This window comes from Scleropages formosus, chromosome 13 (genome assembly GCF_900964775.1).
Source record: "Scleropages formosus chromosome 13, fSclFor1.1, whole genome shotgun sequence".
Lineage (NCBI taxonomy): Eukaryota > Metazoa > Chordata > Actinopteri > Osteoglossiformes > Osteoglossidae > Scleropages > Scleropages formosus.
In genome coordinates, this window is record NC_041818.1 from 22,674,865 (window position 1) to 22,775,843 (window position 100,979).

General features: G+C 47.3%; 7 protein-coding genes and 1 long non-coding RNA gene across 23 annotated transcripts; 3 read left to right on the top strand and 5 right to left on the bottom strand.

The window, feature by feature from the left end:
* Positions 1 to 1,419: 1,419 nt before the first annotated feature.
* On the bottom strand, positions 1,420 to 6,285 carry mospd1 (motile sperm domain containing 1). 3 transcript variants are annotated; one of them, XM_018733493.1, is made up of 6 exons: positions 6,182 to 6,285; positions 4,956 to 5,205; positions 4,451 to 4,526; positions 3,547 to 3,767; positions 2,941 to 3,099; positions 1,420 to 1,818 (listed from the first exon to the last, which is right to left on the bottom strand). In XM_018733493.1, exons 2-6 carry the CDS (start codon positions 5,107 to 5,109, stop codon positions 1,787 to 1,789), a joined length of 642 nt encoding a protein of 213 aa, XP_018589009.1. In that variant the 5' UTR covers positions 5,110 to 5,205; positions 6,182 to 6,285; the 3' UTR covers positions 1,420 to 1,786. The 3 variants fall into 3 exon arrangements, with proteins under 3 accessions (XP_018589009.1, XP_018589007.1, XP_018589008.1); XM_018733491.1 differs by having other exon boundaries at positions 2,941 to 3,102; XM_018733492.1 differs by lacking the exon at positions 6,182 to 6,285 and adding an exon at positions 5,444 to 5,944 and having other exon boundaries at positions 2,941 to 3,102.
* A 1,955-nt stretch (positions 6,286 to 8,240) lies between these two features.
* LOC108922824 (integrator complex subunit 6-like) lies at positions 8,241 to 22,090 on the top strand. The gene is made up of 18 exons (XM_018733204.2): positions 8,241 to 8,514; positions 8,630 to 8,707; positions 15,880 to 16,029; positions 16,116 to 16,205; positions 16,284 to 16,467; positions 16,552 to 16,680; positions 16,775 to 16,938; positions 17,016 to 17,168; positions 17,253 to 17,385; positions 17,594 to 17,688; positions 17,838 to 17,948; positions 18,369 to 18,584; positions 18,723 to 18,849; positions 19,168 to 19,310; positions 19,508 to 19,742; positions 20,001 to 20,372; positions 20,485 to 20,578; positions 20,719 to 22,090. The coding sequence occupies exons 1-18, from the start codon at positions 8,404 to 8,406 to the stop codon at positions 20,825 to 20,827; spliced, it is 2,694 nt and encodes an 897-aa protein (XP_018588720.2). The 5' UTR covers positions 8,241 to 8,403; the 3' UTR covers positions 20,828 to 22,090.
* A 213-nt stretch (positions 22,091 to 22,303) lies between these two features.
* LOC108923031 (uncharacterized) lies at positions 22,304 to 24,956 on the bottom strand. 2 transcript variants are annotated; one of them, XR_001965180.2, is made up of 3 exons: positions 24,160 to 24,956; positions 23,586 to 23,689; positions 22,304 to 23,253 (listed from the first exon to the last, which is right to left on the bottom strand). It is a non-coding gene; the product is annotated as an uncharacterized LOC108923031 (long non-coding RNA). The 2 variants fall into 2 exon arrangements; XR_001965179.2 differs by having other exon boundaries at positions 22,304 to 23,202; positions 24,160 to 24,952.
* A 368-nt stretch (positions 24,957 to 25,324) lies between these two features.
* slc9a6a (solute carrier family 9 member A6a) lies at positions 25,325 to 39,069 on the top strand. The gene is made up of 16 exons (XM_018733368.2): positions 25,325 to 25,743; positions 27,596 to 27,795; positions 29,499 to 29,576; positions 30,050 to 30,126; positions 30,272 to 30,384; positions 30,513 to 30,618; positions 32,234 to 32,375; positions 32,637 to 32,742; positions 33,057 to 33,145; positions 33,431 to 33,544; positions 33,655 to 33,766; positions 35,090 to 35,243; positions 35,382 to 35,409; positions 35,534 to 35,619; positions 36,136 to 36,241; positions 36,436 to 39,069. The coding sequence occupies exons 1-16, from the start codon at positions 25,470 to 25,472 to the stop codon at positions 36,706 to 36,708; spliced, it is 2,058 nt and encodes a 685-aa protein (XP_018588884.2). The 5' UTR covers positions 25,325 to 25,469; the 3' UTR covers positions 36,709 to 39,069.
* A 2,599-nt stretch (positions 39,070 to 41,668) lies between these two features.
* Positions 41,669 to 56,318, top strand: LOC108922983 (four and a half LIM domains protein 1-like). 2 transcript variants are annotated; one of them, XM_018733416.2, is made up of 6 exons: positions 41,669 to 41,872; positions 51,426 to 51,607; positions 52,460 to 52,634; positions 52,852 to 53,021; positions 53,237 to 53,423; positions 53,668 to 56,318. In XM_018733416.2, exons 2-6 carry the CDS (start codon positions 51,452 to 51,454, stop codon positions 53,820 to 53,822), a joined length of 843 nt encoding a protein of 280 aa, XP_018588932.1. In that variant the 5' UTR covers positions 41,669 to 41,872; positions 51,426 to 51,451; the 3' UTR covers positions 53,823 to 56,318. The 2 variants fall into 2 exon arrangements, with proteins under 2 accessions (XP_018588932.1, XP_018588931.1); XM_018733415.2 differs by lacking the exon at positions 41,669 to 41,872 and adding an exon at positions 48,887 to 49,056.
* An 87-nt stretch (positions 56,319 to 56,405) lies between these two features.
* Positions 56,406 to 79,111, bottom strand: LOC108922978 (ensconsin-like). Of its 12 annotated transcripts, none has more exons than XM_018733395.2 (21): positions 79,022 to 79,111; positions 72,207 to 72,314; positions 72,034 to 72,114; positions 71,507 to 71,670; positions 69,169 to 69,283; positions 68,680 to 68,739; positions 67,837 to 67,944; positions 67,248 to 67,343; positions 66,058 to 66,153; positions 63,959 to 64,072; positions 62,878 to 63,008; positions 61,536 to 61,669; positions 61,080 to 61,309; positions 59,900 to 60,026; positions 59,092 to 59,290; positions 58,737 to 58,841; positions 58,588 to 58,638; positions 58,440 to 58,503; positions 58,181 to 58,334; positions 57,836 to 58,041; positions 56,406 to 57,591 (listed from the first exon to the last, which is right to left on the bottom strand). In XM_018733395.2, exons 1-21 carry the CDS (start codon positions 79,065 to 79,067, stop codon positions 57,581 to 57,583), a joined length of 2,400 nt encoding a protein of 799 aa, XP_018588911.1. In that variant the 5' UTR covers positions 79,068 to 79,111; the 3' UTR covers positions 56,406 to 57,580. The 12 variants fall into 12 exon arrangements, with proteins under 12 accessions (XP_018588911.1, XP_018588914.1, XP_018588912.1 ...); XM_018733398.2 differs by having other exon boundaries at positions 62,878 to 62,984; positions 79,022 to 79,110; XM_018733396.2 differs by having other exon boundaries at positions 56,406 to 57,550; positions 79,022 to 79,110.
* A 704-nt stretch (positions 79,112 to 79,815) lies between these two features.
* On the bottom strand, positions 79,816 to 83,071 carry LOC108922953 (uncharacterized). Its single transcript, XM_018733367.2, has 5 exons — positions 83,008 to 83,071; positions 82,571 to 82,727; positions 82,250 to 82,391; positions 81,679 to 81,718; positions 79,816 to 81,265 (listed from the first exon to the last, which is right to left on the bottom strand). Exons 2-5 carry the CDS (start codon positions 82,690 to 82,692, stop codon positions 80,952 to 80,954), a joined length of 618 nt encoding a protein of 205 aa, XP_018588883.1. The 5' UTR covers positions 82,693 to 82,727; positions 83,008 to 83,071; the 3' UTR covers positions 79,816 to 80,951.
* Positions 83,072 to 83,159: 88 nt separating this feature from the next.
* LOC108922952 (tumor necrosis factor receptor superfamily member 27-like) lies at positions 83,160 to 84,971 on the bottom strand. The gene is made up of 6 exons (XM_018733366.1): positions 84,898 to 84,971; positions 84,650 to 84,693; positions 84,450 to 84,563; positions 83,817 to 83,995; positions 83,504 to 83,613; positions 83,160 to 83,266 (listed from the first exon to the last, which is right to left on the bottom strand). Exons 2-6 carry the CDS (start codon positions 84,680 to 84,682, stop codon positions 83,160 to 83,162), a joined length of 543 nt encoding a protein of 180 aa, XP_018588882.1. The 5' UTR covers positions 84,683 to 84,693; positions 84,898 to 84,971.
* Positions 84,972 to 100,979: the final 16,008 nt, after the last annotated feature.

The window sequence follows — 100,979 nt, forward strand, 5'->3', positions numbered from 1 at the left end:
CAGGGTGCAAGGCTGGAGGGGGAGGGGACACAACCGGGACGGGATACCAGTCCACCACAAGGCACCCCAAGCAGGACTTGAACCCCAGACCTACCTGCGTAGAAACAGCCCAGTAAAAATTACCCAGTGGGTAAATAACTAAGTAGTTTGGTATACAAACCAAAAACTGTGAGTCACTTTTGGAGAAAAGCATCAGACTAATCAATAAGAATAGAGAAGGATTTGAACTAGGGACCTTTGGATTGTGAGACAACAGGCCTAACCAGGACACCACTGGCTGCCAGGTTGTTATTGCCCTGTGTATCTGCTCTCCTGGAAGGAATACATCATATCCATATGCACATGTGGCATTGTGTTCGACAAGAGATTGCCCATGGTGTTATTTTTAGCTCAGTAATTAATTCTCCCAATGAATTGCACAAGGGGCTCTCTCATTGTACTGCTTTTCTCACTGGTAATTCGAGAAAATGCAGCTTGGCCCCAGTGCTGCGCAGATCAAACAAACGACTGCGTTGCCAAGAAGATACTGGCGTGTGTCTGACATCTTATCCTGGGCTGTTTCCACCGCCAGCTGACTTCAGTGCCGCCAAAGGACAGAAAGCTGAGCGCCAGTTTTTTGTGATAATTATCCCATTTTGTGCTTGAATGCACATGAAAACATTCAGCTTGTGAATTTAATACAAGCTAGCTAGTTTAGGGTTTTGTGTCTTCCACTTGACAAGTATTCACTGTTACGTGATACCTGGGAATCGCTTCCCTTCCAAACAGGCAATTAATGAGGAGAGACAGTATTTTACCACAGTGAGACCCTTTCATTGTGGTCGGGTTTAACAGGGAGACTAACGCTGCTCTGACAGTTGTCAATGTGGGCTGCATCTGTACCAGTGAGGCCAGTTGGGGGGGACCTAACAGTACACTGGACCACTTATCTAAGGTGTTCTAAAGTGAGACAAAGGACAGCTTCTTACCTTTCTCCATATGTGGTATATCAACCAGTGAGGTATTGGGGGAACAAAATATAGAAATGGTACTTAAAGGACCTAGGTGCAAATATTATGGGGACGCATTAGGTGCATTTGAACACTGGGGGACATGCCCCCCCCTCCGGCACTGTCCATCGTCTGACATCGTCTGAAAACACTTACAGAGCTGAACCATTAAACAGTCTTGACCCGCGAACCCTGGACGCTGAAGTGTTTTTATTGCTCTCTGTACCGTGACCTGAAAGGAGTCATCATGCAGAGAACAAAACATGGTATCCAAAGTCAAACACACACACGTTGTCTGAAATCGCTCGTCCCAAGCGGGGTCACGGTGAACCGGAGCCTAGCCCGGCAACACAGGGTGCAAGGCAGAAGGGGGAGGGGACACACTCGGGATGGGACAGCGGTCCGTCGCAAGGCACCCCAAGCAGGACTCAAACCCTAACCCACCAGAGAGCAGGACCCGACCAAACCCGCTGCGCCACCGCATCCCCCAAAGTCAAACAGCTTTTATAAAAAGGTCTCCCTTTGTCAAAATCTGGCTGCCCTGCTCCCCATCGGCACCGCACAGTCCTGCAGTTGTACTGATGTGCTGTACATCCACTGTTAGCCCAGTGCATGATGGGATTGCTGTCCTCCACTTATTGTTGCAGTGTTTACATCTTAGTCGGCAACTTCTGCTTCCCACCTCCTTGAATGTCTACAGTAGGTTTTCAGTCTTAACCTTTCCTCATCTCCTGTTTTCTCTTTCTCTTCCCACCTTGTTTGTCCTTCCTTCTCCAGGGAACTCGTGTTTCAACACTTCATGGGTGTAGAATAACCACTGTGAGGAGGCCTGCACCATAGAAAAAAAACAGAAAACATCAGAACATGAGAGCAATGGCCCAGAACAAAGAAGGTGAAGTTTTTAAACCATACTAGCCACAAGTCCATGGTATATACGTACTTAAACCTATTATGTTCCATAACAAAAAAGCTTTTTTACATTTACATTTATTCAGACACTTTTCAAAGAGATGTACATCTCAGCAGAAATACAAATTTGTGCATTACATTAAGAGAACGAGACATAGCTGCAGACGTGATTCTTAAGAAAACCTAGTTTACTTTCCACTTGATGCACTGATTTCATCACTTGGTAGATGCATAAAACGCAGGATAGATGAATCCTGATAACCTTCCTATATATATTTTTTTTTTAATTAGGTACACAAACATTTACATACAATACAGGAGTAGCAGCTGTGTAAAGGATTATCTGGGGATGATCATAAGGTTACGGCGCATGAACATTTACACCATACATGAGCTGGAGAGATCTTGGGTGAAGTGAGTCCGGAAAAGGTGAGTTTTCAGACCCTTCTTGAATGTAGACAGAGTTTCAGCAGTTCTGAGTGAGAGGGGGAGGTCATTCCACCACAACCGAGAACCTCAGTGCTTTACTTTTCATACGCGGGACCACCAAGCGAGTAAAAGTAGACAAGCAAAGGGGTCTGGCTAGGGTGTAGCGGTTGATGAAGTCTTGATTTTTTTAAATAGATTTTTAATCTTTTTTTTTTTTTTAATAAATTGGTTAGCTGTTCGGTTTGTGGCTGGTGATGTGACAAAACATCTACCAGTTGAGGCTGGTGGAGAAACCCTGCTGTTGTGCCTTTTGAGAAAAATATATCACCTGAATTTTCTGTAAAAACATCCATGTGTAAAAACATGAGTAAGGTTTAAAAACTACTTGTCTCTCTGACTGAAGTCAGAGTCAGTTTTTTATTTTTTATTCTGAGATGTACGTCGCTTTGGACAAAAGCATCCGCTAAATGAATAAATGTAAATGTATTTATCATTTGCAATTACACTGGGTACGCTGCGCATTGAAATGTGAAGTGTCTGCTTAGCAACAACAAAGCATTAAAGAAAGCCTTCCCGAGCATTTTGATGGAAAAAAAGACCCACCACTACTGACCAAGAACGTAGGCAGCAACGAGCTTCTTGTTGACGCTTAGATGGAGGTAGAGAGGCACGGAGGAGTCCGGCTCCCCCAGAGTGGGTAACAGGAGGACAATCAAGCAGCCCAGTCCCAGCAGAACGGCAAACAGGCTGGGCCCCCCCGATGTGGTGCGGCCTTCTGGAAGGGGCACAAACATACATGCCCTGGTATGTGTCATAGTGCCCCGCCAGCAACACACCACTAAGGCTTTAAGCTGTGCTGCCATCTAGAGGCATGAAACTGCAGGCTTTTCCAGTTTTTGGCAAGTCCCAAAAATCATATGCAAGGATGGTAATTTTTAAGGAAGGGAAACCGCAAAACTTATTAGGAGTCTGGATATTCCGTGTAAAAGTTCGACTGCAGCGCAGAACAAGTCACCAGTGCCTTCTAAAAATTTTGTGACCCATCTCACACTGCTTAGGAAAGACAATTACAGGCAGAAGTGACATCATAATAGATTTGCATCCCATGAGGTCATAATGTACTATTTATCGACTATGATAACTGAAATAACACAACAGCAAACCTGCAGCTAAATAAGAGCAGGCCCACTAACTCGACCGCTTTCCTGCACTTTCCCACCTGTCTGCTCAAAGAAGACACCTTTGGCAAGCTTCTCTTTCAAACGATGCGTCTTATTCTGGGAGTGAGGCTGGATGGGCTTCTGGGTGGCTGAGGACAGCAGCGTGGCCGTCACCTCCTTTTGGCCCAGGGACTTGCACCGACTCTGCTCTGACACCTGAAGGCGAAACTTGTCGACCACACCATAGTGGCACTCCCGGATGTCTCTGTGGCGGATCACTCTGCCCAGAAGGGGAGAGGGAGGAAGGTGAAGAGTTCAGCTTATTTGCATGTAGCTAACAAACATGCAACCCAAAAGGTCTGCATGACTGTGGCTCTCTACAGTCTATAAATAATTGCATTGCAGGTACCACAATTGTTGATTATGTCCAGAAGATCACCTTGCAAAGTGCTCTGTTTAAACTTGACTTTGTGCAAAATATCAGCCAAAGTAGCACGGTTTTAATCTAGCTGACACACCTAGATACTTTTCCAGAGAAATTCAGGTTAGGTACTTTTCCTCTAGGTACTTCAGCTATATGTACAAGCAAAGCCCACCCTAAAACTCAACTAGCAGCCTTCACCTTCTCTGTCCTTCACCCACAGCCCCACATGCTGCACCTCCTGCTGTGTAATAGGTTACATAATAAAGGGAAACTAAGTCGAACCCAAAGGCAAGGCAGTGTAGAAGTTCTTAACACCAAGTCACTCTTGATAACTGTGACTGTTGACTGAATAAATAATATTCCAAACTTCAAAGCTTCTCATCCGGCAAAATGAGCCCTGAGACATAAATTCTTGTTTCTAATGGAAACCTTGATCTGAAAGCTTGAAAAATTAAGATTCATTATATGTACACCCTATTAACTGGAACATCTGGGGCTATGAACGATGGATATTAGCAAAGTGTCGTGGTGCCACTTACATGTCCACGCAACACCGAGGCTTCACGGCTCCCGTGGCGTCCACCACCACATACTTTCTGGGGGCGGTGCACAGCACTGGAGACAGACACGGACACGTCATCACAGCTACCCGAGCCATTTTGCGTACATCAAGTTGTTTTCACACTGCATTTACCTGATATTGGGGACATAGGTGTAACTGCGGACTAGAACAAAGTGATCTGGGATGTGGTGAGTTCTGTTTGCATAAAGCAGATTGTCTGAATGAAGCTGGGAGGGCCAACCTGCTAAATCAAACTCATAATTCCTTTAATTAATCCTCTGCTCCTCTCAGGATAATTGCTTTTTTAAAGAGAGAGCTGGTAAAACCCACGTCATGTGCTTGTGGCCCCCAGAGACTAGGACAAGGATGGATGCGCGGTTGAGAATATTTTCACAACAGTTTTACAGCACTTTTTTACCGGAAAAACTTCCTAGGGAGAAGGAGGACGTGGAAAGAGCGGTCTCTCTGTGTCTCTCACTGACCTTTAAACTTGATGATGAACTCGTAGGGGTTGTAGAGGGTGAGCACCTGCCTGTGTGAGGCCTGCTCATTGGCATAGAACACCAGCTCTGTGGGAAACACGAACACGGGAAGCCTGCCTTCCACTGCCCTGGGTGGCCGGCTCTGTTGCTGCATTGGCACGTGCTGACCTCACTTCCTGTGCCGCTCTGTGTGGGCGTGGGCCTCCTCCAGTTGCTCTGCATTCAGGTGATCAACAGCATTACAAGCTCCCTGAGGAGGAGAAACAGGGTGCTGCTGATGGATGCAACAAACCGATGGTCATATCTGCGCTCACACATAAATTTTTTGCAATTCAGAGATCATGCAAGAGGCTTCATTTTTGTGTTTATTATATTTGCATTAATTTGCACTCTGTGACAATAAATAATTAAGAATGCTGTTTTAAAGAAAGCTAAGAGGAACACATATCGCCACAAGATTTTCTTCCGCAGCCGTCACGTCATCGCACCTGTGAAAAGTCTCAGACTCAGGCGGTCCCTTTAAGGTGCGAGCCGGCCTCGGCTCCACGTGGCCGGTCACGTGAGCGTGTTTACATGAGCCCGTGCGGAAGTGCCGAGTTTCGGCGTCGCTTGCTGGACGAAAAAGTCTCGTAAAGTGTAAGCAGTCAGTCTAGAAACCAACATTAACAACGTTTATCGGCATCCACGGCCCACCTTCTTCACCCATTTGCTTACCCACTTCTTCTCTTCAGTTTGCAGTTTTTAAAAAGATCATTTTTATTTTAGTTGTGAGAGAACAAGTAACAGCAAGTTATTTCCTGGCCGCGCGGTCCCTGAAATTCCTATATCGATAATAATAATAATAATATTTATAACAGAGGTGGCTGGCTGCCAACGAACGTGTCTTTATCGATTTGGGTTTTTTTTCCTCCTGAGTTTCCTGGGTCGACGCTAGACTCTAGGCTAGAGAGCTAACGATTCACAACCCTCCTCCTCCTCCGCCCCCAAAAAAACTGCTAACCTGAACAAATTGATTTAAACAGGAAGATACATAAAACCCTTCCGCAAACAGATAGTGACATGTGAAAATGCACGTCATAAAACAACATCTTCAAATGTTGTGGACAGCGGCGCTAACGACGTGCTTAGCTCCCCAGCTTTCCACAGCACAGGTAGATATAAAATTGTCACCGTTACAGCCTTTCCTCTGCAATGTGAAACACATGACATGACATCAGAAGACGTACCCTCTATTACTCCGTTATGTGAGTAAACCGACCAGCCAGCTATGTTTAGGTGACGATGTTACATGTATCTTCACACTGACATTTTCTTATTTTCCTTTTCTGCATGCTGCCAATGCAGCTGACAAGGTGCATGATGGGATACTGGAGGGCCCTCGAGATTGCGTCTGACGTCATGACGTTTCAAACCAAGGTCCCGCACCCATCTCGGGCATAGTTTTTAACCAAGTCACATTAAACCCTGCATTTCTCTGATTTAATTAGCATATCAGTGTTTATGAGAAAATTAGATTATAGTCTCTTTGCAAAAAATGACATCATTCAAGTTGTGTAACTGCTGTTCAGATGACTTGGTTACAGTTGTAAACAGTACACAGAGATCATGCTTGTCAACATGTTATTTTACAGTCACATCTGAAGGCATCGTTTGAGAAAATAATTTCATTTAAAGCAGTCGATTTTGTGTGGTTCTACCTTTGATGTGTTGTTTACAAATGTTTCTCAGAAAATGTTATGTGGCAATATGGAGTTTCTGCTTAAAATAATGATCTGTTTCTGTGGGGAAACTGCAGTTCCGTTGAGAGTTTTCTTAAACACAATTTCATCATGTACCCCATAAACAACTGCAAAGTAACTAGTGAGAAGGTTGTTTAATAGTTATTCCGATAGGCTGGCAATATCAAAAGACTTAACAAAACAACTGGCATTACTATAGCACTGAAAACGGTTCAAGATGTAAGTATGTGGCCCAATGATGTATTCATGACATTTTCATTTCCCGGGGAAAGGTAACAAAAAAAGGATAACTTTTCCGTCTTTCTAAAGCTTTAACGTATGCCAGAGAAGTGGTGTCATAGTCAACTGAGACCGAATGCTGAAATGTCGTAAAATTTCTGTGAAAAGCCCACACTTACGAACCAAGTACACATACCAGCACAGTTCTGCACGAGTTGTAAAATGTATAATACTTGAAATATCTAGCCGAAAACAATTTACATGCAATGTTGTATAAGAGAAGTAAAAGAAGAAGATTATTATTTTTGTATGAGGACTGTTAAAATCTATTAAACTGTGCCTTCCACCCCTCCTGAGGCACAGGCCGCCAGCATGGGCTCTCCAGGCTAAAATCCATTACAGTGGGACTTTAAATGCTTTATTTTTCGTTCTATAAAGACTTATGTGTCACTGCTGAGTAGCAGACGTGGCCGATCTTGTCACTACGAGGGACCTGTCGCACGAAGCGTTCCGTGAGCATGAGAGCCTCGAACTGACGTGAAATACGTGTCATATGAAGAGTGGAACGGGGAGCCTCGAGCTGACACGCTGCTCGTGGGAGAGGAGCGGTTGGCAGGGATCCAGGACGCGCCTCACGCACTTCTCAGAAGGCTTGATGATCGCAGTCCTCCAGTTCCTCCCACACTCGTACACGTTCGACCCCGCCGCCCACCGCGGCAGTGGCCCAACTCCCACGAGTGGGTCGGAACATCCCTGACGTGGAAGCCATGTTCGCGCAGGTTCACAGCAACATGGCGAGTGAGCGCGCTTCCTACCACACATACAACCAGGAGGGGAAACCGGGGCGGATTATGTCAAAACTGTACTCTGAAGCACCCCCCATCCCCCCAATAAGAGAGTCACGCTGGAAGAAGAAGGAACGCGGCTGGGGGGCGAGGAGGGGGAGTCCTCTCTTTATTCCGAAATTGCGTCAGTTATAAACGAGGTCCTCACGCTTACTTGTTTACTCTGAGTATATGTTAGGGCTGTTTTTCTCATTTAGCACTCACACCGTTCCGGTACGTTGCCGCTGCGCTACACAGTTAAAAAGAAACTGCCTGACATTTCCCTCCCTGCCAGTTCCTGCACTTCACGCAGGAAGGCGTAAAGGGAGGGGAGACGCGAGAAGCGCTTCCCCGCCTCATCGCATATTCATAGAGGGGGAGTGGCCACGCCGGCCGCATCGGACCAATGTCGTGGCGGCAGCGGGTCGAGGGCGTGGCCTGCCTGTTCGGAAGAGAAGTTCTGTATCAGCGCGAGCCCGAGCCGCGCTCAGAAAAGACAGATAGAGAGTGAGGCGGCAGTAAGGGGTGGCTCTACGACCCTCTTCTGAGGGGGGGTGCGATTAAAGCAAAAATAATATACACACATATACACGCCCAGGCCGCGAGATAGCTCCTATGTCGACATTGTCTTTTTTAGTAAGCATATAGCTTAATAACTCTATTAAAATGCCTATTTTACTTTTCCTGATAGACACGTCCGCTTCTATGAATCAGCGCACTTATTTGGGTACGACGTATCTGGACATTGCTAAAGGCGCGGTTGAGATCTTTATGAAGGTAAAGAGTAATTTTACCCCGACTTTTCAGCATCTTATGTTGCCTTGTGGGAGCAGAGGGTCCCTATGATAGGATTAGTGGAAAATAACGTGTATTGTTTCGTTTTCTTTAACAGCTGCGTGCCCGAGACCCGGCTAGTAGAGGCGACAGATACATGCTAGTTACATTTGATGAGCCACCATACGGAGTTAAGGTAAATAAATACTGTTGCATTGTGTTTTCGTGTGGTTGAGGCGGAGACGTTTTCTGACAGTGAGACTCTGCTGTTCCTCTGGTTCGTAGCTGCGGGTTTTGGGCGGCCTCCCGGCGCTGAAAACTACTAATTTTGTTAAAGTACCCGCACACCCGGAGCGGCGCAGCCTCCGAACATGGCGGACATTTTGCTTTTGTACTAGGAGAGCTCTCGGGCGCTGAGATGGAGGCGGGAACATTTGCGATCAATCATGGCGTCACGCGTGACGTCACGACGGAATAGCCGGGTTCGGATTGGACGGACGGCCTCCGTGACGCCCTATTTTCTCCTTTCACATCCGCTTAGTGGCTTCCTTAAAGTCGCTCCCATTGGCGAGTGGAGACTGGCCTGTCAAACTTGTTTTGATTTGTTAAACCTTTTTTTTTTTTTTTTTTTTTTAAACCCAGCATGTGAAAATTCTAGGGGTATATATTTTCCTTAAAGTCCCCCCCCCCCCCCCCACGTCAAAGTTTTTACAAATTTTGTTTTTAACTAGAACTTTTTAAAAGTGTGTTCCCCTGTAAACAATCAGTTTCCTGTCACCTCTGTACACACACACACACATCCAGTCACATATCCGAACACTGTCACACACTCCCTCCCAGTGCTCCCTTCCAACATTTACACTCAGTGTATATTATTTGAGTCCATCTGTCAAGATTAGTAAACAAAGTTCACGACCTTCGCCAAAGGCTGGGCAAGAGAAGGGCTCTCGACCTTAACATTCGCATTATGCAAGCAACGCCGCGGTATATTTTTGGGAAATGACTTGGCACGGTGAACGTTACCACAAGAAGAGTCATCGGCATTTCCTTTGCGCGTTCGTTCGTCACGTTTATTCATTTACCCGATGCTTTCCTCCAAAGCGACTTGGTGTCACGCTTCTTACTATTATTTACCCATTGATACAGCTGGGTAATTTTACTGGAGCAATTTCAGGTAAGTACCTTGTTCGAGGGTACTACAGCTGGAGGTGAGACTGAAACTTGTGGGTCCAAATGCAGCAACTCTAACCCCTATACTACCAACAAGCTCAGTAATTCACCATTACTGTAGGAATGGTTGTTACGCACACACACACACACAGATCGGGATCGCGGTGTCATGGACCTCCCTGCAGGTACGTAGTGCTCGCTGCTACACTTGTTGTCGTTTTTATTTTTCTACTCTGGAAATTCATCCTGTAAACACCTACTGGACTAAATTCCAGAATTTTATCATTTAGTTAAATACAGTGGTACTTGAAAGTAAGTAAACCCCCTTTGTCCCTTAGTTTTACCACAAAACGGTTATTTAACGAGAAGCATTCCTTCTCACCCGACATAATAGGTGTGTAGCGACCAATTCCATTTAGCTGACCCTTTTTCTCCAAAGTAACTTATAAGGGTAAGATTACAAGCTTATAATTATTTACCTGTTTATACAGCTGGCTAGTTTTTTTTACTGGAGTAATTTAGGGTAAGTATGTTGCTCTAGGGTACTGCAGCCAGAGGGGGGAATCAAACCTGCAACCTTTAGAGCTAGAGGCAGTTGCATTAACCACTATGCTACCAGCTGTCCCTGGAGTCTGTCTCTTGCTTTAGTAGAAACACAGTAGTAGTGCAGGTGCAAAAACAAGTAAAGCCCAAGTTACACTGGTTAAACCAAGTAGGTGAGCATAATCAGGGGTGTAAATCATCCTCATTTTTTCATTTTATTTATTTAAAATTTCGTGCAAGACCATCCATATAGGGTTCATTTACTTTCAAGCAGCACTGTATTATATATAGATGATGATAACGATACAGTTTTTCCAGGAGGATGTTGTCACAGAAGCTAGTTATGGTGGGAGAGATCCTGGCGGTTGAGTATGCAGCGTTTTATGAGAGCATCGGTGGTTCAGATCTCAGGAGGGATTCGTTTGTCGTGCCCCAAGGACTGGTACTTACCCTGGAATGGTCAAGGTAAAAATTAGGCAGGCAGGCAGGATTAGGATCGTAAATCATTTTGGGGTTAAAGTGCTTAAAGTACTTTGCTCATTTGTATGAATATAAATGGCACCGGTACAGGGTTCGAAAAGCTCTTGGGACTTGATCCTACACCCTGCTGGCTTAGTGTTTGTTCCCTAACCCATGTGATGCCTGCTGAAAGCACAGAGCCGCTGATTTATATTTATTCATTTAGCTGTCACTTTTCTCTGAAGCGACTCACAACTATTTACCCATTTATACAGCTGGGTAATTTTACCGGAGCAATGGTAGGGTAAGTATATTGCTCGAGGGTACTGCAGCTGGGGGGTGAGATTTGAATCGATGACCTTTGGGTTCAAGGGCAGCAGCAGCTCTAACCACTAGACTAACGACTGCCCTTATGGACGCTGTCAGAAGGGTAAGACCCCTGTGTGAGCAGCATGACCCGTTCTTTCATTTTCTTGACTTCCGAACGTGATACCTTACTTGCCGTGCCGTGTGTTCGCACGTGTCTGCAGACGTAGCGGCGTGTACTCGAGGCCTAGAACATCTATTTGCGTAACGGACTGTAGTATACACGGGGTACGGTTACAACGCTTTGCGTGCTTCGCGCAAGCTCTGGCGAGCGGCCCGAGTAAATTGCGGAGTACGAAAAAGGGCGCCGGTGTGACTCGGCTGACCCCGGGGGGCGCCGGACGCGATCGCACCTCCTGTCAGGGCATCTGTTTATGTGGACTTGCCATGCGGAGCAGTGCAGTCTGTGTGTGCGACTCACAGCGGGGCGGTGTGTTCACAGGCTGCGGCACCGACAGTGACGGTGGCGCTACCTTATTCCCTGACACTTCATTATCTCCACCACTGGCAGATGGCCAGCAGCCTCTGAGGTGGCACTGGGGGGGGGTGTCTCGAGGGGTTCCTGTCCTCCTTTCTTTGCATTTGTGTCAAGTCTCCCCCTCTGCCACTCTGAGGAGGGGCTTTTTCTCAGCGCTGACAGTGCATCTCTCTAGAGATCGCGGTCTGCGATTGTCCCGGGCGATTTTACTCCGGTTCCCTGAGCTCCGATTTGACTCTTGATGCCTCGTGGAGTTCTGACCGTTCACCGTGGTCTCTTTGTATTTACGTGTATTCGATCAGCAGGCGCTTTTCTCCAAAGGCATACGAGCCAGAGTACACCAAATTGCATTCCGGCAACAAACGAAGAGGTGTAGATACAGACGTGTGACCGTTGAACTCCAGGTGGTTTGTCCGGTACCACCAGGTGCACGTAGAGCTGAGTCCGATCGAGACCCGTGGTGTGAAGCGATTTCGTGGAGCTCTTAGGAGAACAGGAAGGAGGTTGTATGGCGATCTGAAGGGAGATGTGTTTTGAGACCTTTCTCCAATGCTGGGGAGGATTCAGCAGTTCTGAGAGACCGCGGGAGCTCGTTGCAGAACGTCAGTGCCGAGACGCTCGCTGGAGTGGACGAGAGCTGTGGAAGTTGGGAGAGCGTAAGTGTTTGAGTAGCAGTGATGTGAAGGCGACTACTGCGCACAGACGCTTCCAACCCAGTTCCTCCTCAGCCAACGGTGCCCTGGATCCCAGACGCTCACTCCCTTTTCCACATCCAGGACTCTGGACCTCATGACTAGAGCGTGTCTCTACGGTGAACCTTTGCAGGCTGAGGGATGATGCGGACTCCGGGTACCGACGCCAAACCCCGCAAAGTGCCACCACTCTTGTGCTCTGGGCCGTTGTGATCCAGTACGTGGAGTTTGATTGACTTCATTGATTTCAGAGCCTCCGCAGGTCAGAACAAACTCCAGGGTCAGGAGCGTGTGCAGCTTCCACTTGTTGGGTTGCTATGTACAGCCTCCCGCTGTCTCACTTGGCTCATCTGACAGCGGTTGGAGAAAGCGGCGTGTGAGGGCGGGAGAATCGGACACGTGATGTGTGTCGCCCGGGGCTTTTCCTCCAGGAGCAGCTGTAGCTGAAAGGAAGCTCCTTCAGGTGTGTAGGACATCTCAGGAGGACGACCTCCTGGTGCGTGGTGCGTGTGAGGAGCGAGTCCCTCAGTTCTGAGAGTACCGCTCATCTTACCGGAAAGAAGATGGACCCAAAGGTCGTAGGTTTGAATCCCAGCTCCGGCTGCAGTACCCTTCAGCAAGGTACTTACCCTAGATTGCTCGAGGAATAATTACCCAGCTGTATAAACGGGTAAATTGTTGTAAGTAGCTTAACACCATAAGTCACTTTGGAGGAAAGTGTCAGCTAAATGAATCAATGAAATGTGATTTAGCCAGCCAGGGTATGTCAGGAATGCTCCCGAGGCAATTTGGGTTTAGGAACATGTCCTTCTGACAGATGGGATGAAGCCGTTCCCTTCTGAGGCTCAAACCCGTTCAGAACATCAGGTTACAACTACAGTAATTTACCTGTCTAAACAGCTGGGTAATTTGCACTGCATCGGTTCAGGATAAGTACCTTGATCCAGGGTATTCTGGTCTTTGGAATTCATGGTTTCGGTTCAAACCGCTACGCCACCTGCTGCCTGTATGCCGCCGGTTAAATGTCAGGTGTGCACTTCCTTTGTTTGCTGTAGTCGCAGTGACTGTGGAATGGAGCCAGAACGCTGTGTGATCCCTGGAGGCGGAACGTCCTTCTGAGAGCCTGCACTTGGCATCCGGGCAAGGAAGGATCGAAGGTGGAGGAGCGTGGGGGAGGGGGGAGGTGGTAATTGGCTGCCTAGAAGAAAAAAGTCCGCCACCGAGGGTCTCTGTCAGTAGGATGTCTTATTCATGTGGCAGATGGGCTAAAAGTTGCTGGTTCGGATCCCCGGAGGGGGGCAGGGATGTCACTGGTAGTTAACCTGGTTTGCTTTGGTGGGGAAATGTCTCCGTTAATGGATGAGAGCGTCGAGAGTGTGTCAAACCTGTAAGCCGTGTGTGAGAGGGACCCTTCTCTGTGTCCTCTGTGTGTGACTCTGAAGATCTTCCCTTCTCAACGTTCTCAACCGCTTTGAGCTCAGTGACTAAACTGATCCTGGATCAGTGTTTCAGGATGCAGTCTGTATGGGCCTTTGTGAGCTCCTCCTGGACCATTTTTTCTCATTTTTATTCTTATTGTAAAAATAACAGACAGATAGGTAGAGCTGAGAGCGTGGTGGAGAGAGCTGCTGCCTTTGGACCCAAAAGTTGCAGGTTTGATTCCCACCTCCAGCTCTAGTATCCCTGAGCAAGGTACTTACCCTAAATTGCTCCAGTAAAATTACCTAGCTGTATCAATGGGTAAATAACTATAACTAGTTTAACATTGCAAGTTGCTTTGGAAAAAAGTGTCAGATGAGTGAATAAATTTAAGTGGCCTGAGATGGAGGAGTGTAGCACTCTGCATAGGGGGGGGTGGGGGTGATCGGTTTTTTTAAGGTATTGGAGCGCACATCCTTTGATCGTCTTGTACATGTGCAGTGATTTACCCATTTCTAGCGCTTTCACAGTATCAGGTCACGGTAAATACCTCAATCAAGGAGGGATTTGAGCCTGGTTTGAATGAGTGCAAGGCGATAGCTCTAACCACTACGCCCCCTGCTGCCCTGGACACTGCAGTGCTGGTGGTAGAGCTTGTACAGATATGACAGATATATGAAGATATATCTGTGTGCAGAAAGAGGGGCAGGGAGGGGGCAGTTTGCAGAATGTCTCTCACACCCGTGAGTCCCGTCCCAACCCCCCACCCCCTGCAGCTACCGCCAGAGGAGGACAAGGTCACGACCTGCTGCCACACCGGCACGTTAGCATGTTTTGGCCTGTCCTCCCAGGTGGTGCTGCTCTCGTTCCCCTTCCATCCCTTCTCTCTCCCTGCTCAGCCGGTCTCTCCGGCGGGAAGCGAGAGCTCTGATTGCAGTCGCTCTCGCACCCGCGCCATGAATTCTTAATGGCGAAAGCGAGGAAGACGGAGGGCGAGAGAAAAGAAAATCACTCTGTTGGTTGAATAATTGAGAGCGAGTTCCCCGGTCGACCGCCCGTCTCCGTCGAGCTCCAGCGGGATGACACAAGCGAGCCAGAGGCCTTTCTGTGCAAGAACGTGTGTGTGTGTGTGTGTGCGCCTTGCAACTCTGCAGCCTCCCTCTCCCACACACACACACACACACACACACACACACACACACTCTCTCTCTCTGCTCAAAGCTGATCTCTGTATGTCACTAGTTTCCTCTCTCCCCCTCGGTCTCATTCCCTCGCTCCCGTCTCCCTGCTCAGCAGAGCGTGGCCGTGTAAGCTTGCTGCTCTGGAGTAAATACAATCTTGTAACGGCGAGACGATGAGGTAATACTACAAGCGAGGCGCTCTGGTAAAGTGGTAAAGCTGCGACTTGTGTGAGACGGTGCTGCGATGGAGAGAGCATGAGCTCCTCCTTCCACGGCGGGGCCCTGGGGTGGAGACGTGACCCTGAAGCTTTGGTGAATTTGGGATCTTCTGCGCACCCCTACACACTCCTTCACACCCCTCTGCATCATCCCAACGCACTCCAGCACCTCCTCTGTGGAGTCTCACGCTGCTTTGCTGGAAACTGATAACCGCCCCCCCCATCCTGTTGCCAGGCATATGAGACACTGGACACAGACATGTATTACTATTATTAAATAGTAATCATGCAGATGCAGCATTTATACTGTATAAAGCATATTATATATGTTGATTTACTCTTTATATGTGTGTATGTGTGGGTATTTTTAACTGAATAATTACAATCTGTGTGCATTTAGTTTATGGGCACTTTAATAACTGCCTTTATGGGATTTTGCCCACCTGCTGAGCTCCACAGCCACCATGCCACCTGGTGACCAGTTGTGCCAAGTTTCCCCCTGAAGGGTGTGTGAGAGTGATGCAAAGCAGGGTGGGCGTTTAGTGGGGTGAACCCTTGCGGCCCTGGGAAAGGAGGCTCCGATTAGGAGGGTGGTGAAATCTGATTGGAGAGGAGAGGGGAGCGATGCGGCCGTGGTTGACGGGTGGATGTGGGGTCAGAGCGCAGGTTTGAATAGCAGGCCACGCCCACTGGACACACCTCCTACATCTGCCTGTCGTGCCTGAGCTCTGTTTGAACGTGAAGTGTTTGTTAGAGTATCTGAGCACGTGTGTGTTTTGCCTCAGTGTATATAACGCAGTGCGTTTGTAACACCTGACGCCCCCCTGTCCCGTGCCCCGTAGGCGGGATGGAAGGAGAACCACGCCACGTTCATGAGTGAGCTGAAGAACCTGCAGGCCTCGGGCCTCACCACGTTGGGCCAGGCACTGCGGGCCGCCTTCGACCTGCTCAACCTCAACCGCCTCGTCTCCGGGATCGACAACTACGGACAGGTGGGTTCCCGTCTCCGTGCCGCACGCAGGCAGTCCGGCGTCGCTTCCGGGAGTTAACGTGATGGTGCCCCTTTGCTCCCCGGCAGGGACGGAACCCCTTTTTCCTGGAGCCCTCGGTGATCATCACCATCACGGACGGAAACAAGCTAACGCATAACTCGGGGGTATCGGATGAGGTGAGACTCCCTCTCCCCCCCTTCCCCCCTTTCACCTCCCTTCACCCTTCGAAGACGGTCTCTCTTCCCTGGCATCAGCTGCACCTGCCCCTGAACTCGCCCATGCCGGGCAGTGAGCTGACCAAGGAGCCCTTCCGCTGGGACCAGCGCCTCTTCGCCCTGGTGCTCCGCCTCTCCGGCACCGCCACCCCGGACAGCGAGCAGCTGGGCAGCGTTCCCACGGACGAGTCGGCCATCACACAGATGTGCGAGGTCACCGGAGGTGTGTGTTGAGTCCGTGCGTTTAGCGTGCCCTTCGTTTTGTTGGTGCCCTTTGGTTTCCAACCTGTGTGCCCCCGCCGGTCAGGGCGGTCCTACTGCGTGCGAACCCAGAGGATGCTGAACCAGTGCCTTGAGTCCCTGGTCCAGAAGGTCCTGAGTGGTGTGGTCATAAACTTTGAGAAGAGTGGGCCGGACCCCCCCCCGCTGGGCGAAGGTAGGGCGCCGGTGTGGGTCGCTGCCCCTCTGTGGAGCCGCTCCCCTGTGGTCGAGACGTGTGACTCACCCCCCCTCCCCCCCCAACTTTGCAGACGGCCTGGTGGACCCAGCCCGGCCCGTCCCAAACCTGGGACCGCAGACTTGGCACAGCTGCCACAAGCTGATCTACGTGCGCCCCAATCCCAAGACCGGCGTCCCGGTGGGACATTGGCCAATCCCAGAGTCTTTCTGGCCGGACCAGAACTCGCCGACTCTGGTAAGGGGCACCGCCATGTTTGGCGTACACCCGATAACGTGGCCTGTTGATGCACGATGACCATTGTTCGTTTCTAGCCGCCCCGCTCGGCCCACCCCGTGGTACGCTTCTCCTGCGTGGACTGCGAGCCCATGGTGATCGATAAGCTGCCCTTCGACAAGTACGAGCTGGAGCCCTCGCCGCTCACGCAGTACATTCTGGAGAGGAAGTCGCCGCACACGTGCTGGCAGGTACGAGGAAAGGCCCTCCCCCCACTCCTCGGGCGGTCGCACCCCGCCCAGCCCTTGACCTCGTACCCCTCTCTTGTGCTGCAGGTTTTTGTGAGCAGCAGCAGCAAGCACAACGACCTGGGGCAACCCTTTGGCTACCTGAAGGCCAGCACCACGCTCACCTGTGTCAACCTCTTTGTCATGCCATACAACTACCCCGTCCTGCTACCGCTCCTGGGTGCGTGTCCCCTTCGGCCACTAGGTCCCACTCTGGTCTTTGTGCGGGGCCGCGGTTCAGGGTCCAGGGTTTGTCCCACGCTGGAGGGACACCTGATTTTTCTTTAGTCCAGGTTCACGTACTTCCAATTTCCATCATAAGGAAATTCTTCTTCCACATCCTCCCTCCCTTCCTCTCGAACCCTGTCCGTCTCCGCTTCCCCCTGCAGACGATCTGTTCAAAGTGCACAAGCTGAAGCCCAACCTGAAGTGGCGACAGGCCTTTGAGATCTACCTGAAGACCATGCCGCCGTACTTCCTCCTGGTGAGGCCATGTTGCATTGTGGGACAGCGATAATGCCGAAACAGACGTGTGTTTCTACTGTCGTGTTAACCGGCGTGTGACTCGTTGCCAAATTTTATGGATTGCTGTGTGTGTGTGGGTTTCATCCTGCCAATTCCTTCACTGCACAGCCACTCAAGAAGGCACTGAGGATGATGGGAGCTCCCAACCTCATCTCCGACAACGTAGACTGCGGCCTCAGCTACAGCATCATCTCTTACCTGAAGAAGCTGAGCCAGCAGGTGGGGGTTCTCTGCATGGTATGCCAGCATGCATCACCCGTACCCCCAGTCACAAGAGACCCCAGGATATAGGCTTTAGGGTCACTGTACTCACTTCTTTCCAATGGCAGAGAGCAAGCAGAGAGTGTGTACATATCAGCGAAGCTTCAGAAGTCTGTTGATTCCTACTTTTGCCTCTGATCTGGTGGAATGAACTCCCTCTTTACCTCAGAACTGCTGAATCCCTTGCGGCATTCAAGACGGCCTCAATACACGTTTCTTTCTCCGTAAATTACTACGTGTCACAATCACCCATGTAGCCTCAGTTCTACATGCTACTCAAAAACAGTGGTATTGGACAAAGTGGCTGAAAAGAAAGCGGCTTTGGGATGAAAAAGGAAATACACAAAACCATCATGGGGGGCTCCTGTTTGTCCGTAGGCCAAGATAGAGTCAGACCGCCTTATTGTGTCGGTGGGGAAGAGGCCCCCCCAGGAGACAGGCCTCAAGGTGCGATGTGCGTCAAGAACCTTGTCCTTGGCTTGCCGGCGCGACTTCCAGCAGCTGCTGCAGGGTGTCAGCGGGGAAATGGCTCTTCGTCTGGCTGATATCAGCCTCAAAGAGTTTGCTGGCTTTCAGGTGGCCCTGCTCAACAAGGTACAACCTGCCGTGACGGACCAAGGTGGACCGGGGGGGGGTCTGTTTTCAGAGTGACATCAGGGACAATTAATCATTACTGGATATTTCATAAGCGACTTAAGAAAACGACCACATCTCTTTCCACCTTTTGTCTAGGACGTGAAGCCCCAGGCGTACCGGAACGCCTATGACATTCCCCGACGGGACCTTCTGGACCAGTTGACCAGAATGCGCTCCAACTTGCTGCGCTCGACGCAGAAGCTCATGCGAGGGCAGGACGAAGGTAGGAGAAAGAGGCCTCAGATCTGCTCGGCTCAATTAGTGTTTTAGGTGCAGATGTGCGGCGGTTCGGCTGTCGGCTGCTCGGGCACTTTTCACGTTTCTATTTTGTGAACACGGGGAGAAAAAACCAAACGAGCCATTGCAGCTGTAAAGAGCACAGCAGATGTTGCGTTACAAACATTGTCAGCTTTTCTTCAGGTCACCAGCACTGTCCGTCATGTCAAGTTTAATCAGTAGATGGCGCTCTTACTGTAGTCGAACATGGCGTTAGTACGGCGTTTCTGACCGGGACGCTGCGGTTTTGTCTCCGGGGCAACAGACTCCCTGCACAGTATCCCTGTGGCCCAGATGGGCAATTACCAGGAGTACCTGAAGATGATGCCATCCCCCCTGCGTGAAATCGACCCCGACCAGCCCAAACGGCTCCACACGTTCGGGAACCCCTTTAAGCAGGACAAGAAGGTACCCCCCTGCATTTGGTGATTTCACATTCCCAAATTGGGTACGGAGGGGGGTCTCAAGCTGCTCGGTCACATGAGATGTGTAGTCAGAAGGGGCTGAACTGGAGGGGGTCGGAGATGGGACTTGAGGTTGGAAGAAAGCGACTCTTTGCCTCTAAAGCCACCTGACCCTCTTCCCATCTTTTCTCCTGGGCCCAGGGGATGATGATCGATGAAGCAGACGAGTTCGTAACAGGCACCCAGAACAAGAAGAGAGGGGGGGCAGGGGACCCAAATTTGGGGGTGGCACTGAAGAGAAGGCGGAGCATGTCTCCCCTTTTGAGGAGACCCCAGTCGGCACCAATGGTCACCAACCACACGGTGGGAAAGGGGCCCTCAGGGAAAGGTGCGCCGGCTCAGCAGGGACTCATCAAACCCACTCCCCTTCACAAAGGTAGGGATGGGGGTCCATGAAGGGGGAGCAAATAGCGTCAACTATACATGCTGCAGGAGCCAACAGATCCATTTTTTTTTAACCTTTATATGTTTGTTTACATGGAATTTTTCTGTGCAGTACTATTACCAGGGAACCAATTTTAGTCAGAAGTTCTGTTTGTCACAAACATTCTGTGTAGCTCAGTGCAGATAGATTTTGATGCTTGTTTGTGCAACAGGTTAGTACTGAATCGCTTGTTTTTGGTCTCCCCTATAGGAGTGGAGGGGAACAGCGTGATGGGTGTGGAGAGCAACGGAGATCGAACCCAGAGCACAGAAACGGCCGATGGTTGGTCTGGCTGTCTAGATGGCCTAGAGAGATCCACACTAGGTCTTACCCCAGAGGAGAGGTCAGGAGCCAGCATGGGGGAAGAAGGGGTCATGATGGGGCTCGAGGATGGCCTAGACGAGAGGTCCTCTACAGACCATCTGGAAAACTGCGAGGGCCTCAGTCCCCCACAGCAGCAGGGGGCAGCAGAGGAGGCTGGGGACACAGTCACGGCAGGAACTGTGTTTGTTCCGCCTCTGGACGGGACCAATGCTGAGCTGCGCATGCGAGTGATTAAGGAGGTCCGGAAACCTGGCCGTAGTGAGTACAAAAGCGACTTTAATACCGCACTGCCACCGTTGTCAGCAGCGTCACTGTTCCTGCCACGTTACCTGTGTACCTGAGCCCTTTCTGTTGCCGGATTGTCACCCAGATTTCAAGGCGATATTCAGTCTCCTGGAAGAGGTGAAGGGGCCCATAGAGGTGCAGAAGTACTTCATTCATAATGCCATCAAAGAGGCTGCCAGGTGAGAGAATGACAACATCCATTTGGGTCGGGGACGTCGTAAAGCAGAGCGGCCGATGTCTTGGTTCCCACCGTTATTCATTCTTGTGGCTATTTCTGTTAGTGTTCTTAAAAGTTCATTTCTCCACATCTGCCTGGCAGGTTTAAGAAGCGGGTTCTGATCCAACAGCTGGAGGAAGCCCTAGTGCAGATGGACCAGCGACAGCTGCTGCAGCTGCCGACGCGTGTCAACAATGTCCACGGCAGATAATGTGACGGCGGACGCACTCGGGGACAGAAAACACGGAGGACGAGCGCGAGACGGAGACCGGTGGTGATGGAAACAGACACAGCGGCCTGTGTGTTCGACTCCACCCACCCGCAGCGTGGGAGGGAAGACGTAGGAAGGGGCTGGTAAATAGAGGGCAAGCAGCTAAGATGGTGAGTGCAGCACATCTCCTCCACCACCACCACCAGAGGACGCTACAACCCAGCAGACTCTGTGGAGGAGCTGAGAAGAGGACGCACATCTGTGATCCTGTTCCTCCCTGTCCCATCAGTGGTCATCTGTGGCCTGGCCACGAGGGGTCTCGTTTGCAAAGGGGCAGGAGTAGGGCAGACAACAGAGAAGTAAAGGTAGGGGTGGTTGGCCAATGACAGTGAGAGGCCGGAGACACTCCAGATGCTCCTGTCATATACACACACACACACACACACACACACACGTGCCAGTGCACAGCTGGAGAGTAGCAGTCCACCGGGGAGGGCAAAGCGGGGCAGTTAGGCTGCAGGTTGCCTTTCAGCTCTGTAAGCTGGTTACAGGGGTAAGTGGACATAGTGGGTATAGGGGGCACCTTGTACTGCTCTGTTGGAGCTCATATGCAGCATCCTGATAGTCATCGTCCAGTCTCCCAGTTGGACAGTCAGACTTCCTGAATAGAGCAGAGAAGGAAGAAACAGCTAAAAGGCCTTCAGCCTAGAGCTGGCTGAACGGTGAGGGTAGGATGGCGTCCAAAGACACACACACACACACACACACACACACACACACACACACATCAAGACCATTTGTCTGCATGAGGAGTCACATCTACCTCAGCTTCCTCATGTTTTCCGAGCAACTTTTCATCTTTGAGACGTTGCCCTTTTTTTTTTTTAATTTTTTTAAAGTTTACTTCAGACCGACATTCCAGCAGTAGTCAGATGCCATCGTTTACTGGGTCCCTCCCCCAGTTGTCAGCGTTTCACTGGCCCACAGTGCAGCCTCAGCTCTGGTGGTTGGGAAGCCCATCTCATTTTCAAGTCAACCGCCCCCACGGTTCCCACGTAGGAGCGCTGTCATGTTATTTAGAGTGGCTCACGACACATCCCCACACCCCCCGTTAGGTGCACATAACGCACCATTCAAAAGCTGCACACACACTATTGACCCCTTTCGTCACTTCTGTTTTTTTTGTTTAAATAACGGATGTATTATACCACTTTTTAATGTTCCTTCTTAAAAATAGAGATTATTTTTGGACAATATTCTTACCAGAGCATAAAATGACAATATTTTAAGAGAAAAAGTTGTGTAAAAACATTTTTAAGTTATATATGAAAATGGAACCTTTTATGAGTTTTGTAAAAAAAAACAAAATGAATTAAACATAAAAACTAAAGAAGTTTGTTTATATGTACACAAGAAAAATGCAGATCTTTATGGTTTTATGAATTTAGATTCATATTACATTTAATAACTCCATTTTTAATCTAATGGACACAATGAACAGAAAGTTCTGGAAATGCTGAAGATATGCCCTTGCTGCTGTAATCTTTCATAACTACTGTGCTTTTTTTTTTTTTTTTTAAATTGCGTTCAGGGAGAAGGAATCAAAATTCTATGTTGATGTCATCTTGGCAGGGCACGTACAAGTTGTATCCCACAACATGGTTATCGATTTATAGCGCACCCAGGAAAAGTAAGGTATTAACACGGAAAAATATAATCTCATTTTACTGATACATGATTGGGGGAAGGCTCCAAGTATACGGTTGATTTTAAACGTAATGGAAAATTAGCATTAGTGAATTAGCAATGCTGCTAAATCAAACTTCTGAACATCTACATCAAAACAACAACCTGAATAAGCTAGCACCTCAACTGCAGACTTCCTGAGGTGTAGCAGTTGATCACCTCCCATGAAAATAACTGGCTTCATGTTTGTATAAAAGACATTTCCTCTGCAACTCCTAGTGCCAAAAAAAGAAATTAAAGTAAAATAGGTCTTCGTTTTAGATAAAGGTCAGTCAGTCTCTCACAACCACGTGAGGTGGTTACACAACCGTCTGGAACTGGGTAATTCTGGGAACACGGAATCGTCAGGAGGTCAGAACTACACCCAAATGTTTATTTACTAGCCAAATCACGAGCTGAAGTAACATTTGCAACCATGAAATGCGATTCCGAATTGCCAAAGCACGTCTGTAAAGGGAGACGACAGGAAAGTGCAGGTTTGTCCCAGCTTCCCTCTCCTCTTCCAAACAGCAGTCCAGTCTAAAAACTGGGCATCCAGCTTGCGTAGCCAGAGTGGATTTGAGGGTAGTGCCTGGGGGGCGGAGCTCTGCGATGCCTCCTGCTCCAGTGGCCGGAACAGCACCCCACCCCTGTGATTGAACATGGAGAAGGATGGGCGATTTCTCAACGTGTCAAAAGCTCTGCGAAGGAGAGAGAAGCAGGATCTGCGAGACAGTCGCTGGATGAAGAGGAGGAGCTTGGCTGCAAGACCTAGATCATCTGGTTGTGATGCATTAGGGAAAACTGTTGCCACGGCAACAGGGCAAACAGTTACCCTGAGGGAGCTTCTGCAAAAAGGTGATGTGAGGCCATGGCCAATTCAACATCTGATACACAGGTGTGTCACCAGCACATGAACAATCACAATTACATGCATACATAAAAACACAGAAGTCAAATCGATCACAAAATTATGTATTTTTCATAATAAACAGCCCACAGATGAAATGACGACATGTACGTCCAACCGTACTTGTTTCTGAGCTCTGAGGAAGCATCCGCGTTCTTAAATTCTCCTGCGATGCGGACCGTGCCCTAAGAGGTTACCAAAAATGCGAATAAAGCCTGCGGAACAACCTATGAAGAAAGAAACAAGCCATTAGTACCAAGTTAATCCATCACATATTACACACACACACAAACACATTTTCTGAACCGCTTGTCCCATATGGGGTCGCGGGGAACCGGAGCCTAAAACGGCAGCAGAGGGCGTAAGGCCGGAGGGGGAGGGGACGCACCCAGGACGGGACGCCAGTCCGTCGCAAGGCACCCCAAGCGGGACTCGAACCCCAGACCAACTGGAGAGCAGGACCCGGTCCAACCCACTGCACCCCCCTCCATCACATAATATTTTTAAAAAAAAATATATATTTTTCACACAATGATTGATACCACTCTCCAGGTGGTGCTGCAGAAGCAGAGACTTCTACACAAAAAAGGATTCATAAATCAAGGAGAGCACATCATGCTTTTAGATCATTACACATGTTTGGGAGTCTTCCTTCATACATTTACAACTTTTTTTTTTTAAGGGACACAATACTTACCTCACTATAGGCAGTCAGTGTCTCATTCTCCTCCTGCGAGGCTCACGTAGCATCGTCGATCTGAAAAGAGAGGAGCTGCAGGAGGTCTGAGGCGGTCGGTGCTCATCGCCAAACCCGGGGCAGCGTGAGGTCAGAGGTCAGATTGTAACGGAAGGTCTGTTCAAAGGAAAGGACGGTCGAGGCGATGTTTTCCAGCGCATTTACTGCAATGTGTGTCCGTGCTGCTGTGGTGAAACAGCGACGTTTACATCGATCGAATCATAACGACGTCCTAAGATTAGTAACTAATCTCGACGACAGCGTGACGTGAACAGCTCTTCACAACAGTCCGTTTCCGATTTTGTTTCCCCCTCAAACCACATTTACTGTGTTTTACCGCGCGTTTCTGTCGTACTCACGTGGCGCCGCTAATAAAGCCGCGTGCCCTAGCGCGAGGAGCCCCACAACTACACAACACCTTCCCTTCCACACGCTGGACGCCATCCTTATTCTGGCAGGCGGCGCGGCGTAGTGACGTCACACGATCCCATCGCTCTACCGACGCAGAAAAATCGCATCACGTGCGCTGGTGATGTCTTTAACCCTTTCATGCCGGGCCTTTTCTCTTTCATTTTTTCACTTTACAAATATTTGCCGCTCACGCGTTTTCAAGTCAACCACTTAGTGACAACGTCACTGATTAGTTTTTGTGTATGAAACAATACAGCTTCCCCCCCCTCCTTTCTTTGTTTGGCACAATTTTCGCTTTTCGCACTCTTTTCATAAAACTGAATAGATTATAGGGGGGGTGCGGTGGCGCAGTGGGTTGGACCACGGTCCTGCTGTCCGGTGGGTCTGGGGTTCAAGTCCCGCTTGGGGTGCCTTGCGACGGACTGGCGTCCCGTCCTGGGTGTGTCTCCTCCCCCTCCGGCCTTACGCCCTGTGTTACCGGGTTGGCTCCGGTTCCCCCGTGACCCCGTATGGGACAAGCGGTTCTGAAAATGTGTGTGTGTGTGTGAATAGATTATTTATTCGAAACCGGCGTTAGGAAAGAAGCTTCCTTATTCCTTAACGACGGGTGTCTTAAGGGACGCGTCCATAGCATCGTACACCCCCGCCCCCCCTTCCCGTTTATGCACCCGGGGCGGTAACCCCCCCTCCCCTCACGTGACGTCTGTGGCTCGTGCCGACGCTCGTGCCTCCGCGCGCAGCACCGCTCCGACGCCGTCGGCCGTGTGCGATGCGCTGAAGATCCCCCGCGATCGGGCGCTGCCGCTGCTGCTACTGTTATTGTTATTGTTATTGCTGCGCGGGACTGTCACGCTCCCGACATGACACTGGCGCCGAGTCCGCTACTACTGGGACGCGCGGCGCGCCCCCTGTGCGCGATCGCTGCGCTGTGGGCGCTGCTACGCGGCTGCGGAGCCCAGGACGGCGGCTTGGAGAACATCGTGACGGAGAAGAAGGCGGAGGAGAGCCACCGGCGGGACAGCGCCGACCTGCTCGTCTTCATCTCCCTGCTCACCCTCACCATCCTCACCATCTGGCTCTTCAAACACCGGCGCGCGCGCTTCCTGCACGAGACCGGCCTGGCCATGATCTACGGTGAGAGGAGCCCCCCCCGTCCAGCGCGCCCCCTCCTCCGTCCACGAGCACGGTGATGTCATTCATTGGGAACGAACGGCGCTCGCGCGCTCGACCCAGGCTTAATTAGCGCGTGGCTCGCCAATTAAGAGCCGTTTGGGGAAAGTCGGTGCGGTGCGCGGCAGTAATTGAGATAAACTGTCAGATTTTACTGCCATACACAGTTAAGATCATACGGCGGCGAGCTTTCTGCCTCCCCGCCCTCTCTCACACGCACAGAGCAAACTGTACTTTAAATGCGCGCGACCCTGTAGAAGCTCGTGCTGAGATGTGGGCTGAAGATCAGGTGGCCTAGTTCCTCATTCTGTCTCTCTTCTTAGAACAAAACAGCAGTGATGGATGATATCTCTCTCTCTCTCACACACACACACACACACACACACACACACACACACACACACACACACACACACAGCACAGCTGCAGCCACCACCTCACACTCTGCTGACACCAGTACTTTATTAACACCAATGCAGTGTAAAATGTTCTTAAAACTAACACAGTGTTACTAACACCAGCACAGTAAATACCAGTACCCTGTTATTAACACCGGTGTAGAGGTATTAGAAGTGATACAGTGTTATTAACAGCAGCACTAGTTCCACAGTTGTCACACTCGTCCCCGGAGCGACAGGTGAGCGACGACACTCAGACAGACTGAACCTGTTTGATCGCCGCATTCCGGACGTGCAAAGCCCGGGTTGCGAGCTGAACTCGTGCTGTTCGGCAGTCGGCGTGCAGGACTCCTCTGCTGCGCTTACGGTGAAGGGTGTGTTTGTGCACAGTGTCCTGGTGGAACAAGGAAAAGAAACCAGAAAATCACCAACCAATCAGAGTACTTTGTTTATCCATTTGGTAAACTCTGTAAATTTACATTTATTTACTCATTAAGCAGACACTTTTCTCCAAAGTGACTTCCAGTGAACTCTATGTAGTGTTGTCAGCCCACACACCTTATTCACCACGGTGACTTACACTGCTAGATACACTACTTACACTGGGTCACTCATCCATACATCAGTGGAACACTCACACGCTATGGGTGAACCTGAACAGCCTGTTTTTGGACTGTGGGAGGAAACCAGAGCACCCAGAGGAAACCCACGCAGACACGGGGAGAGCATGCAAACTCCACACATACTGAGCGGGGATCGAACCCACGTCCTCTCGCACCACCCAGGCGCTGTTAGACAGCAGCGCTACTTGCTGTGTCACTTTGCTGCCCATAAATAAATATGTAAATATGATACATGAATAAATTCAAATACAGCAAACAGCAGTACATTCTGAGAAACACTGCATTTGTAACTTTCAAGTACAAATGAAATGCGTTCAACTAAAATGCAAATTTAAGGTGTAGAATAAATGAAAATGTACTGCTGCAAAAGTTGTATTTTAAATAAAATTAATGTGCAAGGATAAGTGAAGTATCTGCAAAATTAAAAATCTAGTCAAATGCAAATTATTGCGGACACTTTTTGACTTAATAGGCGCATTTGGAAAAAAATTGCCAGCTGACAGACCGCACTGTGATTTACCGCACTGAAAATACTGAAACAAAAGGGAACTGCACAGGATAGCGTCTGATGTTAGGCACCCTAAAATTAGACCCAAAAGATGGGAGTCGCAGTTGTTTACGTAAAAGATGAATTGAACCGTAAAAGGCGTTGGGGTTGATGGGTATAAAACTGACTGATGTTTAGCGTTTTTAATAATTTCTTTCTGGAGCAGCAGCCTCCCTTTCCGTGGGACTTTTCTCATGCAACTTTTTTCATTTTTGAACCCGCTTTGAATCTTGCCTCCGCATCTCCAGGCCTTCTGGTGGGCGTGATCCTGCGCTACGGCGTGCACATCCCCCGCGACATCAGCAACGTGACGCTGAGCTGTCAAGTGAACTCCAGCCCGGGGACGCTGCTGGTCAACGTCAGCGGCCGCTACTACGAGTACACGCTGAAGGGCGAGATCAGCGCCAGCGAGGTGCACGAGGTGCGGGACAATGAGATGCTCCGCAAGGTGGGTGTCGCCGAAGGCTCCTGTAGATGTTGAGTCCTTTCGTTAGTTGGCAAGCAAAGAAGTGTTTGGAACGAAGAGTGTCGAAGCGATCCGTTCGTCCTTCCCTCCCCGTTTCCACTAACCGCCCGTCTGGTCCAGGGTCGTCGTGCTTCGGAGCAAAGAGAGAGGCCGGGTACATCGCAGGGTGATCGCGCGCACTCGTTCACTCACGCGTACTGAGGGCAACTTCATCGGTTCACCAGAACCACGACTTTGGACTGTGGAAGGAAACTAGAGCACCTGGAGGAAGGCCGCGCAAACGCAGGGCCGCGTTCAAACCCGTGTCGGAACCTACGGCCCGGCCCCCGAGGCACCGGTGCTACCCGCTGCGCCGCCGTGCTGCGTGTCAAAGCGGCGGAAGTTTATGAGTGAGCGGTAAAGGACTGCTGGCCATAAAGCAGTCCGATGCCCAAGCGGTTAAAGGTCCCCGTGTTAACGGGAGCGTACAGTGTGTGTTTGGCTTTGACTCCGGTCATCATGTGATCCGTGTGGTGCTGAACTTGCAGGCTGTTTAGAGCCAAAATGTCAATCCTGTTTACTCTTCGGTAAGTTGCGGTTTCTGTGTTGCTATAATGTGCTCCCTGGAAACTGAGAGCCCTCCATTCCCCCTCTGTCTCCCTCCATTCCGCCTCATTTCCCCCCTCCATACCCCCCCACCCCCCATTCCCTCTCCATATCCTTCCGTTCCCCTCTCCATCCCTCAATTCCCTCCTCCATTCCCCTCTCCATACCCCTCCATTCCCGTCCATACCTCTCAATTCCCCGTCTCCCTCAATTCCCCTCCATATCCCTCAATTCCCTCCTCCATTCCCTCTATATCCATCCACACCCCTCAATTCCCCCCCCCTCCATATCCCTCGATTCTGCCTCATTTCCTCCCTCCATACCCCCCCAACCCCCTCCAGTCCCTCTCTATATCCCTCCATTCCGCCTCATTTCCCCCCCCATACCCCCCCACCCCCTATTCCCTCTCCATATCCTTCTGTTCCCGTCCATACCCCTCAATTTCCCCCCTCCATTCCTTCTCCAAATCCCTCCATTCTGCCTCCATTCCCTCTCCATATCCGTCAATTCCCCCTCCATACCTCTCCATTCCCCCGCCACCCCCCCTCCATACCTCTCCGTTCCTCTCTCCATTGTCTCTACAGACAGCAGGAAATGAAAGTCCGCGGGAGCTTGTTTGTAAGCGCTGTGAACGACGTACTTTGGATTGAAAAATGAACCTGAAGCTCCTTTGCGTACCGCTGTGCCACTGGAATACGTCTGAGCTGTAACTGGCTCTTTATAAACGGCGGGAATTGGTTTTGTGTGTCCCGAGCGGTGCGACGGGTGTATGACGGTACAGTAATTGGATTCAGGTGGCGTTGTGTACAGGAAATGCAGTTTAGCCCGTGTTGTTCATGTTCTCACACACACACACATTTTCTGAACTGCTTGTCCCATATGGGGTCACAGGAACCGGAGCCTCACCCAGCAACTCAGGGCGTAAGGCCGGAGGGGGAGGGGACACACCCAGGACGGAACGCCAGTCCGTCGCAAGGCACCCCAAGCGGGACTCGAACCCCAGACCCACCGGAGAGCAGGACCTGGTCCAACCCACTGCGCCACCGCGCTCCCCTGTTGTTTATGTTCTTACAGAAGTATTATTTTTATTGTGTTTTTAGGTGACTTTTGATCCGGAGCTGTTCTTTAACATCCTGCTGCCTCCCATCATCTTCCACGCTGGTTACAGCCTGAAGAGGGTAAGTGGATCGAAAGTTTGATGGAAACGTTTCCCCCCCCCCCCGCATTGTCAATAACCAGGGTCACGGTGGGCCGGAGCCTATCTGAGAAGCATAGGGCATGAGACAGGGTACACCCTGGATGGGCCATATTCCATCGCAAGGCAGTCGTACACATGCATTCGTACACATGGGGCAATTTAGTCACCGGTTCACCTGAAACGCGCGTCTTTGGACTGTGGGAGGAAACCAGAGCACCCCAGGAAAGCCACGCAAACATGAGGAGAACGTGTAAACCACATGCTGACTGAGCTGAATTCGAACACGTTCCCGAACCCTCAGCCCTGTAGCTGTGAGGCACCAGCGCTCCCCGCCGTGCCGCCATACCACCCTAGATGGAAACGGCAACCAATTTAAATGAAGCTCCGCGGAAACCGACACGCGATCACTTCCCGCTGGCCTCGATGAGATGTTTACCTCCATCTCTTTTTCAGAGACACTTTTTCAGGAACATCGGCTCCATCCTGGCCTATGCCTTTCTGGGGACGGTCATCTCCTGCTTCGTCATCGGGTGAGTCCCTGTGGGCCGAACTCCGTACGGGGGCGTTGCGGTGAGGAGAGCAGAAGGTGGGAGAAGTCACAGAAGCTAAACTGGGGAAGGATGTGGGGAAGCTGGGTGGAGGTGTCGCTGCTATGACGACGTCCTGCCCCGACAGGCTGCTGATGTACGGCTTCGTGATGCTCATGCAACAAGTGGGACAGCTGGACGGGGACTTCTTCTTCACCGACTGCCTCTTCTTTGGCGCCATCGTCTCAGCCACGGATCCAGGTACGGCCCCCCGTGCAGGCACCTTCTCCCCCGCCACGCGACCGACGGGGGGACGGGACGAGACGGGTTCCGCACCCAGAGACGTGGCACCGGAGCTTTCTGACGGACTCTGGCTTCTGTCCCCGCAGTGACGGTCCTGGCCATATTTACCGAGCTGCAGGTGGACGTGGATCTCTACGCCTTGCTGTTTGGAGAGAGCGTGCTGAACGACGCTGTCGCTGTCGTGCTGTCGTCGTGAGTGTTCCCTCTGTGTGTGTGTCTGCACGTGACTGCAGCGGTGCAAAGCTTTACTGGGGATCTTTCTCAGGAAATGTTTGGTGTTTGCGCGCACACGCACGCACACGCTCATCTCTCCCGCCTTCACCTACACACCAGAAACCATCATTTCGCAACGAAGGTGCAACGCATTCTCCGTCGGGCATCGGACGGTTTTTGAGCGCAAACTTGTGGGGAGATCCCCAGCAGCCTGACCAGGTGCTACTCTCCGGAGAGCTTCCCTCAGTCGGTTTCGGGATTCCATAGCTGAAGGTTCCACGGGCGACACGGCGGCACAGCGAGTAGCGCTGCTGTCTCGCGGCGCCCGGGTGGCGTGAGAGGACGTGGGTTCGCTCCCCACTCGGTCTGTGTGGAGTTACGCGTTCTCCCTGTATCTGCGTGGGCTTCCTTTGGGTGCTCTGGTTTCCTCTCACAGTCCAAAGACATGCTGGTCAGTTTCCCCCATAGCGTGTGAGTGACAGAGAGAATGTGTTCCACTGATGTATGGATGAGTGACCCAGTGTAAGTAGTGTATCTAGCAGTGTAAGTCACCTTGGTGAATAAGGTTTGTGGGCTGATAACACTGCATAGAGTTCTTTGGAAGTTGCTTTGGAGAAAAGCATCTGCTAAGTGAATAAATGCAAATGTAAGGTTTTCTAAGTTCCACAGTGTCTCCCACCCCAAGGTGGTCCGTGTGACTTTGAACCCTCCCCTTCAGGTGCCATGTGATTCCTGCAGGTTAAACTCACTGACCTACAGTCTCCTCCCCCCAAGGTAGCCCATATGACTGAGCCCTGCACCCTTTACTACATTTTGACCTTGTTTTGCCCTCCCTTGGAGCTGACAAGCATGGAAAAATGGGCAGACGTCAGACAGCTGATGGGCGCCGCTTCGTGTGTGAAAGCCCGGCCGGGAGGACCTTCTCATTTGTCTACGACTGCGGTGCGGCCTCACGGCGTTTACTGTGGGTACCAGGAGCGGTGCTTCAAGTGTCCCACCTGTTCACCTTTACATCGCAGTTTCTTATGTGGAATCGCTGGCGGTTTGCTCTGTGGTTTGAGGTTAGAGGTCAACGATGGTGTTTGTTTCCCCGACTCGAACCTTTGGCTGATGTGCTGTAATCAGGGCTGTCTAGAAGGGTGAATGCTGGTGACGATTGTACAGGCCCACATGCGGAGAGGGTTCACAAGCATCGCAAGCACATAAATGATATAGGAGCTGTGATTTCCTTTTGGGGGTGGGCCGCAAGCTGAGTCTTTTAAATTTCAGGGATTTATTTGATTTTGTTTCTGCGTTTTAGTTTCCTAGTGGGGGGACCGCAAGTTTGTTGTGCCCCCCCCCCCCAATCAGTTTTTCAAAGTTGAGATGTCTGCATCTGCACAAATTTGTTTTATTCAAAAAAGAGAGCAATATTCTTTCGGGGGGGCAGAAATCCTAGCGAGACCCCTGCTTCTGTGTCTTTCTGCACGGGACATTTTCATACCCATTTGCATGGAATTAAAAAAAGCCTGGGTCCACTGTCCTGCTCAAGGATGGAAATGAGAACTCGTTCCTGGTTTGCACATGAGCCTCTGTGTTTGTGATTCCTTCGCAGGTCCATCGTCGCCTACCAGCCCACAGGGGACAACAGCCACACGTTCGAGGGCATGGCTGTGCTCAAGTCCTTCGGCATGTTCCTGGGTGTTTTCAGTGGGTCCTTTGCCCTCGGAGTGGCCACCGGCATCGTGACCGCCCTCATATCCTTCGCCGCCGCTTCTCCCGTTGTCTCGACTTGCGTCTCACAGGGAACTCGCCGTACTTTCACTCTTTGTTCATTTCATTCACTTTCGCACCTTGTTATTGTGGGATCTTAGGTTAGGGAAAGTGCTGCGTAGAGGACCCTTGATGACACGGCCTCTTATTATTTTTGGAGGCTGGGTCTGGTGCAGGCATCTATTCTAGCGCGTTGTGGCCCGCTCTCCTGTATCTCTTCCTTGACTCTACCTCTCGTTCCGCACGTCACCAAATTTACAAAACTGCGGGACTTCCCGCTCCTCGAGACGGCGCTCTTCTTCCTCATGTCGTGGAGCACCTTCCTGCTGGCCGAGGCCTGCGGCTTTACAGGTAACCGCCCTGGTCACCAATCACCCAGTAGTCCACTTTGGTCTCAAATCACTGCTGGTCACTGCAGGTTCTGCTGGCTCACATGTAGTGGCTGATCATTATTGGCTGATGATTGGTTACTCAGTCCTACTGGCTCAGAGATAGTGGCTGATCATTGGTTATCAAGTCCCATTGGCTCAGAGGGAACTAATCATCATTGGTTATCAAGTCCCATTCGCTAAGCTGTAACTACTAATCATTGGTCACTGAATCAGTTCCACCACAGCCTTTTGACAGTCTTTGACACGACTTGCTATGCTTGCTCCTGCCTGCAGGAGTCGTGGCGGTGTTGTTCGGTGGAATGACCCAGGCCCACTACACCTACAACAACTTGTCTCCAGAGTCTAAGGACCGGACCAAGCAGGTGAACCCCGTGGCCCTGGCGCCCTCAGTCCCCGCAGCTCCTTACGTGGCTCAAGCTCCGTCCTTAGTATTAAAACTGTCAGAGTCACTACGGATAAAGGATTCTATTAAATAGCGAGAATAAAACTAGTTTGTTTAATCTGAACCCGGCATAATGGGTGCTGTATCTCCCGTGTGGCCGTGTGAACGGGCACCAGGGTGCGACCGTGAGCGCTCTCCTCGTTTTCCTTTGCGTTTCTTTAATCTGGACAATTTGATAAATCTGTTTGTGTTTCTTGCCTTGTAGCTATTTGAACTGCTCAACTTCCTGGCGGAGAACTTCATCTTCTCCTACATGGGCTTAACGCTCTTCACCTTCCAGAATCACGTGTTCAATCCCACGTTCATCGTCGGGGCATTTGTATCCTTGCGCATCGGCGAGCGCGTATGTGTGTACGCCGGTTTCTCCCTCTACCGTACGCCCGATCCTTGTTTAATAGTATTCCTTGACCGTCCAACCTACCCGTTCAGCTGGCCGTGTTCCTGGGCCGAGCGGCTAACATCTACCCTTTGTCCCTCCTGCTCAACCTGGGACGCAGAAACCAGATCAGAAGCAACTTCCAGCACATGATGATGTTTGCAGGTACTTTCCGGACACTTGCCGCTTATCCTCAGACGAGATGGACCGGAACTTGTGAAAGAGGGTGAATGCATAGTACTTCAAGGAACAGCATTCTTAAGTTATAATTCAACTTCAATTCCTGCTTAGGAAATAAGGTTGATATCTTTGTGCGTGTGCAAATTCGACTCGGGGCAACCGCTTATGTGGTTTTCAGGGTAAAGGAGGGTACAGAAGTTATTTGGAATTGCTGTCTTCCACCCACACAAACAGTGGGAGAACATGCAAACTCCACACAGACTGAGCTGGATTTGAACCCACAGCCCGGGAAATGCAAGGCACGACCCTTACATCACCTTGCATCTGTACATATTTAGAGCTCTTTTCTCAGACTTACTTTATTTATTAAATGGCAGCAGCTAATTAGTTGTGGGGGGGGTGGGGGGCAGTGAGTTTGGCCTGGTGCTGCTCTCTAGTGGGTCTGGGGTTCGAGTCCTGCTTGGGATGCCCTGCGACAGACTGGCGTTCTGGCCTGGGTGTGTCCCCTCCCCCTCCGGCCATATGCCCTGTGTTGCCGGGTTAGGCACCGGCTCGCCGCGACCCTGCTCGGGACAAGCAGTTTCAGTCTCTGTGTGCGTGTGTGTAATTAGTTGTGTCATACCGACATGATGACTACCAACTGCCAACGAGTTTAGATGCATCTCTGCAGTATTAGTCACCTTCTGTCCCAGAGAACAAATTGGCCCATGTTTTGGAATCCACAGCCGAAGGTGCAGTTTTTTGAACAGGTTTGCTGTGGTCCATAATGTCTCCTACCCAAAGATGGTCCATGGTGGTTGAGATGACTGGGCTCCTGTTTAGTTAGGCATCTGCAGGGTGATGAGTGGGGCTTGGTGGACAGAGCATCTCCAGGTGCATTGGATCATCTGGCAGACCTAAGATCTATAGACCACTGTGCATGATTTCCCAGGAAAGGGGGAGGTAAAAAGAATAAGAAAAAGACTTGGGGGGGGGAGTAAACATGAAAAAAACACCCCATTTCATTGTTGCAGTTCCTCAACCACAAAATGTAGCTTTCGGAAGTGGCCAAGCAGTGGGAGGAATGCAGATTGACCAGCGTGGCTACAGTCTGCCTCCGCCTTTCATAGTTTTATTCAGTCAGAAAGGCAACAGCAAGTATTATAATATAGGAATTAGTTTTTTTTTTTTAAATGATGTAAAATGTCACCTTCACATCACATCCTTAGGAAGCAATACTCAAAGTTTCTGTGCTCATTTCTTCATATACTCTTAAATAACTGACCAGTATGCCCAACGAAAGGTTTGTTCTGTTGCCCCCTACCCCAGGGTTACGAGGGGCCATGACCTTTGCCCTTTCAATCCGCGACACAGCCACTTACGCGCGGCAGATGATGTTCTCCACAACGCTGCTCGTCGTCTTCTTGACGGTGTGGCTCTGCGGTGGCGGAACCATGCCCATGCTGTCTTTCCTGCGCATCCGGTGAGTCCGACCCCGAAAGAGCCGTGCCGTCGGCGGGTTCCATCCGTTAATGCGATCGTATGTTCATTTGTACATCGACATACATCGCGACTGTTTCCCCACAACGCCGCTAATCGAACTCCTTGTGCTTCTCGCCAGCGTCGGGGTGGATTCAGACCAGGACTCGGTAGGGAAATTTCCTTCAGTGCTACCTCCTGCAGAGTCCACGCGATCTGAAGTCATCGCAAATAAGAGATGTGCGGCTAATGGCCCGAGGGCATCTTTCGTGAAGCTATGTTTGAATTCAACAGGTGACGGCTGTGGATGGCACGGAGCGAAGGACTACGAAACAGGAGAGCGCGTGGCTGTTCCGGCACTGGTACAACTTCGATTCCAAGTATCCTGAATGCTGTTACTCCGTGGCGTAGACAGTAGGTGGAGCCTTTGCATAACAACACTGCCGACCCCATTTTCTGGTTTCATCGACTGCTCGTCCAGCGCAGGGTCGCGGTGGTCTGGAGCCAATCCCGAAAGCATAGGGCGTGAGACAGGTTATGCCACGGAGGAGACGCTAGTCCATCCCAGGGCAATCGCACACTCTTTCGCTCAAACACGTATGCTGCGGTCACCTTTTCACTCCAAACGCAGCTTGGGACTGTGGGAGGAAACCCACACAAACACAGTGAGAACATGCAAGCACCAGCACTACCTGCTGTGCCACTGCGCTGCCCGTCGGAATCCCGTCTGGAGTTTTTTTTGGCAAATTGAGCACAGCTGAAGTAGCGCTGGGGAAATGTGTGTATGTATAGAAGGGTATTTTAATTAAAACCCAGAAGATCCACAGGGCAGTGACACGTTGGTGTACGTATTCCATTTCTGCGGCCGTGAAGTCCTTGACTCCAGGTGTCTCCAGTTACCTGAAGCCCATCCTGACCCACAGCGGCCCCCCTCTGACAACCACCCTCCCTAGCTGGTGTGGACCCCTGGCCCGATGTCTCACCAGCCCCCAGGCCTATGAGGTGAGACCAGACTTGAAGGATCCTGGGTGCTAAACCCCACACTCCCATTGGCTATAGGAGCAGTGCAGTTGGTCAGGTACCAAGCTGTACCGTAAGCTCAATTGTCCATCGGGGTAAGTGGGTACAGGGGGGGTGTAAATAAATTCCTCTGGATTCAATCACCGTGGCACCGTTCCCATCCCACCTCCATCCAGAATGAGGGCCAGTTGCAGGATGATGACTGGGACATGATGGCAGATGGCAACGGCAGCCTGGCGTACGGCGATGTGACGGTGAGCGCCGACGAGGCGGGGATCCACACGGTCTCCGCGGCGCACGCTCGCCACCCTGCCGGGAGCCCGGCGGGGCTGCTGGACGGCGACACGCTCACTCGAGGGACCCAGCTGGTCATGCCCGTGGGCGACTCCGAGCCCACGTTGGTGCTGTCCCCGCCAGGGCACAGAGAACCCCACCGCCACAGAGAGTGAGACTCTCAAAGGGCCGAGCAAGAGGCCTTTACCCCCACCCCCAATTCCCGCTCCTCCGCCCTTCTCCGTCCAGCACCTCTCACGCTTTCTCTTCTCTAATTTCTGATCTTTACCTTTCTTTTTCTACCTCACTCTTATTTCACCTGTATTATTTATTCTTTTTACAAGAATATCGATTCTCGGGGGTCGTGGTAGTACAGCTGGTTTGGCCGGGTCCTGCTCTCTGATGGGTCCGGGGTTCAAGAGCTGCTCGGGGTGCATTGCGAAGGACTGGCGTCCTGTCCTGGGTGTGTCCCCTCCCCCTCCAGCCTTGCGCCTTGTGTTGCTAGACTAGGCTCTGGCTCGCCGCGACCCCGCTCGGAACAAGCGGTTTCAGACGGTGTGTGTATGTGTGTGAGAAAATATCAATTCTGGTCCAGACTTTGTAGCAGTAGGCCGTCGACGCAACGCCGTGAGTCGCTGCAAGAAGCTTCGGCACTCGAGATGCGCGTGTAGATGAGGGGAGGCTGCTCCAGCTGCACGCGGTGTCTTTCTGTGTGAGCGGCGGTTCACGGAGGGACGTCTTCCTTTCCGCACGTCTCGTACGGCCACGCCGGCGGAGCGAGCCGCCCTGTTCGCAGACATCGAGTGGTTCTGCTTGCTCTACGCTTTAGAGTTAGAAATGCATGACGAACACATTGCTGATCCAGAAAGTACAGTTACATTCCCCAATAGCCATCCTGCATGTGTTTTTCCAGCCTCTCTGCTTGTAGGTTAGTCGTGCGGCTGCGGATGAGTCAACCGTCGGGCGTCCACTCGGTTGAACGCCTTCAGCCGGAACCCGAAACCGAGTACTGCGTAATAGCAGCATCATCTTGAAAACAAACACCTCGTTTGACCAATGGTACCATTTTACCGCGCTTATGTTTTTCTGAGAAACAAATTCCCCCAGCCTCAAAAATACTTTTTTGAATTTAGCTCTGAGGGAATCTCGAAACTGTGAGTTAGAATTGTCAGTAAGATCGCTTTCATCTCAGTATCCACGAATGTGTATTTTACCAATGGATAATACTTAAACTGCTAATTATTCTGCAAGTTATACGTTTAATGTGAGACTGCAAAAGGGTAATGTGAGCAAGACACGGGAGACACAATGACGGCACCGTGAAGGACAATGGAGACACGGGGACACCATAGTGAGGGCATTGAAGATAACAGCCCTGAAGACATAATGTTAGCACTGTGAAGGACAACGAAGACCGTGGAATCACCCTAATGGACATTGCACCCACGTATTTCGGAACCACAATGGCAGACATGGTGGCTCAAGTGTTCTCCACAGTGCTGAGTTCTGCTCATTTAAAGCATGAAACTGTACCTAATGGAATCAAGAGACAAACGGGTCCGAGTGAGGATCAGGTCTGCATCTTTGCCAGATACGAGGTGAAGGAACCATCCGCATCCCTGGCAGCGGTACGTCGGCGCGGTACGATTTTGCCCCTACTTGCATCACGTATGCTGCTTTACCTCCTGCTGTGCAGGAATTTAGCGTGTTTATCATTTCTTTTGGGTTGTTTTTTCGTGATGTCAAACAAGATTTTCTTACCTTCTTTGTATGTCTTGTGAGTCGGCAGTTGTCCGGTTTTGCTCGGAGCCGGTTTTGGTGTTCGTGGTTCCCGTGGCGATATGAAATGTTGGCATGCCAAGATTTCCTGGTTCTGTCACGCGATCTGCAAATGAGGGAAACGGTCAAAAAAAATGGCGGGCTGTATCTCGTCCTGGAGCGCCCTCCTTCATGGTCGTGAGTTGGCCACGGGTTTGCCGATCCAGGACTGAGCCACACCGCCTTGGCCTTCTGACCCCTGATAGGGCTGGGACGAACTGTTGGCTTCCATCCAGTTCATACGTCCTTCACCCTTTGCACAGATGCAATACTTTAGCGGGGAACTAAAAACTACACCACGCTCTCCTTAACGGTCAGGAACACCATCACAAGGGAACTCCCATCACTTGACGTCAGCCAACCGACTGCCGGGTTCACAGGACAGTGAACCCAGACAGCGATGAACCCAAATGGACACCAGGAGCTCGTGTGCATGTTGCCAGGTGGTCTGAAGGACAGGTCAGCTAAGGTCAACAAGTGAGACTATTTTCATTATTTCTTTTAATACTCATTAACAGCGATTAACTCGCACAGCCAGAGAAACACAAAGGCTCCGATCGCAGAGTGTTTAACCGCTGTGTTGCCGTGTGCATCGGCTTGTATGCTCTCCAGTGATGCAGTCATCGCTTCTCTTTGCATCATGTGGAACTTTGCCTGTGTACACTGAGCTGTCAATAAACCAGTCTTGTGCGTATTTGGGTAAAAAAAAAAAAAAAAAACGGCCTCTTCCTGTCTTTATTCGGGGTGTGTGTGTGCGTGTGACACAAAGTAGAACAAAACCCATTTTTAAAAGTTGAAGGAGTGTTAGTGTGTGAGAGTGCAGAGAAACCCGGCGCTGAACTCCGCCGAACGCGAGCTGTTTCAGGCCCAGAGAAGGTCGGTGATTTATCGGGCAGGACTTCCCCCAGACCTCCTGAATTCCATGAGAGGATCCCCGGCTGCGGAAGGAGGGCCATCCCTCAGCGGTAAACGAAAGGGAGGACAACCGCACACCTAGGGGCTCCAGCCGTTTTTCCACAGGCGCCGTCTCAGCTGCCTGTCCTGTTAGCGTGAGCTGCTGCGCGCAGTTCTTCCTCTGTTCGTTTCGCTGTCGCTGACAGTCTGCCCCTCGCCTCTTGGCGCCCTGTTCTCGTGCGCAGCATGGATGGGAGACGGGTGCGGCGTGTCCCGTCATTCCCAGCGTCTAGGTATTGGACTGCTCTAGAGCCTCTCCGGAGAGGGGGATGCTGGGAACAAGTAACTGAAGGCTTCATCGTCTCAACGCAATTTCCTCGACCGGCCACCAGCCCTGCCCCAGAAGCTCCTACCCCCCACACAACAGTATAACCCTAACCCTGATGAGTCTGCAGTAGCCAACGTGAACTTTTTCTTACGGTTGAGAGTTTACGGAATTCTACCCTATCAACTAATAATCTGAAGGGCTTAAAATGACATTTTCCAAAACCATTTGACTTCTCCGGCACCATTTCAAATAATGACCTTTACATCAATAAACATATCATGAAAAAAAATGCAATGCATCTTAAGGATATTACACAAGTGAGGTGTTTTTTTGCTCAGGATACAAGAAAAAGTGTGTTTTTGTAGATGGAAGTTGAGCGAGACCCGTCAGGGAGCGCGAACACCACTGGTGCCATCCATCCGTTATCGATAACCGTTCGACCAGTTTAAGGCTGCGGTGATTCTGAGCCTATCCCGGAAGCACAGGGGGAGAGTCAGGGTACACCCTTGATGGGACGTACATGCAAACACATTCATTCGCCCACATACACACTAAGAGCAATTCACCTGAAGTGTGTGAATATGGGGAGAACATGCATGAGCCAGATTCGAGCTCTCAATCAAACCCAAAGCCCAGGTGGTGCCCCTCACTCTTGCCATGTTACATATTCAGAATGCTGCAGGGTTCATTATAGGAACTCTAATGCGAGTGACACGGAGAGAGTGTGTTCCACTGACGTATGGATGAGTGACTCATTGTAAGCAGTGTATCTAGCAGTGTAAGTCACCGCGGTGAATAAGGTGTGTGGCCTCGTAACACTACATAGTATCCACTGGAAGCTGCTTTGGAGAAAAGCGTCTGCTAAGTGAATAAATGTAAATGTCACTAGTATAGCAGAGTGTATTACGTGAGCTGGTGGCGCAGTGGGTTGGACCGGGTCCTGCTCTCCGGTGGGTCTGGGGTTCGAGTCCCGCTTGGGGTGCCTTGCGATGGACTGGCGTCCTGTCCTGGGTGTGTCCCCCTCCTGGCTTGCTGGGTTAGGCTCCGGTTCCCCGCGATCCCGTATGGGACAAGCGGTTCAGAAAGTGTGTGTGCTCATTACATGAGCTATCAGGCCCCTGCATCGACTCCCAGAAACGCAAATGAAATCATTTTAAACCATAATACTTACCAACACACCCTTGTCCTGCTTGTACATCTGAACTCGTTCATGTGCCCCTGACCGTGCTCTTCTGTGGCTGGACACAGGATTCCTTGCACCTTCTGTAATGAGTAACAAACTGTACATGGTAAAGCCATCAGTTACCGGGTCTGTAAACCAAGAGCCTGCCGGACAGTGGCTGGGACCTTTTGTCGATGCGCTTCAATTTGAACTCGAGATGTAGTTCCATTACTGCACTTCTGCACAGCCTAACTAAAGATGCTGGTGTTACAGTCACTGTGTTTAGCATCTGTTTGTGGCTGTTATTGCCATTCCCTCATGTTTCAACAGGGTGTCTTATGCAAAAAACATTAATAATTTGTCAGAAGTCTGGAACAGCAGGAGAAGGCAGTCTGATCCACAGATGTTCCTGCTCAACACCTCTGTGCTTTGAAAATGCCCGCAGCCCAGATGAATGTTCATTGTCTCGGTGGACTCCAGAAACGCTCTGATAGAGATCCAGCTCTGTGATGGGATGGCTGGACTCTCTCCTCTAACTGCAGGCCTTCGGCACGGATGACTCAGCTTGCAAGCGACATATTATTCCAAAGATGGGCATCCAGGCGAACAAACTTGAGGGACTTCTCTGCAGAAACATAAACAGAAAACTATTGCAAAATACACAGAATACTTATCCATGCAATCAGAACCATAAATAAAATACATAAAAAACAGAACTAGAAGATATATGATACATAGTGGAAAAGATGCACAAGTACACAAATGAACCGTACAAAATAAAAGCCATATTAGAACGCAGCTTTATGAAGCATACAAATTTTTGTCAATAATTTTTTTACGGTATTATTTAATAATACTATAACGATGATGTAATGTACGTGAGTGATGAGATCCGCAAACCAAACGTTACTTCGTTTCTACAGTTTACCTCACTGTAAACGGTGGCTTGAAGTGTGCGGCAGATGATGGCCATGGTTTATGGATTCCTACGTGAGATAGATCACTGTTGATGTGAATGCGGTGGAGGGGGTGGATGGCGTCCAGGCCGCGTCCCCCTCCCCTCAGTCTTTCTCCTCCGACACATAAAGGAATCCGGCACAGACGTCCCGGTGGTCATCCTGACGACTCCTCACGTTCGGTGAGTTCCATCACGTCCGTCCGTCCGTCCGATCACATCTTCCAGCACTTTCCCACCTAGGAAACAATCAGTTAGACTCAGCGTAGTCACGGCGAGGTGGGGTCCAGCACGACAGGACCGTGCCGTACATCACACGCTAACATTTTATTTAATGCTCGGAGAGAGGCCGAGCGCAGCCATCGTTTAATGTGAAAATTAAATGTTGCCGTGTCTATTCTAACAGGATAAAGTAGAACTGTTTTAACTCGCTTTCTGCAATATAGTGCCAGGTTTGGAATGTTCCGGTTTTAAGACATCAGTCAAATTCAACAGCGTATTACAAATCGAAGAAAGTTAATAATGCGGCACAAACTCCGCAGTTCCTTGGTATCCAGCCTTGCGCCGTTTCGTTCGTGCGATTTTCACCGCACGCGGCCTCTCGACAACAAACCCGAGTGAGAGCGACAGCGTACTGAAGCAGAGTGCCGTGAAAAGCCGGATGAGAAATAATAACTAAGATGCCGTGTTTTGCACATCCTGTTCGTTTGCCCGAATTCCGGAAAATTCTTCACAGACACGTTGGCTGAGTTAATTAAAGGTCACGTTCACTGCGGAATGATCAATGGAAAGAAGCAAAAACATTAATTCTGTTGTATGTTTCCTTAATAATAATAATAACAATAATAAAAAAAACCAGATCCGTCCTTATTATAAGATGCAAAAATTTAGTATGACATGCTTATATTGTGTTAGTGCACGACTCCGCAATGTGCCGACATCCCTTCTTTCTGTTATACCACAGCGTACGACTATTCTGATAATTAACAGGCTGTGCTTTTCCTTGGTTAAACACACACACACTGGAGCAGGAGCAGCTGAAGTGTGTGTTCAGTCTGTTAAAACTCAAACTGACAGCGATGGGATGCGATATTGGCGTCTCCTCCTGTCTGCTGAGAGTACACACATTTATTCCTTTACCCTTTCCTTCAAATTGCCCTCTTCTGCTGTAACACACTGCTGTTTATGCTTTAGAGCTGGATACTTATCAGAAGCAGCACACACACACACCTTTCAGTTGTTCTCAGTGGCCTTTTTTTACCGCTGGATATTTTTTTTATTTAAACCGAATGCTTTCCGCCCTGGGTTGCCGGGTTAGGCTCCGGTTCGCCGCGACCCCTCTTGGGACAAGCGGCTTCAGCCAATGTGTGTGTGTGTGTGTATGAATGCTTTGTTAAGGTGTAGCACACCAAGGGTCCTCTTGGGACTTGAACCATTGCTTATAGTACCCACAGCTTATGGGTACTATAGCTGGAGGTGGGATTTGAACTGGTGACCTTTGGGTTCAAGGGCAACAATGCTAACAACTACACTACCTGCAGTCCCAATCAATCAATCAATCTTGTGAAACAATAATACTGACAAACGTCAATATGAGAAAGCAGTCCCCTAGAACTGTTCAGCGGTAAGGCAGAAGACAAAGACATTGTTACCATAAATTACTATTCTTTAAAATGCTTTATTCATTTATATAGCCGCGTAATTTTTACGGAATCAATTCACGGCAAGCGATCAGGGGAACTACAGTAGGAACAAGGACTCGAACCCAGGTCCTTTGATCGCAAAAAGATGACTGTAACCACCCCACCACCTGATACCCTGCTGCTAAAGAAGAGATCTCAGCAACGACCACGTGATCAGTTTAGACCCCATACAAGTTCTGCACTCCTCCACATAATGATGATACTTCATCAAACAACCAAACTTTCTTAAATGATCTATTTTACTCTCAACTTAAAATACATTGAAACACCACATCATTACAGTATAAATAAAAGTGAACCGGTGCTCTACCCTCCTTGTGTGTATTATGCACTTGAGACAAGGGGAAAGAACTTATTTTTTGGGAACAGAAGATTTAAAACCCTTTTCCTGTGGTGATGTGCCTTTGCCCACCCCCCAAGTCCTCAGTCAGGAATAACTCGAAGGTCACAGTCTTCCCTCCACACACACACACAGAAACCCAGAGGACACCTTTTATCTCCCTCCCCAGAGGCTGTGGGATGTGGGCTGCCAAATGCATGATGTCATCTCTCCACAGTATCTCTGCTGGGGACCTGGGGTGGTAGTGGTGGGGGGTGAGCTGCTCTTCGTGACTTTGTGGTGGTTTAGCACAACAACTTTCCTGCACCCCCGAAACAAACCGCTGAGCCCTTTCTTTACTGAGGGACTAAATGACTGTCGATCCTCATTTGTCTTACGGAACCACTGTACAGTCCTCCTTTGTTTTCCCTGCTCACCTCAACCGAACGCTGCAGAGCATGGAAAAATCCGTTTACACATCCCATGAGCATCGCAGTGTACGGTATGAGCAAAAAACTGCAGGGACATTGCTCCAGTGTCCCAGAGCACAGAGCTTTGACTTAACGCTGTGTCTAGAATCAAAGTCCCACCCTTGTCCTGCAGCAGTAATTACAGCGAGAGCCAATGAAAATACCCAGAATACACTTACTGGCCTGAACATCCTAATTAGGTAGCGTGGTGCAGAAGAGTCCCCATCCTATGAGACAGCGACACAGTCCTTCCTTCACCTTCATAGTAAATCATTGACACAAATCTAACTTTTCTGATTAACATTCATTTCTTTAGTTAAGGTCACAACAAAATACTCATGAACACAGCTGGGCAATTTTTACTATATTAGTTAAGGGTTAGCACTTTTCTCAAAGGTACAACAGCAGCGCATGAGATCCGAACCTGGGTCCTTCGGTCACAAGGTGGCTGTTCTAACCACTACGTTATCTGGAGATTCAGGCCTTTAACCATGATGCCTCCCACTTGTCCCTGCCAACGAGAGACAGTTCCAGGGCTTTCTGCAGAACTTGTTTCCTACCCAACTCTGCCGAAGAAGGGGGGGGGGGGTCACCATTCATAAGTGTGAGGTTGGTGATGGTTGGGTACTGGGGATGAGTGACTAAGCTGGGGACCAAGACTCCGGGGGTCATCCAAGGATACGACAGCGACAGGCTCTCAGTCGGCAGGGCTCAGTGCCTTGGGGAGACAGAGAGCGAGATCATAGTGGAAAAACACCGCTAATCCCTGGCTAGGACCCCTTGTTGCCCTTGTGTGACACACACACACACACACACACACACACACACACACAGAAAAGGGAGAAGATCACATGTATATTATTGCATTAACTTGCAGAAGGACCCATGATGCTGTCTTATTAGATTATTTAACAATTATGAAGTCTGTGGGTTGACCTTTCGAGTAGAGGTCAGCGCAACACAAAGTTACATGTATGCACAAGTTATAATAACTGCCCCCTAGTGTGTGTGTCACTCATCTGAAGATTTTACACTCGCCTGTGTCGGCATAGTTCTATGAAATTAATATCGTAAGTATGGGATTTCTGATATGTGGACCCGCACTCGCTTTTCATGAACGTTTCAGAGGACTGTCTTGTGCCGTTAAGACCACAAAACACCGGATAACTCACCGGTAGCCCATTCTTTGGACTCCTTTTGTGGAAGGAGAGGAATGCAAAATGAAAAACGGGGCTGCGTCCCCCACACTTCTGCTGGCAGTAGCAATAGCTGTTGTTTGAAGGACAGCGATCCTCCCGCGGGACTCAAGGACGACTTTTTTCAGCTGCCAGGTTACCATAGCGACGGCATTCTGTTGTCCCGGCCGTGAGTCACAAGCACGTTTATAGTGCCCAGGAATACAAGGCGGAATTGATACTGATCTGCGGTGTGTCAAGTCAGGCTGGAATGAGAATCACTTCAGGTCAGAGTCTAGAACAAACATGCAGGAAACACAAATTTGCAGCATCAACGTTCCTTGACACAATTATAAATAATGACTTAAGTAGTTACTTTGTACTTTTTCCCTTACATAATTTTATAGTACCTTAAATTAAATTCATCCAGTACACTGAACAATGTGTCTCCGCTTAAGGGGTAAATTCATGAATGAAGTGACACCGATGAAACAGGACAGTGTTTTTGAATAGTTTCAATGCTGTTTTAGAAAGTACGGCGCTGAATGAATGAATAATGACAAGCAACCAAAAAGCTGTGCTCTTTCTTTACTGCGGGAACACAGACCAAGAAAACTGAAATGGCCAACATAAAGTATACGACAGGGAGACTTTAATCTGTGGGCCCTTCCCTCTGCTCACGTATGAATGATTTAATGAAATGGGCAGTGTTGACTGACCAGTCGTGGGGAGCTGATCAATAAAAAATAATTAATAAAACAGCCAAGACAACTTCATGCGGTCGCTGATAGGTGGTCAGAGGAATGGCTGACCACAGACCACCTATCAGCGACAGTCCCCCAGCTTCTACTCTAAACACATACAACATAGAACAAAGCTGACATTTTCCTGGGAACTGATAATCCTACAAAATTACTGCATGTACAGTTGGGTGTGTTAGTGCTTTGGGCGACCGCACCATTCTGAATAAGCAGGGCTATTTCTGGCCCGGTGTGGACATTCCCTAACCATTGTTCAGCCGGCTAGTGGGCTGTCAGGTGGGGGAGAGGCTCTTTCCAAGACCACTTTTATTTCCATCCTTCGCCAACATTCCAGGAATACACACACCCCCTCATAAAAACCCTGTAACCATAGATAGGTGCACACATGGAGGCCAGCAAAACAACAGCACATTAACATGACACGTTGAGTTCCTCATCTTCATAAATGCAGATTTCGGATAACATGTACCTGACACTTTTCTTCAAAGTGAGGTACTATTATTTACCCAGCTCAGTAATTATACTAGAGCAATTTAGGGTAAGCACCTTGCTCAAGGGTACTACAGCCAGAGGTGGGGAGCGAACCTGCGACCTTCAGATCCAAAGGCAGCAGCTCTAACCGCTACACTACCAGCTGTCCCATAATCCCTTAATCCATATCCCCCTGGATAGCAGTGCAAATAGTGACTGTGAGCATCTGATGTGATGACCAACAGCATTTTCCCTTGTCTACCTGGCAACAGCAGTAGCTGACTGTGAAATACATGATCGCAGGGTATCTGGTATGGGAGTAAAGTCAGTATCCTGCCAAAACAGCAAGGAGGGAGGCTGCTTACATGGACAAAGAAGAATAGCTCATAAAATGTAAAAGAAGGCAGCAGATGAAGCACATTACTCATGTATAGTTTATCCAGAGAGTCAAACAAGGATCAACAAAAGACAGACTATCATTTCTCATGGCTCCAAATTAAGAAAAAAATGAAATTGGTCTACTAATAACTGCTTTTGTCATCGGTCAAAAGAACCTGGCAACCAAAGAAGCCTTTTAAGGACAGGGAAGCCAATCAGTGTTGGGTGTTTCACAGCCTTCAGTCTGGGAGCCACTGAGCCTATTGTCTGTAGCAGAGGTAAATACACACACACACACACACACACACACACACACACACACACACACACACACACAAATGGGCAAATGAGAACAGTGTGAGAGGTGTGAAGAACAAGCCCCTGAGGGCGGTGTGATTTACTCTTAGGCATGGCCCTGAAGCCAGGCTCCACCAATACCGCCCCAAAACAGGCAGTCGTGTTGTCACGTTGTCGGGCAACTTGTAGCTACTGTTGATGGACAGAAACCATGGGCACCATCCCAGGGGCAGCTGCTTGGAGAGAGAGAGGTGGAGTAGGAGGGACAGGTGGAAGGCAGATGAGGAACTTATGGACAGAGGAAGGCTGAAGGGAGACAAAGAGGAGAGAGGCAAGGCGTTAAACCAGATTCTAGGTTCACATTTTCACTGCCTGCTCTATCAGCAGAACTTGATCATACACAACAGGTCAGACGAAACGGCTTGTTCAAACCGTGCTCTACAAAACCCTCGAAGGGGTTGAGGAACAAATGATGTCCGGTCTGCAAGTATTCCCAGTCAATATCAGCACAGCAAGACCTCACAGTAGAACTCAAATCCTGCCCATTCTGTCAAGCTCTTTCTTTCAACGAGATGTTTCCACGAAGGGTCAGTTGAGCTTCAAAGAATTAGCTCTTCACACATTTTCTTCTTTCATTTAACCTCAAGCTACTTTTGTCGCCAAGAACTTTGGCTGAATTGTTGAAAATCATGGTGTTTCCCACCCGTTTCATACAAACACAAACCTGCAAAATCATCTTGTATTCACCCTACATAAATATGGTCTTCAATGTACCATTTCAAAACTGCACCATTATATTGCTACTGTTATTAGTCTGTTTACCTTGTATTTCTAGCTGCTGTGATTTACATAGCTTGCATACCTGTGATTGCTGTTAGGTGTTTTACTGCAGCTGTGGGTGTAAATCAAAAACACACTATGTATGGTCACTCTTGGGACATAAATCAACAACCTTTCAGTCACAAATCGAGGTGACGAATTAAAATTCTGCCTTTGTTCCAGTCTAGGATTACCATTGAACAATCTGACATGCTTTTGATGCTGTTTGTTTCTTTGGGCCACTCAACACAAGTTCACTTTTCCAGTTCACCAACCACCGGTTGGTCACCCATGCTGCTTTGCAACTTCCAAGACCCCACTGAGTCCCAGTGCCTTGGCCGTAACCTTTTATTATTCATATCAGAAGATGAGTTTACATTTACATTTATTAATTTAGCAGTTTTCTTCAAAATGACCTTCAATGATTACTGGGTCATTTATCCAAGGTGACTTAGAATAGTATGGAGTTTTCATCCCAAACCAATAAACGCTCAAACAGCCTATCCATATGAGGATGAAACCAAAACAAATCTCAGATTTGAATCTATGGTCCTTTGGTCTTAATTCCAACTCCTTAACCACCAAACTACACACACTAGGGCAATTGAACCAGCACTTAGGTTTCTCTTGCGTTCACCCCCAGTGCAAATCCCTGGAATCCCTCTTCTCCCTCTGAAGTCATACTGATGGAATTCACTGTGCCCTGCCCACTTCCCGCCCTTAATCTTTTGCAGCATATCCTAAAATGGCAAGGACCGTTTATGGGGGGATTTCAATGCGGGTGACAGGGAACTGGGGGGTAGGGCGTGGAGCCGATATACAGGCATACAAACACCGACATATATATAGACCCCCACTCTACTGGGAGTGTGTGGAGACTGTGGACAGGATCCTCACCTTCCACCTTGGGTTTTTTTCCTTGCAAGCTTAGGCTCCTTCTGGTGGCAGCATCATGGCATTCTACAAGCACTCAGGTAAAGGCAAGACAGTGCATATTATTCTGGGGGCAAAAAGAGCATCTCCACAGCAGCCTTGTCAGCAGGCATCAGCAGGAACTTCCGGACTCGTGTAGGGGTCGGGTGCGGTTTTGAATCCTGAGATTCTCGGTGGAGTCAACTGGATTGGGCTTGGTTTGTTTTACCAGTCTGATCCGTTGGACTGTCAAGAATAACTTTTGTTGTAGAGGGCAAGGTGAGCAGAAATGGGATTACTCTGTGATGACTGAGTCAGAGGCACAGGGCACTTAGGTGTGTGTCATCCAGCTCGAGGAACAGAACTTCGTTGTTGAGTTGGTTGAACTGGAAGAAATGGAGAACAGGGTTGGCGTGTGACAGCTGAACTAAAGAAGCCTGTGCCTCGATGCCGTTTGATGGTTCAGCTGGAGAAACTGGTCATTGAGTTGTCATTTGAGAGTTAATCTGGAATAACAGGTTACACAGTTTTGTCATTGTGAAGACAAACCTGGACATATGTAACCACCACAAAAGGGTATGGATCGAAGGTCTGACAGAATGAGTCATTTATGTGAGCTTCCCGCTGTTTACTGTACTTTAGTCTTGGATCGTAATCAAGTGGTTTGAAAATGGACACGCTAAAACAAACGTTCTCTCTACAGCATGACTACAAATTAAACAAATTAGTCTGTCACCTGACTTGGTTGCTGTAAACAGTACACTTGGGAAGATTGGAAACAGGGTCTTTACTGTCTAGTTCCTCAGCAATATTATCTCTGGTATCTGAACTGTAGCTTCCCATGTGTTCAGTCCTCATCGGATTTCTAAGAAGCCCATGATAAGGACCCGGTTGCAATTTGTCCCTCATGCCCAACAGCTTGGGCTATGACCTTTTCAGAGCAGGTTTTGGCCCTCCCAGGATAGCGGCCAGTGTGGGTTTACAACATGGACATGGCTCAGCTGTTGGATCGGAATTGCTCCAGAGGCCCTTCTTCCAAATTCTGCCATCGAACTTTTCTGGATGCAAAACCTGAACCTCGGTTTTTCAAGGGTGTAAGGGTGTGCACACACAGAATGATAATACAACACCACAGTCAGACATCTACATTTATTCATTTAGTTTATGCTTTTCTCCAAAGCAACTTACAATGTTAAGGGATTTGCAATTATTTATCCATTTATACAACTGGGAAATTTTAGAATAAGTACCTTGCTCAAGTATACTACAGCTGGAAGTGGGGATCAAACTTGTGAACTCTGGATCTGAAAGCAAGAACTCTGACCACTATGCTGTCAGCTCCCTACAGCCACAAATAGCAGGGAAAGAGTCAAAACAAAGCAAAAAAGATTACTAGAACACTGCTTGGCATTTCAAAGACAGGAAAGGCTCAGCCAATTGCAGAAGCAGAGTGTAGCAGAGCTCAGCCAATCATAGCTGGAGTTTGGAGAGACTGCCAGGACAAGAAGGTGGAAACAGGAGGTTCTCACCTGGGCGCCAATGGAGGATCTGAGTCACACTCCAATGTCGGGCTCTGGTGTCTGGTGTCGGCAGCTGTTGGGATCAGGCTGGAATCTAACTAATGGAGATGCAGGATGGGGCACTTCTGGGTGGCTGATGTTGACAGGATGGGTCATCACGATGACTCACTGAAGCTAAATACCACACTCTCTCTTAATCCCCCTGGTCAGAGCTAAAAGCACAGCCTTTCTGGCAAAGGGAGCTGTGTCTCAGGCACCCCCTACAGCCTGGTCGACTCAATGGAAAAAGCATCATTTCAAACCATTTGCATGTGTACAAATATTTAAGATAAGTTACTTTATTGTCATTGTATGCAATAATGAAATTTTGCATGGCAGCACAGCAGACATCCGCAGATGGCTCAGACAGAGGACCAAGGATGTTTCGTGAGCCACGTTCGACTTCCAAGAGCTGGTTACTGTATATCATGTTCTAAAGTGTTTTATAAGTTTGCAAGCGGTGTGTAATTCCTGTGGACCAGCAGAGCCCCTCTGTCCAGAATTTATCAGCATTTCTCCATAAACATACACTTGTAACAGGTGTGTGTACCACAAACTCAAACTAGACTGCTCCTTGTGCAGAGACTGACTGCACACAATGTTAAAATAAACTCCACGCATAAATTTCAACCATCTCTTTATGGCCTTGGATCTCAGCCCTGGTCCAGAACAAAAAACAAAAAACAAACAATTTGGATTCACCAAAGAGAAGATGCAAATCACACACCTGTAGCTCAGTAGGCTTAAAATAGCAACGGTTCTAGATTGTCCTAAAAAGTTATATTATATATATAATATATATATATAAATAAAAAATCATGAATTGACATGGTACTGTCAAAAATGCATTAACACATATTTAACGTCGACAGGCCCACGCAGCTACCTGAGCGCCACCATGACGGAACGCTTCGACTGCTACTACTGCCGGGAAAACCTGCAGGGCAAGAAGTACATCCAGAAGGATGAGAAGCACGTCTGCGTGCGCTGCTTCGAAAAGCTGTGTGCCAACACCTGCGCCGAGTGCCGTCGCCCCATTGGTGCCGACTCCAAGGTGGGTCATCGCTCTCCTCCCAGTCACACCACATCAATTACATTTACATATATTCATTTAACAGACGCTTTTCTCCAAAGCAACATACATCTCATAGAAATTCTTATACAAATGATTAAAATGTAACAATCACAATTCCAAATTGAACCAAAAACTTAGTAGTTAAACCCAGGTTCTTATGGGTGTGTAAATGGTGACAAAGCATAGTTTTCATTATGCCCGGTTTATTATTTTGTTATATATCTAAAAAGTAATTACTTCATAAAATTCAAAAGCATTTTCCTTTTTTGCAATATTTATAATAAACAGTAGGAATTAACTGGTTGGTCAGTTCACACGATTTGCACAAAGTTTTCTACTCTTCCCAGCTTGATGTTTTTTCTCAGGTATACTGACATTTACTCTTTTAGCAGACGCTTTTCTCCGAAGTGAAAAACAGATGAAGACCTTCACATGTAGACAAGTAATAGTCAAAACGCAGCTTGTTCGTATGACACCGCTGCTTTTGTCCGTATACACGCATTATGCAAGTAGACAGGAAACACAACGGTGAGTGTGACATATGGTGCGATGCTAGCTTATGAATCCGTTATGTGATGGGGACAGAAGTGGGTCTGAAAGAGACAGGTTTTGAGACCTTTCTTGAATATTGAAAGGGATTCAGCAGTTCTGAGGGACAGTAGGAGCTCATACCACCACAACTGAGAACCAATGGGTCTAATATTTTGGACCCTATTTAAGTGGAATCATGGAGTAACCAGGGGTGGGATCACCAAGTAGGCTGCCCCCAACAAAGTCAGGAGTCCAGCTATGATCATCTTTCTAACACCAGTTACCCCTGCCTGTGTACAGGAGCTGCACCATAAGAATCGCCACTGGCACGAAGACTGTTTCCGCTGTGCCAAGTGCTACAAGCCCCTGGCCAACGAGCCCTTCAGCACCAAGGACGACAAGGTGCTGTGCGGGAAGTGCTGTGCCCGTGAGGAAGGCAATCGCTGCCAGACCTGCTACAAGGTGATCACACCAGGTGGGTCATGGCACATTGCCACTCCATTTCTCACACATGTAAGATAAGTGCATACATGACGTAGCAGGACCACCATATAAACCTTTATACATAAGGAAAAAATAACACACCAACTCATTGTTTCACTAAACAAACATAAGAAAACTAAAGGGAGTCCAGAAAGCCCAGCACACTCCCACCTAGTGACCAACGTATGTGTCTGTTCCCCCCCAACCAGGTACTAAGAGCGTGGAGTACAAGCACAAGATGTGGCATGAGGAGTGCTTCACCTGCCTTTACTGCAAGCAGCAGATCAACACGCAGAGCTTCCACACTAAGGGTGATGAGATCTACTGCACCGCCTGCCATGAGAAGAAGTTCTCCAAGAACTGTGCACACTGCAAGGAGGTACGCCATCTCCTCCTGACCTGTACTGGTGATTTTTAAAAAATGGGCTGCCTTAAAACATGTGTTTTTAAAGCATGTCAACATAAACAGCTGAAGGGATTTAAAAGAAGTTAAAAGGCATTCTGAATATGGAACACACACATACACGACTAGTTAATTCCTACTGTCCACTGGCCACAGCTGTGGTGTGACCTACCCTCTGTCCTGCCCATCAGCCCATAACCTCGGGGGGGATCAGCTACCAGGACCAGCCCTGGCACGCGGAGTGCTTTGTCTGTCTGACATGCCGCAAGCCGCTGGCTGGGGCGCGCTTCACCGCGGTGGAGGACAAGATGTACTGCGTGGATTGCTACAAGACCTCCGTGGCCAAGAAGTGCAGTGGCTGCCAGAACCCCATCACAGGTCAGATACACACAGAAGAAACATTAACATTTGGGGCTTACCGATTGTTCTTAAGCGTTACGAGCTCAGCCAGTCACCTAGACACACACAAAAAACACTAACACCTTCCCCCATCCTGCACCTTACCCTGTTCTGCAAGTGGTGGTCACCCCTCACGAAACAGTGACGAGACAAGGGAGTCCCTCTGTAGCCTGAGGGGCTGGATCAATCTGCGCAGTAACCCTAGCGTTGCTCTTTCCTGCAGGATTCGGAAAGGGCACCAATGTGGTGAACTACGAGGGCAACTCCTGGCATGAGTACTGCTTCAACTGTAAGAGGTGCTCCCTGTCACTGGCCAACAAGCGCTTTGTGGCGCATGGGGAGGCCATCTACTGCCAAGACTGTGCCAAGAAGCTGTGAGAAGCAGCCTGGTGCCAGGCAAACACCCCTACCTCTGGGGCCTTGTGGTTTTCAAGGGTGGGAGATCAATAAAGCAATAACTCTAAAATTAAGACAAACAAACAATAACATACTAGCCCTTTGCAAGTGTCACATTAATTCCTGTAGAAGACAATTAGAAGTAGCTGTTATGCACAGGTCATCAGAATTGGGAGGACATACACTGAGTGTCCCCCCCAACTTCTCATCCAACTTCAATGTGAAGAACCTTAGATTAATGTTTTGATTAAAAAGCATGAGATTTTTTTTTAAATTTGTATTCACTATTTACCAGCACAGGCAACTAGTCTGCTTTTGGGGGCATGCGGTATTCCAGTACTCACTCGCTTTCTAGAGCTTCTACTCTGGTCATCTTCTCCAAGAAACCACCCACCCCTGCAAATGTGTGTGCCTTACTGGAAGGTCTGAAACAAGCACAGCCATGGAAAGATTTGAGACAGCGCTTTATTAAAATAACTATTTACATTCTTTTAACAAACATTTTGTGGTATTTCTGGAACTTTTGCTTAGGCATTGGCTAGTTTTAAAGATGTAAAAACCTTTCTGGGACTATTTCCAGGGCAAGGTCGAGAAGGATGCTGTTTTTTGTTGAAGTGGAGTTTTAATGGACATATTTACAACTTTGTGAAGTGCAAAGACATTAGTGGAAACAAATGTTAGATTTGATGCAAACAAAAAATAAAGTGTCAACCACAGTTCATTCTGCTTATTAGACATTGTAGTAAAAGCTTTTCCCCAACATTCTTAAAAATGTATTTTAAAATGACCTTTGCAGAAAGCTTTAATTTTTACCAGTATGCAATACAGACATATTTACAAATACCACATGTAGACAGGGCATTCAAGCCGACTTCACTGTTTTCCTTACCCTCTTTGGGAAGAATGATTGTCAAAGCAGAAATAAGCACACTTGACATGCGACTAAAGTCATAAACTAACATGGGACCCATTTACAGCCCTAAGGCACTGCTACAGTCTATGATAAGTTTAGAGAAATGTTTAACTTCAGTATGAGCAAAGACCACGGAGGGGATGCTTCCAAGTTCAGGGGTGCAGGGTCTTACAGAACATCTCCAGCACAAACAAACAATGAGCGCGAACCATCATGGGATTATAAATCTGGACCTCCTCCTAACATCAAAACTGGATGGCCAAAAAAAGTACAAAATGTAACATCCTCCTCTAATTTTCTCATACACAAGCCAACTGTTCGCAGCACTTGCAGTTCTGTTTTCCAAAATGGCCTCGCATACCTGACTCCCTCAGAGAATGGTCTCTCTCACTCCTTCCTTCACCAGCAACGAAGAGTACTTTCCTCTTAAAACAATCTAAAAATATGAAACACATGTCATGTAGCGAAACAATGAGTTCGGTAAAAGCCAACAGTAAAGTCAAAAAAGCCAAGATGAAACATCTGATACCCCACAGCAAATGAATCTGTCTACACCTTCCAGTTGTGTTTTCTTCCAGCTGCACTGGAATGGACATATAATAAAGAGGTTAGATTTAGGAAAACTGTGATAATCTGTCAAGGCCCAGTGCCTGGTGCTTAAGGTGAGCGGCTATTCATCTGTCAATCAGCAAGCTCTACCCCAGTCACTGTGCAATGACGGGAGGAAAGGGGCCCTGGGGAAAGCATTTGAGTGTAAACTGCTCAGATGTTGCTGAACATGCCATACCCAGGAGTCATCCCACTGGATCTGCGATGGTCCTCTCCTGTCCTTCCTCCTTCCCATTTCCAACTTCCCTGTTAAGCAGTGAAATGAAGACCACAGGACTTTGCCCTAAATCAATGACCTAGAGTCACTCAATAGAACCACACTCACTTATCAAACCTTTCCAAAAAGCTGCTTGAAGATCACACCAGTTACATACCTACATGCACAAGATACTTCCTTACAGCCTCTGGCACTTGGGTCTTCTAAACCCTGCAGCTATTTACAGTGTCACCTGGGAGATGTGGGGTTGAGTAATGGTGAGTGAAGAGCCTACAGCCCATCTATGGCAGACTTCAAGATAACATCCTGGCTCTATGTGGGATCCATATCACACTGAGCTGAAAAGGATGCAACTGAGCAGAATGACAGATAAACATAACCTACCTGGTGCCCTGGTATTAATCCATATACAAACCTATTAAACTCCACTCCTGAAGCCTCAGTTCTTCCCATCCGGTTGGAAACTTTATAGCCTAATACTGACTGTATATACCGTACAATACAGTAACATACAGAAAAATATCCTCACACATATTAGATATGGTATGTACACCAAAACTTACACAAGCCAGATTACAAAATGTGTACTTTGACTTTGGGACAAAAATTGTATATGATATCAAATAAAAAACAAAAGAACAAATCCTTAATAAATCTGGGGTACAGAGGGAATGGTTATAGAACAACCAAACAGGGGTTGTCAGAGAGGTTAAAACAAGCCAGCTACACAGAGCAGAAAGTCAAAAGAGGGTTTCAGGATACTTGGAGTGAGCATCTGGCCCCGTGAGATTCCAGTCTACTGGTAAACTGTATAATTTAGCATCTAACAGAACAATTGTTATCAAAGATTATATTGCCAGTCCATTTATGACACGCATACTGATTACCTAAATTATATGTGGATTTAAGTAACATTTTCCAACTGAAAATATGGAGTTTTTCTTCCAGACACATTTAAAATAAATGTAACTACACAAGTCACAGAAAAAACAGAGCATATAGCGAGCAAAAAAAATGATGGTTTTTCAAAAACAAACAAAACCTGCCTGCTGTTCAACTTCTGAAATGTTTACTTTGTTTTAATTTAAAGACAATAATAAGTAACCATGTAAATATTAATAACCATTTAAAAACTTTTCAGGCAGAGGTGCACAGCGACCCCTGCCGTCACAAAACTATACTGCTGAAATGTCTTGACCAGAGATGTATCTACAAAGAACCCTTTACGGAGTAAACAGGTTATCAAAAGAAATCCAACATGAGAACAGCGCCTGCAGACAGACTGGTTTCCTTCCTGGAACTCACACTGGAGAGAAACAAAGAGAATGTCCCTAGGTCTATAACCAGAAGGGAGGCCAGGTACCTACATCAGATGAAATAAAGACCTTAGCAGGGGGGATTTGTTTCCTGCTTTGAGATTTCAGATCATTATTGACCAGATGGACTGAGATTTCTGGAAGATCTATTTTACCAGTTTTACAGTAACAATTTCAATTAATTTCATGTTAGCACAAACCCTAGTCCACAACCATCGACTCAGTGAAAGGGTCAAGTCTTGAGCAGCCATGCTCTTCAAAGCTCAGTACAGACCTTGCTCCAAGCTACATCAAGTATTAAGCAAAAACTCATGGGTTACAGTATTAGAATGACCATTGGAGTAATACAATTTTACAAGTAATAAAACTAATAAGATCAGAAGACCAGTGGAATACATTACACACTGTACCCTGAACAAAAGGTGAAAAAATAAAAAATAAATATGAAACTAATTTTTGACAGAGACCTAGGTGGAACAAGCACATTGAAGGAACACAACATTTTCCCTGAAGCTCTTTTTTTCAAAATTAGTTAAAACTTTCTTTGTAATGTTTTTCCACTGAGGTACAAAGTCCTTGGACCAGGATGTTCTGCTCCAGGCTCCTTCGTCTGAGGCCTTGAGGAAGCTGATCTGGGGGGCACAGCATCAAGCTTCTGTGGGTGAAGAGTGGGAGTATGATGGTTTTAACACACAGCTGAGGCAAAAAAAAAAAACAGCCAGCCATTACCATGTTTTGAGAGCACCTCTTACAGCTAAAGCAAAATGTTGAACTCATTCAAGAAGTTGAATATTCAACTGAAGTAACCTTGGTTTACCGTTGTAATGCTGGAGATTTGAATTGGTAAGGTCTTTAACCATCAAGCTACAAATTACACGTATGCTCTCCCCTGCAGTTGACTCCAACCGCTCCATATGCATTCCCATCAGGCTCTGCTCACCAGACAGGGCTCCAATTGGTTGACCCTGATGCAGGGGCTTGTCTTCGAAAGCTGGCCTAGGTCCTTGGAGACCTCCATCCTGATTCATAACATTTGGGCTGTGCCCATCAGCTACACCCAGGTCAATGAGCTCTTCAAATGTCCAGTTGCCAGTCTTGCCATTGAGACAGCCCGAGCCCTCTGCTGGGTGGGACTTGGGTACTGTGCTAAATGAAACATGGAGGATGGTATTTTACACCCCTAGAGAAGAAGTAGTGAAAGAAATTCACCCACACACGAACCCTAGGAAGTTCTCCCGTTTGGAAGCATCAAAGAACTCACTGGACCCTTAACCCCACCACATACCCGACCACCAGCTGCTCCTGGAGGAATGTGCTGTGATTCTCCTTGTTCTCCTGTGCTACCTCTCCATTGACGTTCCTGGTAAGCTCTTCCTTCTCCAGCCCCTGCTTTAAGTCTGGTGCCTCAGCTGAAACCTTCCCTGAGTCAAGTTGCACCACTACACAGACAGAGTATTTGATTCAAGTAAAGGCAGCGTACGCATGCAGATCATCTATTTTCAGATACCTAACACACAGGTCACGAAAAAGGAGGACAGGCTAACCTTCTGCTTCACTAAAATGGTCGAATGCCTTTTCTCCATTCTCATTGCTCTTCTCCTCTTCTCTCTGCAAAACATACATTCACTTGGGCCAATACCCAACTGCTTCACATTCACACAAACAAAAAAAAAATATAAAATGGAAACCTACCTTGTCACTTTGGTCTGTTTTCCTGGTTCGTTTCATGATTTCTTCAATTCTCTATAAGCGGTGGAATAAGTTTAGAGTTGAACAAAGACACTGAACACATGCCACCTTGTAAAAGTAAAAGCCATGTGTGTACTGTGAGGAAAACTTGCCTTCTTTCTCTCCATACGCTCCTGTTGATTTTGCTGCAACATCTTCTCCCTCTGCTGCCGTTGCTTCTCTGCCTCTTCAAGTGCACGAGCCTCTGCCTCCTCGCGCTGTACCAATAAATAAGAGCAGTCAACAGGCTCCATTTGATGGCCTCCAAATGTATATCAATAACTGGAATTTAGATGCATGCCAAACCACAACATAATAAATGTTCTATGCAGTTTTTGGTGAAAGCATCAAAAACTATAGTTCTGTGTGAGAACAGACACACCAGGCCACTGCCCCAGCTGCCCGTTGCTCACGGAAGGCAGATGCTCTCGTAAGGCAGTTGTGTGGCAGCAAAGGCGTCATTCTTACCTCCTTCTGCAGTACAGCCTGCCTCTCCTGCTCCTCCTGCTCCAGCTGCTCTAGCTGCTCTAGCTCAGCACGTGCCTCCTCCTCTCTTTTCTGCTGCTCTTCTTCTCTCTTCCTTGCCTCCTCTTTCTTCCGTTCCCCCTCCAGCAGTCTAATCTGCTCCTCTTCAGCACGTCTTGCTTCCTGGTCCTCCTTCAACCTCCTGTTGCATGGTGCCAAAACACGGGGTCGGAAGGTCAGTATCCGTTATCTACTAAGTCCTACAATGTCACCTCAATGAAAGAGACAGTAACCTTGACTCAAGTCTCTAATCTGAACTACCTGAGTACAAGTACACAAGCTGTTTTGGCTACAGGCAAACACTACAAATATAGCCCTCTACTTCCAACAGTCTGATATGAACTCACACACAACTTACACTACTGTCATTGGATGGTAACCAAAATGAAAGCCAATAACTGCATACAATAAACAGAGAGGTAAGCAAATTCTAAAGTCAAACCTCCTAAAAAATAACAGCCTGTATTACACAGGCAGGGAGCTTTAAGGGGGTAAAAAAAAAAAAAAAAAAAAATGATCTATCTAATGGTTTGCTGCAAGAGCCATGCTGCAGTAGTGATATGATGGGGACACTCCCATGCAGGGTATGGAATATAAATGTTATCCAGAAGCAGGCCTGATGGACTGCATTGATTAACAAACTGAGGTGGGACCAACTGGGACTGAAGAAAAACACCCAAGACAGCACCATACGTATGTCCCATTTCCTCTGCTCTACAACATTGCTTTTATGCACCCTTCAAACCCACACCTCTGCTCTTCTTCCTCCCTTTGCAAACGCTGTTCTTCCTCCCTCTCTTTCTGCTCCCGTGCAAGACGCCGATTCTCTGACAGGATCTTAGCTGCCTCCTCAGCTGATGTGGTCTTGCAGCTGGAGTCTGTAAGGACACACACAAACACAAGTAAATGGTTAGCTTGTAAGACACTAATTAAGAGTCTTTTCCTTACTGCTCATACTCTTGGGAAATTCTCCCAGCTGACACCCGTATTCCCAAACCCCCCTCCATACAAAACCATAAACAAACAGAACTACTACCACAGCAACTGAGCTAGAGACAGTCGTCGAGAGAAAAACAAGAGGTAGCGCCACATCACATGCTGTGTGATCCTAACCAATGGTTCTAAGCAATGCCCCAAGATAGAGTGGCAGTCAATGACAGGGGGATGCAAGCCTCTGAACATTAACCACAAGCTTATGTGCTTCCGTACAACCAAAAAAAATTAAATATACATTTAAGCTATAGTGATTGGGAGAGAAGAAGTGATCGTAAAAAGAAAATTTTGCTTTGTGGATGCAGTATTTCACAGTGCATCAATCTGGCCAGCAGGTGGCGACCTATGGATCGTCATGATCATCTGACCAGGAGTTCAGCAACTGGGCTTCCTTATTTGCCTTTAATCTGTAGCTGTGCTGCAGCAGGAGCAGAGAAAGTAATGGGGAGAAAAAACAATGAGGAAGATTATGATCTAGAACATGGGGCTTGGGCTTTCTGTTTTTACTTTTAAAGTAGCAGAGAGCATCAGAGCTCAGATTACAAAGAAATGAAAAGGTAACCAAGAGTGAGAAGAAAAGGGCTTTTGAAGACCTGATCTAAAATTAAAGCCCTTTATAACAATTTCCAAAACACTTTCCAGTAGTTACATAATCATAACTAAAAACAAAAAAACGATAATGTGCAGATTTGTAACAGCTCTGCTCAGCTGGGGTCAAAAAGATGGGAAACAACCCTGGCCAGCATGTGGCACAATGGTAAAAGAACTGAGCTTGTAATTAACAACCGAGAGTATCCAAGTTCAAACTCCAGGAAAGATAAGCACTGTTAGGAAAAACACTCAAAATTCATTTAACCCAAAGCTCAGCAAATGTGTCACAAGGAGCACCCAAAGCAAGGCATGTAATTAATTATTACGGAAATCACTGGGATGCCAACCATCTTTGGTCTTGGAGCTGGGAGCTGCAGTGGGGGTCCCAGTGGCTGGTGAGAGCTCAGGTGTCTGGGGACCAGTGGGCTGAGCCAGGGAACTCTGTTTTGGCTTGGGGTCCCTCTTGCGAAGTGTGGGAGGTCCAGCTGGGGTAAGTGGGGGCCTCTGCATTGGTGGCTGTTTGGAAGTTGGTTGCGAGGTCCCGCCAGGAGAGGGGGGGCGTGTATGGGGGCTCTGTCTGTGGGCACAACACAGTTTGAATAATTGTTCAAACAACAGATAATTTAAAAGTTAATTACAACAGACCAATCAAATAAAAAACCAGCACACCACCTTAAACGGATGTATCTAGTCTTTTTTACAACTAATTTAAATACTAGCTTACTGCAACAAACAGAATAAGGCATGGGGAGACAACTGAGGACAGTGTGCTTTAGTGAGGGAAAAGGCTACAGGTATCTTACCTGGGGGTCACTGGGGAGGGGCTTCTCCTGTCGCCACTGCCTGTGAAAGCAGGGGAGGGTGAGCGCCGTCGACTGTGGGCACCTGAGGGTGATGGTGGTCGGCGCACTCCCGGGGATGAGAAGCGAGCCCTTGGCTGGCAAGTACAGTAACACTGAATTACACTGGGTTGAAACAACCATGTTCAAGGCTGAACACCACAACACAAACCTTTCATGAACTGACCTGCCCCTGGTTTAGAAACATCTAGAGCTAAAGAGGTTGTGGATCTCAGGCATCTGTACCCAGTGCCTCAGTAGGAATGGGTAAAGAACTCAAGGGAGAAAGATACACACTGGGCTGCTCTGTGTATCATAGAAACGGCTGAGGGCTAAAGCACCACAGTAGTAGTCTGCTCACAATTTTTACTCCCCTAAATGGGAGTTCTGCATGTGAAAATAAGACCTGATGCACTACGCAAAACTACCTCTACTACCTTAAAATGCTGCTCCATTTCATGTGGCTGTTGATTGGTCATGGATTGCCCTATCTGAAGTTCAGTAATATAGCTAAGATGTGAAACAGCAGCAAGTCCTGCCTCTGGATGTAGCCAGTGCTGCTTTGCACAGCAAGGCTGTTCTCCACTTGTAGCCATAATGTGCACACAGAAAAAAAAAGTTTGAGCGAAGGTAAAGGGCCTACTTCCTTGGAATTAAACAATCACCAGCCATGCCTTGAGTACATGCTGTTATAAGAGGCAGGACTTCCCAGAGCAGTACTGTAGCTACCCCAAGAACTAAGGCTCTAGATTACCATCAGGGAGCAATGGACTTGCTGGTTTGACAGTCAAATTCACTAGGATATATGCATATAACAAGGTGTCCGTTCAGAAGTTTGCTTTTCTGCAGATGTGGAGTGATAACCGTGGGGGGGGGGGGGGGGACTGAGCATGAGGGCCAGAACTGCAAAAAGAAGACCCTTTCACAAAAGTAAGGTCAGGTTCCAAGAGGAAACAATGTGAGATGGTCACTGTTCATGTGAGACAATGAATCCTCTTAGGAAAATGAAGATAATCTCATGCAAATTTCATGTGGACAGGCAGGACACGGCAAAGTACACCCAGCACACTTCTATGCGCAGTAAAGACAACCAAGGCCCAGGAGCTGGACATTAGATGTCCTGACTTTACTATTAAATGGGCCACTATGAAACCGGGGCCTGAGCCAAATATTGGTTCATATGGTGGAAAGCCTTTAACCTTTAACAAATGTTTTTACAACATTCTGAGTGGGGCCTTCTGTAATTATTGTGTAGTTATAGTTCCAGCTCCACTTGTACTACTGTCAAGGCTAAGGTGGGGCTCACCTGTGTGCTGTCTGTTGCTACCTCCGAAGAGCCCAAGGAAGGTGGACCCTTCTGACGATCAACACTGCGACTGCGGAGAGGGACTCTGGGCAAAGGGCCGGCCAAGGCTGAACGAGCACAGAGGGGAGACTCTGGTAAAGGACATGTCATTGGTGCAAAGCCAGTGGGAGATGAGAAAATGCGACAGAGAAAGCAGAGGAAGGGAAGAGATGGAAAGACAGGAGAAACAGGGAAGAAAAAAAAGGCACAAAATAAAAATTTTCATCTTAAGATCTGATTTTGATTGATTTGGCAGAGGTAGGTCAGGGGAGAAAAAAAAGGGAACACAAAACAAAACAAAGCTTACGGTGGCCAAGCTGTACAACTCAACAGGGCAGGACACCACAGGTAAACTCAGGCCCATGTCTAAAAACCCTACCGTCTTATACTTTGAAGAACAACGTTTCAACATCTGTACTTGCCACATTTCATCTTTCCTCATGTAGCTGAAGGGGTTCTATGGACAGAATGATTGGACTGTTGTCTCTGGTCTCATTTTGGTCAACCTGTACCTAAATACAAATCTGCAGCTGATATTAGAGTTTAGGATGACTTTATATGCGGTACAAGTAAAGTGTGAGTTTTCAACCTTCCATATTGGTGGTGATGCAGAGTCTGAAATTCAAGTGTACAGTTAGTTTAAACCACAGTAAAGCTAGGCTCTCATTAGTGTTGGAAGAACACTGATGAAACCAGTAGGCAGCAATCCTCAATCTGAAAGGGCAGGGATCCACCGCCCCCAGAAATGTGAATGGATAATTAATAGTGATGGAAGTATTAGAAGATAAGCTCTTCTATCAATCTCATGTATAACCTCTTGCTGACAAAACAATGTGATGCATTAAATCAGCGTTTGAAGACTGGGTTTGATCTAGACCACTTGAGTTACTGCTGTGGTACTTTGATCAAGGCTATCATGCACAGGGGCAGGAACTGAAATTTGACCTGGAGAATTCGTACGGAGAATAATTTCAAGGAGCTCACCACTGTTAAACTACCTTCAAGGACACATGGGTGATGGGTTTAGGGCTAGGGGTGTTACCTGGAGTGTCGGCTCGCTCTGCTGAAAGCATGGCAGCACTCTTGCTCCTAGCGAGGGATGCCTGGGTGGGGGCTAGCAGGCGACTGAAAACCCCGCGGTCAACAAGGCGATGCTCTGACAGGCCCGTGCACACATGGCAAATTCAGCAGATATGGATAGGTAGACAGACAGGTGGAGGAAGGAAACAGAGGAAGAGGGGTTGGGGAGAGGATGTGGAGACCATGAATCAAACCAGTGAAAGAAAAAAAATCAAGTGGATCAACAAAGGGACAAAGAGTATTGGTGTTAGACAAATCATTAAGGCAGGAACAGGCAGAAAGTTATGTACAGTGTATATACCGGGGGAGAATCCAAGCTAGGCACAGGCCAGGTAAGCACTCTTTCAGGTGTACCCTGCTGCTCAGCAATAGAACTGTCAAAGCTGATACTGGGGTACATGCCAAATTATACTCGCTTTGGTAATTTGGAGGATCAAAATCCACTGCAGAACAGTTGTAACCAACTGTCCGTAAAGTCAGAATCATGTGGGTTAACAGGAGCTCAGCATTAAACGGTCAGTATATTGTGAGTACAGAAAAGGTGCTCTCGCCTGTGGAATTAAGGAGTGCGTGTTCCATTGAGTGAGCTGTAAGACCAAGGATAATAAGTGGAACACAAGACAAAACCACATGTGTCAAACAGGAAAGCAAAGCAAAGAAAAACTCCAAAGAGAGCAAATACAACCCTTAAAGGTAACCCAATCTGTTTTTAAAACTAATTGCCACTCCAACTCCTTATTTAAGAAGCAAGCACCGACAACTAAAGTTTCAACAAAAATAAGATGAAGACTACTTGGACACTTAATTGTTCTGAACAACTGGAACAGTTACATTTATGAATCATATTCTACAGGTTTTTCCCCTCACAGAACAGAAGAGCAGAGCTTCACAGCTTGAGAAACAACCACCTGCTGAGAAAAGTGATGGTTGACAAGAAGCTGAGTTGCTTTTAAAGAAGCTATGATTAGGCTAGCAGTCAGCACTGCAATGTCTAGTAAACCACAAGGCTAATGGGAGGTGAGGGTGGTTCTGTCACTAATGTCCTCTCATTGCGCCTAGAAACAGCAAAGAGGACCTCAACGAAGGAAACGGAAAACTAACTTTTCAGTACCCAAATCAGTACCCAAAGAGCTTTGGAACAGTGCACCCAAAAATAGACAAATCAGCAAGCAGTGCTGCGTGATACCTTATAGAGAACAGTGAATATAAAATAAACTGAATATTCTTAATAAAGTAAGATGTCCCTCACACAGAAACACACATTAGTACACAGAGGGTGCCCTCATTTAATACCAGTATAAAAATGTCCCACTGAACTGCACCTCTGCTTGTAAAATTAAGTAATCGTGAAGTCACAGGGCTGCCACTGATTTTACCACGTAACAAAACACTCTCTGGCACACACTGTATATATTGTACTATATTCAGTGCACATAAATACTGAAAATTACAATGAATTAATGGTCAACAGTACTAACTAGAGTGACTGTACTTTTGTTAGGCAGGAGCTTACGAACCCAAGACCTCCAGTATAGCTCAGTTGGTGTTTTTCTTCATACTGAGCCCCAGGAACAGTAAACTGGGGACAGAATAAGGTGCCACTGCTTCAGCTAAGAGAAAAACAATGATAGCACAGCACCAGCAGCATGAACAGCACGTTAGCCTGAGCCTGACACAAACACACACTGTGTTAGCACAAAGAGCCCTTTCCAGATGAAACTGCTTAGGGGGTGGAGGTACAGAACAGAAAGGTTAATACAAGATTAGCTGGAGGCAAATGACTTGTGAACAACGATGCCACAAATGCGAAACTGTCAGGAGACAGGCCATACTGTTGCAGTTTTAGGGCAGGCAGACGATTAAAAGACAGCCATGGTTGTTAGGGTTCTGGGGTTCAGTTCAGGAGAGTGAGATGGCAACCGATCAAGCACAGGAGCTGCTCTATAAATTAAAGTGCTTCAGACTTGGTACTGCAGGGTCACGGTATGGGAGTGGCTGGCATGGAAAGTGAGAAAAATTGTACACGTGCGAGAGAACGATCCACCAAGTTAAACTAGCCACCTTGTTCCTCCTTGGTCCCTTTCTCTGTCTTGGTAGCGCACTGGGACTGACTCCCTACCCGAGAAAGGGAGGAGCTTCTCTTCTTCAGAGCTGAGCCTACAGACGGGAGAGTCCACAGTTGCATGTTACACTCTCCTATAACACAAGCTTCAAAAAGAACAGGAAGGGGTAAGAAGTGGCTTGTGACTAGAAGTGTTGAGTCCTGGGAGGGGTCTTTCTGTCTGTACCTTCAACAGATTGTTCAACTGAAAACACAGAGCTGTTCAAATAGATAGAATGTAGATTAAACTTTCAGCTATTCAAGCTTCAAATTAAAGCTTTTCCTTAACCACTAATGTAATTATTGTGTTCATAAAAATCCATCCAGGCCAGAAAAGTTACTGTGCTATTCTCAAATGGCAGTCACAGATGAAGGAAATGTTTCTAGTTGGCTCTAGGTTCTGACCTGGTCATCAGAGCAGGAACTGCACCGTCCTTTACTTTCTTACAAATCCCTTGTCAACACCAACAAAACAGGGAAGCAAGCCATTTACACCAGTGCTGCAAGTTTGGTAACAGGCTACAAGGTGACTGAAATCTCAAAGCTATTCACAGTGATAGTGGCAGAGGGACAAGTACTGCTGACTTGTCAGGTATGTGAACAAAGTGCAAAACGAGGCTCTGCTGACACTCTGGAGAGAGGTTAACACTTGTACAGATCTGACAGAGCTGAAAGAAGAACCAGGCATATGGTATCTGGTCTGAGCAGAACTGGCTTTCTTCCCTTTGGACAGCAGCATGCAACCCAACAGACCTTGTTCTGTGTTAAAGCCACGCCAAAGGGGAAGGGATCACGAGGCATTCCACAACAGAGGTAACCTTCACAGTGCACTTTCAGTGTGACCTTCAGTGGTAGAAGTGCTCTAATCACCAACACCAGAGCACCTCAAGGCAAGAAACTTGAGGGAACCATGTGCCAGAGTGTATACAGGGAAATATCCAAGGGGTGCTTAAATTTTTCCTATTTTCTGTCTTTTTGTTTTGAAACCACTTTCAGCTGCTCTTCAAGATGGAACAGACTTGAAAAGTTTATCATTATTATTGCTAAAATATGCAAAGATAAGTGCATACAAATAGGTATGGGTGTACATATATAAGAATGTTTTAAGACCTTTAGGTGACAAAAAGATGAGCGAGGAAGGGGGCTACACCTGTGAGGGTCCCCTGATGGGGTTTTTGAGGTTCCTTCCCCTGCTGGGAGCAATTGCTAGACAACCGGTTTAAAGAGGAACTTCTCCGTTTAGTACCTGGGAGACAGACAGCACAGCTGGAAACACTTGAACAATGAAATTACAACACAAAGAAAACAAAATCAGAAAGCCCCAAATCAGAGGGTGAATTAAGACATGTGACATGACTGTAGGTAACGGGACATTTGCGTGACCCCAAAAAAAAAAAAAAAAAAAAAGGACATTTAAACATTTCTCAAAATATTTACAATCATATGTAAAATTCAGCACATCACACACAGCAAAAAAAGCCAAAGCTAAGCCACTGATTAAGGGAGGCAGAACACAGACAACTGCAGCTGGGATCCCATTTATGACTTTTAATCTATACCTCAGAGCATGGACCAGTGGACTGTGGGTAATGTCACACAACCACATGACACATGAGTTGCACAGTATTCCAGCTGTTTCTCAATTTCCTGCTAAAAAACTAGACACTATAAATACAGGATCAAAACATGCTGCTTAAGTACTAGGGAGTATTATTGTGTGCACGCGTGTCCATACTTACTCTTGTCAGGCGAGTTGACGAGAGCAGCCGAGGAAGAGGAAAGTCGCTTGCTGATGGCAGACTCCACTGGTTGCTTCAGGTTCATGGTGGACGTGGAGCGCTTGTCCACTGGTGGAGAGACAGAGGCAGTATTATGAGAGGTACGACAGGATTCCTAAGAACCAGACAAGAAATTACAAAGTGATTCAACACCAAACACATGGACCACAACAAGCTGCATTTATGAACACAAATGTAAAACAGCATTTTCAGTTTTTGTAGGCTCCTGTCAGACAAAGTATACAGCAACAGAAATGGAGACACATTTCAGCATCGACTGCAAAATCCAATTTTGCCTTACAAAGCAACTCTTGTTATTGACAGTAATTCCATTCAGTGGTAAGACAAAGCCCTGTTAGTTAAAAATCAGTCTGCCAACATGGCTAGCCAGAAGTACTGCACAATCACTATTCACAACACACAGGCAGGCTGAGAAGTGTGAAGGGAAAATAAAAAATCCTGAAAGAGAAGCTTTCATGATGCAGTTTAATGCCATGGTAACTGCTGCTCAACTGGCAAAATTCAAGTATAGTACATGCTACAAATATGCATAGCAGTGGACTCATACAGAGAAATTCAGAGAAAAGGAAGGTGTGAATAAACCTAACTATCAGGGTTTCAGAGTACAGAAGTGATTCCAGAGAAGCCTCCCTATGAAGCAACTCTTGCCATGAAGCTCTGCTTTCTGACCTGGAAGCGCTTGAAGTACAAAAGTGAAAGTAGGTGATGACTAACATATAGGGTGCAGAGAAGCGATTTGTGATTAATAATGCCTAGGGAAAGAAGCAACATCACAACCAGCACCTTGCTGCGTCTTCTCAGGCCCCTGTGGATCAGAGCAGGAGGGTGCGGCTACTTCACCAACTGAAAGAGGACAGAGGTTGCTCAAAGTACACAACACAAAATGTCAGGTGGTGCTTTTCTGAGTCAGCAAAAAATGTGCTACATCCAGAATCCTATAACACAGAGCTGTATTACAGTATATTTACAGCTGGTAAACAAAAGGTGAGGAGAAAAGCACTTCAAATCACCTTACAGCACATGGTACCCTTACTAAAAAAAGTACAGCAAGCATCAATTCAGGGACTCATCTGCAGCTGTCTTCTGACTGCAAGTCCCCTTCAAGTTTCGAGGAAAGAAGACACAAAGAGCTCCAAAAATTAAGGATTTTGAAACATTTCTTCTATGACTCCTGATTTTTCACAGGAGGTCAATACAGGTTTTAATCTTGAGTGCCAACTTGTCAAAAATGACACCTGGGAGAGGAGGATATGGAAGTAAGTCGACCATTACCAGATTTGGGTGCAGTATCAGTGGTGAGCCCTCCACCCCAGGACCATCTCTTCTGCCTCTGTTCTAGCCGCTGGCTGCGCTCCAGCGTGCGCCGCATCACTGCCTCATAGCGCTCCTGTGTAAACACGCACATGACAGAAATAAATATGCTGTCAGACACTGCAAAATATCTTTTCACAGTTGACTGATGCCAGCAAAGGATACACATAATTCACTGTCCTTGGAAAACATACACAAGATATACTACAGGTCTACAGAAAGACAGGTGTGATGTCTGAGTTATGAATTTTTGAACATACGAACATTGTACAGTTTAAGTAGTACATTTTCTTCACTGCTCTATTTTCCGAAATTTCCATGTCCAGTCATTATTTGTCAGTTTAACATACTCCAACAGAACAGAGGCAGAAGCAATGAAGGAATTCCTTCTTTAAAGCTTCACCACTGCAGACACAGAACAGCGGCACTGTCTTACTACAGCACCGTTAACAATGTGACAATGCAAGTTTGATCTCCGCTCAGTCCCTTTGGAGTTTGCATGTTTTCCTAGCGTTTGCATGGGGTTTCCTCCCACAGTCAAAATTCATGCAGCAGCCCAAATGAATTTCTCCATGGAGCTCAGTGAAGTATGATTATTACCGAAGTTGCTTCCAGCATATACAGATTTTTAATTACAGCTATATCCAAGATTTTGACATACCCCCACCTGTAAATAAATCAAGAGACATCTGTAGTATTAAGCTTTTATCGAGTGTGTGAAGCTGAAAGTAGAGAGAAACTGATCAATTAGGAAATTGAGGGGATGACTTTTTATTTTCTGTAAAATTTTTATTACTTATATAGTTGTTCATTTTTATTTCTCCATCATGTGAATTTACTGATTTTTAATCTCAGTAATGTTTGTTTTTCCATGTTTGGGGTAAAAAAAAAAAAGCAAAGGACAGAAGAAAACAGAAAACTGAAACTTTTACTGGAAGCTCTGTTTTCATTTGAATCTACTAAGAAAAATTTTCTGACAACCCATAGGAAACATTTATACAATATTTATAATTGCAGCAGGCAGCTGCCTAGGCCACACCCCATCTCAGACTGACTGCTGCACCTGGGTGAGGGCTCATAAAGTGGAAATGAGTGTTTAAACAGATCTATGGCCTTCTCAGAGAATGGGAGGATTGAGAGCAACTGGGTGCTAGTAGTTTCAGTTTTTTTCCAACAGTTTTACAAGTTTTAGTGGCGACTAAATGTGTACTTTTTCATCCGACTTGTTTTTTGTAAATTAACTGGGCTTTCTATTTGTCTGTGTATATCAGCTAATATACCACTTCTTTTTTAGAGTATTAACTTAGTTCTGAAATCACAGAAAACGGGAGAAAAAAAAAAAAAAAAAAAAAAACAGATGCACAAATCAAGCCATCATTGGTTTATCCACTTCTAAAATTAAAATGCACTTAATTGTCTTAAAATTAAACAGGAAAAACAATGCAGACAAGTAAACTTCTGAACTAAACTGAACATTTTCCTCACAGCATTAGAAGGGAACCAAGAGTTATAATTAGTTTTCTGTTCCTATTCTAGGCTACAAAATCTTTTCAGCAGTTCAACAGGCTATTAAGCCTAACAGTCAAAAATGTTAACGGCTCAGCTGCATAACCCAAATCAAATATTAAGTATTTTCATTAAAAAGACTCTGGGGGGGGGGAAGGAGAAAAAAAAAAAAAACATTCTGTACCTTTGGAACCAAGACTAACCTGGATATAGAAAAATGTGTAATTACAATTCTCATTCTTTACTGTTCAGGTTTAATTAGTTTTTCTCTTCCCATTTACTGGTAACTGGTTTCTGTGGTGCCTTTGAGAGAAGTTTAATACTGTGTTGAACAAGAGATGGACATTTTTATATACCACTGCATCGGGAAGCCAGTTCTGGGATTTATTTGCTGAGAACAAGTTATGCTGCTGGGAAAGCCTCATCCTAAACACACAAGAACGGCAAGGTTCAGGAAACAATAGGACCGTTTATATTTTTGATTATGTTTAAAATGAGGGGAAAAAAGCAAGAAAAGTTTTTATACTGGAAAACTTACTTTGGGTACCTAGATATGTGAGTCTATCTTCTTTGAAAATACTTTCTACTAATTTTACACTGGACAAAGCCTAAATATTAACACAGAGTAACACAGTGACTTAAACTGGCGATCCAAATAGGGCAAAAGCAGGGCTGAAACGAGTCAAACAGGAGTTGGGAAAAAAGGCCAAAAGACAGAGGGTTAATGTGATTAGGCAGGGACACCTACTGCTAAGCCCTTGAGCGCCACCCTCCTGGCATGGAGAATACCCACCTTGTCCTCCTCCTGCTTCTGCCTTCGCTTTTCCTCCACAGCGGCCCGTCGCTCCTCTTCACGCCTGCGCTGCTCCTCCAGCTTTTTCTGGCGCTCCTCCATTTGTCGTTCATACTGCAGCTGGGCCTTGCGCTCCCGCTCCAGTATCTGGGACTCACGAGCAGCTGTCACAGTTAGGTGGAAGTGGGAATACACCACACTTTGGTACTGGGCTTATGACAGGAGAAGAGCCAATGAAGATACTCGATAACAGGTCAGCTAGTCAGTTACAAAATCAGACAAGCATGACTGACAGCCAGCATCTTAACATGGATTTGATGACTTGGCTGACAGCCAGTAAAGCAATTAGACCCTGTAGGTTGTGAAATTCAGTGATTACACTGTGATTAGAGCTCAGAGGGATGGAGGATCGACTCAGGGCCTAGAAATGGAAGGAAAAGCTGGGAAGTGATGTGCTCAAAGATAAGGCCAGTTCTAGCATGACTCCTGCCTATGTTGGGGTCTGAGCAAAGGCAAGTAGTTCTTACCAAGCTGTCTCTCTTGTTGCTCCCTCCTCTCCCTGGCGACTCTGAGCTTGTCATCTACCCTCAGCGCTGCTCCATCTATGACTTTTGATTAAACAAAATGCAGTATAATTTTACAGTTACAGGTTAGTTTTACTATGAGTCTCTTTTCTACCAGTGTTGCTTCTGGCTGTTACCTGGACGTGCCCCGGGTGTCCTGGGGGTGCTAGATGTATTTGTCAAAGGTGCTGGACTGCCAGCCATCTGGCTGCGCCGCTCTTCCGCCTGTGCCTGTGCAGCAGCAGCTGTTAGGAGGTTGAGCAAAAGGGACCAAGGTGGATGGAAGAGAGCCATTGCTACTGGTTAGCATGTGCACAGCTTGTCTCCAACAAAAAAGGCCACTTTGTTAAGCCATTCCATAATTACCAACTACACTGTGTATTTACTATTTTTTATTAGATTAGAATTCAGCAGACTGAACCTGCAAAACAATGCATTGTTTGTCTGAGCCTGAATCAGCTATAGCAGTGCTTGGGAAAGCACACTGATGAGAAAGGTCCTCACATTCAGTTGCTTTTAGCCAGACCTGCATTACTCAACATTCACTACTCTCCTTTTGGTGCCTGTTCCTAAGCAACCTGGTGCCATAGTGGAGAAAGACTGACAGTGAAGAAATCTAATCTCACAAGCTTAAAATGCCACAAAAAAAGCAGGTTTGATAAGTCACTATGGACAGACACAATGAGCTATAAAAGGACAAATAGGAAAACATCTGTCGTAGGGAAGAATACAGCAAAACTGCTGATGAGAGAGGAAGAATGTTCAACAATAAAAGCTGCAGAATATTCTTTCAGATAGACTACGCTAAGTGGTAAAATAAATAACAACATTCCAATAAGGAAGAGAAACATCACAATATCTAGTCTCACTTCAGCTTTGGAACAGCAGAACATCTGCTGGGCAATCTGTTGAAATAGCAAAAAAAAAAAAAAAAAAAAAAAAAAAAAAAAAAAAAGTATAACTTTCTTTCCATCAGATTTTAAAGCAACTGACCTTAAAAAAGACATGTGAACATCAAGGAATTTACATGTACTTGACCAATCCATTTCAAAACCACTGTCAAGATCATCCCAACAGAAACCCACTGTTTCCTTCATATGCTAACAACTGGCAGAACCAAGTAAAGAACAGTACAGACCCTAGAAAAGCCTGAAATTCGAACTACAAAGGGAAAGATGAACTCAGTATTGATCAATGGCACTAGGGTGGCAGGGTGCTTCGAGGAAGGGTGGAGGGCATCTCTCTCAATACAGGCAGGATATTTTTTTTAACACTGCATACAAGACCAGGGTGCACAGGTCTGCAAGGACTAATAAACACAGCTACACCCAGAAGGGAGCCCATTGCAACAATGGACACATATACAAACACAAAACACAGCCAAGGTCTCTGTTGAAAAACTGATACATTTCATGCTGACACCTATACAGTAAGTCAAGAACTCCTTTCCATGTCATGGGAATCATGGCATCTCATGCAAAGTTGTCTCTTAGCAACTGTTACCAAGTGATACAAAAGCTGGATCCGCGAGATGAAACAGAAATGTTTTGCCAACTGCAGAAAACCTGTTGATACTGCAGCATATTTACTGGCAAAAACCCACCAATGTGCTGAAACCCATAATTTGTTTCACAAGGTTATTCCATGGTGCACTGAGATAACATTCCCTCTGCTGTCAGTGGTCTGGAAGATGCGTAAGAATTTTTGTTTGCTGTTAAAACATGTGCTCTGATGGAAACTGTGATTAGGCGCATTTGTGGTTTTGCGACTCATGAGATGTACAGGTATGAGCTACATTGTGGGTAAATGCTGTTGACAGATTGCTAAAGTGGTCACCATTTTCTCTGTGAGTGTGAGAGTTGTAGTGTAACTGCAGCTCCTGGAGGTCATGCTGGCTGCCAACGCAGCAGCTGTACTGAAACTCACACAGGCCCTTTTGTGTGATGTCATCAAAGTGAGCCCACAGAGGCACTAACCTTTCAGTTCCTCTTGGGGGAGGTCAGGGAAGCACATAGCAACTGGGGACAGTGTAAAGCTCAGCATTGTGGGTCAAAACTTATATAATGACAGAGACCAGAGTTCTTGAGGAGAGTTTGGGGAGGGGTTTTGGTTGATGCACCTTTTATTCAGCCCTGTGGTTCAATATGGAGGCAGCAACCATGTTCCTTTCTTCCAGTGTCTTAACTAGAGTGCATTATTCTGTCTTGAGTTGGTCTGATCAGGGCTTTGACATATCACATAGGAACTAGAACTCCCATTCTTTGGCAAAAAAAAACACTACCAGCTGTTTTGCACATGCTCAGGTAAGGTGCTGTCAGTGCTGAATAAAACAATATTCATGGCTTCTAACATATTTTTGTGATCATTACTGCAAATTTTAATTGAGCCAACTTTGATTCCATAGTATCAGGATGGCAGATTTTCAAAAACACACTTATTCTGCATTCTGGTAACCAGAGATAAGTATAACAACGGGAGCCAAGGGTGCCCATTGCTATTTTAACTTTATATAGCTTCCTTCCCCAAAACCTATTAGCCTTTGAGACAATTTAAGATGCAAATGTGGAAATAGTAAGAAACATATATTACACATTGATAGAGCCAGTTAGACCTCAATGTTGAAGTACTGAAGTGTATCTGGGCGTTCTACCCCTCAACGCACCAGACGTGAGCTAGTAGATTAGATTGCAATCCACAAACATGCTGATGTGCATCTTTCTACCGTGCTCAGAAAAACATACAGGGACACCAGTGGAAACAATATCAATACCAAGGACTCCTGAGCAGAGTTAGCTCCATGTAAGCACTGATGTAGCATTACAAGAGAGTCTGGAAGGCCTAGCAGGCTTCTCTGAGGCAGTGACAGCTGCTTGACCTGGAATCAGATTCTCAACTGGAAAAAAAAAAATCCACAGAATCCAATTTTCACCACGAACTTGTTACTTCCTCCATTCCATGGTAAAAGTGAGAATAAAGAGACTGCCAGACACATCAAACCTTGATGGACTCTTTGGGCTACATACTGAAGTCTAGAGTTTTTCTCACTACCGTTAAAACATCTCCCGTGAATATCTCTCATGCTTTTAATTCTTTAAAACAAATGTGGCTAGAGTGCTGACAGCCTGGCTACTACACAGAATTGTTTGCATTTTACATTTTTGTGGAGAAGTTTAAATACTGTTTTTTTGGCAAATCTGAGGAGACTGCTTCCAATGTAGAGTTTGCCTTAATGCTGGATGGAAGGGCTGTGGGAGGAAAGGTGCATTAATTGCAGGACATCAACACCATCAATGCACGACAGGCCTCTGGGGTGTTATCTATTAGATGACGGCCACCAAACCTGTCTCCTAGCAATACCTCTCAGACTGCAACTTCATGGACTTCCAAGGCAGGACTTAGTGGACTCTGGAAGCTGTGAGAGGAACTACACGCTAAGAGCATAGCACCAGCATGGCATTTACTTGAGGACTGATCCTCTTAATCCACTACCCCTCCAGTCTGAATTTCCAACATCCTCATCACGCTGGATCCTCCGTCAGGTCAATATTTGGTTTAATGGATGGGTAGGGCATCAAACATCATTGGCTAAAAGGCTAACACTTGCAATGGGCGACCTGCCAGGCTGTCAATCACTACTTTAAAGACTAAACTGGCTGCTTGTTCTGTCTGCCTTTGAAAAAATTTAGCACAGGGATTCAGTGCCAATCCAGGCAGCATAAACAGTTCTGATCACATAACTCTTTTACCAATGAGGACAGTTCAAATCTACTGAACCACACTGTAGCAAACGGCCTTCTGTAATGTGTCAGAGCCACTTCCTCTCTATGAGGCAAAGCCTTACTATGTCTCAATCTAAGAGTGAAGATAAAACATTTATTTGAAGATTTCTACTTGTCTAAAACCACATATCAGACACAGCTGCTACAATAACACCCCTGGAGACAACCTGGATAAAAACTACGAAGGTGAATTTGGGTTTAGTTGTATAGGAAAAGTACTGAAAAAGAGATGCAAACTCATGGCGACTCTTTTCCTTCACCCCAACCTTCCCCCAAAACGGAAGTAATTTTAAAAGTAAGATTTCCACCACAGCTGCTGAAGAGAGGGAGAGAGACAGGATTGTTTTCCTCATGCACTTCTGACTGCCGGCAGCATTTCCTCATGCATTTGTGGCAATCAGGCATGTCAGCAAGAAGCCAGTTAGTTGCTAGGCTCCAGCGTGGTCAGCTTCGGTCTGACTGCACACAAGCAGAACAGCCCACAAAAACATGTTCTCCAAGTATACAAAACAAGGTATTTGGGTGATTAAACCCTGTGCATTTTCTCCTTGTGAAATAACATATGGAAAAAGCACTTTAGACTGACAAATACTTTATTGATCCTGAAGAAAAATTCAGTAATTTTGGGTAACTGGTGGACAAAGTGGACAGCTGGTAGCGTAGGGGTTAGAGCTACTGCCTTTGGATCCAAAGGTCGTGGGTTTGATTCCCATCTCCAGCTGTAATACCCTTGAGCAAGGGACTTACCCTGAATTGCTCTACTAAAATTACCCAGCTGTATAAACAGGTAAATGATTTTAAGTACCTTAACATTGTAAATGAATAAATGCACTGTAAATTATGCTATCTATTTCAACAGTAATGATCATGTTCAGGAGTCCCCATCTCAACTTCATCCCAGTGCAAGAGGAACATGGAGTTTTGTCTCTGGAATTTTGAATATTGATTCAGCAAAATTCTAATGCTCAGGGCTAAAATTTGTTTTCAATAACAAAAAAAAACTTCCGTTTTGCAACTACTCAGTAAGACTGCTGCTCTGGCTTTTATAAAGGTGAAAAAGTCACCTTCCACTGGTGGAAACATGTGACTGGTCTGTCACCTTGCAATCGTTGCACTTTCTTAAGGCTGTGCTGTCCCTGAAAAACCAGCTCAGCTAATCAGGTGCAAAGAAATGATCCTTGAACCCCAATCTCCAACCAGCAAAGCAATGACCAGAAATAAATGTCAGCATACAACCACCAGGATCTAGTCAGAGTTTTCCCTTTTCTTTCACATGCAATTTATTTCATACAGCAGCAGATATCATTCATTTGGGTCATCACCATGCAATCTAAAGGTCCACGGTTTACAGTACACCTGAACTGACACACTCAGGGTACCCTGCAGTATAAATGGGTAAAATTATTGCAGAGTTGCTTATCTAAGCTGCACTAGACAAAGAAGTATGTAAAATAAAATTTAATAATAATTAATAGTGTTAGACACTGGACTGCTTATTTGCAATAAAGCCTGATCTTAATCATATCTACCTTACAAGTTTCATAGTTTGGCTCAAATATGATAAGGTGTCTGTGTACACACACACACTCTCTCTCTGACTTCCTGTATACTCCCATTGCCCAGTCACTTCTCCATTGCAAGATTTTCTCAACTTGTGTTTGCGGAAAGAGGCCACAGGACACAATCCCTCCCCCACCACGGAACCACATTCACCACCACTTTTACAGTGCTGAGAGAAATTAATGCCACACATACATGCGTTTGAACGTGGGTCAGAAGAATCCCGGTGTGGGTCGACACAGTGGCCAGAGACGATTTCTGCTTGCGCAGAGAACTCAGAGCCAAGTTTGATTTGAATAGTGTCCAGATATTCTCAGGAAAGAGGTACGAAGCTCAAAACACCTACATCCTTTGTCATGTAACCATCACCCTCATCTACAAAAAAAATGTACTACTGTAACAAATCACAACTACAGCTGTGGATTTACATACGCATGGCTGTGGTATCGACCTTTCACTGCCCAAGTGGTATTGAGCCGTTAGTTAGTCCCATTTTTGTTTTTGTTTTATTTTTTTTTTTAAAACTTGTTTGCATCCAAGGTGTATTTCTGCATTATTTATTGCTGTTACGCCCTTGTCCACTGTTACTCCTTGCTTTATGTATGCTGCTACAACGTCCAAGAAATCACTTTTAGGATTAGTGAAGTTTTGATCTAGCCATCCCTCAGATGTTCACCAATGTGTTCAACTCCAGAGTTCAGGAAGTGACTGTCAGAAGACAACACTGCACGAAGCGGCCATAAAGAGGCAGTTTTGTCTATTATGATTCTTTGTTCTTCCAGTACACCTGGCACCACCCTGGTCAAATTAACAGTCTGGAAGTTTTGGATCAAATTCCCCAGACATCTGAATAGTAACAGACAGAGTTTTAGAAAATTTGTCAGTTTCACACACAACTACAATAACAAATTACAACCAGAAAGTCTGTCACAAAACAACAAGCCGTTGAAGTTGAACCTGATAAATTTAAAAAATAATAATAACTTCAGCAGGTTGGGATTACATGCGGCTATTAAATGTGACCACTAGCAAAATCAAAAGGAAATAAATGAGAAAAAGTTAAACTGATGGTTATCTAATCTAATCTAGGGCAACTTTGCATCCACGACGAAACTTCAGCTTCCACAGATGCATTTGAACATGTCTGTCAAGGATGTTATAGAGTCAGTACATCAAAAGACGAGTTATTTCACACTGACAGATAATTAATTTTCAAGAAGAAATAAAATGAAAAAGGCGCGAGAGCGACAGACGGTGCGGGTGCCGCGCTCCGAATCTCCGCTCCATTCGACCACTTCTCTTGAAACGGAAGTTGTTGTCACGCTACAGCTGCACGAATCCAGTCAATTACAGCAAATATTGTCTGAAGTTTGTGGAAAAACCGGTCTCTAAAAACTTTGAGACCTGTCCTGTGGCTAAGACTAAGTTAGTAGTTAGCCGCGGAAGCCGGCAGAAAAAAAGTACGCAGCGCCTCACGGTTCGGAACGGTCGGATTACCGTACAAATCCACACAGCAAAATAAAACGGTTCCACTCTTATTTTCAAAACTCACCGCTACGTTTACAAACGCACAGTGGAACAGAATGTTTGGTTAATAAATAAAGTTGTCTTACCCATTTGAGCTCGCATCTCTTTCAGAGACGTCGCGCCTTCCGCCATTTTTGCTGGATTTTTTTCTTTTTTTAACGTCACAGACTAGCGGGAGGCGCGAGAACGCGCCGGCACGCGCCCGGCTCGAAGCGCGGGAACGCTGGCCGCCTCACGGTTGGCTGGTGAACAGCGGGGCAGCGGGTCTGCGAAAGCGCGTCCCCTGCAGGGCTGCGCGGCTCTCCGGCGAAAAATCCGCCAAGTTCGGCGTTCCGGGTGTATGCGCTGATACATACGTTCCTAGCGGTTTTCCGAGTAGGCCCTGAACAATATTTTTCCTCCGAAATTCAGACATTCACAAAAAAAAAGTGTCACAAGCAGCGCAGAGAGAATGTAATAAATAAATGCCTTTCGTTGTTTCCCTCATTTGCACTGGAGAACTTGCTGCTATGGCTGCGGCCTTGGAGGAGAACAGCCTTGGGCCCCTTTTTAACACTTCGAAAGATTTCACAGACCACTCGACCCGTTGTGGCAGCGGTACAAACACGCAAACGGCCGTCTCACACAGTCGCAGTCACACTCCATACCGTACAGCATGAAAACCAACATGAGAAAACACCCCTTATACACTCGGTGTGTGCAAACACAGGGTGCGCATATACGTATGTACACACAAACACTGCCTTCAGCCTGTTTGTTTCCCCCTTTAATTCAGCTGGTTATCCCTACAAAAGTAAAAAAAAAAATACTTCACAGAAACTGGTTTTGAAACACGTTGTATTACAAGTCAGTGGGATGGCACTAGTGTGTGTATGTGTGTTACATACGGGTGACCATAAAGTCTCCATGGATGGTAATTCATCTTTATTACAAATTATGCTGCCCTCCATTCACCTTAATCCTCTGCACAAATGCACCCCCTCCCCCACCCAAGTCACCATACAAATTTTTATTTTCTCCCCCATGTTCTTTCTTCCATCATCATGCAATAAGATGCTGGCTAAATAATAGCAACAAAAATAACAGTAATAGCAGTAAAAGAGAGAGCATTGCATTTGGGGAACTGAACGACTAGCGATGCTGTTGTCAAAGATGTGAACATGTCTGCTTGCTCTGAGACAGATGGGGACCGCGTTCATTGTTACCGTTTACCGTACATATTTACAGGGGCGAGCAAGCCTGGGTGTTGGGGGGGGTTAGCAAGGAGAGACTGCATTGCAGCAGTTAAGACCCCTTAGCGCCACTTCCAATAAGAACTGAGCTCTCCACCTCATCGCACGCCTCCGTGTTTTCGTTGCCAGCCCATATCGCCCCTTCACACCCCCCCAACTCGAGCCTCCTCGTTCATTTTTAATGGCCGACACATTAGTGCTCACCTTGTTCTGGGCTCAGTTACACTGGGCTGAATAATGCAGGGGTCACAGTGTTATTTAACACTCAGAAAGGGTTCAGCAGCGGGGGGGCTCACTGATACAAGGGTTTGAGGAGACATAGTGCACCTCGGCATGCTGTCTATCGCTTTGGAAACAAGAATCAAACAATCGGCTTCCACTTATAACATTCGGTGACCATTAAGGGCCACTGCTCTGGCACACTTCAGCAAACAAGCTGTCCCGGTGAGATATAAAATCACAGCTAAGACACTAAGTCATGTGGTAATCTAGGGGGCACGGAGACACGCCCCCCACCGGAGCGGACGCAGCTCGGACACGAACCCACAACTCACATCAGATACCCCTGCGCTACCCCTATGTATTTTCTTCCTGACATAATGCTTAAATCCAGGGTGAAGGAATTGCATCGGGACTGTTCGGACAAAGGGGTGTGTAAAAGGATCTCCCTGAACACACCGTGGTGTTTCTTTCTTGGTGGCACTCGCCACAGTTTTGCCCCTGATTTCTTACGGCAGGATGGGTGTCAGAGAGCTGCGTAGCCGCACCAGGCCGTTCCCGTGGATCAGTGCAGCCCTGATTCCCGGGCCCGAGTGCCACTGGCCCCTGAGCGCCGCGTCAACAGGCTCCGATGCATCCTGGCCACCACATCGGGGCGGTGCAGCGTGGCGACCGCCTGGGCCAGCTGCGGTAAGAGCGTGTAGGTGGAGGTGCGCAGGTAGCGGAAGAGCTCCTGGAAGCCGTGCAGGTTGCTGAGGACCTCAGCTGGGACCCCCAAGGCGTGACCCAACCTTTGCACGGCTCCACCGCGGCCCCCTGCGTCCAGCAGCAGGGAGAGGTCGTGCACCGTGTCGTAATCCAGCTCCTCCAGGGTTTGACCTGTACGCACAGACAGCATGGGACATCCACTGACCGCTCCACCATCCAGTTACAGGCTTCAGCTTGCGCCCTTATCAACGTGGAAAGTAACAAGTCCCACTTTTCTGTTCACATTCCCATTGTCCCGTTTATTTGCTTGGCCTAAGCTTTTATCCTCACCAATTTACCGTTGCAGTTAAAGGGGACATATATCTGCCATTCTCATTCAGTTCCTTGCTCTTGGGTAACTAAACTTCCTCCTCATGACTTGAACGTCTTCATCGCAAATCCAGGTGTTTAAAGACCACCCGCTTTGGGGCCTGTTGGCGCATACCTTGGAGCAGGTAAGGCCCTGTCCCCACTCTCCCTCCTAGGCTATGTTTTCAATGACTGAACATATAGAGCTGAGCAGTGTCTGCAGGAAGGGAACGCACCTGCAGCCATGGCGCAGATCTCCTGCAGCTTCATCTCCATCTGTGGGGTGGAGGAGAAAGTAAAGATAGCAAGCGGATCTTATAGGCAGCACATAAAGTGACAGCACCGTTGACACGGCCCCATTAAGGTTGTCCCACTGTAGCCAGAACTCCGCCATGGACGATCCCAAGCCCGGCTGAGAAAGGAGGAGGGTTGGGCGTGGGGCAAACTACCCCACACTGTAAAAACCTCGCCAGCTACAGAAATGCCAACAAGGAGTCTTCAAAACATCTCAGCTTTTGGAGAGGATGGATCTTCCCCAAGATAACATATGCTGCCTGATGGTGAAAGCTGGATAACTCTGGAAGCCACTAGGCTGACACCTCTTATTTCATCCAAGACACTCAAGATCGGTACTTGGAACGTTAAGCACAGGACAGAGATGTCTGGAGAGCCTTTGTTGGCGGCCTATGCTCCAGGAGAGGTGGAAGGTGTTGATGATGATGATGATGATGATGATGATGATGCCTGTAGCCAGATTACTTTGATTTTACAGGGCAAATCATCTTATTAGCACCTTCTCTACTCTACCTCCTGTAGGGAAGGTTGGGTCTCCTCAGGCTCCTCCCACTCACAGTCTCCGCCCCTGCTTTGACCGGCAGGCTTGATGTTTGTTGTGACATTGATGACGATTGAAGGGGGGTGAGCATTTTTCTCTACGACCACGGGGCACCTGTGGGAGGGAATGGACTGCGATTTAACCTGCAAGGTACATTTCCTCTCTCCCTTTTCCTTGTTGTCTCCTCTCTCCCAGATGCATAAAAATCTGGTCTTCTGACTGTACAAGGGTTCACAGACACTACCCTTTCCTTGTGTTCCCTGCAGGCACTAATCATACAAGCCAAACTGTACCTTGGCGTTTTGTCCGTGCTGTCAGTCTGCTGTGCATGTTGCTCCTCTGCAGTGGTTGTGCCACAGGGTGAAGCAGAAGATGTGGCACCTGGGAGAAGCGATCGCAGGGATTCAACACTCATCCCGCTCCAGCCCAGAGAAAGTTTGATTCTGCGATCTGACCCAGAAGAGGGAGAACATCCGTGGCTAGGACCAAATAACACACGCAGCCTCCTGGAACTTAACAGCAAAGGATTTTTGGATGGATTTCTGGGTTTTCTAGGTTGTCCCCCAATACAAGCACAGAATCTCCTCTGTAAGGTGTATTTGCACTCAGGGTGGCAGCATAAACAGCTCAAGAAAGACACTTTAAAAATCTATATCCTCCACAGCGGACAAAATCTAATATCAAATGCGGTGAACTTGGAGAGTTGCATATTTCAGACTTGCAGACTCACTTAGTCTCTCCGCTGTCAGCAGCAACACCCACAGAAACAACACCAGGAAGAAGGCGGAGGCAGCGGACGCTGAACCGATCACCGCCACAGAAACAGGGGCTGGATCCATCCCAGGTCAAAAAAACGGAAACAACACTCGTCAGCTGACGCAGTTATAAACACGATGCTTCTGAATTATACAAGTTTAGAGTGTAAATATGAGACTGCATACTTCTAGAATCTTCCTTTGGCCTTGTTCTGGAAATGGTCGGAGCCAGTCCTGCAGATCACGAGAGACAGGTGTATTCAGAAATCATACGGATATACTTTAAATGAATGCCACAAAGGCACGAGGGATTTAATGCACTGACCTTTATATTTGTTTATTTAGCTCATGCTTTTTCCCAGAGCGATTTACAGTGCTAAGATATTTATGATTTACACATTTTTACTGTATCAGCAGGGGGTGGGATTTGAAGGAGTCCTATGGGTGTAGGGCAGCAGTTCCAACCACTACCTGCACTGGGTCCAGGGGGTAGGCAGTCCCTTCGGAGTCCCCCAGAGGGGCCGAGGCAGGGCATGCACAGAGGCTCGATCACCCCGTTCTTCCTCTTGAGCTCATAGAACCTGTGCAGACACATTGGGACACCATGGTATGTTCTGTAACTATTGGACGTTAGCGCCACACTACCTACTGAGGTCCCTCGTAAGGGGCACTGACCTGAGGTGGCCTGGTGGGACAACATAATCCAGACTGAATCAATCTGAGTCTGTCAGCTTCAATTCCCATAGTGGGTGTGGCTAATCGGGCATTGGCTCCTCCCACTCACCCCTTCAGGCAGCCGCCGCATTCCGCGTTGCTGGTGGGGGTGCAGGATGCCCTCTCCTCACGGTTCAGCAGGGCACACTGGGTGCACTGCCAGCAGGGTGCCAACCCCGTCTCCGCGCTGAACTCCGCCTCCCCACATGGCTCGCAGTGGCCCCCTCCCCCGTCGCCATAGCCACAATCCTTAAGTGGGCGGGGCATAACAGGCACAATTTGCATGCAATATCAAACATTATTACTGGTAAGATTTCCGTGTGGTTATGAGTAAAACGAGACTAACACACGGTGCAGTAACAGGAAGCATGATGGGTGTGTAAAAGGTAACGCAGCAGAGTAAAAGGGAGCTTTAGGGCTGTTATGTGTAATACTGTCGACACATATATAACATGATATATATACTTTATTTTAATGTTTGTACAACACATGTAAATGTGCATTTGCACATGACAGCAACAATAAATGTGAATCATAACTGAACAAAGAGGATTAAACAGGCTGCTGTGGAAATGCCTACAGTCCTTAGGTCATGTGGGTCTGGCAAACCCAGACATGCGGATGAGTGAGTGATCATGATTGGTTGATGATGCTGGGAGTTGGACAGCGGACTCCCTGTAGGCTTTTCGGCGGGGGCAGTCACCTCTGAGAGCTGCTGGCCCGGTCCACAGGTGGGGCAGTCCACACAGCTACCATTGACATGGAGGAACTGGTCCTGGGTGCAACTGAGGTCAATCGCACTCTGCGCATAGCGCAACTAAGGGGCACGTTTTAAAAAAAATGACTATTTAAATTGGAGAAAAACACAGTGAAATTTACAACAAGGCAGTGATTATTACTCACCATGAGGAGAAGAGAAAATGCACCTGGACCCATGGACCAACAGCCTACACCGGTAAAAGGTAAAAGGAAATCCGTTTGACTCATTAGACCAAAAAAGTGATGAATGGTGTGCAAGTCTAGTCCTCCTCCAGTGAGAATGTTGTAAAAGTACAGAAAATCCTCTGTAAAACTGTCAGATAGTTCCAGCCACAGACTACTGAATGAACTTTTATGTAGCGTATTTTACTGTAACAATCTGGGGTAAGTACCTTGGTCAAGGGCTCTACAGCAGGAGTAGTGACTTGATCCTTCAGTGGTACCCAGGACAATACCTGCCGGACACTTGCTGCCAATGCCTCAACTGAGATGAAATGCCCATGTGCTTCACCCTAAACCATCTCTGAGCACACATGTTGAAACGCCCTGGAGTATCAATTACTTAAGTGATAGATTTATTGTCTATTTTGACTTTTAAGTCGTATTTGTGTGACAATGTCCCGCAGGTGAATTCATTTATTGATGGATTAAAGTGAGGATCAACAGCAACTCATGATAATTTACATCCACACCCAGGACCAAACCCAATGTGTTTCTAGCTCATTCCTCTGCAAGAACTGGTACTTTCAAAACTCCTATCAAACTCACTTTTCCTAAAAATTAATACAACATACTGTTTATTTTTTTCACAGAATTAGAAAGCTGGCTGGAGCAAAATCCTCCATGCATATACAATAAGATTATTGCGTTAAGTCAATAAAAATGTAAAATTCCAGGGATATTAAGTAATGGAGAAAAAAATGAATTGAGACACAAAAACATGTAAAGTTTTGTAAACATGTAAAAACTTTAAAACATTTTTTAAAAATAATTAAATGGGCCAAACCTAAGCAGTCAGAGAGTCACTCTTCCCAAATTCATTCTTCTGCCACATTTTTCATATCACAGCTACATGATCATGCTGTTGGTATCGGGGGGCAGGAGGTGAGAAACAAGTCCTACCTGTGCGGTTCAAGTGCCGTCTTCCTGCTCGTGGACCTTCCAGGATCCTCACCTGGGCTGCAGGTGGAGTCCCCCACCTGGCTGGACGATACCGCCTTTCCTCTCTTTCTCTCTCTCCGTGCGCTCAGCAGCGGTGGGGGTGGGGTGGTCTTCCCCCGAACAACCACCTGGCAGCTCCTCCCTCCTCCAGGGCTTCTGCCAAAGCGATGACGCGGGTGTACGTGGCCGTGACGTCACCGGCTGCGCCAGCGCACCTGCTTGGCAACGTCATCGGCACACTTCTCGTGTTTCCGCGCGCAGGGAAACCCGGCGGGAAGTGGGGGCTTTGGGGCACTGGGTGGGGCGGGGTGTCCTACCTGGTACACGCGAACTGCTGAATGGCGCCATTGTGCAGAAAAGAGAACGGAAAACTACAGGGACCTCACACACCCCACAATTCATGATATAATTGTTTTATTTATTTTACTCGAAATGAGCAGGAGATACAGTGCTGCTCGAAAGTATGTGAACCCCCGTGTCCCTTAGTTTTACCGCAAAATGGTTATTTCATGGGGGGCAAGGTGGTGCAGTGGGTTGGACCAGGTCCTGCTCTCCAGTGGGTCTGGGGTTCAAGTCCCGCTTGGGGTGCCTTGCGACGGACTGGCGTCCCGTCCTGGGTGCGTCCCCTCCCCCTCCGGCCTTACGCCCTGTGTTGCCGGGTTAGGCTCCGGTTCGCCACGACCCCGTATGGGACAAGCGGTTCTGAAAATGTGTGTGTGTGGTTATTTCATAAGATCAGCCTTTCTCATGTGACATGATAGGTGCGTAATGACAAATTCCATATGTTGCTCTAGAGGAAATCGCATGTGTAGTAGAAACACGGAAGCAGAGTCAGTTTTGTGAGTCCTGAACTCCAGGGGCTGAATGTCACCCAGCTCCTTTCTCCAAAAAGCAAACAAGGAGAAGACCCTCAAGGTCCAATTTTGAATTTGTTTCCGCTAACGCACTTATCCAAGCTTAGAGTATGGAAAGATTTACCTGGTCAACATGATCAATGACATGATCGACATGATCAACATGGGTTTTCCTCTGGCAATTTCGCTGAAGGGCTGAGTGTGTTTGAATGAGGAGCGCAAAACTAAACTAATCACACCTCACTCAGCGTCCAGGCGCTACTTGACTGGAACCAACGCATCTGTGCAAAAGGATGGATTTACTGTACATGTGTAAGAATTTAAATATAGTCCTAGAGTTTTTTATGTTTGAGATTGAAAAATTACGCCATCTTGCTTACTAGATTTTATAGACTATTTAATAGCTAATGATTTATTAGATATTTGTGACCCTCTTAACTAACATTTTTTTCTGAACAAATAAAAAGGGCTGTTTTCCTCCATGTCAAAGCGTTAAGAGTTCTCACGTTGTGTATCTTGGCAACTGCAGTGCTCTGTTTACCTTGGCAACCGCATCAGCTCCGTTCTCTCTTCGCATTGGTTGGCCTCCTCATTACGCTTTATTAAAATATTAATTTGTGCAGAAAAACAGACATCTCTGTTCTATAGATACCTGGTAACTTGCAGAGGTGGGTAATAATGGGACATATTTACCACTTTACCTGAACTGGATAAACATTTCATGCAGCAAATTGTGTGATGTACATTGGTCCATGAGGTTGAATGTATCAGATTAGTTGTATTTTAGAATCATGTGTCTGCATCCAAATCTCTCTTTCTGTAATGCACACATTGTATTTCTCTCTGCGATGTACATCGTTCTGGAGAAAATTGTCTGCCAAATGAACACACACACACACACACACACACACACACTTTCTGAACTGCTTGTCCCATACAGGGTCACAGGGAATCAGAGCCTAACCCAGCAACCCAGGAGGAGGAGGGGACACACCCAGGACAGGACACCAGTCCATCGCAAGGCACCCCAAGCAGGACTTGAACCCTAGACCCCCCAAGAGCAGGACCCGGTCCAACCCACTGCGCCACCACACCCCCAAATGAATACATGTAAAATGTAAATGTAGAGTGTAGTTCAGGAGAAATTGAACTTTCCTGCGTAATTTTTTGGAGGGGTGCAATGGCGCAGCAGGTTTGGCTGGGTCCCGCTCTCTGGTGGGTCTGGGGTTCGAGCCCTGCTTGGGGTGCCTTGCGGCAGACTTGCGTCCCGTCCCGGTTGTGTCCCCTCTCACTTTGGCCTTGCGCTCTGTGTTGCCAGGTTAGACTCCGCCTTGCTGCAACCCTGCTTGGGACAAGCAGTTGTAACAATTGCCAAAAAATAAGAAAATTGCTTTGTGTAAGTGTTAAATATATGCAAGAACTACATCACAGTTTCTAATGGCGCAAAACCTTGGACGGCATGGTGGCACAGCGAGTAGCGCTGCTGTCGCACAGCACCTGGGTGGTGGGAGAGGATGTGGGCTTGATCCCTGCTCAGTTTCTGTGGCGTTTGCATGTTCTCCCTGTGTCTGTGTGGGTCCCCTCTGGGTGCTCTGGTTTCCTCCCACACTCCACAGACCTGCTGTTCAGGTTCACCCATGGTGTGTGAGTGACAGAGACAGTGTGTGTATTCCACTGATGTATGGATGAGTGACCCAGTGTAAGTAGTGTATCCAGCAGTGTAAGTCACCTTTGGTGAATGAGGTGCTCATAACACTGCATAGAGTTCATTAGAAGTCCCTTTGGCGTAAAGTGTCTCCTAAATACACATTTCCAGAACCGCTTGTCCCATACAGGGTCGCGGGGAACCGGAGCCTACCCAGTAACACAGGGCGTAAGGCCGGAGGGGGAGGGGACACACCCAGGACAGGACGCCAGTCCGTCGCAAGGCACCCCAAGCGGGACTCGAACCCCAGACCCACCGGAGAGTAGGACTGTGGTCCAACCCACTGCGCCACCGCATCCCCCTCCTAAACAATGAATGTGAAATAAAGGAAATACAATACAATGAGGTGTTTCTAATGCCCACCAATTATTAATACACACACACACACACACATTTTCAGAACCGCTTGTCCCTTACGGGGTCACGGGGAACCGGAGCCTACCCGGTAACACAGGGCGTAAGGCCAGAGGGGGAGGGGACACACCCAGGACGGGACGCCAGTCCATCGCAAGGCACCTCAAGCGGGACTCGAACCCCAGACTCACTAGAGAGCAGGACTGCGGTCCAACCCACTGCGCCACCGCACCCCTCCAATTATTAATAATGTGATTAATTAGTCATTCATTTATATTGGACATTACAGAATTCTTGCGTTTGTATATTTTAAAGGATGAGCGGATGAAGCCTAAAATCTATTTTTTTATGTTATTTTTTCAAAGAATGAGAGTGGAGCGCATGTATTTGTATGTGAACAACGGGGGTTTATTGCAATTCAAATGACAGCCGACAGGGGGCGATCAACCCACTCTGAACACTGTCACTGTCCATCCTGCTAACAGATGTTTTGTAAGACTAACAAAATCACATCCATCTTTCTTTTGTGATTAACCAAACGAGGCAATCAGCGGTGATGAAACAAGCTCAAATGGATCACCATTTCACCACCAGCATTTTTGTTTTTAAATTTGTGTTGAAGCTGTCTGAGACAAACATTTTTATTCACTTAGCAGATGCTTCTTTCTAAAGAGACTTACAATAGATACTATGTAGTGTTATGAGCCCACACACCTTATTCACCATGGTGACTTACACTGCTAGGTAGACTACTTACACTGGGTCACTCATCCATACATCACTGGAACACACGCTCTCTGTCACTCACACACTGTGGGGAACCTGAACAGCATATCTTTGGGAGGAAACCAGAGCACCTAGACATAGACTCGGGGAGAACATGCAAACTCCACACAGACTGAGCAGGGATCAAACCCACAACCTCTCGCACCACACAGTTCTACTCACTGTGCCACTGCACCACCCACAGTGCTGCTTTTTATTATTATTTCTCAGATTAGTCTCCATTTACAAAAACTGTCCACTTTCTCATGCTGGTAATTGTCTGTGCAAAGCCGTTCCATGAGCAAATGATGGCACACAGAGCTCCCCCCCCATTCTTCACTGACATGAAACATCAGGCTGTCTTGCACATGTATGGATGAGGTCATTTAAACATGTGATTAACAGACAAACCCTATTAAACATAACTTTCACTGATATTCCAAAAGATCTTCACTTTTACAGTGTATCTCCCATTATCATAAACCATCATTACAATTATTTGATATATGCTTGTTTTATGATTGATTTTGTGCACAAATCAATGATGGGCAGGAGAGTGTAGGTAACAGAATTCTTAGATGCCGTAATTGTTATAATTTACCTTTTCTTTAAAGTGGCTTTTAATGGCAGGTTTATACACTAGGCTGCTTACAATATTTACCCAGTTATAGAGCAGGGTAATTTTTACTGTAGCAATCCAGACTAGGTACTTTTCTTAGGGCTGTTGCAGTGGGTGTGGGATTGAAACCCTAGTTTTCTGTTCACAGAACAGCAGCTCTAACCACTGTGCTTCTACCTGCTCCGTAATACATTATATTTACTGATTGTCACAGCTTTACATTATGATATTTTCCCAGAAACCACCGAATGAAGGTTGGTTGACCATGGCGTGTAGTATTATACCTGTTTTCGGGCCAAGCAGTGATCTCAGTGTCTTTGACAGGAGGTGACAAATTTTCCATGAGGACCCTTAGGGCAAGTGGTGTCCATTACAGATCCTGCAAGTCCCACATGTGTGGGGGTTTTCAATTTACACTGAATTAATGTCGCTGTCGCCTTTCCCAGCACTGATACTGTTGAATTATTAAAGAAACCTTCTCCAGCACCGGTACTGGGATCCTGTGTCTTGGAAAAAGAGCTGTGGGACTTACAGATATGCACTGAAGTTAATACCGTGGGTGGAGGTGGAGAAGAACAGTGCGTTGACTCAACCCGATTCCCAGGAGTAGGCACCAAGATTCATATATGACGAGCCCATTGTTCCTAAGTCGCCAGACTATGATCGAGAAATGCAGGTGGGTGCAGCCAGAAAAATTCAGTGTCTGCCAGTGATGCATTATTTATCATGGGAAGATCCATCCATCCATCCATCATGACAGTCAACTCAATGTGTTGGCACCCTTAATTAATATGTAAAAAATTAATGTATAGAATAAACATACAATGAGTCATGTTGTGGCCTGAAAGATATGGAGAAACCATATATTTTCATAACACAACACAGAACAATTTCCCAAACGGTGAAGTTCTTTTCTGCAAAACATACATTTCAAAATTATTGGCACCCCTACAATTAATATTTGGTGAGGCCTCGCCTCGAGAGGACAGCAGCAGTGAGCTTCTTCCTGTGAAGTGTGACACGGTCGGAGGACACTTCTGAGGGGTTCTTGGACCACTTCTCCAGGCGGAACATTTCTAGATCCTTGACAGCCTTAGGTTTGTGCTTGCGGACTAAACTCTTCAAGTGACACTGTCAGCATCAAGGACAAGGGGCATGGTGGTACAGTGAGTAGCATTGCTGCCTTACAGGGCCTGGGTGGTACAAAAGGGTGTGGGCTCAATCCCCACTCAGTCTGTGTGGAGTTTGCATGTTCTCCTTGTCCCTGTGTGGGTTTCCTCCAGGTGCTCTGGTTTCCTCCCACACTCCAAAGACATGCTGTTCAGGTTCCCCCATAGTGTGTGAGTGACAGAGAGAGTGTGTGTGTTCCACTGATGAGTGACCCAGTGTAAGTAGTGTACCTAGCAGTGTAAGTCACCATGGTGAATAAGGTGTATGGGCTGATAACACTACATAGAGTTCAGTGAAAGTTGCTTTGGAGAAAGTGTCTGATAAATATGTAAATGGGCACTGAGAAGGGTGGTGCATAACACTGATTTTGTGTAACAGATATTAAATACATAAACAGCTGAAAACATTGCTACGCACAGATAGGCCAGTGAAGAAAACAGTTTCCGAAGTCTGGTCTGGAAGAGCTACAGATTGGGTGAAGTTCAGTAAAAGAGGTCCACCGGATGATGTCAACACAGCCAATGAGGGAGCATCCCTATATGCCATCACCCCCAGCAAACGTGTAATTGGAGTTTAATATATTGCGGGGAAACAATGTTTGGACAGGCAGCAGCTCATCATTATTATGTTTAATGAATAACCCGAGTGGAAAACGAGGGACCTGAGCAGCGCTGGACAGCGGAGGCTCCCTGAGACGTGCAGATGACATCGTGCTCCATCACTGCCTGCCGCCAGTCTGAGGGAATTAAAACAGCAACGATACTTTGCTGAACACGAGGATCTCTTGCGGATGCATTGGAGATTATTGGTTTTCGTGATCTTCTTGAGGTTCTTCTCACAGCTTGTTTGTATTCATTTGCATGAACGTGATTACTATTATTACAATAATAATTATTATTATTACTATTAATCCAGAAGAATTCTTTCTCCTAAGCAACCTTAGACTGTAAGGCTTGTATTCATCTTTTTAGTAGGTGTGTTGCGTGTTTGAAGGTGATGAAAGCTCTTGGGAGCACCTGCGCCTTCGCTGCCTGCATCTTCGCAATGGCGGCAGCGCTTGTCCTGGACCCAGGTACGAGGCTCTCTTTTACATTTACTTATTTAGCACATTCTTTTCTCCAACACTGCTGTACAGCTCAGAGAAAACAAAAGCACATTTCACCAACAGGTGGAAAGACATAGAACCTGCTGCGATTCTCAAAGTACAGTCGTTTAGTCCAACAACGCCAATTAACCAGTATGCAATGATCATATAGCTGCGTATAGAATTAATAGGGAGTGCAAGTTTTTTTTATCATATTATGCAATGCAATTTTATGGAATAGATCAGGAGAGAAGCGAGTCTGAAAGAGATGTGTTTTGAGACCCTTCTTTCACGTTGAGAGGGATTCAGCAGCTCTGAGGGACATGGTGAGATCATTACACCACAGTGGAGCCAGAACTGAAAACCTCTGGGCTTTTATTTTGGATCTCCTGTATGTGGGACCCCCAAGTGTCCAAAGACATCCTTTACCATATTGTATTTATAAGATATTTAATCTGTGATTGACTGGTGTCCCATCCGCAGTGTCCCTTGCCTCATGCACTTTGCCTCTGAGATGGTCTCTGGACCACTGTGATCCTGCACTGGGGAAGTGGTTACTGATGAATGAATGAATGAATGAACAGTATCTAGTATGAGACGATGAGAACATCACGATTCATCATGATCTTCATGGACCTCAGTAATGTTCTAACTGAACATCATGTGTCTAAGTTCATTCGCCTGCCTAATTTTGCACATGTATTTATTGTTAATGCTTGTCTACGTGTGTGTGCGTGTGTGCGGATGTGTACGAATGTGTGTGTTTGTGCTCCCCAGCCTGCCCCAGCTCCAGCCTCTGGGGCAGCAAGGCCATGTTTGTTGAGGGTCTGTGTAACATGGGCTACTGGCAGCTGGCTGCAGACCGCCCCCTGCCGGCCCTGCAGGAGCTCAGCGTGTGCGTGGCGCTGCGGAGGAGGATCAACACGCCGCAATGGACTGCCTTCGTGTACAAGCTGCCCGGGGCGTCGCGGATCGAGCTGGGCCTGGCCGGGTCCCGGAAGGTGCTGCGGGCCTGGCTGCTGGGGGAGGAGCACGAGGCTTCGGTCGAGCTGCCGTTGGATCAGTGGTACTCGCTCTGTCTCACCTGGTCTGGGAAGAACCGTCGGCTCCAGCTCTTCGTCAACGGAAGCGGCGTCCTGGGGGTCAGGGTCAACAAGACAGACCCAGAGCTGGCAGGAGGCGGGACCCTCACCCTCGGTGCCTCCCATGGGTATGTGGGCGAGAACTTCAGCTTGGAGACAGGAAATAACTTCATGGGGGAGATCTCCCATTTCCGCGTTTGGGGGCATGAGCGCGGACCCCGGGAGATGTCGGACGCCTACTGCGTGGAGGGGGATGTAGTGCGCTGGGACGCCTGCAGCTGGGACGTCCGTGGATGTCGCCCCTTGCCGGACGCCAACTTGACGTGTGGTGAGAAAAGCTCATCCTCACCTCATCTCCTGTCCTCGCCCCCGCTCTCCTCTCCTTTACAGCGTCGCAAGATGCTGTCCAGAGACAGGGGTGATCGGCACACGCGCGCACACACACGGAAGCACCCTCTCACTCGAAGGACAGTATTCGATTTTCCGCGACGTGCCCTGAGCTGTAGGTTCCGGATGTGGGTTCGAATCCGACTCAACCTGCGTGGAAATTGCAGGTTCTCCTGGCGTTCGCATGGGTTTTCTCTGGGTGCTCTGGTTTCCCCCCACACTCTAAATACATACATTTCATAATAAAGTAATGCTTTACAGATTACTTCAAATGATTTTGCATTAATTTTCGTGCACATTTATTGCCCTTATTGATGGGATTATTACAAAAAGTGACCTTTGTCAGCTAACTAGATGATATCTGTTTGTTTTAGCGTGGGCTTTCTATAAAATTCAGATGCAGATTGGCATAGTCCACGGGAGCGGAGGCGCAGTGAACGTGACAACCGCCAAGACGGCGACGTACCACTGGGTAAGGCGAGCGGGAGCCTCGATGAGGGGCATGATGACAGTGCTGCCATGTGCTCGGGGCTATCAGGGGACGCTGTTGTCACTGCAGTGAAACACACGTGCTGTTGGTGTGACTCTTCTCTCTGGATCTCCTCGCAGTTGAACAACACCTTTCCCAACCACATATCTGTGCGCGCCGTCTCCCTTTCCTCGTCGCTCAGGTAAGAGAGGAAATTCATCTCTGACCACGACTGTCACATACTGTACTTAAATGTATACGGGCAGCAGATGGCGTAGCGATTAGAGCTGCCACCTGCACTTGAAGAACCCAGGCTCAACTCACACTTTCTGCTGGGCAATCTTGAACCACCCTGATTCTCTCTAGTACAAGTTCCCAAGCTGTTTAAATGCGTGAAACATAGTAAATAGCTCAACATTGTAACATGTCTTGGAGGAAAGTATCATCTGATCGAATTACTAATACTGTTGAATCTGCCGTTTCTGTTGTGATATTATATGGACGTAAACAAGCGGCTGTGATTGGCCGAGGCTGTCGGTGTAACACGAAGTTGTTTTCCCATGCTGCCATGTGCTGAGCGCCATTAAGCTGGCATTCGAAATTTCTGCTGCGTGCGTGAGTGTGTGAGCAAGCATTTCTGTGCGTGTGTGCCCTCGTAGTTCAGAACTATAATGAAAGGCATGTGGAAAATAAAACCACCTCAGTACCAGCTCACACCCTTTAATCACGGCTGTTATCTGTGTTTCCACAGCCAGGCGTTCTGCAACGAGAGCGGGGCACGATACGCGGGTGAAGTCCAGGTGATTTGCCGTGAGGGGGGGAAGGGTTTGCCGGTAGCCCGGGTTCGAGTCTCGCACGCAGAGCGGGAGCCAGAGGCAGCGTGGCTGCAGGGCTGCAGGTGGCGTAGTAGTTAACGCTGCTGCCTCCGTACTCAGAGGTTGCGGGTTTCAATCCCACCTCGCGCTGCAGATCCATTGATGACATACTATACGTATCCTGAATTGCTGTAGTGAAAAAATTACCCATCTGTAAAGGGTAAATCATAGTCAGCTGCTTTGAAGAAAAGCTTCAGTTAACTGAGTAAATGTACCCCCTGTAAATGAAACCCGCTCTGTAAATTGCGTAGAAGAAAGGAGAGTATATTTTAAAGCATCTCCTTTAATTTCCCAGGGCAGAAGGGCACCGAAGAATCTGTCTGGTAAAAGCTGGTAAGATCCAGATATTAGCTGTGAATTGATATTCAAAGCTCTTTAAATACGAATGACAGATGTTATTTTATTGACCGAATCATAAACGCTCATGTTTCTTCTTACTGGATTTGAGCCGCTGCCTTTGAAATATATGCAACTAGGAGACCTGAAGATGTTGCTGCAGGAGGGCCATGCTTACCCCATTGGTGGGTTTATACACACCTTTCCAGCTTCGACAGCTTGGTGCACGTGAGTGTGAGCTCCAGGATGGACGTGAAGGGTGTCCAGGACAACATCACCTGGCTGCTCAGACAGCCCTACTCGCACGAGCTGATGGTCCTCATCGCGTTCCCCAGAAGCGTGCACATCTTTCCTGTCGGTAGGAGCTCCAGTGACCGCTTCATATGAGGTGGTTTTGGATTTCTTGGTACCATGATGTGACAGCTGACCGACCCTGTGACATCTCCACGCTTCCTCCCTCGCTCCTGCGGTGGAGAAGACCTTCCTTCTCCCACAGACCCCCCCACCACCATGACCGCCGAGGTCTCCACTGTCGCCACTTCACTCCAGACGACTTCCAACATGAACCCATTGCCAGGTGAGTCTCCCATCCCAAGACCGCCACCCTGAAGCTCGTGCCACACCGGGATCCTTCTGGAGATGTATCGCATATCATGAACATTTTTCTTTAATCGCATAGAATGCAGTTCAGAAACGACTGAAATAGATTACTAATTTAATAATGTAATATGAGTTATATGATATTATTTCATGCTGTATATATGTTATATTGTATATTATTATACTGTATATATTGTATACTGTATATATATTAAATTCATGGGGGGGGCATGGTGGTGCAGTGGGTTGGACCGGGTCCTGCTCTCCGGTGGGTTTGGGGTTCAAGTCCCACTTGGGGTGCCTTGCAACAGCCTGGCGTCCCGCCCTGGGTGTGTCCCCTCCCCCCCCAGCCCCTCGCCCTGCACTGCCAGGCTAGGCCCTGGCTCCCCGTGACCCCGTATGGGACAAGTGGTTTCAGATGATGTGTGTGTGTGTATTAAATTCATATTACATTAAATTTTACAATATTATATTACCCTATGAAGTGTCTGCCTAATATAAATTTAACAATGAAACAAGATGATGTTATTCAATGATGCAAACTTCTGGGGAGCTACTTTTTTCACAGGGTGTTCAGTTAATCGATAGCTGATAGTGTAGCTGTTTTACCTGCTGCCTTGGGATCAAAAGGTTGCTGGTTCAAACCTCATTTATAGTTGTAGTACCCTTGAGCAAGGTACTTACCCTAAATTTCTCTGGTAAAATTACCCAGCTGAGTAGCATAAGTCTGATGATAAAATCAGGCATCTTGTCCTCCTAGATCTTTTATAGCTGTTCCTGGAGATACAGGGCATCTGTGGGTTGTTCTGCTGTCATTCTTATGTCCAGATTGTCCCATACAGGTGTTGTCCAGGTGGATTCAAACTTCTGACTGGTAGTGTATATATAGCAATGATTTGATTGGAAGTGCAGTTCCTTAATCACTATGCCACCTACTGTCTCCTCATGGATGTTGACCCATATGACTTCTTTTAATTTTATTTATTTGCAGCAGCAGCTACACTGGATTGAAGCAACATAGAAAAACTGAAAGAGCAACATGTTGAGAGGACATCCACTAGGGCAAAAGTTGCTCTGTCCAAAAAAAGAGTCTAGCATATGGATAATTTAATCCACATTAATTTTTGCAGCAAAAGGAAATTTGTCCTTCGGGTCAGGAATACACTGCTTTCACAGAAGAACATTCAGATGAAGAGCACAGCGAGAGAGCAATATAACTGAATTAACACAGCTGAAGGAAATAAAGGCAATTCCCAACAAGTCTCGGGTATTGTTCAGAAGATTTGTCTTTCATTTAAGAGCCTTCGAATGGGCTGAATTCCTCTTATTTTTAATTATGTTAACAGCCCAGGTAGTAACTTCAAAGTAGGGTTGGGGTCAGATTTATGCGAAGCAATTTTACCGTAAAGCAATGAAACAATAGTGAAGCCCCGGTAAGACACAGATAATTTCTATGTGATTTCTGTTGAAGTGCTTCATTGCAGGGGGGCTTGGTGGTGCAGTGGGTTTGGCCAGGGCCTGCTCGCCGGCCGGCCTGGGGTTTGAGTCCCGCTTGGGGTGCCTTGCGACGGACTGGCATCCCGTCCTTGGTGTGTCCCCTTGCCCCCTGTGTTGCCGGTTCGCCACAAGCAGCTTCAGATGGTGTGTGTTTAATTGCAGACTTTTTTTACCGGGTCACGATGAGTGTGACCGTCTTCGGCATGTCCCACAACCTGGAGGAGTCCATCTGGACCTGGGTAAGACACCAAGATTGGCTGCTTCTCTCAGACGTTTCCATGTTTCTTCATGGCTGCTGAAAATGTTCTTTGTCACTGGAGCGCAGCTTCAAGACGCTTTCTCAGGGGACAGGATGGTGCTCCTAAACTACGCCATGCTGAATAAGACCCACGGGTACGTCTATCTTCTGTTCCCGTGAAGCTCTGCATCTGTGTTTATAATACACACGAAGGGATTAGCGGCTCTCGGAGCCAACAGGCAGGGATCATTTCCATAATCCGCTGTTATTTTTACAGCCTGCTGCTCTCTGAAGGGACTCAGGAGGCTGTGGAGGTGAGTGTGGGATTGGGCCTTCTAAACTTCACCATGGCGAGGTGCTCATCATAGGTAGCCACCCTATGTCAGCATACAAAAAGTGTAACAAGAACCAGTTTTTATTCCTAGATATAAACTAAGAATAAACGTATCCTCGTATTGTTAACATTCCTAGTGCACCATTTCGTGATTTTTTTTTTAAATTCTGTGTTTTCTTTTATTCTTGCTCCTCGCAGACAGTGATGGTTGGTCAGTCAAGGTACCAGGAGCCCTCCCACTTCGCGCAAAACCACGGTCACTTTGAATGAGAAAATCTGTTCTGTCTATGAACGCATCAACCGTGATCTGCAGGTGCAGCTGCAGGTTTCAGGTTCAGGTGCCCATGCTGCTGAGCGCCGCGGAGACGGAGGAGCTGATCCTCTCACGCTTGACTGAAGGCTTCGCCAACCGGTCGGCGAGCGTATACACCCAGCTCAGCGATATCGTCATCTCACGCATAGGTAGGAGTGACCTCGGACCCTTCTGGCAGCCCTCACTCCCACCCTGAAACCCCAATCTGACTGCGTTTCTCCGCCCCAGAACCCGGGTCCTGCCCTCAGGAGAGTCAGCAGACCCAATGGGGCCTCTACCTTTGGCCCATGAGGGCGGCCCAACGAACAGCGGCCTTGTCTTGTGAGGGAGACCCCACGCTGAAGGTTGACAGGACCTGGTGAGCCCTTTGCCCACTCTAGTTTCTGCAAGGTTTTTTTTACCCAATTTGTTAATGCAGCAGGGGATTATGGGTAATAAGGCTAGGAAAGGGCTTAATGTCCCTCAAAGCCCATTCTGACCAGCTTTCACCTCTAGCATGGCAACTGATACCCTGCGAACAAACAGTAAAGAACTCTAAAATAACAGTCTTATCAATACAAACAATAAGCAGTGTATGATTAGGGAACACCACCAAATAAATGAATGACGAGAGCTGTCAACAACGCAGCGGCTCCTGTTAGGTAAACCTTGGTGCTGTTCCATCCGGCGTTTGCTGTACGTGTTGCAGCCAGACAGTTTTCTCACCGGATTCGCTGTCAACATAAAATTTTCAAACTCAAGATGCTCCACGGTGACTATTATCACGGCATGGACAGGATAATTTTATAATAAATGACAGCGAGGGAGGAGCGGCCGGAGGGGTTGCGTTTAAGAAGCCAGACTTCTTGTGCCAGTAGTTCCTGATGTGTGTTCTTCCTTCCTTCTCCCCGTCCTGGATGGTGCCTCTCGTGGGGGTCTTCGTTCCCTCACCTCACAGCCTTCTGAATGGAGAAAGTGACCAGGCTGAGTGGAGCCCACCTAACCTGCGTTCCTGCCCGGTGCTTTTCAACTCCATCTCGGACCTGGAAAAAGTCAACGTCACTGCCAGTGGGTGTGACCTCGCTGCTCTGAGAATCTACAGAAGCTCCGATCCCACAAAAAGGTTTCAATTTTCATCATATCTGTGTGACGTAGATTTACTGACCCTGTTTTTATCTGCCCAGATAACTCGGTGGATGTGGTGGCCATGATAGGGAATCTGACGAGCAGCGGAACCCTGTTGAGCCCCTCAGAGCTGGACATAGTGCTGGATAAACTGGCCTCGGCGGTGAAGGTCAGCCAGGTGACCCCGTCCCTTGGAGAAGCTATTGTCAGCATCATTGGGGACCTTTTGGGGTCCCGCACTGACCTGCAGCATGTCACAAACAGGTAAGGGATGGACTGATGGGGTCAACTGGCAGATGTGAAAAAAAAAAGGACAAAACAATATAAAAGAAAGGTGGAAAAAAGATGGAGATAAACTGCAGCCTTCCCCAGTAGGGTTGGGGTTAGGGCATGAGATGGAGATGGTAGAAGGTCAGCAATGTGACCATTTCTCAAGTATTGATGCCCTGGAAACATCAACCTGGGGCAGCTGGTGGTGTAGTGGTTAGCGCTCCTACTTCTGGACCCATAGGTTTGAATCCCTCCTCCAGCTGTAGTATGCTTGAGAAGTGCACTTATCCTAAATTGATCATGTAAAAATGAGCAAACTGGATGAATGGGTAAATAATTGTAAGCTGCTTTGGGGAAAGCATCAGATAAATCTAATGGTTGAAAACTCCTAATGTCTTGGGTCATCACCACAGGTTGTCTTATTCTTTCTATGTTAGGAACATGCTAAGGGTTTACTGATCAGAGGAAAATCAGATTTTAACCAGACCCCTCATAACACTGATCTCAATCCTGCCCTCCCCTCCCTCTTCGCTCTCACATGACAGCATTTTGAGCATCACCGATGCTGTCGGTGACAAGATGTCCTTCCCTGGAGAGTCACACAACACAACGGCTCCTTCTCTGGCGCTGTCCCTTGTGAATGTGGACTCTGCCAGATTCCGTGGCCTCTCCTTCACCGTGGCCTCCTTCACGCCTGGCGATCACCCACAGGTGAGGAAACTTGTTGCCCTGGAGACGCGAAAGGTACCTGAGGTGCGGAGAGGTACAGGAGGCATGCGGGAGTGACAGCGGGCATAGTGTTAATAACCTCCAGCATGGCTCCTGGTTTATGGCGGCTGTATACGGTGATCAAGCACCTATATAAACAACGCCTGTACACGATAAAGTTAATAAGTTAGCTTTACAAAATAAACATGTGCTGTCATTTGTACCATGGCAGTAAATACCCAGTAGCATCCTGTGACAAAGCCTTTGATGGAAATCAATAGTGTCATTGTAATTTTAATGAAAGCCACGTTGGAGAACATCTTCATGGCACCAGGAGGCTGACGTAGAGGGAGAAATGCTTTCCAGAAACATGTGATCTCTAGATTAAACCAGTGGCTTATAAAGAAAAAGATACTGAACTGAAATATTACTGATCGATGATATTGTTTGATTTGCAACCTACAAAACGCTGAGGTCTGAACACATTGGTGTGGATTAGAGAAGGAACACCGGCTCATGCCACGTGCTCTTGCTCCTGTAGGTGTTCCT

Bases quoted from the DNA above. Each gene is read 5' to 3' on its own strand.
- mospd1 (XM_018733491.1), bottom strand. From the start codon at position 5,109: ATGCAGCAACAGAGCCGGCCACCCAGGGCAGTGGAAGGCAGGCTTCCC. The intron at 3,103-3,546 runs GTGGGAAAGTGC...TGCCCCTTCCAG, and splicing joins TGTCTTCTTTGAGCAGACAG to AAGGCCGCACCACATCGGGG. The intron at 1,819-2,940 runs GTCAGTAGTGGT...TCTATGGTGCAG, and splicing joins CGTTGCTGCCTACGTTCTTG to GCCTCCTCACAGTGGTTATT.
- LOC108922978 (XM_018733395.2), bottom strand. From the start codon at position 79,067: ATGGCGGAAGGCGCGACGTCTCTGAAAGAGATGCGAGCTCAAATGG. The intron at 69,284-71,506 runs GTGGGTATTCTC...GTGTTTACACAG, and splicing joins AGAAGCAGGAGGAGGACAAG to GAGCGCTATGAGGCAGTGAT. The intron at 59,291-59,899 runs GTGTGGGTTTGA...ACCATGCAACAG, and splicing joins AGGGAGGAAGAAGAGCAGAG to GAGGTTGAAGGAGGACCAGG.
- LOC108922983 (XM_018733415.2), top strand. From the start codon at position 49,035: ATGGCATTCTACAAGCACTCAG. The intron at 51,608-52,459 runs GTGGGTCATCGC...GCCTGTGTACAG, and splicing joins CCATTGGTGCCGACTCCAAG to GAGCTGCACCATAAGAATCG. The intron at 52,635-52,851 runs GTGGGTCATGGC...CCCCCCAACCAG, and splicing joins CTACAAGGTGATCACACCAG to GTACTAAGAGCGTGGAGTAC.
- LOC108922953 (XM_018733367.2), bottom strand. From the start codon at position 82,692: ATGAGTGTTGAATCCCTGCGATCGCTTCTCCCAGGTGCCACATCTTCT. The intron at 82,392-82,570 runs GTACAGTTTGGC...TCCCTCCCACAG, and splicing joins AGCACGGACAAAACGCCAAG to GTGCCCCGTGGTCGTAGAGA. The intron at 81,719-82,249 runs GTAGAGTAGAGA...TCCACCCCACAG, and splicing joins CCCAACCTTCCCTACAGGAG to ATGGAGATGAAGCTGCAGGA.
- slc9a6a (XM_018733368.2), top strand. From the start codon at position 25,470: ATGACACTGGCGCCGAGTCCGCTACTACTGGGACGCGCGGCGCGCCCC. The intron at 30,127-30,271 runs GTGAGTCCCTGT...CTGCCCCGACAG, and splicing joins ATCTCCTGCTTCGTCATCGG to GCTGCTGATGTACGGCTTCG. The intron at 33,146-33,430 runs GTGAACCCCGTG...CTTGCCTTGTAG, and splicing joins CTAAGGACCGGACCAAGCAG to CTATTTGAACTGCTCAACTT.
- LOC108922824 (XM_018733204.2), top strand. From the start codon at position 8,404: ATGCCTATTTTACTTTTCCTGATAGACACGTCCGCTTCTATGAATCAG. The intron at 8,515-8,629 runs GTAAAGAGTAAT...TTTCTTTAACAG, and splicing joins CGGTTGAGATCTTTATGAAG to CTGCGTGCCCGAGACCCGGC. The intron at 16,206-16,283 runs GTGAGACTCCCT...CCCTGGCATCAG, and splicing joins ACTCGGGGGTATCGGATGAG to CTGCACCTGCCCCTGAACTC.
- LOC108922952 (XM_018733366.1), bottom strand. From the start codon at position 84,682: ATGGGTCCAGGTGCATTTTCTCTTCTCCTCATG. The intron at 84,564-84,649 runs GTGAGTAATAAT...CGTGCCCCTTAG, and splicing joins CATTTTCTCTTCTCCTCATG to TTGCGCTATGCGCAGAGTGC. The intron at 83,996-84,449 runs GTGACTGCCCCC...CGCCCACTTAAG, and splicing joins CGGGCCAGCAGCTCTCAGAG to GATTGTGGCTATGGCGACGG.